The sequence below is a fragment of the Macaca mulatta genome, chromosome X (genome assembly GCF_049350105.2).
Source record: "Macaca mulatta isolate MMU2019108-1 chromosome X, T2T-MMU8v2.0, whole genome shotgun sequence".
Lineage (NCBI taxonomy): Eukaryota > Metazoa > Chordata > Mammalia > Primates > Cercopithecidae > Macaca > Macaca mulatta.
The window spans coordinates 72,241,121-72,385,299 of NC_133426.1; the positions used below are offsets into that span (position 1 = coordinate 72,241,121).

General features: G+C 38.4%; 1 protein-coding gene across 19 annotated transcripts; it reads left to right on the top strand.

Moving 5' to 3' along the window:
- Positions 1 to 19,782: 19,782 nt before the first annotated feature.
- On the top strand, positions 19,783 to 114,047 carry HEPH (hephaestin). Of its 19 annotated transcripts, none has more exons than XR_013412620.1 (21): positions 19,784 to 20,041; positions 30,954 to 31,133; positions 32,741 to 32,985; positions 33,988 to 34,200; positions 40,991 to 41,173; positions 42,348 to 42,602; positions 44,786 to 44,954; positions 46,153 to 46,289; positions 47,757 to 47,888; positions 50,318 to 50,529; positions 51,515 to 51,665; positions 53,217 to 53,429; positions 56,017 to 56,230; positions 61,832 to 61,971; positions 62,763 to 62,894; positions 101,406 to 101,512; positions 102,488 to 102,713; positions 103,829 to 105,376; positions 106,843 to 107,005; positions 110,398 to 110,442; positions 113,101 to 113,677. XR_013412620.1 is itself a non-coding variant. In XM_077988015.1 (21 exons), exons 1-21 carry the CDS (start codon positions 19,893 to 19,895, stop codon positions 113,331 to 113,333), a joined length of 3,636 nt encoding a protein of 1,211 aa, XP_077844141.1. In that variant the 5' UTR covers positions 19,792 to 19,892; the 3' UTR covers positions 113,334 to 114,047. The 19 variants fall into 19 exon arrangements, 16 of the variants coding, with proteins under 16 accessions (XP_077844152.1, XP_077844149.1, XP_077844141.1 ...); XR_013412621.1 differs by having other exon boundaries at positions 113,104 to 113,677; XM_077988015.1 differs by having other exon boundaries at positions 19,792 to 20,041; positions 105,237 to 105,376; positions 113,104 to 114,047.
- Positions 114,048 to 144,179: the final 30,132 nt, after the last annotated feature.

Genomic DNA, 144,179 nt, shown 5'->3' on the forward strand with positions numbered 1-144,179 from the left:
CTCTTTGTTAAATTTCTGATAGAAATCTGAATTCCTTCTCTGTGTTATCTTGAATTTCTTTGTGTTTCCTCAACAGAATTATTTTGAATTTTCTGTTTGAAAGGTCATATATCTCTGTTTTTGATTGGTCACTGATGCTTTAATATAGTTCCTTTGGTGAGGTCATATTTTTCTTGCAGGCTCATTGAGGTATTGTCTTGACTGTCTTGGACAAAATCAGTGAGAATTATGTGGATTACCAGACAGATTCTTGTTCTCTTCTCTTACTTCCTCCCAAATAAATGGAGTATTTATCTCTCTGTTCTGAGCCATATAAAGCTGGGGGTGGAGTGACATGAGCACCTCTGTGGTCACCACCACTATGATTGCTCTGATTTAGACTTGAAGCCAGTATAGTACTGGGTCTCACTCAAGGCCTGTTGTAACCACTTCCTGGCTGTTTGCTCAAGACCTCGGGGCTCTAAAACCAGCAGGTGGCAATGCCAACGAAGCCTGTTTCCTTTCCTTCAAGATGGCGAGGCCCGCTAGGCCCCAGGAGTGTCCAGAAATGCCATCCTGGAGTCAGGGACTACAGTCACAAACTTTAGAAGTCTACCTGATGTTCTGTTGCACTGAAGCTCAGCTGACACTCAAACCATAAGATGCAGTCCTCCCCATTCTTCCCTCACCTTTGCAAAGGCAGAGGAGCCTCCCCCAGTAGCCACCATCATCACAGAGCATGACAAGTACTGCCAGACTCCTAAAGCTTCAAGGGCTGTTAATTCAGCTTGTGGTGAATGCTGCCTTGCCTGGGACTCACCCTTCATGGCAGTGGGCTCCCTTGTGGCCTAGCACATGTCCAGAATGCTGTCCAAGAGCCAAAGTCTGAATCGCATACTCCAAGAGCCCACCTGGTTCTCTACTACCGTGTGTCTGAGCTGGTACCTAAGGTGTAAAACAAAGTCTCCTTTACATTTCTCTCTGCTTTTCTCAAGCAGAAGGACTTTTCCCCATAGCCACCACAGCTGGGAATGTGCTGAGTCTCACCTGAAGCCAGAAAGTCTCAGAGTCTTACCTAAGGCCCATGGCCTACTACCTGGGTATTACTGTTTGCTATTTAGGACTGAAAGTCCTTTTGGTCAGCAGGTGATGGGTTCTCCCAGGACTGTATCCTTCTGTCTAAGGCAGTATGTTCCCTTTTGGCCCAGCATATTTCTAGAAATGTTGTCTAGTAGCCAGGGCCTGGAAAGGGGGCCACATGACTCTGACTGTTGCCCCAAACTACTGTGGCTAAGCTGGTATCCAAGAGGGAATATAAAGTCTTCTTTACTCTTCTCTCTTATCTCTTAAAGTGGAGGGAAAAGGTCTCTTTTGGAGCCAAAAGATGGGGGTTTTGGGGAAGGTGGCACAAGACCTCCTTAGCTGTTCCAGCTAGTATTTGCACATTTGAGAAAACAGTCACCTTCTCTAGTCTTTTCAGGCTGGCTATGGCAGGTAAATGACTTTTTCTGTCTGCATGTTTAGAAATTCTGTGTGGGATGGCTGCTGGAGTCCACAGGAGGACCCGTTGCTGGATTCCTTGGGATTGCTGACCTGGTGCCTAGGTCAGTAGTGTTGGGCCTGGCACTTGGTTCTGCAGCAACTGACTTTATGCCTGGGTCCACAAGCTGTGGCCTGGGTCTGAATTTTTAACTTAGTGCCTGGGGCCATTGGCACTGTCCTTATTCTAGGGTCAGCCTGGATCCTGGGTCTGCAGGGGCTGGCCTGGAGACTGGGGCTGTTATAGACTGGGCTATCCTAGTGCTAGAGTAGGCCTGGAGCTTGGAACTATGGGGGTCAGTCTGGAGGCTGGGTCCACAGAGCCTGTCCTGTTGCTGAGGTAGGCCTGAAACCTGTGGCCTTGGGGAATGGCCTGGTGCTATAGTTCATAGAAGCTGGTGTGCCTGTTTCTGGGGTCCATGGTAAAGTTGAGTGTCCACTTTACTCTTCTTCTCTCACAGGGAGGGTATCTGTCTCTGCAGTGTGCTGTATGGGCTTGGGGGAAGGGAGAAGTGGGTAGTGTGAAACCGTCCTTTGTACATTATTTCAATACCCTTTTTTATTTTCATGCTCTATCTAGGTACTGTAATCTTTCACCTGGATTCCTTAGCTTTTGTGAAAAGATTTTCATGCATGGATGTGAGACAGTCAGGTGAAAAGGGCTCCCTGGCAGAGTTTCCGACTGACCTGCACACTGTGGCAGAGCCACAGAAGTTCATGCTGTTTGCAGTGGGGAGGAGCCCCGCCCCTCCTCTTCCTGTGTGAAATCTGGGATTCAAGCTGCAAGGCAGAAAACACACTAGCAGGAACTCTGACCTTGCGGAGAGTGTCTGTTCACCCAACCTTTTTTTTTTTTTTCCATTTCACCCAATAAAACCCTGCCTTACTCACCCTTCAAATAGTCTGTGAACCTAAATTTTGATGGCCATGGGACAAGGACCTGTCTTTAGGTGAACTGAGGAAAAGACCTGCAATAGATGGTTGTTGAAATTGATGTTTCTGTGAGGGAAAAAGCACAGAAAACACATATTCTGCCATCTTGTTGACTTCACTCGCCTATTTTCACTCTCTAAGTGAGAAATTTGAGAGTATTTGAGTAGGCCACACTTATATCAACATAGCAAGAAGATAATTTGTGAGCTCTTACACTAGAAGATGTAGGTTTTTTTCATGTAGACTGGAAATTCCAGGGTTGTCTCAAGATAAAATTGAAGTTCCACAGGAAGTCAAACAGCTTCTATCTTTATATTTTTCCTAATCCAATCTTATTAACTATTAGAGAGCCAGGAAGGCTCTGCATTAGTTGGAAAAAAAGTACTACGGAATTCTCAGGAGAGTTCTATCCATAGTGCTAAATTCAGTATTAATTTTTTTTTTTTTTTTGACAAACCAATTAAAACCAGGTATTGTGAGGATAGTCACAAACTGGGGAGATGTCACACACTAACCTAACTAAACTTTCCCATACTTCTTATTTCAAAATTTCAGGTTTTGTTTGATTGGATTGAAACAGCATTTATTTTCTTGTTTTTGTTTTTAACAAACAAATGTATTGGCATATACATTCAGAAAAGCGCACAGTGCATAGATCATAGATGGGAAGCTCAGTAAATTTTCACAAAACAATTTTCACAAACCTATAGAAGCATTAGGCATGTCAAGAAACAGAATACTTTCAGCATTTCCAGAACCCTGGAAGCCCTTGTGTACCCTTCTAATCACTACCCCCCCCCCATCTTTTTTTCATTGCATGATTTTCCTTTTTGTCTTCATTATTGAATTTTAGTAGTTGCTTGGATAGATATTCTAGATACAAGTCTCTTATCAGATACATGATTTGTAAAAGTTTTCTTCCATTGTGTGGGTTATCTTTTCACTTCTTGATGGTGTCCTTTGAAGCACAGAATGTTTTAATTTTGATGAAGTTCAATGTATCTATTATTTTCTTTTGTCTCTTGTGCTTTGTCATATGTAAGAAGTGACTGACTGATACAAAGTCATGAAAATTTAAACCCATATTTTCTTCTAAGGGTTTTATAGTTTTATTTCACATATTTAGGTCTTTGATTCATTTTGGGTTAATTTTTGTATATGGTATTGGTTAATTGTTATTATTAGTTATTTTGCACATGAATATCTAGCTGTCTCAGCAACGTTCATTGTAAAGATGATCCTTCCCTCACCGAATTTCCTTGGCACTTAGTTGAAAATCAGCTGGAGAGATGGACTGTAGATAGTTAGATAAGAAGGGAGTTTAGTCCATTTTTACCCCTTGCAGACCTTCTGCCATGTGAGGACACAGCATTCTTCCTCTCCAGAATCTGCAGCAACAAAGCACCATCTTGTAAGCAGAGATGGAGCTCTCACCAGACACCAAACTTGCCAGTGCCTTGATCTCGGAATTGCAACCTCCAGAACTGTGAGCGATAAATTTCTGTTCTTGTAAATTACCCAGTCACAGGTATTTTGTTACAGCAGCACAAATGGACTAAAACAAATGTGTAGGTCAATTCTGGGGAGTTTTGCCTTCTTAAAATACTAGATATCGTGATCAGTATGGGATGTTTTTCTGTTTATTTAGGTCTTTAATTTTTCGACAATTTTGTTGTTTCAGGGTATAAGTTTTGCACTCCTTTTGTTAAATTAATGCTTAAGTTTTTAATGATATTGTAAGTGGAATTTTAAAATTTTTGTTTTACACTTATTTACTGCCATTCGATCTCCCTCCATCTCATTCTGCCTCCCTGATGTTGGGTGACATTGGCACTACCCTGATGACGGAATCAGTCGAGCACTACTTGCTTCCTTTAGGTAGAAGTGGAACATCAGCTTTCTACTGGACCCTATTGACAGCACTAAATGAGAGAATCCCAGTTCTGCTCCCGTCAAGTGGAGATGGAACAACAGTCTCCTGTTCAGGAGATAAGAAGATTAATTCCCTGCTTGGCCCTGCTGTACCATCTGCTTCTTTGGGGAGTAGTAAAGGGGGTTCAGTGGGCTGGAATATCAACTGGAAGTAGGGCTGTGTATTTTTCATTGATTTTTTGCTAGAATAGGGTGGGAATTATCAGAAATATTTCCTTTTGTTAGATTATTCTTTTCCTAGATCTTTGAATATGGGAAACGGACTTTTCTGGTAGCATTTCTATGTCTGCCCATTGATAGTTCTAGGTAGGAGGCTTTTGGAGTGGCTTGTTTAGAATATGTGGGGACAATCAGGAAGCCCAGGAAACTCGCCACCTTGTCATTCCTCAAGTCCCGAGGTCTCTAGCAGCCTACCTTCTTCTTTCTATCTTTCAGAGCCTTCCTATGCTTGTTCTTTGTTAGGTACAGGATTTTTTAGTTGTAAGTAGGAGGACCTAGGAGAAATGGGTTACTCAATCTCGGCAAAATTGGAAGTTATCTTTACTCTTTTCTAGGAAAAACTGTTTCATTGCATCCTTATCATTGGTAGGCATCAGGTCCTGAAAGGAAAACCAAAAATCAGTTCAACTAAAATGCTTCATCTTGTCATTAACTCATTGAACTTCCAGGCTGAAGGGGGGTCTTACATAATATAGTTTCACTTTCTCATTTTACAGTAGAAAAAACAAAGTTCAAAATAAATAGTAGGACTTGCTCTAAATCACACAGCAAATTGGAAATGGTACCAAAACTAGAAACTAGTCATTTGAACCCCCAGCCCTTTTCACTAAACCATTCTGCCTCTCATCAACATTTTTATTATCTTCAAATGTCGATATGTTTTTTAAAAAAAACTCATTTGTGTTGTTTGTCTTAGGTTATAAGTGCTCAGAGGGCAGTTACATCTGTACCAGGATTGACATGGCACCAGGAAGAACAAGATGTATAATTGTTGCTTTCTAATAATGATGACAACATACATTTAAGGGAAAGGAAGAAAAAAGAACAAAAGTATATTTTGTTTCTAATATCACTTTGAGGAAGCCATTTCCTAACCAGCAACCAATTAATCAAAGTCAAAGTCATCAGGGAGAAATTCAGTATTCTAGTCTTGGATGTGGATTCAGGTTTGAACATAGGTTCACCTCAGAGTTCACCATTGGTTCCATTTCAAAATCCTTTCATTCAATCTCTGTGATGGTGAACCTTAAGATTTAGGTAAAAATCCTAAACTCTTTCTCGGTTGAGTGAGTTGTCAGAAGAATCCTGAACCTCTGTATAAAGGATTTTAAGCCTTCCAATAACATTTTCATATCTATGATCTCATTTGATCTTTAGAGACCCCAGGATGTGGGCCTGGTGGCCAGGATTTTTTATTTCTTATTTAACAGATGAGGATTTCAAGGCCATTGCTATTAAGTGAAAGTTCTGAGATCACAAAAAGAAGAAAAAAATTAGTGCCAAAGCCAAGATCATATCCAGGCCACCCACCTTTCCACTATCGTATCATATCACAGAAAAAAGAAAATGAAACAAAAATGCCCAGAATCATATTTCCTTAGAATTTGCTCAAGTCCTTTGAAGCAGTCTTACTGAGTGATTTGTTTCAGCCTGGGCAACTATTTCCTGCTCTGTTGTTGCAAAACCCAGAATGATTCCATTTAGTGTCATCAACTTTGCAAGAATATAAAGTTAATTTTCTAGAGAGAAATTATTTAAAAACCACCATAAATAAGAGCAAGTGGCTCTATGAGGCATGGGAATTGCCATAAAACCTTACAAAAGGATGAAAAGTTACATTTTAGAGAGTTTGAGGAATAACATTCATAGTGGGTAGTCTAGCATAAGAGAGATTTGAGCTCAGTTGGGGTTGTGTTAAAGAGAAAGTAAGTAACAGATAAGGAGAGACAGAGACCACCAAAGATGCAGAAAGACAAAGGCAGAGACACATACAGAAACTGGAAACAGCAAAAGAAGAGAGTTGTGAGGCAAAGAAGGAAGAGTGAAATAGAAAAAAGACCGAAGAACAGAGAAAAACAGGAATGAAGAGTGAGGGAGAAGAGAATAAAGACGAAGAGATAAGAAAATGTGAGTAGAAAATGGTACAAGGAAATGGACTTAATATGAGAGAGAAGTGAATGAGAAAAAAGGAGAGGAGACAGATGCAGAAAGAAGAAAACTTTTTTTAAGTAAGAGACTATAATACACACACACAAAAGAGGTTATCTTAGTTATTTTTATCTTTTAATGCATTTCAGACATGGAGCTGTGCAATCAGGTACTGAGTTGTGGTCATAACCATGGCTACAGAATGGCATATAGGCAACTGATGGTGGTGAGCAGTGGAATAATTCTTAGAAAAGTTTCTTGCCTGTATATATCTCTGTAAGTTATCACTTTTAAATTTACAAAGCCCCTCAAATACATTATCTTATAGAAATGACTTATTTAGGATGCCCAGACTTTATAACCTTTTTCCTTTATTCTCTTCTAGCTGAGAACTCTGAAACAAAAAGTGAATTTACAGGGACCTTGTAAGAAAACTAGTATAAAAATGCAAGTCATGGTTACATGTATTTAAACACTGTATTACTATTTTTCTCTCAGTCTCCTAACGGAATGAAGTGTTTTCTTTAGCAATAAGCCATTTCAGTGCATGATGGAATTTAGATTCTGTATTTTACCCTGATGAATTTACCTGTCACAGATCACATAACAGGGCTCTTCCTTCCGGAAAGTTCCCTTGTTGATCGAAAATATCACATAACAGGGATTGAGCCTCACTCCTAGAAATTTCACTTTATTCATCAAAACTTCTCTCTATTGATCAAGATTTATGTAGTAAAAAGTCTTTGTTTTTAAAAGAGTGTAGCTAAGTCTTCACTTTTCCTGAAACCACGTTTTATGTTTGTTTGTTTGTTTTTGGTTTTTGCCAGAATAGCCATTTAAATCTAAGCATCCATCAAGTGATTAGATTTTGGTGGATCTACTTTATACTTTTTGTAGTGCGTGCCAGCATTACTATCCTTTGATGCATCTATCCAACAGGTACTTACTTATCTGCAGAACATTATGCCAGGCTGTAAGAGATCCCAGTAACAAACCCAGTAATCCTGCTTTTAAACAATACTCATATTTTCATTCACATTGGACTTGGGAATCAGACTTCTAAGTGTCTGCAATAGCCACTGCTCTTCTTTCCACTGCCACAGTGAGTCAGGAAGGAAAGATAACATGCCATGTGAGTCATGTAGTTTGTTCCTGGTGATTAGGGAGATGATAGATATCTCAGTGAGGTCACTCTCACACCTAAGACAAAACTCCCACATTGAATTGCCAGAAAGTGTTTTAAGAGGTTATGGAACTAAAAGCTATGCTGCTTGATACCAATTAAAAATGCTCAGGATTTAGGAGGAGAAAGTAATTCATGAAGGCTGGAGTTTTCAGAGGAGACTTTCTGGGCAAGGTGGGACTTCGATTTGTCCTTGAAAGATAGGAAAGACTTGTATTAATGGAAATTGAGGAGAAGAGCATTTTAAGTGGAATGGTGGTGGTGGGTCAAATATGTTTATACCCCTAAACTAGGCTCTGGGTGTAAACTGACATTGCCTTTTGGCATCTATAATGTTCTTTTGCCTTACATTATTTTTACAACTAACCATTGCTGGAGATAAAAAATGTCCAAAAAAGTTCTTATAAAAATTGAAATAAATCCGAAAAGCAGAATGATAGCTTTCTTTGACTAAAACATAGCAGTCAGAACTCTTGGTCAAAATTATGGAGACTTCACAGATAATGCTAACTTACATTTGGCATTTAGAGAATGATTACATATATGTATTTTATTGACAAATCATAGTTATATGCATTTATGGGTACCATATGATGTTTTGATATATATATATACAATAAAAATATAATTAAATCAAGCTAATTAACATATCCCTCACCATGTTTACCTATCGTTTTTTATGGTTACACATTTGAAATTTACTCATTTTTAATTATACATTATTATTGACTGTTGTCTCTTTACTGTTCAATAGACGTCAAAACCTATTCTACCAGTCTATATAAAACTTCGTAGCCTTTGATCAATAGCTCTCCAGTCCCTCTACCCCACACCAGTCTCTGGTAACCATCGTTCTCCTTTTCACTTCTGTGAGTTCAACTTCATTAGATTCCTGACATAAGAGAGATCATGCCATATTTGTCTTTATGAGCCTGGCTTATTTCACTTAGCATAATGTCTTACAGATTAATCCATGGTGTCACAAATGACAGGATCCCACTCCCTTTTTAAAAGTAAAAGCTGTTTAGTATTTCATTGTGTATATATACACCACATTTCCATATTTTCTTTTCTTTCTTTTTCTTTTTTTTTTTTTTAGGTAGAGTCTCATACTGTCGCCTGGGCTGGTGTACAGTGGTGCAATCTCGGCTCACTGCAACCTCTGCCTCGCAGGTTCAAATGATTCTGCTGCCTCAGCCTTCCAAGTAGCTAGGATTACAGGCTACTTGGCTAAATTTTTTTGGGGGGGGGGGTATTTTTAGTAAAGACAGGATTTCACTATGTTGGCCAAGCTGGTCTCGAACTCCTGACCTCACGATCCACCTGCCTCAACTTCCCAAAGTGCTGGGATTACAGGTGTGAGACACTAAACCAGGCCTATACCACATTTTCTTTATCTACTCATCCATTGATGAACAATCAAGTTTTTTTCATAGCTTGGCTACTGTGAGTAATGCTGCAATGACCATGAGAGTGCAGATATCCCTTTGACACGTTGATTTCAGTTATTTTGGGTATATGCCCAGACGTGGGATTACTAGGTTGTATGGTACTTCCATTTTTAGTTTTTTTGAGGAACTGTCATACTCTTTTCCATAGTGGTTCTATTAATTTATGTTCCCACCAACAATGCATAAGAGTTTCCTTTTCTCTGCGTCCTCTCCAACTCTTATCTTTCATCTTTTTGATAAAAACTATTCTAGCAGTTGTGAGTTAATATCTTATTGTGGTTTTAATTTGCATTTCCTGAATGATTAGTGATTTTAAAGTTTTTTTTCCACATACCTATTGGCCATTCGTAGGTCTTCTTTGGAGTAATGTCTCTTCAGATCTTTTTCCCTTTTAAAAATCAGGTTATTTGTTTTCCTGCTATTTAGTTGTTGAGCTTTTTATATATTTTGGATATTAATCCTTTATCAAATGTATGGTTTGCAAATATTTTCTCCTATTCTGGAAGTAATGTCTTCACTTTGTTGATTGATTGCTTTGCTGTGCAAAGGCTTTTTAGTTTGATGCCATTCCATTTATCTATTTTTGCTTTGGTTGTCTGTGCTTTTAGGGTCATATTCAAAAAATCATTTCCCAGGCAAGTATTGTGAAGGCTTTTCTCCTATGTTTTATTCTAGTAGTTTTACAGTTTCAGGTCTTATATCTAAGTCTTTAATTCATTTTTAGTTGATTTTTGTATATGGTATAAGGGTCTAATTTCATTCTTCTTTATGTGGATATTCACTTTTTTCAACACCATTTATTGAAGAGACTGTTCTTCCCCCCACTGTGTGTTCTTGGCACCTTTGTTGAAGTAAGCTGATGGTAAATACATGGGTTTATTTTTGTGTTCTATATTCTATTCCATTGGTTTATGTGTCTGTTTTTATGCCAGTACTATGCTATTTTGATTGCAATCATTTCATAATATGTTTTGAAATTAGTGAGTGTGATGCACCCAGATTTATTTCTGTAAAGATTGTTTCCACTTTGGGAGACCAAGGCAAGTGGATCACGAGGTCAGGAGATCGAGGCCATCCTGGCTAACACGGTGAATTAAAACACGGTCTCTATTAAAAATACAAAAAATTAGCCAGGAGTGGTAGCAGGCACCTGTAGTCCCAGCTACTTGGGAGGCCTAGGCAGGATAATGGCGTGAACCCGGGAGGCGGAGCTTGCAGTAAGCCGAGATCACGCCACTGCACTCCAGCCTGGGCGAGAGTGCAAGACTCTGTCAAAAAAAAAAAAAAAAAAAAGGTTTCATTTATTCACGGTTTTTTGGATTTTTTTTCATTTATTTAAAAATAAAATTGGAATTTCAACAAGGATTGCATTGAATCTGTAGATCATTTTGGGTAGTACGGACAGTTTCACATTATTAACTAGGTAACCTAGAAAAATGGATAAATCCCTAGACAGATATAACCGATTAAGACTGAATCACGAAAGAAATAGAAAATCTGAACAGACAAAGAATAAGGAGATGGAATCAGTAATAAAATGTTTTCCACCAGGGAAATGCCCAGAACCAGACAGCTTCACTGGTAAATTCTACCAAACATTTAAAGAAGAATTAATACCAATTCTTCTCAAACACTTACAAAAAATTAAAATAAAGGTAAGACTTTCAAACTCATTATAAGAGGCTAGCATTACTCTGATATCAAAGCCAGACGGGGACACTACAAGAAAAGAAATTTATAGTCCAATATCCCTAATGAACATAGATGCAAAAATCCTCAACCAAGTATTAGCAAAGTGAATTCAAGAACACATTAAAAATAATTACTTCATGATCAAACAGGATTTATCTAGGGGATACAAAGATGGTTCAACAAATGCTAATCAACTAATATAATACACAACATAGAAAACAATAAAGGATAAAAATCATATGATCATCTCAATAGAAAAAAAAAGGAAAAGATCTAATACCCTTTCACGATAAAAACTTTCAACAGATTATGTATAGAGGGAATGTATCTCAATACAAGAAAGGCCTTATGTGACAAACCTGCAGATAACGTCATTGTCAACAGTAAAAAGTTGAAATATTTTCCTCTAAGGCACATTCCTTTAAGGAACAAGACAAGGATGCTCACTCTCACCACTTCTTTTTAACAAAGTGCTAGAACTAGCTGAGCAATTGGCAAGAGAAAGAAGTAAAATGCACCTTAATAGGAAAACGAGAAATCAAACTGTCTCTATTTGCTGGTGACATGATCTTATATATAGAAAACACTAAAGACTCTACCAAAAAACTATTAGAACTGTATCCAGTGAAGTTGTAGAATACAAAGTCAGCATACAAAAAATAATAATGTTTCTATATAGTAATAATGAACAATACAAAAAGGAAATTAAGAAAGCAATCCCATTTACAATAGAAACAAAACATTAAATACTTAGGTGTAAAACTGAGAACTATAAAACACTGATGAAAGAAATAGGAATAAAAAAGCACAGATAAATGGAAAGATATTCCATATTCATGAATTAGAATTAATATTTTGTTTTTATTTTTAAAGTAATTTCTGGTAACACTAGTTTTGTAAACTATTAAAACATTACAGATTTAATGGTGCACAGACAGTGTACATACACACATTGTCTTCTACCCCTTAGGTTCTTTACATGATTTTATTAATTTGTGTCTTTGTATGTGTGTGCTTATGTGTATGTTTTACATAAATTATGTAACTTGTGTAATGGAATGAGTATTTATGCAGTGTATGTGTTGTTTTATAGCTGTACAAGTACGTATGTTTATAGTTGTACAAGTACATGTGTTTTACCTAAAGAAAATATGCAATATTAATTAGCATATTTTTGAACATAAGTGGTATATCATTTTGTGCCTGCTCCAGTCGGTCTTAAATGTATATCTTTGTAACACAAAATTGATTTACTGTTTTTCATTGTTGATGCTGTTTTTTAATCTAATCAGCATATTATTTTTTTCCTATTATTCTATTATGAAAAAATTCAATAAACAGCAAACTTGAAAGAATCTAACAGGAAATGTCCATATACATACTACGTAGATTCTACCATTAACATGTTACTATGCTTCCTTTATCACATCTATGAATCTATGAATTGCTGTATTTAGCCATAAATGCATCTTAAATTTTTTGCCTTGTTTTAAACTGTCACATAACATTTTGTAGAATTGTGATAACATAGTTTGTCTGAGGTTTATTTCTATTACATACAATGCTGCAATTAATATTCTGGTCTATTTGTGCCCATTTCAGTGAATAATTAGGAGCAGGGATTTCTGTAATATACATAGTAAATATATTTTAAATATTTAGTAGATATTAACAAATTACTTTCCACAGTAGTTCTACCAATTTATAGTTCTCATTAGCGTATGAGAGGCTTGTTTCCTCACATACTTTCACAAGCCTTCGTCAATTTCTAAAGTGTTTTAAAAATGTTAGTCAATATAGTGGATTGGTGATGTATTTTGCTGCTTTTATTTGCAATTTGTATTTCTCTGATTACTAGTGATTTGAACTTCTTTCCATGTTTGATTGTCCACTTTGGTTCTTGTTTTTATTCTTATCCGTTGACTACAGTTTCATTGGATTATCTTTTCCACATATATTCTGAATAGTAATTATCTGTTATATATGTGGTGAATAATTTTCCTTGTCTATTGCTCATCTTTCCACTTTACTTATGTTTTTGTGTACAGAACTATTCCATCTTACATTTATATGGCACTTTTAGTTGATCTTCAGGGCCACCTGTGAAGTTCACAAGCAAGATGGTTTTATCCTCATTTTATAGAATAGGACTCTAAATTGTAGAGAGATTTTTTTTAAAAAAAAATCCTGTCCAATAACAAGCAGCTAGTATGTTTCAATAGCAGGACTCAGAGTTAGGTCTGTTGACTCCTGTGTTAGTTTCCTATTGCTACTATAATAAATTAGTAAAAACCTGGTTTCTTAAAACAACACATATTTATTTATTTGGGTTTTTTCTTCAACTTTTATTTTAAGTTCAAGGGTACATATGCAGGATGTGCAGGTTTGTTACGTTGGTACATGGTGGTCTGCTGCACAGATCATCCAATCACTTAGGTATTAAGCCCAGAATCCATTGACTATTCTTCCTGATACTCTCCCTCCCCCAACCCCATCCTGCCTCCTCCAACAGGCCCCAGTGTGTGTTGTTTCCCTCCCATGCTTCCATGTAACAGCATGTATCTTTTATCTTATAGTTTTAATAGGTTAGACGTCTAAAATGGGGTCTCACTGTGCTTACTTCTGGAATGTCTAGGGACAATATATTTACTTGACTTTTCTGGCTTCTAGAGATGTAAATTCCCCACTTCATGGCCCTCTTCCTCTATCTTCAAAGCTGGCAACAGTGAATTGAGTACTTCTCATACATCATTATTCCAACCTTCTCTTCTATTTCTCTCTTCCACTTTAACTGGAACTTTGCTATGTAATATAACACATTCACAGGTTCCAGGGATTGGAACATGGACATTTTTGGGAGAAGCGTTATTCTGTCTACCTCAACCCTTAATCCACTGTCTTTTTCACTTAACAGACTAACAAGTAGCTAGAGGAGTAGTAGGGCTAAGATCAATAGGTTTGGAAAGTAGGGTTGAGAAGGGACACAACTGCCACTACTTAGGATATACCTTTGATTGTGTTCACATTATTTCTTAGAAGAGCAGTTGTATTTTAAGTATTTCTGGGAGTTCTGTATATAAACAGAGTCAGAGTTTGAAATTGCACACAATTCATTTTTTCATAATGGTGAACTTGCCATAGAGTCACGCAAACACAGAATCTGTAAGTTGTGTTCAGACACATGCGCATGCCTTCTGGATGTTTGTGGGTGCTAATCCAAAAGCCTCAGTCACAGAACCTTGGAATATGAGAGCTGAAAGGGACCTCAAAGGCCAATTAATACAAGGCTCTTATTTTCCGTGTGAGAGGACTGAGGTCCAAAGAAGGGAAATAGCCTACTCCAGGTAACACATAAGTTTGTGGCAGAGAGGACTGGAATGAAGTCCTCACTATTGTGCCCAATTATATCAAACTAAGTTGTCATTTTGGAGAGGAAGCATGGAATTTTTTTAGTCCCTTAAATAATATCATGAACATGATCACTTCCTTCAACCAGTGGTTAGGCCAGCCATCATAGAGGCATTTTCTAACACAGTTCTGTGGGGATGAAGAAAGTATTGGGCATGAAAACAAAGAAGAATGGGACTTGAAAGTCAGAACTGCATTGTAGGTGCTCAAGAAAAAAAAATACACTCTCACAAAGAGAGCTAGTTGTTTTGCTGTTAGAGGAGGGCAAGATGGCACTAACTGGCATTTTTGCTGAGGAGTTCTAAATTCACTAGAAAAAGGAACCAATGAACAGAAGGTTGAAGGCGGCATATGTTTGGCTATTTAATATGGGAAAAGATAATCTAGAGTTGCCTTAAGAGATAATTGAGTGAGTTCTCAGTTATTACATGTATCCAAGCAGAGTTCGTATAGCCGTTTGGAAATAATGCTGTGGGTACATTTGGGAGTTTTCAAGTTAATTTTACCAAAATTTATTCCTTCGAATGAAAGTCTATGGGGTTTCATTTACCCATTTAATATGTATCCAGTCTATTAAATGGATAAATGCAGCCTTCTGAAGAGCCCTATGAAGCAACATAATTTGAAAGCAAATGACAACCATGCCTTCTGAGGCTTCATTTTGTTCACTATTCTTCTAACCCAAGGTAATCTAAGATAATTTGGGGATTAGGTGCTTAGAGGAATAGGGCTGGGCCAGTGGATGGATTGATTGGAATAGCACAGGGGTTTGTAGTGACATACACACAGGCTTTTTAGAAACAAACTTGGTCAAACAATGAAACTGTCAGGTACAATCAAGTCAACCTTTCAACTAGAAAAGTCTCAAGTCATCTTCTGAAATGTGAAGTTAGCAAACACTTTTTTTCTAGTAGGATCTTGCTTACCTTAAAGGTCAGCTCTAAGGTTGCTGTCTTATTCTTTCACTAATCATTCATGTATTCATTCATCCAGAAACTATTTATTGAGCACCAACTCTGTATCAAGTGCTGTGCTAGGCATTGAGGCTACAGTAGGGAGCAAGAAAAATGTAATCCCTGACCCCATAGAGCTTCCATTATAAGGTGAGGAGAGTAGTTAAGCAAACAATTTCAACAAATTGTGGTTAGATGTACGGGGTGACTTGGGAGCACATCACAGGGGGACCTCGCCCAGAAGCATAGAAAGTCAGGGAAAACCTCTTGGATGAAGGGACTTCTAAACTGAGACCCACAAGATGAGTGGGTGAATGAACAGGTGAAAAAGTGATTGAGGCAGATGAAACAACATATCAGAATCTGTTGGAGGGAAGAGAGAGCACCATGCACATTGGAAACTGACAAACTGACAGTGCTCTGGCATGGGTGGGATGCATTGAGTGTGAGATGAGGAAGGGCAAGCAGTGACCTAGAAAGATTAGGAAGGGCTGGGCCATAAAATATCATATAGGCCATGTTAAGAAGTTTGATCTTTATACTAGTGAAATAATAAGGAATTTATTTTCTTAATGTAACAGATATGAGTTTCTTTCTTGAGAGAATAAAAATACAAAGAAGAAAACAAAAGTGGCTTCATATTCACTTTCCAGGTGACTTTTTTTTTTTATAAATGTAACTAATGTGTAAAGCTTGAAATCTAAACAGTTCAAAATGAAAAATGAAAGTCACGCTTCTCCCAACCAAGTTGCTCTCCCCAAGGAAAACCACTATTAAGAATATTTTGTGTTATTTCCAGAAGAAGTATCCCTTGTTCCCTCATGTAAGTCTGTATATATATGTGTGTGTGTGTGTGTGTATATGTGTGTGTGTATATATATGGAGTTATCTACATCTCTATATATAACCAATCACAAGATGCTCACTCTTCTGCACCTTGCTGTTTATTTAATGACATATATTGAAAATATTTTCATATGTGCATTCACACACACACACACACACACACGAAATATTTCATCAGTTTGAATGCCGTCATTACTAGGGAGTCTTACTAATCTCATTATTATTCCAACTTTAGTCAATAAGGGAGGGATTGCTGGGAGATTTTAAGCAATAAGGGTTTACAACCACTTTTGTGTTATGGGAAAAATAGCTTTGGCTGTTATTTGAAGACCAGATTATGGGGGGTCAAGAGTGAAGTCATAAAGAATTATAAGGAGGCTATTATGCTGGTCCAATTAAAAGATTGTGGTGGCTTAGACCAAGTCCATGGCAGTGGAAATAGAGAGAAGTGGCTGGATTGAAAAGATGTAAAATATAAATATGACAGGACTTATCAATGAAATGGTTGTAGAGAGTGAGAGAGAAGGGAGTAATCTCAGATGACATTCAAGTCTCTGGCTTGGTATATAGGAATGAGAATCCTAATTATATCATTCAGTTGTTCAGGAGGCTTATTCTGAATGACACTCACCCATTGAAAATATCCTCTTCCTACTCTAAAATGTTGCATCACATTGTACAGACCTCTATTCTCTTACTTACTATGTCCATTTATGGTAATGAAACACTTTATTTGTACATTGTTTTAGCCTTCTTACATGCTATGTACTCCTTAGTAGTGTGGCTTGAAGTAGGAAGGCATGAGGAAAATAGAGGAAGAAAAAAAACCTGACATTTACTGATCATTTACTATGTAACAGGGGCTGCACAGGGCCCTTTTTCAGATATTGCATTTTATTTTCACAGCCTGATTTTACAAATAACAAAATGGAGGCTCAGAGAACTCAAGTGACTTCCCCAAGATCACACATTTTAGGGAGAGACAGAGCTAATATTCAAACCAGGTTTGTCCATGCCCAGAGCCCACCATGAGGAAGCCAAATGACAAAGTATAGAAGAGTTGGGAGGAGGAGCTGATGCCATGTATAGAGCTGCTCCAGGCAGGCAGTGTAGAGGAAAACATGTTAATTGCACAGGGAGAGGAGAGGAAGCTTCACCCAGGCAAGCAGAAAGATTATTGGGCAAGGGAAGTGGGGAAATAGGTGTTGGGAGGACTCTCAGGGAGATGCCACATGAATGAGGTACCAGGAAGATGAATAAAACATATTTTTGATCGAGGGCCAAAGAGTGAATACTCAAAGACCAGGGGAGTCTGGAGCTAAAGAATCAGTCTGCAGGCGCAAGTAAGCTGGTAGTGTTGGGGGGTGGGGGAGGTGAGCTTCAGAGCAAGCATCCCTTAGGGCAGTGGTCCTCAAAGTGTGGTCCTCAAACCAGCAGCATCAGCATCACCTGGGAACTTGCCAGAAATGCAAGGTCCTGGGCATCACCCAAGATTAACTGAAGCAAAAACTCAATGTCTTAACAACCCCTGTAAGGGATTCTGATACATGTTTAAGTTTGAGACCTACAGTCTTGACAGTGTTAGAGGACTAGGGAAAGCAGGGAGTGGAGTTCAAGAGCCAGAGTACAAGAGCCAAACAGTATACCCAGAGCAAGCCTGGGACTGTCGCACATCACAGCAAAGCAGAGCAACCTTTCCAAAGCATAACAGAGTCTGCTGGTCAGAAGTGGTGATGGGGAGTGGCTTCAGAGATGTGGTCTCTGGGGGACAACCCCCTCCTCCCTGCACCCCTCCACCTTTCCCCAGAGGTCTTCTTTCTAAGAAACTGCTAAGAGCAAGCTCATCAGAGGATTCTGAGGTAAAGGAGTTAGACTGTCTGTGCCAAGGCACTTTAATTTTCTCCTGGTACCTGATACTGTCACAAAATTTTACCGTGGAAAATATGGGAAGGAAAACAACATTTATTGGGGGTCCCAACATGCTGAACACTGTGCTAAGGGTTCACACAAATGCCAACTGATTTAATCCTCACAATATTTCAGTCATGGAAGTGTTATTATTCCTATTCTGCAGATGAGGAACCAGAGGCTCGAAAAAGTTAAGTGATTTGCCCAAGGTCACATAGCTCAGAAAAAGGCAGCCAAGATACAATCCTTAGTCTTTCTGACTCCAAACGCCATGCTTCTCACACTAGACCATGTTGACTCTAATGTGAAGGTCCCTGAGGTCCTCTCCTCTTTATAGCCACCCCAGGGCCATGTGTTAGTGATGGCCCATAGATGAGTAACCTGGAAATATTGGTTGAATGAATAAATGAAAAGATGTTCTAGTGACAGATTTTAACACGTGAAGGCCCCTTAAGGATATTCTGGTCTTATGGGTTTCAAATATGTTTTTAGTGTACTAGACATTTCTTACTGGTGCTCTGGACATACACACTGTCTGGGAAACCAGTCATAACCAGTGGCCAGGTTCCTCTGTCCCTTCACCCTTGCCCATTCCTATCTCCTTCCCTGCCTTACCTAGAACAAATCCACTTTCATCTTCCATAAGTAGTGGGTGTTTACTAAGATTCTGTTTAGGGAAAGTGTTCTGCTGCCAAAATTAATTTTGAGAAATCCAAATCTAGACCACCTTTTTCATGTTATAGGTGAAGAAACTGAGTGATAGAAAGGCAAAAAGACTTGTCCAGGGTCACTGTGTGCTCTTTAGTAGCATAACTAGAACATGAAGCCAGGATTCTTGAAACATTCTTCTTTTTTAACACAAGTTAATACAGTTTGTGTCCTAATGAAGAAACAATTATTTAGATTTAAACAATTATTTAGAATTGAAATATTAAAAATTATAACTCTAATTTTTGCCTTTACTATGTTCCAGTTATTGTGGTAAATAGTTAATATGTATAGCCTTATTTAAGTTCTTATAACAGCCTTATAAAATGGGTAATATTATTATCTCCATTTTAAAGAGGTGAAAACCGAGGTTTAAGGGGATTAAATTACTTTAATCATAGAATCAGGAAATGGCACAGTTGGGATTTCAGTTCAGAATATCTGATTTCAGTTTTCATGCTCTTAATAGTGATGCCATATTTCAAATGTCTATATTGGAAAAAAAAGTCTATTATTTAGCTTGCTGCTTGTTTTGTAAATAAATTTTTATTGGAACAATGATATACCTTGCGAGCTACAAAGACAAATTTGTGTAGTTATGGCAAACAGAAACTGTATGTTCTGGAAATAAAATATTTAGTAACTAGCCCTTTACAGAAAAGGTTTGCCAACCTCTGGTCCGTAGACATCAACTTGAAAATGTTTTTCAAGTGACCTCCAGGAGAAGGAACCAGAAATATACCCTGGATTTGCAGAAGAGGTGGGTGCTGCTTGTATTGTCAGTGAAATTGGTGAATGAATAATACAAGCCTGGAAACCTGGCCTACCTGGCCTCCTGCAGTCTTCACTGTGTTGATTCAAGTCTATTATGACCTGTTCTTGTTGTCTTTCATGAGTCAGAGCAGAGGCCTTATCCCTTCCCCTCCCTGTCATAAATGCCTTAGAGCTTGGACTTGGATCTCAGCTTAATGAGTTTTGTCTCCACTTCCCCTTTCTTGCTTCAAGGTTCACATGTGTGCCAGGCCGATAATTCTAGGGGCTGCCGTGGCTTGGCTAAGCTTCCCTTGACCACTGAGCATTTCTAAGGGAGTTGAGGCTGGTGGCTCCTCCCTCCTTCCTACTGGTGCTTCCACCTGCCTTGGTCTGAGTTGCAGTCCATGGGGCAGCGCCTAAGTGTCTGAGCACACTTAACTTAAGAATCTCTAGTGGTTTATGACGCAGACTTTGCCCTACCAGCTCAGACTTCTGAATGTTCTCTTCCCTGGACCCTGCTCCAGACACTTTAAATTCACAAGAGGAAAATGTGCCCAGCCTGCCTGGAGAAAAGCATCTGCTCCTAACCAAGATCTCCTCATCACAAAGTAAGAATATCAGGTGGTGGAACCTCCATCATACCTGTCCCCTTCCTATACCTGGGTCTGTTGGGTAGATGCAGTCATTTTTAGAGAGGCATAGTATTCTCAGACCTGTCGCCACAAATTGCTCCCCACTCATTCTTTTCCTATACTTTGTGTCTTTGAAACCTCTTCATCTTCTATGTTTAATATCTAGACTATACTTTCTTCATGGAACTCTAAATATGTAAATTTACAGGGCTAGGAGGGTCCATATCTAGTTTAAGACCCTCATTGTAGAAATAGAAAAAGGCCTAGAGAAGAGAAGGGAGTGGGCCAAATCCACAAAATCCACATAGCTGATTACTGCTAGAGCAAGTGGGACGAGAACCTTGGTCACTTGACTCAGGATGGTGACTTTTCACTGTTCTCTCTTTCCACCAGGAACAGTAATGACCTTTGACTTTAAACAAATCCAGACCTCAGTTTTACCCTGAATTTTTGGGAGAATGTTTAGGTTTTTTTTTTTTTTTTCTTTTTAGTATTTTCAATTCTTCCGTGTCTTAGTTTTTAGGGTGTTGATCGGTGTTAATCCAAGCTATCTTCTAGCTATATCTGGTTTCCTCAAGTGGAAAATGTTAAATATAGTTAATATAAAATTTCACTCTAGAATCTGTTAGAAATGACAGAGGCAAAGTTAATGTATATAAAAAAAATACCAAAAAATTCACCAGTGTCTGGTGGCCAGTAGACTTTCAATAATTGTGAAGTCCCTTCTACCCCCTCGAAAGGACTGTGTTTCTCCCCTAAGCAGCACAGTGTATGTGGTGGTTTCATGGTTAAAAGTTTAGACAGGCCCAGTAAATCTCTCTTCTCTTTTACTTCCTAAGTGTGTGACCTTGGACAAGCTACCTTCCCTCTCACAGCTGAATTTTCCTCAGTTGTAAAATAGAGAGAATTAGAGTATTCATCTCACAGGATAATTGTGAGACTTAAATAAGAGAATGCATGTAAAATGGTTAACATAGGACTTAGAATGTACAAAAAAAAAGTTCTTTGTTTTACTGCCAGTTTTATTTTTACTTATGACCAAGCAGCCATGACCTCAGAATAATAGTCAGGGCTGACAATTGTGCTTCAAAGCAAGAAGGGAAACAACTGGTGACATGGAGACTCTTTCCATTTCTACCTCATTTCTTAAACGGAGCTGTTAAAATCTACCCATGAGCTTTGGCTGGCCACACTGACAGTGTCCTCCTCTTAGCAAAGACCAATTAACAAGTTCTGAAAACAGAAGTACAACCCACCCCCTTGTAATTCCTCCTGAGATCCTAACCAGGATTTGTAAAACACCCGGATATGGGTAAAGAACCATCCCGGGTTTTGTATCAAACCAGGCCCCAGAGGAACAGGACATTCCAGTAGTTTTGTTTCTGGAAAAGAGGGCACCCAGCCCTTCCCCCTCCCTCATCCTCCCATCCCAGTAACCCCTGCCAAATTGAAATCCTGGACTTAATTTAGGAGAAAGGCCCTGTAACCAAGATACTGACTGAACATGGCTGGCGGACTCAGGCTGGAGTCTGCAGTGCAGCATTAATGGGCCGCTGACATGAATATGGAGTAGTTTTCTCTAGCAAAGGTAAGCTTTATTTTCTCTTTTCAAACCCTACTTCACCTGCCTTCCTGTGCAAAAACGTTTATTTAGTTGGGCTTAGGTGAGTCCTGGCAATTGAGAGAAAAAGTCCGTGGCCAAAAGTTGGAGTAGGTTTGGCTGGTGTGCAGGAAAGTTAAAGGAGACAATAGGCTCCTTTTGTTCCTCTCGCCCACGTAGCCAGGACCACACTGGCTTGTCTGTTTCAGGGCCAATCCTGGAGCCATACAGAGTAGTTCATTTTCCTGTCGAAACAGCTTGCTCATCTTCTGTCTCACAGGTTGAGGAATTTATTGAGGTGATGGATCTGAGGATTATATAAGTGGGAACTCAAATACTTAAAAATAACCATGTTTGGTTTCATATTTTGAGACCAGATTGGCACAGAGTAAGCCAATAAATGATAGCTGAACTAAGCTAAACATCTGAATTTGCGTAGTCTTAGTGTCTAAATAGCAAAAATCTTTTAGAAATCATTGGTTCAAATTCTTGCTATTTTTAACAACCGGCTCCCTGACTTTGAGCAAATGCCTGCACCTCTCTGGTCTCAGTTTTTTATATATCACATGAGGGTGATTGAAAAAGATCGTTTCTAAAGGTTTCATGCATGTGTGAATCTATAACACGTTCAGTTTTTCATTACTCAACATCTGTTATATGACAAGCAATCCTTTTGCTAGGGACTCAAATATCCATGGTTTTGTTTGGGCCTCAAGACAATCCTGTGAAATAAATATCATCCCATTTTTTGGATGAGATGACTAAGGCTAAAATAATTTATTGAAAGGTCACATAGCTATCACAGACAAGAGATGGGATTTGAATCAAGGTCTTTAACTTCAAATCGGTATGTTTTCTATCACAGAGTTAAGAAGGCAGAGGACCAAAAGGTGAATTTTGATGCAGGGTTTATTAGGAAGGCTGCTGAGAGATTGGAGACAGGGCCCCAAATTTGGCTCAGCATTCCTTTACTCAGTGGAGTAATCCTTTGTTTAGGATGAGCCTGTCTAGCCCAAAGTACTAAAACTGAGAAAGGGAGATGGAGGAAGAGAAAAGAGCATTGTCACAATAAAGGAACAGTTTGCAAATTCCAGGGAACACAGCAATGCAAATTGTTATGAATAATAGGGACCAGACCCAGGTAACATTGGGATGACAGGAATGTAAGGTAAAGCTAAGGGAGGCTTAACTTTATATTGGCTGATCTTCTCTCCAGGTTGGCGCAAGGTTTCATTATATCTTAACTAAACTATCCAAATAGCCTAGAAATTTCCTTTCTCTTATCCTTCCTTTGAGTGCCTCTTCCTTCTGCCTCCCTTTTTAATTAATTAATTATTATTATTATTATTATTTTTTACTTTTTCCCAGGATTCTTTCTCAACTTACTTACTTCATTTCTCCTTTTATTTGTTCCTGTTCTTTTTCCTCATCAGTCTGGTTCTTTTTTTTTTTTTTTTTTTAACCTGGAACTTTTTTTTTTTTCTTTTTTTATTATACTTTAAGTTCTAGGGTACATGTGCATAACGTGCAGGTTTGTTACATATGTATACTTGTGCCATGTTGGTGTGCTGCACCCATCAACTCGTCAGCAACCATCAACTCGTCATTTACATCAGGTATAACTCCAAATGCAATCACTCCCCCCTCCCCCATCCCTGTGATAGGCCCCGGTGCGTGATGTTCCCCTTCCCGAGTCCAAGTGATCTCATTGTTCAGTTCCCACCTATGAGTGAGAACATGTGGTGTTTGGTTTTCTGTTCTTGCGATAGCTTGCTGAGAATGATGGTTTCCAGCTGCATCCATGTCCCTACAAAGGACACAAACTCATCCTTTTTTATGGCTGCATAGTATTCCATGGTGTATATGTGCCACATTTTCTTAATCCAGTCTGTCTCTGATGGACATTTGGGTTGATTCCAAGTCTTTGCTATTGTGAATAGTGCCGCAATAAACATACATGTGCATATGTCTTTATAACAGCATGATTTATAATCCTTTGGGTATATACCCAGTAATGGGATGGCTGGGTCATATGGTACTTCTAGTTCTAGATCCTTGAGGAATCGCCATACTGTTTTCCATAATGGTTGACCTAGTTACAATCCCACCAACAGTGTAAAAGTGTTCCTATTTCTCCACATCCTCTCTAGCACCTGTTGTTTCCTGACTTTTTAATGATTGCCATTCTAACTGGTGTGAGATGGTATCTCATTGTGGTTTTGATTTGCATTTCTCTGATGGCCAGTGATGAAGAGCATTTTTTCATGTGTCTGCTGGCTGTATGAATGTCCTCTTGTGAGAAATGTCTATTCATATCGTTTACCCACTTTTTGATGGGGTTGTTTGTTTTTTTCTTGTAAATTTGTTTGAGTTCTTTGTAGGTTCTGGATATTAGCCCTTTGTCTGATGAGTAGATTGCAAAAATTTTCTCCCATTCTGTAGGTTGCCTGCTCACTCTGATGGTAGTTTCTTTTGCTGTGCAGAAGCTCTTTAGTTTAAGGAGATCCCATTTGCCAATTTTGGCTTTTGTTGCCATTGCTTTTGGTGTTTTAGACATGAAGTCCTTGCCCATGCCTATGTCCTGAAAGGTATTACCTAGGTTTTCTTCTAGGGTTTTTATGGTATTAGGTCTAACATTTAAGTCTCTAATCCATCTTGAATTAATTTTCATATAAGGAGTAAGGAAAGGATCCAGTTTCAGCTTTCTATTTATGGCTAGTCAATTATCCCAGCACCATTTATTAAATAGGGAATCCTTTCCCCATTTCTTGTTTTTCTCATGTTTATCAAAGATCAGATGGCTGTAGATGTGTGGTATTATTTCTGAGGACTCTGTTCTGTTCCATTGGTCTATATGTCTATTTTGGTACCAGTACCATGCTGTTTTGGTTACTGTCGCCTTTCAGTATAGTTTGAAGTCAGGTAGTGTGATGCCTCCAGCTTTGTTCTTTTGACTTAGGATTGTCTTGCCAATGCGGGCTCTTTTTTGCTTCCATATGAACTTTAAAGCAGTGTTTTCCAATTCTCTGAAGAAACTCATTGGTAGCTTGATGGGGATGGCATTGAATCTATAAATTACCTTGGGCAGTATGGCCATTTTCACGATAGTGATTCTTCCTATCCATGAGCATGGTATGTTCTTCCATTTGTTTGTGTCCTCTTTTATTTCACTGAGCAGTGGTTTGTAGTTCTCCTTGAAGAGGTCCTTTACATCCCTTGTAAGTTGGATTCCTAGGTATTTTATTCTCTTTGAAGCAATTGTGAATGGAAGTTCATTCATGATTTGGCTCTCTGTTTGTCTGTTACTGGTGTATAAGAATGCATGTGAGTTTTGCACATGGATTTTGTATCCTGAGACTTTGCTGAAGTTTCTTATCAGCTTAAGAAGATTTTGGGCTGAGATGATGGGGTTTTCCAAATATACAATCATGTCATTTGCAATCAGAGACAATTTGACTTCTTCTTTTCCTAACTGAATACCCTTGATTTCTTTCTCTTGCCTGATTGCCCTAGCCAGAACTTCCAACACTCTGTTGAATAGGAGTGGTGAGAGAGGGCATCCCTGTCTTGTGCCAGTTTTCAAAGGGAATTTTTCCAGTTTTTGCCCATTCAGTATGATATTGGCTGTGGGTTTGTCATAAATAGCGCTTATGATTTTGAGATACGTTCCATCAATACCGAATTTATTGAGAGTTTTTAGCATGAAGGGCTGTTGAATTTTATCAAAGGCTTTTAGTAGGCTCTGAAATTGAGGCAATAATTAATAGCCTACCAACCAAAAAAAGTCCAGGACCAGATGGATTCACAGCTGAATTCTACCAGAGGCACACGGAGGAGCTGGTACCATTCCTTCTGAAACTATTCCAATCAATAGAAAAAGAGGGAATCCTCCCTAACTAATTTTATGAGGCAAACATCATCCTGATACCAAAGCCTGGCAGAGATACAACAGAAAAAGAGAATTTTAGACCAATATCCCTGATTAACATCAATGCAAAAATCCTCAATAAAATACTGGCAAACCGGATCCAGCAGCACATCAAAAAGCCTATCCACCATGATCAAGTTGGCTTCATCCCTGGGATGCAAGGCTGGTTCAACATATGCAAATCAATAAATGTAATCCAGCACATAAACAGAACCAAAGACAAAAAACACATGATTATCTCAATAGATGCAGTCTGGTTCTTCTCTATCGGCTTAGCTGAGAAAAAAATAGCCTTGCCCAAGTGAAAAGCTTACACAGGGTTTTCACATCTTTCATATTATTTGACCTTTATTACAAACTAATGAGGGGCCCAAAGTAGAGACAATCCTCATTTAAGACAGGAGGAAACTGAGGCTCAGGAAGTTAGGGACTTGTTCAAGGTCATATAACCAATAAATGATGAATCCAGAGCTAGAACTGACTTTTTTCTTGTACCTGAACGCAGTCCACTTTACCATGAAATATCTAAGTGGTTATATTTTATTTTATTTTGTTTGTTTGTTTATTTATTTATTTATTTATTTATTTATTTATTGCGACCGTGTTTTGCTCTTGTTGCCCAGGCTGGAGTGCAATGGAGCGATTTCAGCTCACCACAACCTCCGCCTCCCGGGTTCAAGCGATTCTCCTGCCTCAGCCTCCCTAGTAGCTGGGATTACAAGCATGTGCCACCACGCCCGGCCAATTTTTTGTATTTTTAGTAGAGACGGGGTTTCTCCATGTTGGTCAGGCTGGTCTCGAACTCCCGACCTCAGAAGATCCGCCCACCTCGGTCTCCCAAAGTGCTGGGATTACAGGCATGAGCCACCACACCCGGCCTAATATCTAAGTGGTTACAAAGGATTTTATGGGTTTTCCATTTTTTCTGCTCTTATAGTATAAGATAAATCCAAATTAAATAGCAATAACAATGACAAATTCAGATTTGAGGAGGAAAGAAAGGATGTCAATAATTAGAAGGAAGAAAAATACTTATCAGGTGCCTACTAAGTCCCAGATACTGCAAAAAGTTATCTTATTTAAATACAGGGTAAAACAGTACTTAAACCTAAGTTCGTCTGACTCAAAAGTTCTAGTTCTTTACATTATAGCATGTTGTTTCCAAGAAGAGAGTTCAGCTTGGGCTGTGTGTGGTTTCATACCTGTGTATATATTCCCGTATGCTTAGAATGTGTTACCATATATGGGAATTTATGAGTGTGCACATATTTGTTGCTATTCATAAAATGGAAAATATTTATGGCCCTGTCAAGTTTCATTCCCAAACGATTTCCTTACTTGCGATAGTAATAGCCACTAATACCTTTTGATCACTTACATATGCCCTTAAAGTACTTACAGATCTTAATTAATTTAATCACCACAAAACTCTATGAGGTAGCTAATAGTATTAATACCATTTAAAAAATAAAGACATTGTGGTTAAATAAATGAAGAAGTTTCCCAAGTCATACAGCTAGGAAAACTGGAGCCAAGATTCACTTAGGTAGCCTGATACCAAAGCCTGTGCCCTGGATGCAAAATCGAGTAAGTATTCCTTATCTCTCAAGATCTTGAGAATTATGTAAGATGGAAGATATGAAAAACACATTGTAATCTGGAAACTGCTAGAGATATGTTAGGTGGCACTTCCCCCCACTCCCCAGATTCTATTGTCTAAGCAATTTGGATCATAAGTCACCACTGTTGAATGCTTGTTCACTGTATGCTGAAGGCCTGTACTAGTCTCTTCTAGGAATATTTTCAGTTTTATCATGTGTTTCTCCAGTTGTGGAGCTCTTGCCTGGGACAGTTTTCTGTCTAGGTAAATGAGTTCAAGGCACAACTGCTTTGTTGACACCTCTCTGAGACAGAAGATTGAAAGGGTTCCATGTTGCATTCAGACTTGGAATGAACCAAGGACACTCCCTCCCTGTTGAGGATTCCAAGACATGACTATTTGTGTGACCATATATAGAGCTATATGTAGGATATATAGAGCTATATGTAGGTGTATATGAGTATGCTTGTGTTTCATCAGTGAATGTGAGTATTGGCAGCATGTGAAAGCTGGAAGGACTCTTTGAGAGCTCATTATATACCACATTTTTATGGTTCTGCACTTAGATTACCAAACTTCTGTGACTCCCTCAAAAAGTAAGAACTATATAGTCCAGCTTTATATAGTCAATTATTTTATAGATGGGAAAAATAAGGTGAAGAAACTTGCCTAAATTCACCCTGAACAAGTATTAGAACTTGAACCAGACCCAACTGATGGAAAAATGTATGCTTGTGTTTCTTTATGTCACTTTAACAATAGCTGTTATTGCCCATCTACTTGGCCTTCATCACCATGTCTGGTAATAGATACACAGCGACCTCTAAAAAATGACATTCTCTTTCAAGGAGTGTGTAGTCCAATCTGAGAAATGAAGACAGTTCACGAAGCAGGTCATGAGATGGAAAGGTAACAATAATACAGAGTCTGACTTAATCTAATTGGGTGCTAGTAAGTAGCCCTTCAGAGGATAGTGATATGGAGAGGCTAGAGGTGGCCTTCTGGAGCAGCAAGTATTCAAATTAACCCTTGGAGTAGGAAAATAGAAAGTATGATGCATGGGAGACTGTAGAGATGAATTAGCAAACTGTAGCCAGGAGGGAAAAGGAAGAGGAAGGCAACCAGTAGTTACTACTGCCTACTATATTCCAAACATGGATTATACTTGTCCCTTTCATGTAAGCTTTCTTATTTATTTCTCCAAGGCTGGTATTATTATACCCATTTTACAGATGAGAAAACCGGTTCTGAGTGGTTAAGAAATTCTCAAGGCTACACAGCTGGTCAGTAGGAGAGCCAGGTTTTGGAATAAAGAACCACAAAACAGATCCTCTCTTACATCAAGGGCTTTCTGCCAAATATAATATGGAATCTAGGGATTAACACTTGGGTCACTGCTGCATATGGAGAGGACTGGGAGTTTGTGAAGTAGTCTATAAGTTTGTTTCTTAAAAAGGGTAAATATCTGGGCATTTTCTATCCATATGTAAATCTGTGCATACATTTGATTCTCTATTTTTTATTAACAATGCCTATTTCATGTGCTTGGGTTGAAGATTTAGTGAAATAATTTATATAAAGCACTGGACATGGTGCTACTATGTAATAATCTCTCAGTGAATAGTAGCCATTATCATCATTATCATTAATACAATCTATTAGGTATATTTCTGCCTACAAGAGTATGTGTGTCTGTTTGTAAAATGATTGTAACTGCATGTAATTGCTTGTTTCAGAATGTATGTGTTTTTTTCACAAATATGGCTGTAGCTATGGGCATATGTATGTTCTCTGTGTATATACATGTGAGTGTGCAAGTATATTTTTGTGGAAGGTAATACAGCATGGTGATTATGCTGGAGCCACACTTCCTGAGCTCAAATCCCAACTCTACCGATTTTTATCTAGATGGCTTTGGGCAAACTACTTTACACCTCTGTTCTGCAGTTTCTCTGTTGTAATAAGGGGATAATAATGGTGTCTACTTCATAGGGTGGTTGTGAGGAATAAATGATTTAATCTGTGTAAAACACTTGGAGCAGGTGCACCATGCACATACAATAAATATAGCTTTATTATTATTATTATTATTATTGTCCTGAAGTTGACTAAGATTTTATGTAACAGAGTGATTTTATGTGTAAATGGAAGTGTGTGCATCTCTGCTTTTAGGTAAGACTACATGTACCTGTGTGTGCAAGTTTATGTATTTATGTAATGCTGTCCATGTTTCTGTGTTTGACTGTAACTGTGTATGGTATCACTGAGTGCTTCGTCCTAGTCCCAGGAAATCTAACGTCCTGACTTATGCATTGAAGTGAGAGGTTAGAATCTTGGGTCTGCTTCTGACTCAGGATTAGACCTATGAAATGAGTTTATGAATAGCCTTGGGAATCAGCAGACAACATTTCTTCTGAGAAGTTCAAAATACTTCCCTCACATACTATCATTTATTTTTGGTTCATTGTTAACTTTTGAAGTATAATACACATAAAGTGCACAAATCTTGTTTATAGCTCAATGTATCTTCATAAACTGAGAACGCTTTTTCAACCAGCATGTAGATCAAGAAACAGAGCATTACTTAGAAGCCCTTCTCTTCCCTTCCCAGTCACAGAATCCTACTCCAAGGCAAACATTATCCTTATTTCTACCAGTATAGATTATGTTGGCCTGATTTTGTACTTTATTTAAATGAAATCATACAATATGCACTATTTTGTGTCTATTTTTTTAAACATTACATTTGTCATAGTCATTCATATTGTTGTGTGTAGTTGCAGTTTGTTCATTATTATTGCTATAAAGAATTTCATTTTATGAATAAAATGCAATGTGTTCATTATAGTGTTCGTGAACATTTTGACTGTTTCTATTTTGGGTTTATGAATATTCTAGTAAATATTTTTTGGTAAATTCTCACTTGTTGTTAAGTACAATTTAGAGAGGATAGGAAGTGGCAACAATGAGTGTTCCCCTTTTGCCTATGGGAAAACAGAGGCAAAGGGAGAATTAGTGTTAGCGGCCCAATAAGGCTTCTGGTGCCTGTTACCTGATTCTTGGGAGAGAGAATATTCTTCCTGCTACACCTTTGAAAAAACAGGGACATGGATGCAGCTGGAAACCATCATTCTTAGCAAACTATCACAAGAACAGAAAACCAAACACCGCATGTTCTCACTCATAGGTGGGAATTGAACAATGAGATCACTTGGACTCGGGAAGGGGAACATCACACACCGGGGCCTATCATTCGGAGGGGGGAGGGGGAGGGGGGAGGGATTGCGTTGGGAGTTATACCTGATGTAAATGACCAGTTGATGGGTGCTGACGAGTTGATGGGTGCAGCACAGCAACATGGCACAAGTATACATATGTAACAAACCTGCACGTTATGCACATGTACCCTAGAACTTAAAGTATAATAATAAAAAATAAATAAATAAATAAATAAATAAATATAAAAAAAATAAAAATTAAAAAAAAAAAAAGAAAAAACTGGATCCAGATCTCTCTTCTGAAGGAACTAGTAATACCCGATTAGCAGCATGGGTGACTTTTTAACTATGCCCTTCAAAATCCAATCACTGAACACTTATTGAACCAGAAGGAATCAGGTAAGCTAAAGAAACTGGGCTAATTGGGTTTTGCTTTCTCAGTCACTAAATCTGGCTCATGCCTCTTCAGTTTTCTGGACACGTAGAAAGCCCTTTTGTTCTCTTTCTTCTACACCAGCAGTTTTTATTTGCCTGTTTCCCAGAGTAATGTGGGCCATGGAGTCAGGCCACCTCCTCTGGGCTCTGCTGTTCATGCAGTCCTTGTGGCCTCAACTGACTGATGGAGCCACTCGAGTCTACTACCTGGGCATTCAGGATGTGCAGTGGAACTATGCTCCCAAGGGAAGAAATGTCATCACGAACCAGCCTCTGGACAGTGACATGTAGGTTTAATTTCTTGTGGTATTTGTGGGGAAGTTGTGGGAGCACCCTTGAGGTCAGGAAGTAGCCTCTTGTGATCCCTTTCCCTGGATGTGGTAGCCTCCAATTCCTGATCACTCCGAGCTGTGCATACTTAATGGCATATTTCCTGGGAAGAAGGCTAGTTGACTCAGAAGCCAGTATTTCATCTGGAGTTTGCCATAACATTTTTAGAGTCTTAAAGAGAATTCCATATTTGCTGTTTTCTAATCTGAAACCCACAATGTTTACTTATTTAATAACAGCTGTTTGATTTTAAAAAAGAATAATGAAATATATACAGTGTTTATAAGATGTATGTGTGGGAGCTATGCTTCTATAGTTTGGTGAAGCTACTGTATATTTATTTCAGATATGTGAAAATGTAAAAAAAGAAAGTAAACCTTAGAATCAAGGAATTAATGGTAATAGCTCTCACTTATGTAATACTCTGTGATACAGACCATACTAGAAATTTACATTCTTTGTCTCAACTCTCACAAAAACTCTAGAAGGTAAGTATGTGTGTAGTTATTTTATAGATGAGAAAACTGAGGCTCAGGGAGGGCAAGTGACTTATCCAAGTCCTATAACTAGTAAATGAAAGAGATAGGATTTGAACCTGGATAATGTGAATGTAAACTAATGCTCTTCTCACCACTCTGTCCCTCATAGATCCCATAGGATTCACCTTTCCTGATCTTAGAAAATAGCAAGTGCTCCACAAGTATCTGTTAAAGAATAAATGAATGTACGAAAAAATCTTTTGTGACCGTGACTCATTTTTTCTCTCCAAAGCTTTGGAGTTTTCCAAAGTTGATTGTAACATCTCTGAGTTCTCTGAGAAGAATTAGAGTATAGTAGGAATAACAATTCTGTCTTTTTTGACACAAAGTATTCATCTAGTTTCAGGGTCAGAGTCCTTGTATTAATTTTTTTGAGGGAATAAATTCATTATCTTCCATCCCTAGTACTTTGAAGTAATAGTCCATATTTATTGAGCTTTTACTATTTGCCACTGTCCTAAGCTCTTCGTGTATTTGAATGTCTTTTAGTCACCAATAAAAGCTCTCTTAGTTAGGAACTATGATTATTTTCATTTTACAGATGGGCAAATTGTGTACGGAGTAGTTAAATAACTTGTTCAACATCCCACTAATTTGGAAGTGACAGAGTAAGCAATCAGTCCAAGTGGCTTGGCTCCAAAGTTTGGAGTTATAACCACTATGCCCTAAAGTCTCCCATATGTCTCAGAATGATGTTAAGTCAGGCTACGTCGACGAGAAGTCGATCACTTAAAGAGTCAGTCCACAGTTGGTTGTCTCTTTGTTACTATATATTGTGTCAAACTATGTGAAATTGCCTTTTATGTGGGTTTAAAGTGGTCAAATATCAGCAATTTCATATGCTGATATTTGAAATTTTTAACAGTTAAATCTAAAACTTTAGTGTTTTGATCAGTACAATCCTGTTTCCTCTTATTTTGTCCTAAACAAAGATATTCACTTTTTGGCCAGTCTCCTCTGGAAAAGGAGCCTTCCAAGGCTTGAAGATGGGGGGCAAAATTATGACTCTCTTTCTTCTTTCCCAGAGTGGCTTCCAGCTTCTTAAAGTCTGACAAGAACCGGATAGGGGGAATCTACAAGAAGACCATCTATAAGGAATACAAGGATGACTCATACACAGATGAAGTGGCCCAGCCTGCCTGGTTGGGCTTCCTGGGGCCAGTGTTGCAGGCTGAAGTGGGGGATGTCATTCTTATCCACCTGAAGAATTTTGCCACTCGTCCCTATACCATCCACCCTCATGGTGTCTTCTACGAGAAGGACTCTGAAGGTAAACCATTTTGCCGTTTCTTTCCCCCATGCCCAACAAATATCACTTTTCCTTTACTGCCATTTAAAGGAGAAGAGTTGGCAGTGAAGATTGTCTTTTCTTCCTATTTATCTGAGGTTGCAAAGACTCTCCTCAGAGTAAACAAGGGTGGGCACTGGTATCAGCTCTGCCATTCATATATTGTGTGACTTAGACAAGTCATTGTCTCTCTCTAGGTCTCAGATTCCTTCTCAGAAATGTGAAGACACAGTCTACCTCTTAACACAAGGAACTATTTGAATGGCATTTCCATAGAATATTTGAATATTCTATGAAAAGAAAAGAGAATGCTATAAATGTGAAGGATTGTCATCCTAGTGTCACAGTCTTCTGAAAGTTCCATTTCGTTTTTCCCTAAAGGGGAGTTCAGCTTATTTATCTCTACTTCCCTTATTCCTGGCCCAGTGATTTATAATACTGACAACAGTGAGTGAGAGGAATAGAAAGGGAAGTCAGAAGACTCTGGCTGGGCCACTGAATCCCTGTATGATCCTGGACAAGTTGCTTTTCCTTAGTTTTCTCTTCCATACAATGGAGAAGCGAACCAACTATTCATTAAGTTGACTGTAGACCGAAATTATGTGATTGCCTGCTTTTTTTTTTTTTTTTTTTTAAGTGAGTGCTTGAAGGGAGGGAATCATGTCTTCTTCCTTGCTTCTATGCCACCAGCTTTATGCTATGGCATTACCAGATCAGGCCGAGCTGTACTTTTCCTAGCCATAGAACTTTTCAAGTGGCTACAATCTTTCCACCCATTGTTAATGTGAGGACTGGATTTTTTAGGTTAAATGTTACCTAAATCTGTGCTCTCCTTAGGTTGTGAGGAACACTATGCAAGTCATTAGAATGCTACATTTTATAAGACCGGACCTAGGGTTCTACATGTCAGCTGTGTCTTAATTTATGTATTTGCCACGGTCCCTCACTTATTCTGGGCCTGGGCATGTGCAATTTCATTTCTAGGTTCCCTATATCCAGATGGCTCCTCTGGGCCACTGAAAGCCGATGACTCTGTTCCCCCGGGGGGCAGCCATATCTACAACTGGACCATTCCAGAAAGCCATGCACCCACCGATGCTGACCCAGTGTGCCTCACCTGGATCTACCATTCTCATGTAGATGCTCCACGAGACATTGCAACTGGCCTAATTGGGCCTCTCATCACCTGTAAAAGAGGTACAGGTCCCAAGGATAAGCTATGAGGTGCAGTTTGGGACATCTAGGGGTAGCAGTGATATGGTTGAACCACCTACATATTGGGCAGCAGCTTGAGGAGTGCTAATTCAGCACTCTTGTTTATTAGCAAGGAAAATCTCTGCTAAACTCACTTTCCACTATTTTTTTTTTTTTCAATTTCATTACTTTTTTCTTTGTTTGTGGGTTAGGAACAATTTTTTTTTTTCAATAGGTTATTGTGGTGCAGGTGGTATTTGGTTACATGAATAAGTTCTTTAGCGGTGATTTGTGAGATTTTGGTGCACCTATCTCCTGAGCACTACACACTACACCCTATTTGTAGCCTTTTATCCCTCGCCCACCTCCCAGCCTTTTCCCCAAATCCCCAAAGTCCATTGTATCATTCTTATTCTTTTGCACCCTCATACCTTAACTCCCACATGTCAGTGAGAACATACAATGTTTAGTTTTCCATTCCTGAGTTACTTCACCTACAATAATAGTCTTCAATCTCATCCAGGTCACTGCAAATGCCATTAATTCATTCCTTTTTATGGCTGAGTTAGTCCATCGTGTATATCTATCTATCTATCTATCTATCTATCTATCTATCTATCTATCTCACAGTTTCTTTATTCACTTGTTGATTGATGGGTATTTGAGTTCGTTCCATGATTGATTTTGCAATTGTGAATTGTGCCACTATAAACATGCATGTGCAAATATCTTTTTTGTATAATGACTTCTTTTCCTCTGGGTAGATACCCAGTAGTGGGATTGCTGGATCAAATGGTAATTCTACTTTTAGTTCATTAAGCAATCTCCACACTGTTTTCCATGTGGCTCTACTAGTTTACATTTCCACCAGCAGTGTGGAAGTAACTGTTCCCTGTTCACCACATCCAAGCCAACATCTACTGTTTTTTGATTTTTTGATTTTGGTCTTTCTTGCAAGAGTAAGGTGGTAGTGCACTGTGGTTTTGACTTGCATTTCGCTAATCATTAGTGATGTTGAGGATTTTTTCATATGTTTGTTGGCCATTTGTATATCTTGTTGTGAGAATTGTCTATTCCTGTTCTTAGCCCACTTTTTGATGAGATTGTTCGTTTGTTTTTTTCTTGTTGATTTGTTGGAGTTCACTGTAGATTCTGGATATTAGTCCTTTGTCAGACGTATGGATTGTGAAGATTTTTTCCCACTCTGTGGGTTGTCTGTTTACTCTGCTGACTGTTCCTGTTAGCGTGCAAAAACTCTTTAGTTTAATTAAGTCCCAACTATTTTTCTTTGTTTTTATTGCATTTGCCTTTGGGTTCTTACTCATGAAATCCTTGCCTAAGCCAATGTCTAGAAGGATTTATCTAATGTTTTCTTCTAGAATTTTTATAGTTTTAGGTTTTATATTTAAGTCCTTAATTCATCTTGATTTGATTTTTGTATAAGGTGAGAGATAAGGATCCAGTTTCTTTCTCTTACATGTGCTAGCCAATTATCTCAGTACCATTTGTTGAAAAGGGTGTCTTTACTCTACTTTATGTTTTTGTTTGCTCTGTCAAAGATCAGTTGGCTGTAAGTATTTGGGTTTATTTCTGAGTTCTCTATTCTGTTCCATTGGTCCAAGTGCCTATTTTTATACCAGTACCATGCTGTTTTGGTGAAATGGCCTTATAGTATAGTTTGAAATCAGGTAGTGTGATGCCTCCAGATTTGTTCTTTTTGCTTAGTATTGCTTTGGCTATGCGGACACTTTTTTGGTTCTGTATGAATTTTAGAATTGTTTTTCTAATTCTGTGAAGAATGATGGTGGTATTTTAATGGGAATTGCATTGGATTTGTAGATCGCTTTTGGCAGTGTGGTTATTTTCACAATATTGATCCTAACCAACCATGAGCAGGGATGTGTTTCCATTTGTCTGCGTCATCTATGATTTCTTTCGGCAGTGTTTTGTAGTTCTCCTTGTAGAGGTCTTTCACCTCCTCAGTTAGGTATAGTCCTAAGTATTTATTTATTTATTTGTTTGTTTGTTTTTTTGTTTGTTTTTGCAGCTGTTGTAAAAGGGGTTGAGTTCTTGATTTGATTCTCTGCTTGGTCACTGGTAGTGTATAGAAGAGCTACAGATTTGTGTATATTTATCTTATATCCAGAAACTTTGCTGAATTCTTTTATCAGTTCTAGCAGCCTCTGGAGGAGTCCAATTTAGGGTTTTCAAGGTAAACTATCATATCATCAGCAAACAGTGACAGTTTGACTTCCTCTTTACAGATTTGGATGCCCTTTATTTCTTTCTCTTGTCTGATTTCTCTGGCTAGGACTTCCAGTACTAAGTTGAAGAGGAGTGGTGAGAGTGGGTATCCTTGTCTTATTCCAGGTCTCAAAGGGAATGCTTTCAAGTTTTCCACATTCAGTATAATATTGGCTGTGGGTTTGTCATATATAGCTTTTATTATATTGGAGTTTGTCCCTTGTATACCAATTTTGCTGAGAGTTTTAATCATAAAGGAATGTTGGATTTTGTCGAATGCATTTTCTGCATCTATTGTGAGGATCATGTGATTTTTAAAAAATTCTGTTCACGTGGTGCATGTTCTCACTCATAGGTGGGAACTGAATAATGAGATCACTTGGACTCGGGAAGGGGAACATCACACACCGGGGCCTATCATGGGGAGGGGGGAGGGGGGAGGGATTGCATTGGGAGTTATACCTGATGTAAATGATGAGTTGATGGGTGCTGACGAGTTGATGGGTGCAGCACACCAATATGGCACAATTATACATATGTAACTAACCTGCACGTTATGCACATGTACCCTAGAACTTAAAGTATAATAATAATAATAATAATAATAATAATAATAATAAAATTCTGTTCACGTGGTGCATCACATATATTGACTTGCATATGTTAAACCATTCTTGCATCCCTTTCATACCCATCAAGTTAGTATGAAACCCACTTGATCACAGTGGATTATCTTTTTGATATGTTGTTGGATTCCATTAGCTAGTACTTTGCTAAGAATTTTAGGACCTATGTTCATCAGAGATATCGGTCCTAGTTTTCTTTTCTGGTTATGTTCTTTCCTGGTTTTGGTATTACGGTGTTGCTGGCTTCATAGAATCAATTAAGGAGAGTTTCTTCTTTCTCTCTCTTGTGAAATAGTGTCAAAAGGATTGGTACCAATTCTTCTTTGAATGTCTGGTAGAATTCCACTGTGAATCCATCTAGTCCTGGAGTTTTTTGGTTGGTAATTTTTTAACTGCCATTTTAATCTTGCTGCTTGTTACTGGTGTATTCAGGGTATCAAATTCTTCCTGGTTTAATCTAGAAGAATTGTATTTTTACAGGAATTTATCCATCTCTTTTGAGTTTCTAGTTTACGTGCATAAAGGTGTTCATAGTAGCTTTGAATCTTTTGTATTTCTGTGGTGTCAGTTGTAATATCTCCCCTTTCATTTCTTAATGAGATCATTTGGATTTTCTCTCTTCTTTTCTTGGTTAGTCTTGCTAGTGGTATATCAATTTTATTTATTTTTTTCAAAGAACCAGCTTTTTGTTTCATTTATCTTTTGTATTTTTTTTTTTTTGTTTCAATTTCCTTTAGTTCTTCTCTGATCTTGGTTATTTCCTTTCATCTCTAGTGTTTGGGTTTGGTTTGTTCTTGTTTCTCTAGTTCCTTGAGGTGTGACCTTAGAACGTCAGTTTGCACTCTTTCAATCTTTTTGATGTAGGCGTTTAGAGCTATGAAATTCCCTCTTAGCATCACTCTTGCTGTATCACAGAGGCTTTTATACGTTGTGTTATTATTGTCAGTCAGATCGAAGAATTTTTAAATTTCCATCTTGATTTCATTTTTTGCCCAATGCTCATTCAGGAGCAGATTAATTTCCATTTATTTCCATGGTTTTGAAGGTTCTTTCAGAGTTGATTTCCAGTTTTATTCTACAGTGATCCGAGAGAGTGCTTGATATAATTTCAATTTTCTTAAATTTATTGAGGCTTGTTTTATTGCCTATCCTATTATCTATCTTCGAGAAAGTTCCATGTGCGGTTGAATAGAATGTGTAATCTGCGTTTGTTGGATGAAATATTCTGTATATATCTGTTAAGACTATTTGTTCCAAAGTATAGTTTAAGTCTGTTGTTTCTTTGTTGACTTTCTGCCTTGGTGACCTGTCTAGTGCTGTCAGTGGAGTATTGAAGTCTCCCGCTCTTATTGTGTTGCTGTGTATGGCATTTCTTAGGTCTATTAGTAACTGCTTTATAAATTTGGGACCTCCAGTGTTAGGTGCATATATGTTTAGGATTGTAATATTTTCCTCATGGACAAGGCCTTTTACCATTATATAATGTCCCTCTTTGTCCCTTTTAACTGTTGTTGCTTTCATGTTTGTTTTGTCTGATATGAGAATAGCTTCTCCTACTCACTTTTGGTTTCCTTTTGCATGAAATACCTTTTTCCACCCCTTGACTTTAAGTTTATGTGAGTCCTTATGTGTTAGGTGAGTCTCCTGAAGCAGGAGATGGTTGGTGATTTCTTATCCGTTTTGCATTTTTGTATTTTTTAAGTGGGGCATTTAGGGCATTTACATTCAATGTTAGTATTGAGATATGAGGTACCATTGCATTCATCATGCTATTTGTTGCCTGTGTACCTTGGGGTTTTTTTTTGTTTTGTTTTGTTTTGTTTTTGCTTTTTAAATTTTATTTTTGTTTCATAGGTCCTGTGTGATTGATTTATGTTTTCAAGAGTTTCCATTTTTATGTATTTTCTGGATTTGTTTAAATATTTAGAACTCATTTTAGCAGTTCTTGTAGTGGTGGTTTGGTAGTGGCAAATTCTCTCAGCATATGTTTGTCTGAAAAAGACTGTACCTTTCCTTCATATATGATGCTGAGTTTTGCTTGATACAAAATTCTTGGCTGGTAATTGTTTTGTTTGAGGAAGCTGAAGATAGAGCCACAATCCCTTCTAGCCTGTAGGGTTTCTGCTGAGAAATATGCTGTTTATCTGATAGGTTTTCCTTTATAGGTGACCTGGTGTTTTTGTCTCACAGCTCTTAAGATTCTTTCCTTCTTTGTCTTAACTTTATATAGCCTGATGACAATGTGCCTAGGGGATAATGTTTTTGTGATGAATTTCCCAGGTATTCTTTATGCTTCTTGTATTTGGATGTCTAGGTCTCTAGCAAGGCCAGCGAAGTTTTCCCCTATTACTCCTCCAAATATGTTTCCCAAACTTTTAGAATTCCCTTCTTCCTCGAGAATAGCAATTATTCTTAGGTTTGGTCATTTAACATAATCCCAGACTTCTTGGAGGCTTTGTTCATGTTTTCTTATTCTTTTTTCTTTGTCTTTGTTGGATTGGGTTAATTTGAAGACCTTGTCATCAGCCTTCGAATTTTTTTCTTCTACTTGTTCAATTCTATTGCTGAGACTTTCCAAAGGATTTCGCATTTCTATAAGTGTGTCCAATGTTTCCTGAAGTTTTGATTGTTTTTTCTTTATGCTATCTATTTCCTTGAATATTTCTCCCTTCACTTCTTATTTTTGTAGTTGTTGTTTTTTCTTTATTTCCTTTCATTAGGCTTCACCTTTCTCTGGTGCCTCCCTGATTAGCTTAATAGCTCACCTCCTGAATTCTTTTTCAGGTAAGTCAGGGATTTTTTTTTTTTTTTTTTTTTTTTTTTTAATCTTGGTTTGGATCCATTGCTGGTGAGCTAGCGTGATTTTTTGGGGGTGTTAAAGAACCTTGTTTTGTCATATTACCTGAGTTGGGTTTCTGGTTCCTTCTCATTTGGGTGAGCTCTGTCAGAGGGAAGGTCTAAGGCTCAAGGCTGTTCTTCAGGTTCTTTTGTCTCAAAGGGTGTTCCCTTGATCTCTCCCTTCTTTTTTATGGATGCGGCTTCCTGTGAGCTGAGCTCCAGTGATTGTTGTCTCTCTTTTGGGTCTAGCCACCCAGCAAGTCTACCTGACTCTGGACTGATACTGGAGGTTGTCTGCACAGAGTCCTGTGATGTGAACTGTGTATGGGTCTCTCTGCTGTGAATACCAGCGCAGTATTTGGGGTGTCTCCCGAGTCCTGCAGGAGCAGTCCATTTCCTTCAGAGGGTGGGTCCTCTTGGGATTCCTGGTGTGTTCATGCAGGGTGCTGGAGCTAAAATTCATGATGCAAGCCTCCACATGCTGCTCTGTCCGTTCAAGTCTGAGCTGCAATCTAGTCCTGACTCTTGTCCACCATGATGATCGTAGGAACCTTTTTTAAAATTATTGTTATTAAAAACAACAAAACACCGAACTTTTCTCCTTTTTATTTTTTGTTGTTTCACTTTTAAATCTCAAATTAGTCATTATAGGAGTCAAGTCACATTGAAATCAGATATGTGGTAAGAGTTTAGATATGGATAAGACTGAAAGTGTGGTCATCAGGGTTTGGGAGGATTTTGCTGGTAATAGGACATGCTCCAGGAAGAGTCAGACTTGACGACCAGAGGGTGGCAGGAATGTGGGCAGGTTTAGGCCCTGGGTTGAAGACATAGGCAGGGATGGTGGGAGGGAATTATTGTAGATTCTATGTGTCTTAACATCAAGTTCTAGGTTCAACTGAATTGGTGGTTTTAAATGGGGAGTTCGGAAATAGAAATTAACCCAAGAAGGTTATATCTGCTTTTCTGTTGCTTACAGATTCTTAAGGCCCCTCTCTTTCTATTCCTTTCTTATGAGTACCCCTTTCAGCTTACTATTGCTAAGGAAAGGATTTTCTCAAGGGAAACTTTCTTACTTGCTCTAGGAGCCCTGGATGGGAACTCCCCTCCTCAACGGCGGGATGTAGACCATGATTTCTTCCTGCTCTTCAGTGTTGTAGATGAGAACCTCAGTTGGCATCTCGATGAGAACATTGCCACTTACTGCTCAGATCCTGCGTCAGTGGACAAAGAAGATGAAACATTTCAGGAGAGCAATAAGATGCATGGTGAGTTGGGAAAAGGTGGCCACATTGTGACAGGGAACATTGTTGGAGGGTATCCACTGGGCCTAGTATTTGGTGGATGCTTTCACATACATAATCCTTTTTAGTCATCACAAGGACAAGGAGTAGTAGATGGCTCTTCCCTGTTTTACATGTGAGGACACCAAGGCTCCTAAGATTATGCAGCAGATAAATGGCACAGCTAAAATTCCAACCCTGATCTCTCTGACTACATAGATTGTGCTCTTGCCCTTAGGCTATTCTGCCTCATAATGTAGAATAGCACATAGGCTGATGACGGCCTGTGGAATAGCACACAGCCTAAAGTTATATAGTATATACTCAATTACTTTGCTGTGGGTTTCCCACTGATACAATTAATTAATATTGATTTGTTTTAAAAAGGAAGAAGTTAGCAAAATTATCCACTTTGAGGAGAAAAATGGTTGCTTTCAAGCTACCTTGTTTATATCTCCCATCCTACTCTGTGCTTATGTCTATAAGGGCATTGACCATATTAATTAAATTAAAAAAGAAACTAAAGGCACAGAAGATCTGAGGCATGAATGGTGAACTGATTTTAGGAATATAAACAAGTCGATTTTGTTTTTATTTCATTAAGGAAGTCATTTACTGGCCACTGGTGACAGGGGTGGGCTAAAAACCATACAGCCCCAAAATGAGGCGGAAATTCAGAAGGAAGATGTAAAGGATGGCTTGGACAGCTCAACTTTCTCTTGAATTTTATACCAATTGATTATAATAGCCATGTTAATTAGTCAGCCAGTTTGACAATTGTCCTGTTGAAATTTTTAGAATGAAACCACCCTGAAATAATAGCCTGCAAAATAACTAAATTCCTTAGAGTGCTTCTTCACATTTCTAGTTTGGAATATTGGCTTTAAGAATTTATTAGCTCTATGGCATTGGGAAAGAAGTAACTTCTCCTCTCTAAGCCTTGTTTTTTCTCTCTCTCTCTCTCTCTCTTTTTTTAATGAGACTAATGATATCTGCCTATTTCTCAGGGATGTTTTTGAGATTTAAAGAAGATATGGTCAACACAGTGTGCTATTTATAACCTCATTTAAATGTCATCTATTACTGTCAAATGGTAAGGCTTCTTCCATTCGGGTGTCCTTTCCTAATCTTGATATTTTCCTTCGATTTTCTTTTGCAGCAATCAATGGCTTTGTTTTTGGGAATTTACCAGAGCTGAACATGTGTGCACAGAGACGTGTGGCCTGGCACTTGTTTGGCATGGGCAATGAAGTTGATGTCCACACAGCATTTTTCCATGGACAGATGCTGACTACCCGTGGACACCACACTGATGTGGCTCAGATCTTTCCAGCCACCTTTGTGACTGCCGAGATGGTGCCCTGGGAACCTGGTACCTGGTTAGTTAGCTGTCAAGTGAACAGTCACTTTCGAGGTGAGATCCAAGATTTCTGACCCTTGGGTTGTAAGACAGAGGTACGATAATGGTCAAAGGAGGCTGGGCTTCTGGCCTGAAGCCATAGATAAGTCTTCCAGTTGAGGCATCTTGGGATAAAGGATAGCACACTAGATTAGAAGTCAGGGGACCCAGGTTTTTTCCTGAATCTGCTGTGAAACTTGCTGGGTAACTTTGGGCACATCTCTCTGTGTTTAATCTTCCCCACCTTGAACATAAGATAGCTTGGGGATGAATAGGTAGACTTTTAATCAGCGTTTTGTTATTTGCTTAGAATTCTAAACAATTAATGCCTGGAGACATTTTCAACATATTGAACAGGGAGTGAAGGAGAGATTAATTAAAAGACAGTAACATTTCTGTAGGAGATCATGGTGTATTGTGGGTACATAGTTACACTCTGGTTGGAACTCAATAGCAATAGGAGTGGAAGGTTTCATTTTCAAAGGGAGAAACATTAAAGTAATGTCATTGCAGAGCAACGTATTGAGGAACATCAGATGCGTCAGAGGAGAGGAAGAGCATATGAGGCAATGGAAAGAATAGTAGATAAGTGATTAGGTTTGAATTGTAGTCTCAGGTTTGTGAAAAACTTTATATGACTTTAGACAGGTGCCTTTCCATATCTAGGTCACATTTGCCACATCCGTAAAATGGGAAAGTTTGTCTAAATAGCCTCTTAAATCCTATTCAGCTTTCATTTTCTAGAATTATTTGATTTATGGTAAATTAGAATGGGTGTCACAAAAATGACATGCGAGTTCTTGAAGTGGATTTGAGTAGGTTAGGAGTCGTAGACTAATAGGATAATAAATCTTAGGTGTTAGGTTTGACACAATAGGGGCCAGTTACATGTGCTCCATTATCCAGGGTATGTCTTAGCCCCAAAGCTTCTTAGGTAAGAGACTATAAATATGAATTGGGGTTAGAGAGGCAGCATGATAGTGGAATAAGCATGGACCTTAGAGACAGACATGCCTGGATTCAAATCCTGGTTCTATCACTTGTTTAGCCACCTTTGATAAATCATGTCACTTCTCTGAGCCTCTTAATAGCAGTAGTGATGTATAAAATTGTAATGAGGTTTTAGAGTAAAAATGTGATTTTGAGTCTTAGAGAATAGGGGGATGATGTAACCAAGATAGTAGATATAAGAAAATAAAATGAACACTTAAGATCTGTAGTTGAAAGATGGGAATTTAAGTCTCAACTTTACCTCTGACTAGCTGTGCAACCTTGGCAAGTTATTTAACCTGTCTGACCTTTAGTTTTCTTCATCTGCAAAAGGGGACATTAAAAGTGTATTTCATACAATGGTTGTAAAGATTGATAGGGGTAACATATGTACTCCCTGGGACTGAAATTTTAAAAAATATGTAAAACACCTGACACAGAACCTACCTAACATAATACATGTTGAAGAAAAAGAATATTTTTTCCACTCCCTTCATCATACCTCAGGTTTCTAATTTACAGATTTCAAATCTCCCTGGGATGTTGTGGGACTCTAATAAAATAATATACTAAGTGACCTCTACAAGTTGCTAAGCCAATATAAGACAGTACTATCCATTGCCATTATGACCCAATGTAGTATATTCCACATTTGAAAACACTACTTAGAATCTACATTTTCCTTACAGTCCCAAGTCTGAAGCTTTATCTCCACTGATAGAAGATGTTCTATTATTCTGGGAGCTTCCCAATTTATAAATAATTAACCCCTATTTTAAATTTGATGCTCCTACCAGCCACATGAGGTAGACTTTCCTATTCTCTCCTTTGGCAAAAGAGGGAAGCTCAGATTGAGGAAGTGACTTGCCTAAGGTCCTATAGATAGTGCTTAAAGCTTGGGCTTGACTCGTTTCCTTACTTCCGTCTCTGTGATGTTGCTACAATGTGAGTCTATATTCAGAGGCAGGAATGAAGATCTAGTAAATGCATCAGTGGTGGTATAAGCAAGTGGAGGTACTTGAATTCTAACCTGGACTCTCTCTCTCAGTCAGGCATTTTAAGAGTGAGAGAAAGTGGCCCTTTTTGGAGCAGGAGTAGAGATTAGTGGAGGGTGGGAGGAGGAAACACTAACAGAAGGAGGAAGGTGAGTCCTCTGCGTTAAAATCCTATTGGATAGAATGGGGTCAGCCATAATGTTCTTCCTTCAGATGGCATGCAGGCACTCTACAAGGTCAAGTCTTGCTCCATGGCCCATCCTGTGGACCTGCTCACAGGCAAAGTTCGACAGTACTTCATTGAAGCCCATGAGATTCAATGGAACTATGGCCCGATGGGGCATGATGGGAGTACTGGGAAGAATTTGAGAGAGCCAGGCAGGTAAGAGGCAATGGGATCCCTCTCTTTACTTCTGGGTCCAACTCCAAACACTTACTATCTTTCTTCTAGAAATCTCTCACTTTACTCGGGAATCGAAATCATTGTCTGACTGGGATTACATGAACCAACTGTTAGCCAAGTTCTTGTGGCCCCTGGAGAGCTTGCTCTTGGGGAGATACAGGTAACAAAGCTTTTTGTGGGATTATTCCATATCCCCACAACGAGTCCAAGCAGAGTTTGAAGTCGGTCCTACTATAATTCCTGGCCATTTTCATAAAGGAAAGTCCAGGTGGGACCAGTTCTTGTATCAGTTGAAATAGCTGTTTTTCCAGGTTTCTTCACTTTACCCATTATTTACCTCCTTGCTCCTTCATTTATTTTCTATAGTCTGAATGAGGCGTTTGAGCAGGAATATAAAAAGCACTCTGAGGAATGTAGGAAGAGAGGCAACCTGCTTTTTGGCTATCGCATGCCCATTCTTTTCAAGGAATTTCTCCAAGTTCTCCTGCCTCATTCATGATCCAGATGTGGGCAAGAAAGAGTAGGAGGTTAGTGCCCTACTCAGTTGCTGGGTCTTAAGTCATACCACTCACTGGGCAATTGATGATGATAGGTCTTCCACAGAGGAGGTGCTTGATAGACAACTAAGAGAGGGGTTGGGAGAAGGTCCTTCATGGTTATACTTCTAGCAGGAAATAATAGAGTAAATCTGGAGAAAACTTAGGAAAGTTGGTGTTTGAGTCTCAGCATGGATTCCAGGATTTATAACTGGGCTTATTAACATAGTGGGCTTTCATTTTGGAGTGAAAGGATTATTAATGCCTAAGGATGATTAAGGACAGACGTAGACCATGAATCTCTGAGGGGCAGAACTGGTCCCCAGTGCCTGGAAATTATAAGCAAGAATATTCCAATTTACGCTAAAATAGAATTCCAATAATTTAAAATACCCAACAGTAAGGGAGATTGTCTCCTCTGGATATGAGTTTCCTATTTTTGGAAAGGCTCAAGCAGAAGCTGTATATAACTTTCTAGTGGTGTCGCCAAAGAAGATATCTTCACTGGTGGGAGTTAACTTAGATGAGCTCTGAGGTCCTTCCTAAACATAAAGATTCATAACTTGATGAGACTAAGGGTGAGATGGGAGTCTATTTGATACCAAATGAAATCGTATCATATTTTCCTTTTTATACATCAGTATCTCAGATAAGTTTTTCCAGAAGAGCTCCAGCCGAATTGGGGGCACTTACTGGAAAGTGCGATATGAAGCCTTTCAAGATGAGACATTCCAAGAGAAGATGCAGTTGGAGGAAGATAGGCATCTTGGAATCCTGGGTGAGGAATTTTTTAATTCTGAAATTCATTTACTAGAGCCAGATAATTGAATTGAGGAAGACTTTGAAGCTGAGGCCTGGACATCACTTAGGAGCACGGTATAGACTAGTATCTCCCAAAGTGAGTCTTATGAGACGATTGTTTTGTGAAAAAGGGTTATGAGTCTGAATGTGTTTGTAAAACCACTAAATTAAGCAGTTAAATAGTGCTTTTTATGCTACAGGATTTCTAAGAGCCTTAGGTTTATTTTTGTTTATCATGAATCTCCACTTTTTTTCAGTGAATGTCTTCCAATACCACTGATGTACAGTAAACACTTTAAGAATTCCTTGTCTAGAAATATTCCTAAAGGGCTACATGAGGAATTAAGAATGTATATGTTCTCAGCAATCTGGGGACAGTAGCAGATTGGCATGACATACAGACATACTTGAAATAGGAGGAATGCGAAATAGGCTTAGTGTCTGAACTCGAAGAAGGTATCTAGAAGGGCTAAACCACGGTTAGATGTGGGTTAGTAACATGATGGAACCAGAAAATAAAATAGTCCAGATGGAAAAAACTTGAGAAATTAATATAATGGACCATACTTGGGATAGGTGTGTGCCAGTTGATTCTAGATCTAATAATGGACAATAGATCTTACATCAGCTGGATAGGCAGATATAATGAGGAGACATCCACCACAGGAAAGAGAGATGGTGGTCAGCGTGAAGGAATTGTCATTGGCTGGACTTCAGTATGGGTGCCCAGTCTTTGAGAAGAGGTGAAACATTAAATGTGAAAATTGAATAGGAAACCAAGGTAGAAACTCTGACCAAGGGTTAGAGCCAGAATAGGTGCCCAGTTTTGGTACTTTTGGTCTGCTTCAAAGGTGACCTAAGCTAGATTATATGTGGCGGGTAGTGAAGTTCAGAAGAGTCCAGGAGTTGTGGCTAGATTACCTAGCCCAGTGCCTGAATAGAAGATATAATAATTCTCTTTGCTCAGAATTGGTTTCAGATTGAGGCGAGCGCAGATCTTAGATAGGTCCACCAAGAGATTTAGCTATGGGATCTGGGACAATAAAGTAAGTGAAAATTAGATTGGGGCTGACAGTGGGATGAGAGAAATTCTTGGCCTCTGGTCCTGGCTGAATGGCTAATCAACCATTTAAATTTGCGTAGGTAAATTCCACCTCTCTCAGCTGAAATTTTCTCATCTGTAAATTGGAGTTAATAATTCCTGCCCTATATGCCTTAAAATGATGTTTGAGAATCAAAATAAGATAATGGGTTTTCCAGTGTTTTCTGTAGCTGTAAATTGCAGTACACTTGAAAGGGATTATTCTTATTATTACAAAGAAAAGAGTTTTTTATTTTCTTCTTCACTTTCACTTTCCTTTTCTTTCCCTCCTTCTTCTTCCATTTCCTTCCTCCCTGTTTATCCCTTTCGTCATTCTCATTATCTCTCCTTCCCATTTTCCAGGGCCAGTGATCCGGGCTGAGGTGGGTGACACCATTCAGGTGGTCTTCTACAATCGTGCCTCCCAGCCATTCAGCATGCAGCCCCATGGGGTCTTTTATGAGAAAGACTATGAAGGCACTGTGTACAATGATGGTGAGTCAACAGGGTTTCTAGTAAATGTGGGCTCTAGGTGGTACCAGATGTCTCTAGAAAACAAAAAAATGGGGGATGGGGAGGACGAAGTAGGCAGAAATAGTTCCCTTATGTGGATGTTGTTGAATGAATGAAAAATATAATAGTAAAACAGAGCTAGGCTTCAATAATAAGATAAAATCTCTTTTAAATATATCCTAATTCTAAACATAAGTGTATTATAGAACTCTGAAAAGCAGACAATTACAAAGTAAATAAACATCATTTATAGACAGTTATATAAATTTTGATATACCTTTAAATATTTTTATGTGTTTATACAAGTCTGTATATAGAGATATGTGATCATATGGTTTATACAGTTTCGCATCCTACTATCCTCACTTACCATTGTATTGTGTTTGTTTTTCCATGCCATTATAATGCTACAAACATTTTGATGACTATATAACATTTTATCTCAAGGATTTGTCATAATTTATTTACTTTTTCCTCTATTGCTTGGACATGTAGGTTTTATCAGTACTTTGAATATTGTAAGTCAGGTTGCAATGAATGAATGCATATATCTTAGCTTGCATTTTGGATTACTGTATCAGGAGAGAATCTTAGAAGTGAGAGTATTGTGTAATTAATTTTTAACTTTATCTGAGAATATTAATGCATGCTAATTCTAGCTAAAATATAAAATAAAAACTGAAAGCATAAAGAGCAAAGTTGCAGACAAATCTTCTATAAGGCAACTGGTCTAGTCTCTTTAAGAAGTCAATACCATCAATAGGGGGATTAGAGACATAACAAATGGAATGTGCAAATTTTGATTGATTCTGCTTATAAAAATAGCTTCAGGAGACATTTTGGAGATGATTGCAAAATTCTTGATATAGACTGGATATTAGATGTTATTAGGGAATTTTCTTAGGTGGAATAATGGCATCATAGTGACATAGGAGATGCTTGCTAATATCATGATGGTTGCATTCTACTTCCAAATGATTCAACAAAAGCAAACCAACAAAAACTGTGTATGTGTGTGTAGATGTACATATACATAGATTGGATAAAGATGGCAAAATGTTAGCAATAGATTCTAGGTGACAGGGTGATCATTGCACTGTTTTTTAAAGTTTTCTGTGTATTCAAAAATTTGAAGAGTAAGAAATAATGAATGAATAAGAAAAGATAGGTTAAAACCATCCTAAATTATAGCCCCTTGTTTTAAGCTATACTACAAATATCCTTCCATATGTTTCTTTGAACATTTTTATAAACCTTTCTTCAGAATATATTTTTAAGATGAGGAATTGCTATATCAGAGGGTATGTACATTAAAATTTTTGGTACCTACACCCAAATTACTCTCTGGAAAGATTTGCAGCCCTATCAGTTTAGAGTTCCATTAGCGGTACCTGAGGAGGGCTCCTTTTCTGACAACCTCATCAGCAATGGGGAAATCTTTTCAATATTGTCGAAATGGCAGTCTTGTAGGCAAATGACAACATCAACAAAACTCACTGTTGATTTGATTTATGTTTGTTTGATTATTTTATGTTGAACATTCAGTATTTATTGCATATACTATTCTACTTGTGGATATGAACCTTTTAAATAACTAGCTTTGTCTACACTTTTGTCTACATTTTTTTTTTCAAATTTTGTCTACATTTTTTTCAAAAGTGTTATTTCCTTTTACATTTACACTCTTTATAGATGAGTGAGTAGGGCAGTTGCCATCTAAACCACTTCTTACCATCATGCATTATTACAATTTGTAAAATCTTTGCTAAATTACTTTGTAAAAAAGTTATCTAGCTATTTTCAATTGTACTTCTTTAATTACTGATGGCATGAAAATTTGAAAAAAGTCTGTGCATTGCTTGACCATGTCTTGTGTCCATTTAGAAATTACAGCCTTAGTGTTTTTTATATATATGTGTGTATATATATACACACATACATACATAACATATACAAACCCACATGTACATAATACATATTAAAATAAAAAATATTAAATAATCAGAGCTGTTCAAAGATGACATGGGCTATAATGGCAGGTAGTGAGTACCTCATCACTGCAGAGTTTTAAGCACAAGTAGGGATGTAAGAGCAGATTAATGTATGTTTTCAAGTGAGAGATGTTCCAAATAAGACTTAAAGTCCCTTTTAGTCCCAAGGTCCTATGATCTTGGAAAACTGAAACATAGGGAAGATTAAATTGCTGCATTTCATATAGCAAGTAGTGGCAGAACGAGAAAATAAACTCATCTCTTGACTCCTTGACCAGAGTTCTCAATATTCAATATTCCATGTTGCTGCTACTGCTGCTCCAAAATGCCTTTGTAGTTCATAATCTTTATTTCGCTGTTTGGAGCTGATGATTCTCATTCTAGTCAATCTAAGTAATTAGTCCCATATTTTCCCTACAGGCTCATCTCACCCTGGCTTGGTTGCCAAGCCCTTTGAGAAAGTAACGTACCGCTGGACAGTCCCCCCGCATGCCGGTCCCACTGCTCAGGATCCTGCTTGTCTCACCTGGATGTACTTCTCTGCCGCAGATCCCATAAAAGATACAAATTCTGGCCTGGTGGGCCCGCTGCTTGTGTGCAGGGCTGGTGCCTTGGGTGCAGATGGCAAGCAGGTATTGTCGGGGTTATCTGGCTAGGAAGCCTGCTGGGAGAAGGATGAAGCTGGGTTGCTGGATAGGAGTTAAGCATGGAACTGGGTTCTAAAGTTTATGGAATAGAGGAAAAATAATCAATCTGGTCCATCAGAAATTAATAGTTGGTGACCTCATGCTATCTTGCATGTTATTTTTTGTACTGACAAATATATATCTTCTTTAGCCTTGCAGATAATTCACGATATCCTTTCATCATCTCCTTCTTTCCTCCCTCCTTCCTTCCCTCCTTCCCTCCCTTCCTCCCCCTCTCCTTCTTCCCTCTCCCTCTCACCCACCTTGGTGGCCCCTAAACCTTGCTCCTGATTGGTAAATCTGCTTTAATGTTTGCTTGTCTTCTTTTGTATTCAGCCCACGATTTCTAGCTGTGTAACACTGGTTGAGCTACTTAACTTCTCTTTGACTCCACTTCTTCATTTGTAAAAATGGCATAACAATGGAAGAAGACACCTTGGGTTTCTGTGAAGATTAATTAAAATAATCCATATAAAGTGCTTAGCACAGGGTCTGGCACGTAGTAAGCACTCAATAAATGTTAGTGGTAACAATAATTAATACTGATATTACTTATCTTTTATTTTCTGGTTTTCCCCCAAGATGCCCCCCTGCTTTTCTAGCCACCTCCCCTCATTCCTCTCCCCAGGTGATTCCCAGCTCTCTTCTTTTACACTGTATACCTCTTATGTCTTATCCCTATGCTCCTTCCCTGCCCACTTTCATACGTTCTTCCCTGTCAGGCTTGTCCTTTTATTCTGATCTTCTTCTCTCATCTGCAATTTGAGGTTACCTAAGGAAAAACTGCTGCAGCTCTGGATAGGAGGTATGGGCTCAAAATGGGAAAAGGAAATGGCAAAGAATCTGGCATCCCTTGATCTGTAACGACACAGTCCACAACTGCTGAAACCATTGTTATTTTTCCCTCTACTTTCTTCTATTGGGCCTGCAGAAAGGGGTGGATAAAGAATTCTTTCTTCTCTTCACTGTGTTGGATGAGAACAAGAGCTGGTACAGCAATGCCAATCAAGCAGCTGCTATGTTGGATTTCCGACTGCTTTCAGAGGATATTGAGGGCTTCCAAGACTCCAATCGGATGCATGGTATTGGGAGTACTTTTGCCCTGGGCTAAATTGAGGGGTCCCAAGTAAAATCTAACTTTAACCGTAATCATGACCAATCCTGAAAACACTGATTTTATTGGTCATCTCTGTCCAAGAGGCGAGATAGATTGAGAGGTTAAACCAAACACAACAGATCTTATACTTAGTACCTTTGGGTGCTGTGTTCTGTGTTACACAGTATGGGGGGCACTGGAAGAAAGTACTGCAAAATGAGGATTGTGCACAAGAAATCTACAAGGGATTGTGAAGAATAAGCCAGATGATACCTTTCCAATCTTATCTCCCTCTTCCTTATATTTTAGTACCTTTGCTCCCCCACCCCATACTCCAGCCAACTGGGGCTATTTTTCTTGTGAACATGCTGATGTCATGTTTTTGCAGTGCTGTTCCCTTCACTTGAAATGCTCCATCTCTTGGTTCCCATTACTAGTTAGTTTCATCATTTGGAAAAAGTAAAACTGTCTCATGAGCAAAGTTCATTCCAGTTAGAATTTACTGAGTGCCTAATTGGTACTAGGTAATGTGCTAGGTGCTCAGGCAGTCACATAGATATAGAAAAAAAAATGATATGCTTCCTGTTATGTCAATCCAGTGCAGGAAATAGATTTGTAAGTAAATCACCAGAAAGTATATCAATTACATTCCACAGCAACTGATACTGCAGAATTTTGTGGGATAAAAGTTTCATGGATCAAAGAGAGTGTTATAACTGATTTACAGAGGATATCTGAACAAAGATACGATGGGTAAGTGGTAGGATGCCATAGAAAGAGACCATAAGGGAAGTTTATTCCAGAAAGAGGAAACTATGTGAAAAGTCAACAGGTATTATCAAAGCGCCTACAATGTTTAAAGTTTCGGTAATGCAGAGACAAATAGAGCTCATAGATAAGGACAATGGCGTGTGTGTGTGTGTGTGTGTGTGTGTGTGTGTGTGTGTTTGTGTGTGTGTAAGAGGATGGGAGGACAGATTTCAGGTAGGAGTACCAGAGAGGAGGCTATTGTAGGAGTTCAGGCCAGGGAGGATGAGGGCCAGAACTAGGGCAGTAGCAGTGAAGATGAAGAGGAGGAAACAGGTTGAGAGCTGAAGATGGAATTTTCAGATCCCCAACACATTATGGAGGGGTGGAAAATGAGATCAATGTAGAAAAGGAACAATCAGAGTGGTTGTAAAGGGACCAGAAAGTATGTTGCCACAGAAACCAAGGAAGGAGAGTTTCAAGAAATAGGGAATAGGAGAGATTGGTGTGTGTGTGTGTGTGTGTGTGTGTGTAGTAGTGGTTCAATGTTGTCAGGATGTGGATCATGGTGGAGGTGAGGCAAGAAAGGACAGTTGAGTGCTCATCTCAAAGACGCAGATAATCACGAGTAGAGTTAAAGTGGATTAGAGAAGAAGGCAGAGGTGTTGAGGATGACTCAGCAGTTTCAAGTTGTGTGAAACCATAGTACATAGCTGATACCATGCTGCTGGCCAATGCTGGAGTAGTCTGGTCTCATCTCCCCATCTTGTCTTGTGTTTTTGTTTTCCAGCCATTAATGGGTTTCTGTTCTCCAACCTGCCCAGGCTGGACATGTGCAAAGGTGACACAGTGGCCTGGCACCTGCTCGGCCTGGGCACAGAGACTGATGTGCACGGAGTCATGTTCCAGGGCAACACTGTGCAGCTTCAGGGCATGAGGAAGGGTGCAGCCATGCTCTTTCCTCATACCTTTGTCATGGCCATCATGAAGCCTGACAACCTTGGTAAGTGCCTTAGCGGCTGGCCCTAGAGGCTTTATTGGGTATAGGGCCAGGAATGGGGTCGGGACGAGGGAGGGATGGTGAAGAGAAAAGAAGAGGCATGCTGACGGTTCTAGGAAGTTTTTAAAAACACTTTCGTCTTTTTCTTCTTCAATGTGCTCTCCATGTTCTGGTTACTTGGGTTCCCTACTCAGCTGCAGGCAGAATAGAGTTAGTAGAAGGTAGAGGAAGCTCTTTTCTGGAACAACAGAAGGGAAGTTGGGATGTTGATCAGCTTTAGTGCAGTTCTTACATGGCAGGGAGTGGACTTGACCACATAGAGATTTTTTAGATATAGTACTTTTATTGGGAGGAAGGTAAATAAAATGCACTTATAAGTGCTATCAAATTGATACTCTGAGGATTTCTACAGACTTTCGCATTTCTGGTCTCTCCCTCTCTCTCTTTCTCCCCGTGACACACCTCTCCTCCCCTGCTGCCCCCGGCCACCCCATTGTGTGTGTTTGTATGTGTGTGTGGTGATGTAACAATTTCAGCCTGGAAATCAGAACACAGGAGCCCTAGTTCAGGCTCTTTCATTAACTTGCTGCGAACTTTGGTCTAATTACTTCCTTTCTCTCTAGCTAGATTTCTTCCTTCCTTGATTCTTTCCTTTCTGCCTTCCTTCCTTCTGTCCTTTTGTCCTCCCTCCATCTCTCCTTCCCTCCATATCCTTTTTCTTCCTTTTATGAAGATGTTTGACTATAACGTTTCTTCAGATTCTAGGTATTTCTAGCATTTCATAATGGAGCAGTTATCTTTTCTTTTGTCCCTATGGTGTATTTTTTTTCCCAGCCATTAGATGACAATAGTGTTTGTAAGAACAACCTGTCAGCTCCACACAGTTCCTATTAAACTTTTGTTTTACTCCTGTAAATTCCATGCATATTTCGGGGCAAAAACATCCTTGAACAAGTGTCTTCAACACTTTAATAAATTTAACCTAGTCCTGAGTTTGACAAACACTTGACATAAAGCTGGTCTCTTCAGAAATAGAAAGGACAGTTTGGAGGCTATTGTAGTTTTCTCGTGAGAGAAGCTTGTGGCTTGGACTAGGGAAGAGGCAGTGGAAATGAAAAAATAATTTTGAAGGAATTGCTGATAGGATTTACTGATGCAATAGATAAGGGTGGTAAGGGAAATAAAAGAAGTAGATGTGGAAAGAAATGAACAGACCCTTTCTTTCAAGGTGTTTATAAACTAGTAGAAGGGATCATTTTAAAAGAGAGGGGCACTTAGCCCTTTAACATATGCTTTAGATATAAAGTGCATTAGGGGTGGAGAAGCGAAGAATGCAGAACTCTGTTTGGGCCAAAATAGTCAGGGAGGGCTTTCTGGAAAAGAAACATGAATTGGGTCTTGGATAATGAGTGGACTCTCATTGATACTTGGGGGTTGGGTGGACAGGTAAGTTCCACAAAGAGGGTGACAAAATGAATGAAGATTTCAAGGTAGGAATGAATGAAATGTGTGAGAGAAGCAGTCAGAGTTCCATGTAGTTGGAGTGATAGTTGAATTTGAGACAATGTGTGGGAAGTAGAACTGGATAGGTAGTTTGGGGCTAACTCATAGAAGGCTTTGAAAGCCAGGAAGAAGAGTTTGTAGTGATGGGATAAGCACTGAGCAGCAAAGTAAGGAAACGATGAGAGTAATGTTCTACGAAAGTTAGCTTCTTTGATCGACGTTGAGTTTGAGTATCCTTGAGGTAGAAATTTGGAGCTTAAGATCCGGTTGCGGCAACTCCACAACACAGACATTTAAGACTGTTACCTGCACATTCCATTGTAAAAAAAGAGTGAAGGACCTTCTAAAGCTGTCTTAGGTAAGCATCCCTCTGCAATCAAGACGTTCTCTTTCTTTTTAGCTAACTATTAAATTCTATTTTATTTCTTTGGTACTTGGTGGGAAACAACTCATCATTGTTTTTCTTGGAATAAGTATTATTATAGCTATATTTACTTATTTATAGCATCACTTAACTGAGCATTGAATATGTTCTATACTAAGCACTGTTCACAAATTATTGGGTTTAGTTGTAAAACAACCAAATAAAGTAAAATAATCCTCATTTTACTGATGAGGGAACTGAAAAACACAGAGGTTTAGCAATTGCCACAAGGTTTTATGTGTGTATATATATATACACACACACATATATTATATATGTATGTATATGATTTATATATAATAAATGAAAGATAGGGTTACCAACCATGGCAGTTTGCCTAGTACTACGGGGTTTCTAGGAATATGGGACTTACAGTGCTAAAACTAGAAACACCCTGGAAGAGGTTGGTTATTCTAGTGTCTGAGTTTAGTTTTAATAAACCCAGTGTATGTAGCTTTGGAGCTGGAGCTCTTAACCTTTGAGCTCATTACTCTCAATAAACTTTTAATACTCTTTTATCTATGTGTAGTTAAGACAAAAGCCTTATCTGAGTCTATCTGAGACTGATTATTTTCTACAGTATGCCTAGGGAAAGGCAGGAAATCCCCCAGGCACCACCCAGGGGTGTTCTGAGTCAGATTTTTCTCTCTGATCCTCCCTTAGGGACATTTGAGATTTATTGCCAGGCAGGCAGCCATCGAGAAGCAGGGATGAGGGCAATCTATAATGTCTCCCAGTGTCCTGGCCACCAAGCCACCCCTCGCCAACGCTACCAAGCTGCAAGAATCTACTATATCATGGCAGAAGAAGTAGAGTGGGACTATTGCCCTGACAGGAGCTGGGAATTGGAATGGCACAACCAGTCTGAGAAGGACAGGTAAGGCTTCAGAAATGGAGAGATTACACTTTTAGAAAAGTGTTTTGCAAATGAGAATACTGAAATTCTGAGATGAGGAGACTCTTATCTCAGGTCTCCTAATATGATACCAACAGATTTGGGAGATGGGGCTATAATGCAGCTCTTATGAATTCTAGCTCAGTGCTGCTTCTATATTGACATAGTGAGGGAATAAAGCTTGCCCACACTTTCACGCTCTTAATCTTTGTCTCTCTTCTTTCAGTTAACTGAAGTATTTACCCTGGGACTTAAATTTTACAGGATTTACTCAAGGGACTGAATGTCTCAAGCTCAGCTGCCCCTTGACAAAATGGCATTGCATTTATTAAGGTACAGACTAAGCTATGTAGCAGAAAATGTCTAAAACAGAGTGATTTAAATATGATAGAATTTTATTTCTTTTTCACATAATAATACAAATATGAGCAATTCAGGGCTGGCAGGTGAACCCTATCATCCTCAGAACTTGTTTTCCTTTCTGGGGTCAAGATGTCTATTCCAGTTGTAGCTATTCCCAGCTATCATGAAGAAAGAAAGAAGTCTAGGGCAAGCAGCTTCGTTTATAAGGACACAGCATGGAAGTTGTATACATCACTTTTTTTAAAATTTATTTTTTATTATACTTTAAGTTCAAGGGCACTTGTGCACAACGTGCAGGATTGTTACATATGTATACATGTGCCATGTTGGTGTGCTGCACCCATTAACCCGTCACTTACATTAGGTATATCTCCTAATGCTATCCTTCCCCTCTCCCCCCAACCCACAAAAGGCCCCGGTGTGTGTGATGTTCCCCTTCCTGTATCCAAGTGTTCTCATTGTTCAGTTCCCACCTATGAGTGAGAACATGCGGTGTTTGGTTTTCTGTTCTAGTGATAGTTTGCTGAGAATGATGGTTTCCAGCTGCATCCATGTCCCTACAAATGACATGAACTCATCATTTTTTATGGCTGCATAGTATTCCATGGTGTATATGTGCCACATTTTCTTAATCCAGTCTGTCATTGATGGACATGTGGGTTGATTCCAAGTCTTTGCTATTGTGAATAGTGCCACAATAAACATACATGTGCATGTGTCTTTATAGCAGCATGATTTATAATCCTTTAGGTATATACCCAGTAATGGGATGGCTGGGTCAAATGGTATTTCTAGTTCTAGATCCTTGAGGAATTGCCATACTGTCTTCCACAATGGTTGAACTAGTTTACAGTCCTACCAACAGTGTAAAAGTGTTCCTATTTCTCCACATCCTCTCCAACTATTGTTGTTTCCTGACTTTTTAATGATCACTATTCTAACTGGTGGGAGATGGTATCTCATTGTGGTTTTGATTTGCATTTCTCTGATGGTGAGTGATGAGGAGCATTTTTTCATGTGTCTGTTGGCTGTATGAATGTCTTCTTTTGAGAAGTGTCTGTTCATATCCTTTGCCCACTTTTTGATGGGGTTGTTTGTTTTTTTCTTATAAATTTGATTGAGTTCTTTATAGGTTCTGGATATTAGCCGTTTGTCAGATGAGAAGATTGCAAAAATTTTCTCCTGTTCTGTGGGTTGCCTGTTCACTGTGATGGTAGTGTCTTTTGCTGTGCAGAAACTCTTTAGTTTAATTAGATCCCATTTGTCAATTTTGGCTTTTGTTGCCATTGCTTTTGGTGTTTTACACATGAAGACCTTGCCCATGCCTATGTCCTGAATGGTATTACCTACGTTTTCTTCTAGGGTTTCTATGGTTTTAGGTCTAACATTTAAGTTTGTAATCCATCTTGAATTAATTTTCATATAAGGAGTAAGGAAAGGATCTAGTTTCAGCTTTTTACTTCTGGCTAGCCAATTTTCCCAGCACCATTAAATGGGGAATCCTTTCCCCATTTCTTGTTTCTCTCAGGTTTGTCAAAGATCAGATGGCTGTAGATGTGTGGTATTATTTCTGAGGGCTCTGTTCTGTTCCATTGGTCTCTATCTCTGTTTTGGTACCAGTACAATGCTGTTTTGGTTACTGTAGCCTTACAGTATAGTTTGAAGTCAGGTAGTGTGATCCCTCCAGCTTTGTTCTGTTGGCTTAGGATTTTCTTGGCAATGCGGGGTGTTTTTTGGTTCCATATGAACTTTAAAGCAGTTTTTTCCAATTCTGTGAAGAATGTCATTGGTAGCTCAATGGGGATGGCATTGAATCTATAAATTACCTTGGGCAGTATGGCCATTTCCACAATATTGATTCTTCCTATCCATGAGCATGGTATGTTCTTCCATTTGTTTGTGTCCTCTTTTATTTCATTGAGCAGTGGTTTGTAGTTCTCCTTGAAGAGATCCTTTACATCCCTTGTAAGTTGGATTCCTAGCTATTTTATTCTCTTCGAAGCAATTGTGAATGAGAGTTCATTCATGATTTGGCTCTCTGTTTGTCTGTTACTGGTGTATAAGAATGCTTGTGATTTTTGCACATTGATTTTGTATCCTCAGACTTTGCTGACATTGCTTATCAGCTTAAGAAGATTTTGGGCTGAGACGATGGGGTTTTCTAAATATACAATCATGTCATCTGCAAACCGGGACAATTTGACTTCTTCTTTTCCTAACTGAATACCCTTGATTTCTTTCTCTTGCCTGATTGCCCTAGCCAGAACTTCCAACACTATGTTGAATAGGAGTGGTAAGAGAGGGCATCCCTGTCCTGTGCCAGTTTTCAAGGGGAATGCTTCCAGTTTTTGCCCATTCAGTATGATATTGGCTGTGGATTTGTCATAAATAGCTCTTATTATTTTGAGATATGTTCCATCAATACCAAATTTATTGAGAGTTTTTAGCATGAAGGACTGTTGAATTTTGTCGAAGGCCTTTTCTGCATCTTTTGAGATAATCATGTGGTTTTTGTCTTTGGTTCTGTTTATATGCTGGATTACATTTATTGATTTGCATATGTTGAACCAGTCTTGCATCCCAGGGATGAAGCCCACTTGATCATGGTGGACTAAACTTCTTGATGTGCTGCTGGATTCGGTTTGCCAGTATTTTATTGAGGATTTTTGCATTGATATTCATCAGGGATATTGGTCTAAAATTCTCTTTTTTTGTTGTATCTCTGTCAGACTTTGGTATCAGGATGATGTTGGCCTCATAAAATGAGTTAGGGAGGATTCCCTCTTTTTCTATTGATTGAAATAGTTTCAGAAGGAATGGTATCAAATCAGTTATTTATTTAGTTCCTCTCATTTGTTTCTGATCAGAAACCAGTGAGAAACATCTAACAAGATCTTTTAATTTAAAAAAAAAGAAACCAGAAAAGAGATATTTACATCAGTTTTTTTAAAAAATGTATTATTAGTTGCTAGCATTCAGGTAGGGCCAAGTGAGAATACTTTTTTTAAATTATTTTGACTTTTATTTTAGGTTCAGGGAGTACATGTGCAGGTTTGTTACATGGGCATATTGTGCAATGCTACGTTTTAGAGTATGAATGATCCTGTCATCTAGGTAGTGAGCATACTATCCAATAGTTAGTTTTTCAACCATTTTCCCCATCCTCCCGTCCCCCTTTAGTAATCCCCAGTGTCTCTTGTTAAATCTTTCTTTTAATTAATTTCAACTTTTATTTTAGGTATGGGGGTACCTGTGCAGGTTTGTTACATGGGTGTTTTATGTGATGCTGAGGTTTGGGGTACAGATCCCATCTCATAGGTAGTAAGCATAGTACCCAATAGGTTTTCAACCCTTGCCCCCCATACCAGTTTCTATTGTTGCCATCTTTATGTCCATAAGTACCCAATGTATAAGTGAGAACATTTTTGCTTTCTGTTCCTGCATTCATTTGCTGAGAAATTAATGGCTTCCAGCTACATCCATGTTGCTGAAAAGGACATAATTTCATTCTTTTTAAAGTCTGCGTAGAATTCCATGGTTTATAAGTACCACATTTCCTTTATCCAGTCCACCATTGATGGGCAGCTAGGTTGATTCTATGTCTTTGCTATTGTGAATAGTGCTGTGATGAACATATGAGTGCATGTGTCTTTTTGGTAGAATGATTTAGTTTTCTTGCTTTTTTTTTGAGATGGAGTCTCACTTTGTCACGCAGGCTGGAGTGCAGTGGCTTGATTTCGGCTGACTGCAACCCCCGCCTCCCGGGTTCAAGCAATTCTCATGCCTTGGCCTCCCAAGTAGCTGGGACTACAGGCACACACCGCCACACCCATTTCTTGCCCATTTTTAATGAGGTTATTTGATTTTGCTTCTGAATTGTTTCAGTTTTTGGAAATTTTAAAAACTGACTTCCTCTCTCTGAGCCTGAGTATACTCATCTTGAAAATTATGCTGTATAAGATGAAAGAACAGGACTAGAAAAGGAGGGAGGGAAGGAGCAGCAGGCTTGAATCTACAACCTGGCTCACTTTCTGGCTAACAATGTCTCTTGTAGAATAAGTCCTGTCATCTCTGTGCAACTGATTACACCTCTGGCACCTACCTAAACCCCATAGGCCTATTAGAAATGTCAAATGACAAATCTGTTTGTAAACTAGACAGAATCCTATAAGGATAAAATCTGTAAGATTTCATTCCCTTCCTATGCCTCACCATAGTTAATGCTTTCCTGCCACCTTGTACCTTGCCCTTTTGTAAAACTAATTTCATCAAGACATCATTAGGGCTGCAGCTAAAGCCTGTGGCTTCTGATTTTAGCTCAGTTCTCTTGTAGTATTAATTATATACCAAATTTCTATCTGGATGATGGCAAACAAGGAAACCTGCCATCCTTTATTCTTTTTTCTTTTTTTTGACAAAGCCTCACTCTGTTGCCCAGGCTGGAGTGCAGTGGCATGATCTTGGCTCACAGCAACCTCTGCCTTCCAGGTTCAAGGGATTCTTGTGCCTCAGCCAACCAAGTAGTTGGGATTACAGGTACAAGCCACTACACCCAGCTAATTTTTTTAATTTTTATTTTTAGTAGAGATGGGGTTTTGCCATGTTGCCCAGGCTGGTCTTAAACTCCTGAGCTTAAGCAGTCTACCAGCCTTAGCATCCCAAAGTGCTGGGATTACAGGCATGAGCCACCGTGTATGGCATACCTGCCATCTTTAATTGTGGTTATGCAGCCAATGTGGTGAGAAGTCTGACATTAGAAGAAATAGGGACCAGGCGTGGTGGCTCACGCCTGTAATCCCAGCACCTTGGCAGGCCAAGGCGGGTGAATCACCTGAAGTCAGGAGTTCAAAACTAGCCTGACCAACATGGAGAAACCCCATCTCTACTAAAAAATACAAAAATTAGCCGGGCATGGGGGCGCATGCCTGTAATCCCAGCTATTCTGGAGGCTGAGACAGAAGAATCGCTTGAACCTGGGAGGCGGAGGTTGTGGTGAGCCGAGATCGTGCCATTGCACTCCAGCCTAGGCAACAAGAGCGAAACTCCCTCTAAAAAAAAAATAATAAATAAAATTTTTTAAAAGAAAAAAAAGAAATATATCCCCCTTTTTTTTTCTATCTGTGACATGAAGCTGGTTCTGACTTAGCTTCCCCATAAATATTCAAATGAAAATGAGGGGTGGATGGCCAGGTGCTGATAGTACTCTTTGGATTCCTCTAGTTATGGTTACATTTTCCTGAACAACAAGGATGGGCTCCTGGGTTCCAGATACAAGAAAGCTGTATTCAGGGAATACACTGATGGTACATTCAGGATCCCTCGGCCAAGGACTGGACCAGAAGAACACTTGGGAATCTTGGGTAAGGGAATTCCACTTCCCTCCTAATGTTTAACAGCCTGATCTGCACCTAGGGCAGCTATGTTGTACCAGGATGGCCTCACTATTCCCCATTCTCAGTGTTTTCATATGATACACTGGAATTATGGAATATTTTATGAAACAATCACGACAATAAACAGTGAAGGAGGAGGAGGGAAATCATGAATTCTGCTGCAACATGAACCAGGTTTTACTGGGTTTTCTGTATCTTCAAGGTATGAGTTTCTGAGGATGGTAAGTTGTAATAAATGCTAGGGGCAGGAGAACTTAGGAACATCAAAAAGTGAAAAAAATATATATATACAAGGAATCAGTTTTTTCATTGTACCCCTGTTTAACTATTGCTTTAGGTGTTTTCCCCCTTATTCTAGTTATGGTACAGAAGGGACCCACTGACTCCTGAAGAGATCCTCTCAATTCTATATTGTCTGCCAAACTTATCACTCCTTATCATCAATGATTCCACAGCACCTTGATTCTTTAGACCTTAGGGCTGTTATAGATAGAGGGTAGGGGTGGGAAAAGTGGAGGTAATTGAAAGTACAATATTGTCGTTGAAGTACCTTCATCCTGTGGGTAATAGTAACAGTTTAAGGACTTCTGAATCTAAAAATGGAGCCAGCCATGCCTTCTAGGTCTTAGAAGGATGTTTTTTTCAGGGTAAACTCCTAATTCTATGAAGTGCCCATGTATGTCCCTTTCTTTAATGTTCCCTGTCCTACTCCTTCATTAATGAAACTTTATTTATTTACTTATTTTTGTTTACATTAGGTCCACTTATCAAAGGAGAAGTTGGTGATATCCTGACTGTGGTATTCAAGAATAATGCCAGCCGCCCCTACTCTGTTCATGCTCATGGAGTGCTAGAATCTACTACTGGCTGGCCACTGGCTGCTGAGCCTGGTGAGTGAGGACACTTAGTGAAAGAACAAAGGACATGCATCACCTCTGCTTCAGGCTTCTGGATTGTTCCTTTAAAAATTATGTACTTCAGATTGGAGTGGTAGCTTATTCCTATAATCCCAGCATTTTGAGGGGCTGAGGCGGGTGGATCACTTGAGGTCAGGAGTTCAAGACTAGCCTGGTCAACATGGTGAACCCTCATCTCTACCAAAAATACAAAAATTAGCTGGGTGCAGTGGCGTGCACCTGCAGTCCCAGCTACTCAGGAGGTTTAGTCAGGAGAATCTCTTGAACCCAGGAGGTGGAGGCTGCAGTGAGCCAAGATCATGCCACCACACTCCAGGTGGAAATGAGACAGCTGTATGGATAGGAGATTATCATCAGTTTGAGATATGGATCTGTAACTTGGAAGAGACACCTGGGATAGACATAGAGGTTTAGCAGTTGTAAGTAATTACAATGGATGATAGTTGAAATCATGATATGTATGTAATCACCCAGTGAGATAGTGTGTAAAGTGACAATGATATTAGCTGAGAATGAAACTTTGGAACATACTACTATTTAAGAGGAGGTAATCTATCTTAAATAATGTATAGGTTTAAAGTAGTTCTAACTACTATATCCAATCACAGTTGGATATTTTATTTTATTTGTACAAATGTAAGGAGTATGTGAGAAATTTTGTTACATGTATATTACGTATAATGATCAAGTCAGAATATGTATAGTGTCCATCATCCGAGTATAATATATTTTTGTTAAGTATAGTAATCTTAATCTGCTATCAGACATTGAATTCATTACATTTTACTGTATATTTTTACCCTTTAAATCAGTTTTCTTCATCTTTCCCTTTCTTTAACACTCACCACCCTTCCTAGTCTCCGTTATCTACCTTTCCACTCTTTATTTCCATATGATCAAAGGTTTTAGCTATTACATATAAGTGAGAAAATGCAATATTTGTCTTTTTGGGTCTGATTTATTTTACTTAAGATAATGACCTCCATTTCCATCCATGTTGCTGCAGATGATATGATTTCATTCTTTTTTATGGCTGAATAGTGTTCCATTGTGTATATATACCACATTTTCTTTATCCATTCATCCCTTGATGAACACAGGTTGATTTCATATATTTGCTATTGTGAATAGTGCTATATATAAGTGCAGGTATTCCTTTGATATATTGATTTCTTTTCATTTGGGTAAATATCTAGTAGTGACATTCCTGGATTGAATAGTAATTTTTTAGTTTTTTTAGAAGTTTTTGTACCATGTTTTATAGTGCCTCCACTAGTTTACATTTCCACCAATAGTGTGTAAGAGTTCCCTTTTCTCTGCATCCTTGCCAGCATCTGTTATTATTATTATTTTTTGTCTTTTTAGTAATAGCCATTCTGACTAGGATAAGATGATCTGTCATTGTGGTTTTAATGTGCATTTTCCTGATAATTAGTAATGTTGAGCATGTTTTCATATACCTGTTGGCCATTTGTTTGTCTTATTTTGAGAAATGTCTATTCATGTCTTTTACCCACTTTTTAATGTGTTTTTTTTTTTTTCCTTTTAACTTGCTTGAGTTTCTTGGTATTCTAGTATTAGTCCCCTGCCAAATGAATACTTTGTAATTGTTTTCTCCCATTCAACAGGTTGTCTTTTCACTCTGTTATTTCCTTTGCTGTGCAATATTTAGTTAAATATAGTCCCATTTGCCTATTTTTGCTTTTATTAACTGTACTTTTGAGGTCATCAATTCTTTGACTCAACCAATGTTCAGGAGTTTCTCTCCAGTTTTCTTCTACTATTTTTATAGTTTCACATCTGACATTTTAGTCTTTAATCCATTGTAAGATAATTTTGTATATGGTGAGAGATAGAGGTCCAGTTTTATTCTTCTGCATGTGGCTATCCAATTTTCTCAGCACTATTTACTAAAGAGGATGTTCTTTCTCCAATGTAACTTTTTGTCAGTTTTGTCAAAGATCAGTTGATTGTAAATATGTGGCAATATTTTTGGATTTTCTATTCTGTTTCATTGGTCTATGTGTCTATTTTTATACCATGCTGTTTTGGTTACCGTAGCCTTTTAATATATTTTGAAGTCAGGTAATGTAATGCCTCCAGTGGTTTATTTGTTTATTTGTTTATGGCTCAGGACTGCTTTGGCTATTTGGGTTCTTTTTTGGTGTCATATAAATGTTCAAATTTTTGAAAAGTTTTGTTAAGTATGACATTGATATTTTTAGAGGAATTGCATTGAATCTGCAGATTGCTTTGGACAATATGGTCATTTTAATGATATTAATTATTTTGATATTTTTTCATTTGTTTATATCCTCTTCAATTTCTTTCATCAGTGTTTGTAGTTTTCATTGTAGAGATCTTTCATCTCTTTGGTTAAAATTTTTACTAGGTATTTTTATTATTCCTAGGTATTTTATTATTTTGTATAACTACAACTGGATATATTTTTGTACTGCAATGAAATTATTGTATGCAAAGTTCATTTGGAAAAATAAAGAATACCTGAGCAAGAAGAGCCAAAACACTTAAAAAATACTAATGAAATCATACTAGCATAACCCAATAGTATAGCATATTATGAAGATGAAGATACAATAATTAAAGTGACATGATACTGTAAATAAAAATCAATAGGACAAAACAAACATTCATGAAACAGACCCACGCTTCTGCCTTTGTCAATAGCAATGGGAATACAGATAATGCTAGTCTATTACTAACTGCACACTTCTGCCTTCTACCTCCATCAGCTTCAGACAAGAAAGATGTTAATTTGATTAGTCAGAACCTAAAATGTTCGCTGGAAATGTCTTACCAGTGGGCAGGATTACTGTTTCTTTTATCTCAGCACTCCCTATTGCACTGCCCCTTTCCATGTGGTAAGTTGACCTATGCCTGCAACTGGGTAAGCTGGATATGTGAGTTAGTAGAGGGTCTGTGCTGCAGATCTAGCTATCTTAATTTAATGAAATTTGAGAGTCATCAGCATGTAGATGATATTTAAAGTCATAATATGGATGAGATCACTCAAAGAGTGAGTTATACAGTAAGTAGTGGCAAAGGTGGCTGGATTAATTCAGGTAAGAGATGATGGTAGCTTGGACCAGCTGGATAAAGTGGAAAGGGTGAGTAGTTTTCTAATTCTGTATTTATTTTGATGGTTAAGAAATTAGCTGGTGAATTGGGGTTTCTAGATGCTGTCTTTTTTATTTTCGGTAGTTGCTATATTTTAGTCATTAATCCCTTCTATGATTTAAACATGGCAGATATCTTTTCCCAGTTTGTTAACTTTGTGTGTGATATCCTTTGTTGAACAGAAATCCTTAATGTAATGTGATCAAATCGATGGAATTTTGGCCTCATAGTTTGTGCTTTTGAAATTTTGTTTATCAAGTTCTTCCCAACCCTTGGACACAAAGACATTCTGCTGCATTATCTTCTGTTAAATTTATAAGTTTCTTTTTTCACATTCAAATCTGTAATCAGACCAGAGTTTGCATTTTTATATTCTATTAGCTAGAGATCCATTTTTAATTTTTCTTTATATAGAAAGAAAATGTTATTAATACCATCTTCTAAACCATTTGACGATCCCCCCTTTGAGTTGCTTTGCCATCATTATTTCATGTTTAGTTTCTTTAAATACATTAATCAGTCTCCAATCTATTCTGTTATATTTGTCTATTCAGTTATTGAAACAATATCGTATTATTTTTATTATCATAGGCTTGAAAGTTGTCTTAATATTTGAAGAACAAACCTCTTTTATTCAGGATTTACTTAGGTGTATGTTATTTTTCCATATAGATTTTAGAGTAAGTTTCAAGTTTCTCAAATACAGCTGAAATTTTGATTGACATTGTATTAAATTTATAGATTAATTAGGAGATAATTTGCATCTTTGCATTATTTGTTGGAATGGATCTCCATTTATTCAGATGGCCTTCTATGACTTTATAGTGTTGTAAAAATGTCGTCATAAAGGTTGTACATATGCTTGGTTAAGTTAATCCATTAATGCTTCTTAGTTTTTCATACTACTTTTAAATTATATTTCTAATAGATTATTTATAATGTAGAGAAATGCTATTCATTTGTGTAAGTCGAACCTGTATCTGGTAGTCTTCCTGAACTCCATTGTTAGTTTTACTAGTTTGTTGATTCCAGAAATATTGAGAGTTTTATTCTATCTCTTATTCTTTCCATTTCCATATATTTTTGCCAGGATCACCAATACTAGTGATGGTAGTGGTCATCTTCAACTCTCTACCAATCTCAAGGGAATGCATGCAAAGTTTCTCTCTGTTTGCTATGATTTTTTTGGAAATTTATTTAAATTTCTAAGAGAACAAAAATTTATTTAAGTTTTTAATCAAGATAACTGATCTAAAACCTTCAATAGAAGAATAATTTTGAAACCATTTTGGTGGTGGAGGAGAAAATGGTGGATAGGAAGTAGAGTAACTTGCAACTCCCACTGGAATGGACAGAGCAGCATGTGGAGATCCATATTATCAACTTTTGCTCCAGGAACTACCGTAGAAACATACCACTGAGAGAATCCACAGACCCTTTGAAGGAGGTGCATTGCCACTGTAAGCTCCATGGGACAGCTGAGGGACTGTGAGTTGTCTTGCTTTCTCAGTTGGGAGGCTTGTAGCCTGGGGAAGGTTGTCAGTCCTGCTCACCAACTGCCTGGAAATAAACTCAGTGCTATTGGGAAGGCACGATGCTATTGAGACTGGCCTTTTCAGCTGTGGGCTGCCATCTTTCTTTCACTTCCCTGGTGTCCTGTGTGATGTAGCAGAGGCAGCCATAATCCCCCTAGGAACACAACTCCATTGGCCTGGGAAACACACTCGCATCCCCCAAAGCAGCCACAGCAAGCCCTGCCCAAAGAGAGTCTGAGTTCAGGCATGCCTAATTCTGCACTCCTGTTAGCCAAAGACAATGAACATAATCTCTGGGGAGCTTTATGGCCCTTCGTACCACCTGATAAAACTGAACACTTATCCAAAGGCGACCCTATGAGAACCATGTATCCTCCCTATACACCTGCAGCTGATGTGTTCTTGGAAGCACCACTTCCTGATTGGAGTCCAAACAACACAAAACCAATGCACTTAATAAAAATACAACCAAGGACCCTCACATAGTCCACTTCACTCCCCTGCTACCTCCAATGGAGCAGGTGCTGATATCCATGGCTGAGAGACATGAAGATGGATTATATCACAAGACTCTTTGCAGTCACACCCCATTGCCAGTCTGGAGCCCAGTAGGTCTGCTGGGTGGCTGAATCCAGAAGAGAAATAACAATCACTGCAGTTTACCTCTCAGGATATGGTGCTCTCCCTATCCCTAGGGGAAAGGGGAGAGCACCACATCGAGGGAGCACTCTGTGGGACAAAATAGTTTGAACAGCAGTCGCTGAGTCCCAGATCTTCCCTCTGACATAGTCTACCTGAGTAAGAAGGAACCAGAGCACCAATTCTGGTAATATGACAAAACAAATTCTTTAACAATCCCCAAAGATCACACTACCTTACCAGCAATGGATTCAAACCAAGATAAAAATCTCTGAATTGCCAGAAAAAGAATTCAGAAGGTAGACTATTAAGCTAATCAAAAAGGCAACAGAGAAAGATAAATATCAACTTAAAGAAATTAAAAACGGGATACAGGATATAAATGAAAAAATCTCCAGTGAAATAGATAGCATAAGGACATAGTTACAGAATGACAAAATACACTGAAAAGTCACAGCAATAGAACTGAAGAAGTAGAAGAAAGAGCTTCAGAGTTCAAAGACAAGGCTTTCAAATTAACTCAATGCAACAAAGATAAAGAAAAGATAATTTAAAAAGCCTCAAAGAAGTTTGGAATTATGTTAAACGACCAAACCTAAGAATAATTGGTGTTCAGGAGGAAGAATATAAACCTAAAAGTTTGGAAAACATATTTAAGGGAATAATAGAGGAACATTTCCCTGGCCTAGACATCCCAAAACAGGAAGCTCAAAGAACACTTGGGAAATTCCTCTCAAACAGATCGTTCCCTAGGTACGTATCTACCAGGTTATCTAAAGTCAAAAGTAAGGAAAGAATTTTAAGAGTTGGGAGGCAAAAGCACCAGGTAACCTATAAAGGAAAACCTATCAGATTAAAAGAAGATTTCTCAGCAAAAACCCTAAGAACTAGAAGGGTTTGGTGTCCTATCATCAGCCTCCTCAAACTAAACAATTATCAGACAAGAATTTTTTGACCAGCAAAACTAAGCTTCATAAATGAAGGAAAGATACAGTTTTTTTTTTTCAGACAAACAAATGCTGAAAAGAATTTGCCACTACCAAGCCAGCACTACAAGAACTGCTAAAAGGAAATCTAAAACTTGAAACCAGTTCTCCAACTATACCAAAATAGAATCTCCTTAAAGCATAAATCCTACAGGACCTATAAAACAGCAACAATTAAAAAAAAGTCAAGGTATTCAGGCAACAAACAGCATAATGAATAGAACAATACCTCACATCTCACTACTAACATTTAATGTAAATGGCCTAAATGTTCCACTTGAATGATACAGAATAGCAGAGTAGATAAGAATTCACCAACGAAGTATCTACTGTCTTCAAGAGACTCACCTAATACATAATGACTCACATAAACTTAAGGTAAAAGGGTGGAAAAAGATATTCCATGCAAAAGGACACCAAAAGTGAGCAGGAGTAGCTATTCTTATATCAGACAAAACAAACTTTAAAGCAACAGCAGTTAAAAAAGACAAAGAGGAACAGACATCATATAATAATAAAAGGACTAACTCAACAGGAAAATATAATCATCTTAAATATATATGCACCTAACACTGGAGCTCCCAAATTTATAAAACAAGACCTAAGAAATGAGGTAGACAGCAACACAATAATAGTGGGGGACTTTAATATTCCACTGACAGCACTGGATAGGTCATTAAGACAGAAAGTCAACAAAGAACGGACTTAAACTATTCCTAGAACAATTGGACTTAACAGATATTTACAGAACATTTTACCAGCAACTGCAGAATATGCATTCTATTCATCAGCACATGGAATGTTCTCCAAGATACACTATACGACAGACAAAGTTCAAGATACACAAAACAAGTCTCAACAAATTTAACGAAACTGAAATTATATATTCCCTCAGACCACAGTGGAATAAAATGAGAAATCAACTCCAAAAGATACCCTCAGAACCACTCAAATACCTAGATGTTAAATAATCTGCTCCTGAATGATCATTGGGTCAACAGTGACATCAAGATAGAAATTAAAAAACCTTTTGACATGAGCAGTAATAGTGCCACAACCTATCGAAACCTCTGGGATGCAGCAATAGTGGTGCAAATGTAGCAGGACAAGCCGCAGACAAAACCCTTCAGACACTGAGTTAAAGAAGGAAGGGCTTTATCCACCTGGGAGCTTCGGCAAAACTCATGTCTCCAATGACTGAGCTCCCTGAATGAGCAATTCCTGTCCCCTTTAAGGGCTCACAACTTTAAGGGGGTCCATGTGAGAGGGTCATGATTGTGCAAGCAAGGGGTATGTGACTGGGGGCTGCATGCACCAGTAATTAGAATGGAACAGAACAGGACAGGGATTTTCACAGTGCGTTTCTATACAATGTCTGTAATCTATAGATAACATAACCGATTAGGTCAGGGGTCAATCTTTAACTACCAGGCCCAGGGTGTGGTGCCGGGCTGTCTGCTTGTGGATTTCATTTCTGCCTTTTAGTTTTTACTTCTTCTTGTTTCTTTGGAGGCAGAAATTGGGCATAAGACAATATGAGGGGTGGTCTCCTCCCTTACTAAGGGGAAAGTTTATACATTTAAATGCCTACATCAAGAATTCTGAAAATGCATATATAGACAATCTATGGTCATGCCTCAAGGAACTGGAGAAACAAGAACAAATCAAGCCCAAACTCAGCATAAGAAAGGAAATAACCAAGATCAGAGCAGAACTAAATAAAACTGAAACCAAAATAATACAAAAGATAAATGAAATAAAAAGCTGGTTCTTTTGAAAAGACAAAATTGATCGACCATAATGGAGATTAACCAAGAAAATAAGAAACAAATAAGTTCAACTAGAAAAGAAACAGGAGATATTACTACCGATACCACAAAAATACAAAACTTCACTCAAGGCTACTATGAACACCTTTACATGCACAAACTAGAAAACCTAGAGGAGATGGATAAATTCCTGGAAATATACAACACTCCTAGTTTAAAGCAGAAAGAAATAGAAACCTGTACAGACCAAAAACAAGCAAAGAGATTGAAATGGCAATAAAAATTGTCAACAACAACAAAAAGCCCAGCGTACAACAGCTGAATTCTATCAGACATTCAAAGAAGATTTGGTTCCCATCCTATTGACACTATTTCAAAATATAGAGAAAGATGGAATCTTCCTCAAATCATTTTATGAAGCCAGTATCACCCTAATACTAAAACCAGGAAAGGACAAAACAAAAAAAGAAAACTACGGACCAATATCCCTGATGAACATAGATGCAAAAATCCTCAATGAAATACTGGTGAACTGAATCCAACAGCATATGAAAAATAATCCACCATGATCAAGTGGGTTTCATACAAGGGATGCAGGGATGTTTTAACACCTGAAAGTCAATAAATGTGATACATCACATAAACAGAATTAAAAACAAAAATTACATGGCCATTTCAATAGATGCAGAAAAAGCATTTGACAAAATTTAGCATCCCTCATTAAAATTGGCATAGAAGGTGCATACCTTAAGGTTTCAGAAGCTATACCTTAAGATATGTCAAGCCATCTATGACAAACCCACAACCAACATTATATTGAATGGGGAAAAAGTTGGAAGCATTCCCCCTGAGAACTAATACAAGACAAAGATGCCCACTCTCACCACTTCTATTCAACAAATTACTGGAAATCACACAAGGGAAAGAAATCAAGGGCATCCAAATCGGTAAAGAGGAAGTCAAACTCACTGTTTGCTGATGGCATGATTGTATACCTACAAAACCCTAAAGACACATCCGGAAAGCTCCTAGAACTGGTAAATGAATTTAGCAGAGTTTCAGAATACAAAATTAATGTACACAAATCGGTACCATTTGTCATACCAGTACCCAGCACCTTCTGTTGAATAGGGTATTCTTTCTACACTTTATGGTTTTGTTTGCTTTATTGAAGATTAGTTGGCTGTAAATATTTGGCTTTATTTCTGGGTTATTCTGTTCCATTTGTCTATGTGCCTTTTTTTAAATACTAGTACCACGCTCTTTTGGTGACTTTGGCCTTATAGTGTAGTTTAAAGTTAGGTAATGTGATGCCTCCAGATTTCTTCTTTTTGCTTCACCTTGCTTTGGCTATATGGGATCTTTGTTGGTTCCACATGAATTTTAGGATTTTTTTTTCTAGTTTCGTGAAGAATTATGTTGGTATTTTGATGGAAATTGCATTGAATGTAAAAAAAAAATGAAACTGAATCCTCACCTCTCACTGTATTCGTCCATTTTCATGCTGCTGACAAATACATACCTGAGACTGGGCAATTTATAAAAGAAAGAGGTTTAATGGACTCAGAGTTCCATGCAGCTGGGGAGATCTCACAATCATGGCGGAAGGTGAAAGTCACATCCCACATGGCAGCAGAAAAGAGAAGAGAATGAAAATCAAGCAAAAGGGGTTTCCTCTTATAAAACCATCAGTCCTTGTGAGACTTATTTACTACCACGAGACAGTATGGAGGAAACCATGCCCATGATTCAATGATCTCCCACTGGGTTTCTCCCACAACATGAATTATGGAGCTACAATTCAAGATGAGATTTTGTGGAACACAGCCAAACCATATCACTCACCTTATACAAAAATCAACTCAAGATGGATCAAAGTCTTAAATCTAAGACCTGAAACCATAAAAATTCTAGAAGATAACATTGGAAAAATCCTTCTAGACATTGGCTTATGCCAAGACTTTGTGACCAAGAACCCAAAAGCAAATGTAACAAAATCAAAGAGAAATAGATGGGACTTAAATAAACTAAGGTTTCTGCACAGCAAAAGAAATAATCAGTAGAACAAACAGACATCCCAGAGAGTGGGAAAAAATCTTCATAATCTATATATCTGACAAAGTACTAATATCTGGAATCTACAAGGAAGTCAAACAAATCAGCAAGAAAAAAAAAAATCCCATCAAAAGGTGGACTAAGGACATGAATAGACAGTTCTCAAAAGAAGATATACAAATGGCCAAAAACATGGAAAAAATGCTCAACACCACTAATGATCAGGGAAAATCAAATCAAAACCACAGTGTGATATCACATTACTTCTGCAAGAATGGCCGTAGTCAAAAACATCAAAAAAGTAATGGGTGTTGACGTGGATAAAAGGGCACACTTTTAAACTGTTGGTGGAAATGTAGACTAACACAAGCTCTATGGAAAACAGTGTGGAGATTCCTTAAAGAACTAAAAGTAGAACTACTCTTTGATCCAGCAATTCCACTCCTGCGTAACTACCCAGGGACAAGAAGTCATTATACAAAAAAGATACTTCCACATGCATTTTTAGAGCGGCACAATTTGTAATTGCAAAAATATGGAACCAGCCTAAATGCCCATCAATCAAAGAGAGGAAAAAGAAAATGTGAGATAGATATAGACATAGATATAGATATAGATATAGATATAGATGCACCATGGAATACTACTCAGCCAGAAAAAGAAATGAATTAGTGGCCTTCGCAGCAACCTGGATGGAATTGGAGACCGTTATTCTAAATGAAGTAACTCAGGAATGGAAAACCAAACATCATATATTCTCACTCATAAGCGAGAGCTGAGCTATGAGGACACAAATGCATAAGAATGATAGAATGAACTTTGGGGATTCAGCGGAAAGGGTGGGAGGTAAGTGAGGGATAAAAGACTACGCATTGAATGCAGTGTACACTGCTCAGGTGATGGGTGCACAAAAGTATCAGAAATCACCACTAAAGAACTCATTCATGTAACAAAATATGACCTGTTCCTCAAAAACCTATTGAAATAAAAATAAAACATTTTGAAGACTACCTCTATAAGGTATCTTTTCCAAGATGTTTATACCAGACATATCTTAATCTCTAAATTGTATTAGATGGCATAGATTCTGATAAGCTTTGATAAGCTTGGAATTTGTCCCTTTCATCCTACTCTCCAAAGAAAATTTACTCTAAGGGTTGTTACAATAATACTGTAGAAGGCATACAGCTTCTCCTATATTTAGTTTTCTCTTAATAGAGAATAAAAATCCAACCTAGTTATGACATCAACCATACCACTATTGAAAATCTGCAGTGTCTGCTTCAGAATGCTGGCATGAGCAATTTTATATTTTAATATAATGTCCTTATTAAATCCTAGTGTAGTATTAGTATTGTCAGTTATAAGGTTGGTTAATATATGATGCAATGGGGACATATGCAAGTTATAATGTGGCATAACATCTTATTTTTATGAAAACAATTACAGTCTAATCAGGAGAAAACTACCTGTATACCCACCTTAATGATAAGCTCTCCTGTGTATCAATGTACTATATTTAATTTTAAAATACATAAAAAATACATAAATAGCACCAAAATACATAAAATAGTTATGATAAATGAATATGATATATTCTATCAGTAAACCAGATGCCAGATTTACTTTTTATAGGATAACATAAATTATTACATAGAAAAATTATACCCTTGGAAAAGCTTTTGCTCTGTCATAGTGATGTGTAATTGGACTTAATGGGCCCAATTATTAAATATCTGGATTTAGTTATATGTTGTATTTTATAAGGACCCTGTATACAAGTATATCAATTATAGTACCTTAAGAACTAACCAACACATAATTAACCTACAGAAGCATGATTATGATCTAAGCAAAAAATGGTCTTACTTAAGTAAAAATGCAGCATCTTATAAACAATTTTTTTACAAATACATCACGCATTAAAATTAACATAGTTTACACAATTAATTACAAAACACCATACGAACTGCCTCTCTTCATAACCAATTGGCCAAGTGGGTATGTGTGTGTATGATGAACTAATTATTGAGAAAGGATGGTACACAGGTGAGCATGTTGAAAAATCCCACCAGGTATGCTTCACCAGTCTCCTGAAAGGCATCCATAACTGCATTACCAAACCTCAAGCCTGTTTTGAGACCCCAGACAACAGATGTCAAATTAGATGCTTTGTTCATGTCTGGTAATAATAACAGTTCTGGGTCTGTGAGGAGGCTTTGTAGTGCTTTGGTTGATAGGGTTGCTCTTTGTGTCTGCCTTAATTGCCAGCTATTTGTGAGGAGCTTTCCTACAGTGGATTTATGAGCACTGGACTTACTGAGCAATCTGTTTGGACAAATATTTACTTTTGCCCAATGTTAAACTTTTAACTACTTCACTGCCGACATTAAACATTAAAACCATCAACATAAAAAAAAATTAAGTAACTCAGTGAAGAAAATCTTCTTTAACAATGGCTAATCTGTGCATCTAGTATTAGATTTTTGTCTTTCTCAAGGAAACATTATTAGTGACCATACTATATATTAAAATTAAATTGAATATATACATTTCTAAAAAGCATAACATGGAAATCAAGGCATTCATCAAATTCATGTACTTAACCAAAGTCTTGATTTTCAGAATTCACTGGTCAGTCATGATTCTAGACCAAGGCTGTCAAAACATGTTTTTATTTTTATTTAGTTAGTTTAATTTTTTATTTTTTATTTTAAGTTCAGGGGTACATGTTCAAGTTTGTTATATAGGTAAACTTGTGTCATGGGCATTTGTTGTATAGACTATTATCTAACTGAGGTACTAAGCCTAGTACCCAATAGTTATTTTTTCTGATCCTTTCCCTTTTCCCACTGCTCACCCTCAAGTAGGCTCCAGTGTCTGTTGTTCCCCGATATGTGTCCATGTGTTCTCATCATTTAGCTCCCACTTGTAAGTGAGAACATGCAGTATTTGGTTTTCTGTTCCTGCGTTAGTTTGCTAAGGATAATGGCATCAACTCCATCCATGTTTCTGCCAAGGACATGATCTCATTATTTTTTATGGCTGCATAACATTCTACAGTGTACTTATAACGCTTTTTTAAAAAATCCAGTCTACTGTTGATGGGCATTTCAGTTGACTCTGTGTCTTTGCTATTGCAAATAGTGCTGCAATGACCACATGCATGCATCTGTCTTTATGATAGAACAATTCATATTATTTGGGCATATACCCAGTAATGGGGTTGCTGACTTGAATGGTAGTTCTGTTTTTAGGTCTGTGAGGAATCGCCCTACTGTTTTCCACTACAGTTGAATTAATTTATACTCCCACCAACAGTGTATAAGCATTCCTTTTTATCTGCAATCTTGCCACCATCTGTTATTTATTTATTTATTTATTGACATTTTAGGAATAGCTGTACGGGTATGAGATGTTATCTCATGTGTTTTTGATTTGTATTTCTCTAATGATCAGTAATGTTGAACCTTTTTTTTTTTTTTTTTTTCAGAAGGAGTTTTGCTCTGTCGCCCAGGCTGGACTGAAGTTGCATGATCTCAGCTCGCTGCAACCTCCGCCTCCTGGGTTCAAGCAATTCTCATGCCTCAGCCTTGTGAGTAGGTGGGATTACAGGCACATGCCACCACACTTGGCTATTTTTTTCTTTTCTTTTTCTTTTTTTTTTTTTGTATTTTCAATAGAGATGGGATTTCACCATGTTGGGTAGGTTGGTCTCAAACTCCCGACCTCAAGTAGTCTGCCTGCCTCAGCCTCCTAAAGTGCTGGGATTACAGGCGTGAGCCACCACATGCAGCCATTGAGCATTTTTTTTTTCTATGTTTGTTGGCTGCATGTATGTCTTCTTTTGAGAAGGGTCTGTTCATGTCCTTCGCCCACTTTTAAATTGGGTTGTTTTTACCTTATAAATTTGTTTAAGTTCCTTATTGATATTCAACATTAAACCCTTCTTGGATGCATAGTTTGCAAAACTTTTTTCCATTCTGTATGTAGGTTTCCAGTTCACTCCATTGATAGTTTCTTTTACTGTGTAGAAACTCTTTAGTTTAACTAGGTGCCATTTGTGAATTTTTACTTTTGTCGCAATTGCTTCCAGTGTCTGTGTCATGAAATCATTGCCTTTTTGTAGATCCAGGATAGTATTGCCTAAGTTTTCTTCCAGTGTTTTTATACTTTTGGATTACACATTTAAGTCTTTAATCCATCTTGAGTTGATTTTTGAACAAGGTGTAAGGAAGGGGTCCAGTTTCAGTCTTCTGCATATGGCTAGTTAGTTATCCTAGCACCATTTATTGAATTAGGGGATTGTTTCCCCACTGCTTGTTTAATTTTTAGCTTTGTTGAAGATCAGATAGTTGTAGGCCTTCTTTTTGGGCTCATTATCCTGTTATATTGATCTATGTGTCTGTTTTTGTACCAGTACCATGCTGCTTTGGTTACTGTAGCTTGGTATTATAGTTTGAAATCAGGTATTGTGATGCCTCCAGCTTTGTTCTTTTTCTTTGGATTGCTTTGGATTGCTATTTGAGCTCTTTTTGGTTCCATATGAATTTTAAAATCGTATTTTCTAGTTATTTGAAGAATGCCATCTGTAGTTTGATAGGAATAGCATTGAATCTATGCATTGCTTTGGACTGTATGGCCATTTTAATGTTATTGATTCTTTCTATTCATGATCCTATATTTGCATTAGTATCATCTCTGATTTCTCCGGGCAGTGTTTTAGGAATAGAATGGAATGGAATAGCATTCCTAATTTGGCTCACGACTTAACTATTGTTGGTGTATAGGAATGCTAGTGATTTTCCTGAGACTTTGCTGAAGTTGCTTGTCAGCTTAAGGAACTTTTGGGCTGACACTATGTGGTTTCTAGATATAGGATCATGTTGCCTGCAAACAGGGATAGTTTGACTTCCTCTCTTCCTATTCATATTCCTATTCCTTTCTTTATTTCTCTTGCCTGAATGCTCTGGCTGGAACTTCCAATACTATATTGAATGGGAGTTGTGGGAGAGTGCATCCTCCTCTTGTGCTGGTTTCCAATTTTTGTCCATTCAGTATGATGTTGGCTGTGTGTTTGTCATAGATGGCTCTTATTATTTTGAGATATGTTACCTCATTACCTAGTTTGTTGAGAGTTTTTAACATGAAGGAGTGTTGAATTTTATTGAAAGCCTTTTCTGCATCTGTTGTGATAATAATGTGGCTTTTGTCTTTAGTTCTGTTTATGAGATGAATCCCATTTATTGATGTGGATATGTTGAACTGACCTTGCATCCCAGGGATAAAGCCGATTTTATCATGGTGGATAAGCCTTTTGATGTGCTGTGGAATTTGGTTTGCCAGTATTTTGTTGATGATTTTTGCATCAGTGTTCATCAAGGATATGGCCTGAAGTTTTCTATTTTTGTTGTGTCTCTGCGGGGTTTTAGTATCAGGATGATGCCGGCCTCATAGAGTGAGTTAGGGAGGAGTCCCTCCTTCTCATTTTTTTTGCAATAGGTTTAGTAGGAATGGTAGCAGATCTTTGTACATCTTGTAGAATTTAGTTGTGAATCAGTCTGGTCCTGTGCTCTTTTTTTATGGGAGGTGTGGCTGGTAGGCTATTACTGATTCAACTTCAGGGCTTTTTATTGGTCTTTCCAGAAATTCAATTTTTTCCTGGCTCAGTCTTGGGAGGGTGTATATGTCCAGAAATTTATCCATCTCTTCTAGATTTTCTAGTTTATGTGCATAGAGGTGTTCATAATATTCTTTGTTGGTTACTTGCATTTCTGTGGGGTCAATGGTAATATCCCCTTTGTCGTTTCTAATCGCGTTTATTTGGATATTCTTTCTTTCTTCTTTATTAATCTAACTAGAAGTCTATCTATTGTATTAGTTATTTCAAAAAATAAACTCCTGGATTCATTAATCTTTTGATTTTATGTGTGTGTGTGTGTGTGTGCGTGTGTGTGTGTGTGTCTGTCTCCTTCAGTTCAGCTCTGATTTTTTTTTTTCTTATCTTCTGCTAGCTTTGGGATTGTTTTTTTCGTGTGCTTCTTTAGTTCTTTTAGTTGTGATGTTAGGTTGTTAAATCGAGATCTTTACAACTTTGTGATATGGGCATTTTGTGCTGTAAACTTTCCCTTTCCCTTTTCACACTGCCTTAGCTGTGTCCCAGAGATTCTGTAATGCTGCATCTTTGTTCTCACTGGTTTCAAAGAAGGCCTTGATTTTTGCCTTATTTTCATTATTTACCAAAAAGTCATTCATAAGCAAGTTATTCAGTTTCCATGTAATTGTATGGTTTTGAGTGAATTTCTTAGTCTTGATTTCTAATATGATTGGACTGTGTTCTAAGAGACTGTTATGATTTCAGTTTTTTTGCATTTGCTTAGCAGTGTCCTCTGTTCGATTATGTGGTTGATTTTGATGTACCATGTGGTGACAAGAAAAATGTATATTCTGTTGTTTTGGGTGGATAGTTAATGTAGATTTCCATCAGGTCTATTTTATCCAGTGCTGAGTTCACATGTTGAATATCTTTGTTCATTTTCTGCCTCAGTGATCAGTCTAATACTGTAAGTGGAGTGTTGTAGTCTTCCACTGTTATTGTGTGGGAGTCTAAATATCTTTGAAGGTCTCTAAGAATTTGCTTTATGAATCTGTGTGCTCTTGTGTTGGATGCATATATATTTGGGATAGTTAGGTGTTCTTGTTGAAGTGAACCCTTTGCTATTATGTAATATCTTTCTTTTTTTTTTTATCTTGATCTTTGTTGGTTTAAAGTCTGTTTTGTCAGAAACTTGGATTGCAACCCCTGCTTCTTTGTATTTTCCATTTGCTTGGTAGATTTTTTTCATCCCTTTATTTTAAGTCTGCAGGTGTCATTGCATGTGAGATAGGTTTCTTGAGGACAGCACGTCAGTAGGGTCTTGGATCCTTATGCTACTTGCCACTTTGTGCTTTCTAAATGGGGGCCTTTAGCCCATTTACATTCAAGGTTAGTATAGGTATGTGTGGATTTGAATGTGTCATCATATTAGCTTGTTATTATGCAGACTCATTAGTGTGGTTGATTTATAGTGTCACTAGTCTGTGTACTTCAGTATGTTTCTGGAGTGACTAGTAATGGTCTTTCCTTTCCATATTTAGTGTTTCCTTCAGGAGCTCTTGTAAGGCAGTTCTGGTGGGAGCAAATTCCCTTGACATTTGCTTGTCTGAAAAGGATCTTATTTTTCCTTTGCTTATGAAGCTTAGCTTGGCCAGATATGCAATTCTGAGTTGCAATTTATTTTCTTTAAGAATGTTGTACTTGGGTGGTTGAAGTGTGAGGATCCCTTGAGCCCAGGAATTCAAGGTTGCATGTAGCTATGATCATGCCACTGCACTCCAGCCTGTGTGACAAAGTGAGACCCTGTCAAAACAAACAAACAAAAAGAATGTTGAATATTGGCTGGCTTGTAGGGTTTCTGCTGAGAGGTTCACTGTTAGTCTGATGGGCGTCCTTTTGTAGGTGACCTGCCCTTTCTGTCTAGCTGCCTTTAACATTTTTTTTCCTTTTATTTTGACCTTGGAGAATCTGATGACTGTGTGTCTTGGGAATGATCTTCTTGTGAAGTATCTTGCTGGAGTTCTCTGGATTTCCTGAATTTCAATGTTAGCCTCTCTAGCTAGATTAAGGAAGTTTTTATGGATGATATCTTGAAATATGTTTTTTTATGTTGCTTACATTCTTTCCATTTCTTTCAGAGACACTAATTAGTCATAGATTTGGTCTCTTTACATAATTCCGTATTTCTTGGAGGCTTTGTTTGTTCCTTTTATTCTTTTTTCTGTCTTTTTTTTTTTTTTTTTTTTTGCTATTCTTTTGATTTCCATTCATTGTGACTGTCTTATTTCGGATGAGATCGGGCACGTTCTGGGTGGTATGGCTGTAGCTTGTCTTATTTCAGAAAACTAGTCAAGTTCTGGATTCTTTCCTCTTCTTGGTCTATTCTGCTATTACTACTTGTGATTTCATTATGAAATTCTTATAGTATGTTTTTCAGGTCCATCATATCAGTTACATTCTTTACTATACTGGCTATTTTGTCTACCAGCTACTGTAATGTTTTATTGTCATTTTTAGTTTGCTTGGATTGGGCTTCAGTGTAATCCTGTATCTTAATGATCTTCACTCCTATTTATAGTTTGAATTTTATTTCTGTAATTTCAGCCATCTTAGCCCAGTTCATAACTCTACCTGGAGAGGTGTTATGATAGTATGGAGAAAAGAAGGCACTTAGTCTTTTTAAAGTGTCAGAGTTCTTGTGATGTGTTTTTCTCATCTTTGTGGGTATATGCTTTTTCAATATTTGAAGTTGGTGACCTTTGGATATTCTTTTTTCTTTTATCCTGTTTGATGACCTTGAGGGTTTGATTGTAGTATAAGCTAGATTCAACTGACTGGCTTCTTATATGGGAGATTTTAGGGGGCCAGCTGAGCTCCCAACTTTTGGACTGTGTGCTCTAACTCTGGGGGAATTGTATTGGGCCTTTAATTTGTTCTCTTGCTTCTCAAGGTTAGGAATCCACTGTGCTGATAGGGCCAAGTTACTACCAGACCACTGGTCACTACACTGATGAGTGGTATCAGCCAAAGTGTTTCATAGTGCGGTGGCAGTAGGATCTGTTCTTGTTCGCTTGTGCCAATAGCTGTAGCAGCAACTGTGTAGCAGGGAGCACACTCATTGACTGTGGCAGAATGCTACTGAATGCCAGGGTGCCTGCCTCCATGTGGCCATTCACCACAGTGGTAGAGGTAGTCTGGCTCGGGTGGGGTGGGGGCCCTTTCTAGTGACTGTGTGTGTGATTGTGCTGGTTGTGGTGTTAGCACAGGGTTGGGACAGTTGCAGGTGCATCTCTGCGTGCACTTTCTAAACACCACAGGCAGAGGTGGTCACTCAGGGTGGAGAAGAGTCCACTGTCCTCTGTGCCTAGTTTCATTCCAGTGGCCTTGTTGGCACGGGGTGATGCACTGGCAGGGGTAGGGCTGGCTGGCTCTGTGCTCACCAAAACTTTTCACTGCAATGATGGCTCAGTGGGGGTACAGCGATTGGACTGTTCTCTGGTTGAAGCAGTGGCATGGCAAGGTGCACCCACACATGTACTCCGCTGGGGCAAGAAAGGCAAAACTCACTTGTGTACACTTGTGCCAGCAAAGTGATGTGGGGGTTGCTGTGGGTCTGGGGACATAGCTGCAGTGTGAGAAGGGAGCAGATGGGCTGGTGTATGGCCATTAGGGCCATCCCGCTGTAGCTCTCCACCTGCCAGACACAGTCCTCCATGGAGGAACTCTGTTTGTCCCCAGGGAACTTCAGGCTGCCCTGGAAGCAGGCACAGCCAGGCTGGGCCCTTGGTAGAGGCCAGCAAACCAAACCGTTCTCAGATTGGGCCAGTTTTGTCTGATGGGCAAGATCACACTGCAGAATTTATGTCTGACAATTCCCATAGGGCTAAAGTCTCCTATGGAAGCAAATTGAGTCTAGGGGAATGGCCATCCTGGCCATGTTCTGCTACAGACACTCCTACACCAAATCCTCTGGGCTCCACGTCAGTTGACTTGCTGCCCCCATCACTTCCCTAAGCATTTATCCCTGCCAAGTCCAGTATCCCTGGTGGTTGAAGGGTCTCTTTCTGCTGGGATTTCAGAGGCCCATGGTGACAGGAGGTTGCTGCTTGTTGGTTCAACTCACCCATTCCCCCTGAGTTGTTGGGTACCAGGAATGAGTCCGGGTGCATGGTAACCCCTTGTAGAGTCCACAGCTTCCTCCCACTTCAACACAGCTTCTGTGTCTTCCCTCCATCCATTCTCGATATCTTCCCTTTGAATACTTGTTAGAAGCATGCCATTTGTCTCAGTACCTCAGTGGCACCTGTTCCACCTGGCTGTGTCTCGTTGACTGCTTTACCTGACACATGTTTTTAAATGGTTAAGATTTCTTGTTCATAGATGGAACAGACCATCCTCTATGTGATAATTACTTCCACATAATGGCTTTGGGTTCCCAGATATTTTAATTGTTGTTTACTTCATCACGTGAAGATTTGCATGATTCATAGACAGAGAAAAATATGAAACCAAGCAGGATCTAGACCCTGACCGCACAGAGCATGGCCTGGCCAAATCCTATGGTTCCAGAGCAGAAAGGACACACTCTTCTAAGATGTTTAACATTTAAATTAAAACTTTATATTTAGTAAAATTCTCTCATAATGTAGTGTTTTTATGAGTTTACAAAATGAGTCATATATCTACCATAACAATCAAGATAAAGAAAAATTAAATCACCTCAGAATTATCCCTTATGCTGTCCGTTTGTTGTCAAGCCCTTCCCCCACTTTCTCACCCTTGGTAAACACTGCCACTATTTTCTATATTTCTAAGCTTTATCTTCTTCACAATGGCGTATAAATAGAATAATACAGACCATACTTCTGAGAAACAAATAAATCAAACAAACTAGATTCTGATAATGATATAGATGTTAGTAATGCCTGAAAGGGAAGTAAAAATAACTACAATTAAAACGTTAAAGGCTCTAATAGAAAAGGTGAACCACATGCAAAATGGGCTGGGTAATTCATTAGAGAGATGAAAATATAACAGAATAAAATGGAATGCTAGAAATTAAAAACACAATAATACATATAGTCCCTTTATTGGCCTTATCAGGAGACTTGGCACAGCTGAGAAAATCATTAGTGACATTAAAGATATGTCGATAAAACTCATCCAAACTGAATCACTAGGGGAAAAAAAAGGAAAAAAATGAAATATATCATCCAGGATCTGTGAGATAATATCAAATGCCTTAACATAAATGAAATTCTAATTGTATAAAGGAAAGAAATATGTGACAGAAGAAAGATTTCAAATAAAATGGCTGATAATTTTCCAAAATTGTTGACAAATATTAAACCACAGACCCAAAAAACTCAAAGAACCACAACTTGACTAATTATTAAAAAAATAAATAAATAAATGTACCCACCCCTAAGCATACAATGTAAAATCTACTGAAAACCAAAGACATTCAGAAAATCTTAAAAACCGAGAAAACAAAACTAAATATAGAAAGAAACAAAAATTAGAGCAATGTTTTCATCAGAAACCATAGAAGCCAGAAGATAATGTTGCAAAAATCTTTTATGTGCTGAAAGAAAAAATAGTTTACTCAGAATTCTGTACACTGAAAATAAAAAGAAAACACAAACACATTTTCAGAAAAAAAAAGTCTATGAGGATTCATTACCTACACACCTATACTAAAAAACATGTTAAATAAACTACTTCAGAATGAACACCTCCAATACACATAGTCATCAGATTCTGCAAGGTCATCATAAAAGAAAAAATATTACACCAGGCACAGTGGATCATGCCTGTAATCCCAGCACTTTGGGAGGCCAAGGCAGGCAGATTGCTTGAGGTCAGGAGTTTGAGATAAGCCTGGCCAACTTGAAGAAACCCTATCTCTACTAAAAATATAGACAAGCACTTAGCATTTGTTAAGGGAATTCATTAACACCACACCTGTCTTACAGGAAGTCCTTAAGGAAGTGCTAAACATGGAAATAAAAAACCACTACCAGCCATGACAAAAACCAACTTAGGTGAATAGTCCATGGACACTATTAAGCAACTATCATATCATGCCTAAATAAAAACCAGCTAACAGCATTATGATAGGATCTTATCTCCACATATCAGTATTGGCCTTGAATGAAAATGGGCTAAACACCTCAATTCAAAGACATGGAGTGCCAAGTTGGATAAAGAAGCAATACCCAACTCTATGCTGTCTTCAAGAAACCCAACTCACATGCAATGACACCCATAGGATCAAAGTAAAGTGATGGAGGAAGATCTATCAAGAAAACAGAAAACAAAAAAGAGCAGAGGTAGCTATTATTGTTCAAGATAAAACAGACTTTAAACCAACAACAATCAAAAAGGCCAAACAGGGGTACTACATAATGATAAAGGGTTCAATTCAACAGGAAGACATAACTATCTTAAACATATATTCATTCAACACTGGAGCACCCAGATTGATAAAACAAGTTCTTAGAGACCTATGAAGATACTTAGATAACCAAACAATAACAGTGGGAGACTGCAACACCCCAATGACAGTGTTGGACAGATTATCAAGAGATAATATTAACAAAGACATTTGGGACATAACCTTGACATTCAACCAAATGTACCTAACAGAAATCTACAGAACACTCCACCCCACAACAACAGAATATACATGCTTCTCATCTGCACATGGCACATACTCTAAGATCGACCACATACTCCGTCATAAAGCAATTCTCACAAATTAAAACCAAAATTATACCAACCTCATTCTTAGACCTTAGCAAAATAAAACCGGGAATCAATACCAAGAAGATATCTCAAAACCATACAATTACATGAAAATTAAACAACTTGCTCCTGAAGGACTTTTGGGTAAGCAATGAAATTAAGGCAGAAATCAAATTCTTTGAAACTAATGAAAACAAAAGTGCAATTTACTATAATCTCTGGGACACAGGTAAGGCAGTATTAAGAGGACAGTTTATGACACTAAATGCCCACATTAAAAAGAAATATCTTAAAGTAACATCCAAATATCACATCTAGAAGAACCAGAGTAACAACAGCAAACTAACAACAAAGCTAGCAGAATAAAAGCAATAACCAAAATCAGAGCTGAACAGAATGAAATGCAGATGAGTAAAACCATAAAAAGATCAATAAAACCAAAATGTGGGTCTGTGAAATAACAAATAAAACGGATAGGTTACTATCTAGGTTAATAACAAAGAGAGAAGTTCCAGATAAATGCAAACAGCAAAGACCAAGGGGATATTACCACTAGCTTCACAAAAATATAAAAAACCCTCAAAGTCTATTACAATCACCTCTGTGCACACAAACTAGAAAACCTACAAGAAATTGGGTAAATTCCTGGAAAGATACAAGCTCCAAAATTGAATCAGAAATAAATGGAAAGTGATAACAGACCAATAATGAGTTCTGAAATTGAATTAGCAATTAAAAAAAAAAAAAAAACCTATGAAGCAGAAAAAGCCCTGGAATAGTCAGCTTTACGGCCCAAGTCTATGAGATATACAAAGAAGAGCTAGTACCAATCCTACTAACACTATTCCAAAAAATCAAAAAGGAGGGAAACCTCTCTAACTCACTCTATGAGGCAATAATCATCTTTATACTAAAACCCGGCATAAACACAACAAAAGAGAAAACTTCAGGCCAATATGCCTGATGAACTTAGACACGAAAATACTCAACAAAATCCTAGCAAATAGAATCTAGCAGCACATCAAAAAGCTAATCCACCGTGATCAGCTAGGCTTTATTCCTGGTATGTAAGGCTGATTCAGCATGTGCAAATCAATATATGTGATTTACCACATAAAGAGAACAAAAAACAAAAACCACATGATTATTTCAGTAGATACAGAAAAGGCTTTTTGATTAAATTTAGTATCCCTTCATGTTAAAAATCCTCAACAACTAGGCTTTGAAGGATTATACCTAAAAATAACAGCCATGTATAATAAACCCACAGCCAGCATCATACTGAATGAACAGAAGGGAAGCATTCCCCTTGAGCATTGGAACGAGACAAGGAAGCCCACTCTCACTACTCCTATTAAACATAGCACTGGAAATCCTAGCTAGAGAAATTAGGAAAGAGAAAGAAAGGCATTCACTTTGGAAGAGAAGTCAAGCTATCATATAAATGATATAATTCTATACCTAAAATATCATGTAGTCTCTGCCCAAACACTCCTAGAACTGATAAACAACTTTAGTAAAATCTCATGATACAAAATCAATGTGCAAAAATTAGTAGCATTTCTACACACCAGTAGCATCCAAGCTGAGAGCCAAATCAAGACTGCAATTTCATTCACAATAGCTACAAAAAGAATAAAATACTTACGAATAGAGCAATTCAGGGAGGTGGAAGATGTCTGCAACAGAATTACAAAACACTGCTCAAAGAAATCAGAGATGACATAAACAAATGGAAGAAGATTCCATGTTCATGGATAGAAAGAATCACTATTGTTAAAATGGCCATACCACCCAAAACAATTTGTAGATTCAATGGTATTCCTATCAAACCACTAAGGACATTCTTCACAGAATTAGAAAAAAACTATTTGAAAATAAACATGGGGCCAAAAAAGAGCTTGAGTAGACAAGACAATACTAAGCAGGAAAAAAAAAAAAAAAAAAAAAAAAAACCTGAAGACATGACGTCATCCAACTTTAAACTATACTACAAGGCTATGGTAACCAAAACAGTGGGGTATTGGTACAAAAGCAGACACATAGACCAATATATCAGGTTAGAGAATGAAAAAATAAAGCTGCACACATAAAACCATCTGATCTTTTCCAAATATGACAAAAGCAAGGAATGGGAAAAGAAGTCCCTAGTCAATAAATGGTGCTGGGATAAATGACTAGCCATATGCAGAAGATTGAAACTGGACCCTTTCTTTAATCATATACAAGAATCAACTCAAAATGGATTAAAGACTCAAAAGTAAAACCTAAAACTATAAAGCCCCTAGAAGAAACCTAGGACGTATCATTATGCACATAGGCCTTGGCAAGATTTTATGACAAATACTCCAAAAGCAATTGTAGCAAAAACAAACATTGTCAAGTGGAATCTAATAAAACTAAAAAGTTTCTGTACAAAATAAACTACCAACAAAGCCAACAGACAATCTACAGAATGGGAGAAAATATTTTCAAACTATGTATCCAACAAAGGTCTAATATCCAGAATCTATAAAGAACTTAAATCAACAAGCAAGAATCAAACAACCTTATGGACAAAGGACATGAACAGATACTTCTTGAAGGCATAGACGTTATATCCTGTGGCCAAAAAGCATATGAAAAAATTCTCAACAACACTAATTATTAGAGAAATGCAGATCAAAACCACAATGATATGCCATCTCACACCAGTCAGAGTAGCTGTTATTAAATAGTCAAAAGCTAACAAATGCCAATGAGATTGTGGATAAAAGGGAATGCTCATACACTGCTGGGAAAAATGTAAATTAGTTTAGTCACTGTAGAAAGCAGCTTGGAGATTTCTCCAGGAAATTAAAACAGAATTACTGTTTGACCCAGCAGTTTTATTAATGGATATATAACCAAAGAAATATAAATAATTCTATCATAAAGACACCTGACGTGTGTATTCATCACAGCACTTTTCATGATAGCAAAGACACGGAATCAATCTTCATGCCAACAGTGTATTGGATAATAAAAAGTGGTACTATTCACTATGGTATACTAGGTATCCATGAAAAAGAATGACATAATTTTGAGGCAACATAGATGGAACTGGAGGCCATAATCCTAAGTGAACTAATGCAGAAACAGAAACCCAAATACTGCAAGTTTTCACTCACAAGTGGGAGCTAAACTTTGAGTACAAGTGAGTACAGGGCGTACTTGAGGGTAGAGCATGCCAGGAAGCTAAGGATCAAAAAGCTAGTTAGGTCTTCTTGTTGAATTGAACCCTGTACCATTACGGAATGCTCTTCTTTGTCTTTTTTGATCATTGTTGGTTTAAAATCTGTTTTGTCTGAAATTGGAATAGCAACTCCTGCTTTCTTCTGTTTTCCATTTGCTTGGTGGATTTTTATTCATCTCTATACTTTGACCCTATAGGTGTCATTACATGTGATATGGATGTCTTTTAAACAGCATACAGTTGAGTCTTGCTTCTTTATCCAACTTGGCACTACATGCCTTTTCATTGAGGCATTTAGCCCGTTTACATTAGGTTATTATTGATACATGTAGGTTTGATCCTGTCGTTGTGTTGTTACCTGGTTATTATGAAGACTTGATTGTGTGCTTTCTTTATAGTGTCAATGGTCTATATATTTAAGCATGTTTTTGTGGTCACTGGTAAGGGTCTTTCCTTTTCCATGTTTGGCACTTCCTTAATGACCTCTTGTAAGGCAAGTGTGATGATAACTAATTCCCTTAGCATTTGCTTGCCTGAAAAGGATCTTAGGATCTCATTTCTCCTTCTCCTATACAGCTTAGTTTCACTAGTTATGAAATTCTTGGTTTGAATTTCTTTTCTTTAAAGATGCTTTATATAGGCCCCCAATCTCTTCTGACTTGTAGAGTTTCTGCTGAGAAGTACACTGTTAGCCTGATGGGGTTTTGTTTACAGGTGACCTGCCCCTTTCCTCTATCTGTCTTTAACATTTTTTTTCCTTCATTTTGACCTTGAAGAAAACTGAAGACTGTGCACACTAGGAATAATCATCTTGTATAGTATCTTTGAGGTGTGCTCTGCAATTCCTGGATTTGAATGCTGGCTTCTCAAGTGAGCTAGGTGAAATTTTCATGGATATTTTCAAGTGTGTTTTTCAAGTTGCTTGCTCTCTCCCTTTTTCAGGGTTGTCAATGAGTCATAGATTTGGTATCTTTATATAATCTCATATTTCTCAGAGATTTTATTCATTCTTCTATTTTTCTTTATTTTTGTCTTAGTGGGTTATTTTAGAGAACTAGTCTTTGAGCTCTGAGATTCTTTCCTCAGCTTGGTTGATTCTGCTGTTAATACTTGCAATTTTATTATGAAATTATTGAGGTGAATTATTCAGTTCTATTAGATTAGCTTGGTTCTTTCTTAAAATGTCTATTTTCTTTTATCTCCTGTATCATTTTATTGTATTACTTAGATTATTTAAATTGGGTTTCTACTTTCTCCTGAATGTTGATCTTCATTCCTATCCATATTCTGAATTTTATTTCTGACATTTTACCCATTTCAGCCTGATTAAGAACCATGGCTGGATAACTAGTGTGGTCATTTGGAGGTAAGAGGACCCTCTGGCTTTTTGAGTTTTCAGAGTTTGTGTGCTGATTCTTTTTCATCTGTGTATGCTGATGTTCCTTCAGTCTTTGAAGTTGCTGTCTTTCGGATAGGTTTTTCTTGCTTTTGTATTCTTTGATGCCTTTGGGGGTTTGATTGTGGTGCAAGGTGGGTTCAGTGAAATGGTTTTGATTCTAGTCCACTCTTTGGTCTTTAAATAACTCCCTCTGATTACTGTCTCTGTGCCTGTGTTTCTTTTGTTGGGTGTTCTTGTCCATGAAGCTCCCTTAAGCAAACGCTGCAGTTGCAGACAGGCCATATCCTTGCCGGGTCAGCTGTAATCTGCTGTCAGAGTGTGTCCTGGGGGAACTTGGGGTTGTGCCTGCCCACAGAGTTCCAGCAGAAGTGGGACTACTGGATTGGAAGCTCTAGCAGATGTGGCCTGTCTGGCCATGAGAGGAGGTAGATGGAATTAATTGCCCTGTTGTCCGGGTATTTCCTGGGACAGCAGGAAGCTGAACAGGACTGAGTTCAGACAGAGTGAGACTGTTGGGTTAGAAAATTTAGCAGGCATTACCTGCCTGGCTACCAGTGGCAGGAGTGGGTGGGATTGTCATTCCTGCCATCTGGGTGCTTTTTAAGACAGCAGAGGCTACAGATGTTGGCTGAGTTTAGGTAGAAGTGAGACCACTGTGTCAGAAGCTGATGCTGAGCCCTGTCTGATGAGGAGCAGTAGGGCAATCTTACTCCTTCTAGGCACCATGACTTTAGTCTCTATTGGGGCTGTGGTGTCAGTACTGGTCTATTCTGTGGCTTAAGACTTGTAGAGTTCCTCTTGGAGTCAAGAGTTTCCCCTGCAAAACATCCAGGTGGTTCTCTGCCTCAGTCTAGAAGCATGGTGGGGGCGGTGTAGGGGGGCCAGGGTGATTCTGCTGTTCCCAGTCTTGCATAGGTTCCTGTGGAGGATGTGAATTTCCCAGAATATTCTTACTTACTCACCCTTCCCCCTGTTGGAGAGGTTCTTCTGGCTCTTTGCTGTGCCCATACAGCCCGGTGCTCAGCTTCCCTCTTCCCTGATCTCCGTAGCCCTACTGCCTTGATGAATCCTGACATGGTTTCTCTGTTGATTGGCCCGAAGGGACAGTGTTTACTAACCTTTTTGTTTCCTCTCTGTGAGAGTGGAGTACATTTGCTGCTTTTATTCTGCCATATTGGCCCCTCCCACTCTCTCCTTTTTGAAGGGCCATTTTGTCAAATATAGAATTCTTTGATGAAGAGTATTTTTTTTTCTGTCAGCACTTTAAATATGTCAATTGACTTATTTCTAACCTCCATGGTCTCAGAGAAGAAATTGGCTATTAATCTTATTGAGAATTTCTTTTCTGTGACAAATCTTGTTTTGCATCTTTTCAGGTTCTCTTTATCTTTATTTAAATAGTTTCATTACAATGCTCCTTGGTGTGGGTAGAGTTTTGCTAAGCCTACTTTTAGTCAGTTGAGCTTCTTGGATGTATAGATTCATATGTTTTGTCAAATGTGAGACATTTTTAGCCATTATTTTTTCAGATGTTTTTTCTCCTTTCTCTCTCCCCCTTCTTTGACTTCCATAATGTATGTATTAATCCACTTGTCATGTTATCCTACAGGTCCTGTATGCTCTGTTCACTTTTCTTCATTATTCTCTCCTCCTGCTCCTCATACTAGATATTTTAAATTGTCCTATCATCAAGTTATCTGACTCTGCCTTCTGCCTGCTCAAATCCGCTGTTTAACTCTTCTAGTGAATTAAAATTTCAATTTTACTTTTCTATTCTAGAATTTGTTTGGTTCCTTCTTATTTCTGTATCTTTATTTATATTTGAATTTTGTTCAGATACAGTTTTAGGAGCTTTTCTTTACTTTTTATTTATGTTTTCAGTTCTTTAAGCATATTTAAACAGCTGTTATAAGTAATTATTTCAGTGAAATCGTGGGAACAAAAGTCAAGTTACATGAACCAAAGAGTGAAAAGGAGTTGTGGGAATGAAAATAGGGAGTATCAACAACTTTTCTCAAGGCTTATTTTAAAGGGTATTAAAAAATGGGATATTGTAGTTCGATAGAAATGTGTGACTAAGGTAGGTTTTTTAAATGGCATAGTTTGGGCTGAACTGCCCAATACCACAGCCACTAGTTACATATGGCTATATAAACTTAAATTCATTATAATTAAATTATAAATTAAGTTCTTCAGTTATATTAGCTACATATGACTACTGTATTGGACAGCACTGAAAGCTCCTCTAATTTGCACCATCTTCCCTTTCTTTCTTCCAGTTACAAATAATAAGGCATCTTTTCTCTAATTAAATATTAATTCCTATCATTCATGCTCTGGATCCCATTTCCTCTCCATTTTTTTTTTTTTTTTTTTTTTTACTTACCTAAGTCCTATGGTTATTATCTCTCTCTCTCTTCCACCTAATTATCAGTCTCTCCCTCTCTGCTAGATCGACACACTCTAGTACAGTAGTACTACTTCATTCCTGGTTTCACTTTCTATGCTTTCAGTTATTCATGGTCAATCATAATCTGATAATATTAAGTGAAAACTTCCAGAAATAAACAATTTAAAAGTTTTAAATTTTGTATCATTATAAGTGCTGTGATAACATCTCATACTATCCCACCTGGGATGTGAATCTTTCCTTTGTCCAGCATATCCACACTGGATATGCTACCTGCCCATTTGGCACTCAGCTGTCTCAGTTACCAGATCAACTGTCACAGTTTTGCAATGCTTGTTTTAAAGTAGCTTTTATTTTAGTTAATAAAGGCCCCAAAGTGCTAGAGTAGTGATGCTGGCAATTTGTATGTGCCAAAGAGAAGCCATATAGTGCTGCTTTTAGTGAAAAGGTGAAAATTCTTGAATTAATAATGAAAAAAGTTGTATGCTAAGGTTGCCAAGATTGATGGTAAGAACGAATATTCTGTCTATGGAATTGTGAAGAAGGAAAAATAAATTCATGCAAGTTTTTCTGTAGCACCTCAAACTACAAAGGCTATGGCCACAATGTATGATAAGTGCTTAGTTAAGACGAAAAAGGCATTACATTTGTGGGTGGAAGATAAAAACAGAAATGTGTTTCAGTTGACAGTAATCAGCTTCAGTACTATCTGTGCTTTCAGATTTCCAATGGTTTTGGAATGTATCCTGCATGGATAGAGGGGACTACCGTATAGTGAGAGAAATTTGCGGATTTTACAATAGTGTAATGAGAGTTTTTGTCTGATGGTTTCAATTTTCTGATTCAGATCTGAGTAAAGGCCATTAGTGTTGTGGAGGTGGGTGCGCTGGGGTAGGAGGTTTGAAGGAAAGGAAAAAATGTGTGAAATTGTTGATTCAAAGGGTAGAAAAACAAACTTTTCTGAGAAATGGAATAAGACTGATGAACAGCACAGAGGACCCACGTGAGGTTTCAGATAATGAATTCCAAGAAAAGTCAATTTTGTTGTTTTATTTTTGTTTTTTTTTTTGTCTTTTGATTTTCAATTTGCAAAGATTTTTAAAAATTATCCTGTTACTGGGAATACAGTGTAATGTGCACCACTCTTGAAAGTTTGGTGCATTTCCATCTAGACTTCTTATTGGTTTGGTGCATTTCCATCTAGTCTTCTTTCTCTGTATTTGCATACACTTTCATACAAATATATTACTTTAATAACTAAAAATTGTTATTTGTTAACTTTATGTTAAAATAAAAAGAAAGAGATGGGTAGAGAAAAATAAAGCAATGAAAGGGGAATGCAAGATTGGTGAGTGAACCAGGAGGCAATGGTGTTTGGAAGTCAAATAGAGTTTTAAGAAAAGGATGGTCTAAGGGGTCAGATAGTGCAAATGGTAAGAATAGTGTCTGAATTCCATCCATATTTCCATTCCTCACCCTTGAACGGCTAGGAAGTCTTCATCTGGCTGACCAGGTAGGCAGACTGGCTTGGAAGTTGTTTTGAGATGCTATAGCTAGAAGGTTCTATTGTAGACTGGAAGACAGCCCAATATGGGAAGTGCCAGAGGAGATACAGTTTGGAACTCACTTTCTTTAATTAACCTCTGATTCTTGAAAGAATGAACAAAAGTTTTTTTTTGTTTGTTTGCTTGTTTTTTAAATCTGAAAACAAAACGTATCTGTAACATTTACTCTAATGCAGTCTGACTCAGTATCATATTGCTCCACAGGTTTTAGCTACTTTTCCTTAATGAGGAGATGGATGCTTGACATTACAGCAGATGATTCATAAACTTCATATGGCTAACTTCTTAGGTTGGAGCACATTTAGTAAAGAAGTAGCTCAGAGCAAATGAAGATGTGATATCAGGTTTGGGACCTTCAGTGAAAATGGAAGTGGTCAGGCACTGCTAGTTCCATTCATTCAATTGTAAAAGCTAGATTCTAAAGTACAGGAGCAAAGCTGCAATGGGAGATGGACCTAACATGCAGAAGTGAAGTGGAGAAAGAGACTTGAATCAGAGTAAGAGAGCATCAGGAGCTAAGAGAGGAGGTTTCTGAGTAGTTGCTGGAGACACCTTTATGGTATCAAACATTTGCATATTTTTGGATGATTGTGTGTTAGCATATTGTTTTAGCTAAGCTTTCAGGAATGAGACACAAGATCAGGAAAGAAAGAAAGAAAGGATTTAAATTATCTATTTCTTTTGATAGTGTCTTAGTCCATTTTGCTTGCTATATAAAGGATTACCTGAAGCGGGGTCATTTATAAATAAAGGAGATTTATTTGGCTCATGTTTCTTCACACTATATAAGAAGCATGGCACCAGCATCTGCTTCTACTGAAGGCCCAAGAAAGCTTTCAGTTGTAATGGAAGGTGAAAGGGGAGCAAGTGTGTTACATGATGAGAGAGGGAGCAAGAGAGAAGGAGAGGAGGGGTGCCATGATCTTTTAAACAATCAGCTCTTGTGTGAAGTAATAGACCAAGAACTCACTCATTGCTGAGCGGACAGCACCAAGCCATTCGTGAAGGATCTACTCCTATGACTCTCCCATTAGGTGGCACCTCCAGCACTGGGGATCAAGTTTCAGCATGATATTTGGAGGGGACAAAAATTCAAACTACATCAGATAGCATGAAAGTGTTGGAGGCTGTGTTAGTTTGCTAGGGCTGCCATTATGAAGTACCATAAACTGAGTGACTTAAACAACATAAATGTATTGTCTCATAATTCTGGAGGCCAGAATTCCAAATCAAGGTGTCAGCAGTTTTTTCTGTTTTGTTTTTGTTTTTTTTTTTTTTTTTTTTTTTTTTTTGACTATGAAGAAAGACTCATTAAGGAGTATACAGGAAATGAGGAAGTAAAGAAAGTAGATGTCGGCAGGACTTTAAAAATACTTTGCCGTTGAAGAAGACAGAACAAGGGATTGCAGTAGCTTGAGGGTCACAGGAGAGAGAAAGGAGAGACTTGATCATGGCTTACATGGGGAAAGGAACAAGCAGAGGAGAAGTAGAAGATCCAGGAGGAAGAGGAAATTCAAATCTGTCAAGAAGTGGGAGAAAGTATGAACCTTGAATTGGAGTAGGATCACTTCCCCCTCTGAGGCTCCAGGGCTTGGTAGATGTGGATAAAGAATGGAATTTTAAAGGATGAGAGTCTTTGTAGAGTAGTGGTAAAAGGAATTCTGAAGCTAAACTGCATGGGCTCAAATTTCAGCTATGATGTGTGATCCTTAGAAAATGATATAATATCTAAGAGTTGAAGCCTTAGTTATTTCATATATACAATGAAATTAATAGTAATATCTGTCTCATAGGGATTTTGAATTAATGTCTTATAAATGCTATGCAAGTTTTTGACAATATTATTCTTATTCTGTGAAATCTGAGTTGAATTCAGTTTTTTAGAGTGAGAAGGTAAGGAACAAATGAGGCTTGAGGAGTGTAGTGAAAGTCTGGAATTGTCACCAAGAGGAACAGGATTAAAAGCTATCGAACCAAATAGCACTGAGGACACAATGAGACTGGAAAATTGAAATTTGAAGGAGCAACACTACAGAAGGCTGTACAATTTTCCCCAGCTGTGTTCAACCACAGTTTAAGATCAGAAGAGGCAGATTATAAGATACACCTAGGGAGGTTACTGGTACCCAACTTTAGTGAACATGAGAATCACTTGGAGGGATTGTTATATTGCCCATAGGTTGCTGAGCCCACGCCCAGAGTTTCTGAATCTTCAGGTGTGGAGAGATTCCCAATAATTTGCATTTCTACAAACTGCTAAGTGAATTCTGATGCTGCTGGTGGAAGCAATATACTTTGAGGACCACTGATTTCCATGAAGTTATTATGGAGTGGGAGTGGTGAAGGGGATGCATTGTGTAGAATAGAGTAACAGGCAAGAATACATGAGAGTGCAGGATATTTGTAAAAGAGTAGTTCAAATGCTGACCATGGCAGTGAGGGAATTTGGACCAGATAGGGAAAAGGATGGAGTCAGGAGGGACCTGATTTAAAAAGGTAAAGGAGGGTAGGGATCTTCACAAGGACATAGCACTTATCCCAGTTTGTAATTCTACATGTTTTCTTTTTGTTGTTGTTGTTGTTGTTGGTGGTTTACTTGTATGTTGTTTCCTCTCCCAACTAGATTCTAAGAGGACAGGCACTATGTTGTTTTGTTTATGACTCTTTCCAACACTCAACATGTAGTATGTGTTCAATACAGCTTTGTTGATTGTATGGGTGAAAAAAAAAATTGCATGCTTTCACCTCTGACTCTTCTTCTTTAAGCTCTCCTCATTCCTTGAGATTCAGACCAAGCCTAAACTCTCCTATAACACTTTCTCCAGGGATTAATAAATCTAAACTCCTATAGTTGTTAAAGTCTTACAGTATAATTAACTTTTTTGATGTATAGATTAGTATAATCACCACCGCAATTAGGAATTAGAGCAGTTAACTCTCTTGCTATTCCCACCCTCTTTGAACCACTGATCTGTTCTCAATCCCTATTATTACATCTTTCCTAGAAAAAAAGATGCATATATATGTATACATATTCTATGATTTACGTAAGTGATATCTACATATAAATGGAATAATACAGTATGCAATCTTTCAGGATTAACCTTTTTCACACAGCATAATTCTCTGCAGATTCTTCTAAGTTGTTGTATGTGTCAATAGTTTACTGTTTTTAGCGCTGAGTAGTATTTCATGGTATGAATGTATCACATTTTGTACAACTTTTCACTGTTAAAGGGAATTTAGATTTTATCCAGTTATTGGCTCTTATTAATAAAATTGCTACGACTATGTGTATAGAGGCATTGATTGATTGATTGATTGAGGCAGAGTCTCGCTCTGTCACTTAGGCTGGAGTTCAGTGGCACGATCTTGGCTAACTGCAACCTCTGCCCCCCAGGTTCAAGTGATTCTCGTGCATCAGCCTCCTGAGTAGCTGGGATTACAGGTGCCTGCCACCACACTAAGCTAATTTTTGTATTTTTAGCACAGATACGTTTTGCCATATTGGTCAGGCTGGTCTCAAACTCCTGACCTCAAGTGATCCACCTGCCTTGGCCTCCTAGTGTGCTGGGATTACAGGTGCTGTGTAGAAGCTTTTGTGTGAACATCATTCACATTTCTCTATGGTAGATACCTAGAACTAGGATTTCTGGATCATACAGTAAGGGGATATTTAACTTTATAAGGAACTGACAAATTTTTCCAGAGTGTCTGAACCATTTTACATTCCCATCAGCAAAGTGTGAGTGATTTAGTTGTTCCACATCCTTGCCAGCATTTGGTGTTATCACTGATTTTTAAAGGCCATTGTGACAGGTATGTAACGATATCTCGTTGTAATTTTGATTTGCATTTTCTAAATGGCTAATAATGTTTAACATCTATCATATGTTTATTTGTCATTCTTATATCTTGTGTTGTGAAATATCAGTTCAGATTTTTTGCCTATTTTTAATTGGGTTGTTTTTATTTTGTTAAAATTTAAGTGTTCTTTATGTATTTTGGATACAAGAGTGAAGCCTTGACTACTACGGTCAGTCCCAGGCTCTCTGAGGAAATTATATTTAGGCTGATACTTGAATGTAGCATAGAAATCAGCCATATTAAGAAAGCTACAGGACAGCTTCAACTGCAGGTGTAAATACCTTGAGACAGGAATGATCTCAGTGTATTTAAGGAATAAGAAGAAGACAGTGTGGCTGTAGTATACTAAGAAAGATGAAGAATAATAAGAAATGAGTTTGTAGATATAAAGAAGGATAAGTAAGATCATGTAGAGTCTCGCAAGCCATGGTAGGGAATTTTTATTTAGTTTTACTCACAGTGAGGAGCTGTTGCAGAGATGTGGCATGGCTTATATTGTATTTTAAAAGGTTACACTTGTTGTTATGTGAATCACATGTTATGAGAGGAACAAGATAGGTGACAATTGTAGTTTTTCAGGTGACAGAACATAATGGCACAGACTATGGTGGTAGCATATACTTTTCAGGTAGATCCCTCAGAATTTTGATGATGGATATGAGATGTGAGGGAGTGAGAATAATCAAAGATAACTCTTGAGGTTTTGGCTTTCATAACTGGTGGCACTCTCTAGTGAGAAAAGGAAGACTGAAGAGGAGAAGGTTTGGGTGAGAGGTCAAATATTTATTTTTAATATGTTGAGTCTGAGATAAAAACTAGACAAATGGAGGTGCCAAGAAGACTGTTGAATAAGTCTTGAACTCAGTGGAGAGGTTGGAGAGAAGTTCATGTAAACAGAACAACATGACAAAAGATACAGAGCTATGAAAGTATGAGGTATGACCAGAGGTGAGCAAGTGGTTACGTTTGACCAGTATATATTTTGTAGAACCAGAAAGAGTAAGAGACATTGCTGGAAAGGCAGGCCAGGGCTGAGTTAGAGAGGGCTTAGCTGATGGGGAAATTTTTGGAATTTATTATTTGAATATGAGAGAGCCATTACAGGTCTTTGACAAAAGGTGTGACATGAACAAAGAAAGATTTTTGAAAGATTAATATCACACAGCCAAAACAATGTCACAAAAGAAAAACAAAGTTGGAGAACTCATACTTACTGGTTTCTAAACTTATTACAAAGTGTAGAACTCAAGACTGTGTGGCATTGGCATAAGGATAGGCAGATAGATCAACAGAATAGAATTGAAGATCCAGAAATAAACCCTCTCATTTTGGTCAACTGATTTTCAACAAAAGTGCCAAGACCTTTCAATGGAAAAAAAAAATAGTCTTTTCAATAAATGGTGCAGAGGCAACTGAATATCCACATACAAAACTATGAAATTGAACCTCTAACTCACAACATACAGAAAAATCAAAATCAACTCAAAATGGATCAAAGACCCAAATATAAAAGCTAAAGCTATACTTCTAGGAGAAAATAAATGAGCAAACATTCATAACCTTGGATTAGGCAATGGTTTCCTTTATACACCACTAAAAGCACAAGTGAACAAATAAATTGAAATAGCTTAAAATTTAAAGTATCCTTTAAAGGACACCATAAAAAGTGAAAAGGCAATCCACAGGATATGAAATAATTCCATAATCATATATCTGATAAGGGACTTGTATCCAGAATCCATAAGGAACTATTGCTTGATGTCATTGTTATTTGACAATGCTATTATCAAAAAACACATAACCGAATTTAAAATGGGCAAAGGATTTGAATAAACATTGCTCCCAAGAAGATGTTAAAATGGCTATTAAGCACAAGAGAAGATGCTCAATATTGTTAGCCATCAGAGAATTGGAAATAAAAACTGTAGTGAGATAACACTTTTCACATGCTAGGATAACGAAAATAATTTTTTTTTAAAAGCAGACGATAGCTAGTGTTCATGCAGATGTTGAGAAATTGGAACCCTAATATGTTGCTGGTGAGAATGCAAAATGGTGCAGGTGCTTTGGAAGCAGTTTGGCAATTCTTTAAGTGGTTAAACACAGCGTTACCATAAACTCAGGAATAAATGAAAACATATATCCACATAAAAACTTGTAAACAAATGCTGATAGCAGCACTATTCATAATAACTAAAAAGTGGAAATGACCCAAATGTTCATCAACTGAAGAATGAATGAATAAAATGTGGTATATCTATTCAATGGAATATTTGTCAATAAACACAATTAAGTATTGATATGTGCTACAACGTGGATGGACAATGAAAACATATTAAATAAAAAATCAGTCACAAAATGAAATGTATGATATAATTCAATATCTATGGAATGCCCAAAGTGGACAAGTCTATAGAGACAGAAAGTAGAATATTGATTACCTTGGGTGGGGTGTGGTGGGGGTGGGTGGGTGGATGAGAGGGTGAGGGCAGTACAGGAGTTCTTTTGGTGGTAATGAAATGCAAAATGAATCGTGGTGGTTACAAACTTCTGGTAATATACTAAAAAACATTGAATTGAACATTTTAAATGGTTGAATTGTATTGTATGCAAATTATATCTCAATAAAGTTGTTAGAAAAGATTAATGTAACATTATTTGGAAGATGAATTGGAGAGGGCAAGGCTGGAGGCAGAGAAACATGTTAGGAGGCTTTGTAATGGTTCAGTTAAGAAAACAAGGGTCTAAACTAGGGCAAGAGTAATGATAATTGAAAGGAGAAGAGGATGGTTCTAAAATATAATGTAGAGGTAGAATCAATAAGACCTGCCATTTGGTTAGATGTTGAATTATGAAAGTGAAGAAGTAAAGAAGATTAAAGTTTTGAGTCTGAGTAAGTACAAGAGTGATAGTGTTATTTCTAGATAGACACTGGGAGCACAGATTGGGAAAGAGGGTGGTTTTTCAAAGGAGGGAGGTGAGTTCATACAATCTATTTTCCTGGTGCTGTCAGGACAATCTTTAAAATATATTCAGTATCTAATAGAATATTTGGAATTGGAGCTGAGTAACAAGGTGAGTCTGGCTGGAACTAAGTATTTAAGAGTCATTGATGCACAGATCATAGTTGACATCAGAAAGGTGACTAAAGGTTCCAAGGAGAGAGTATGGAAAGAGAGAAGAGAACTGAGACAGAACTTTGTGCAAACAACTGCATTTAGGAGACAGCAGCTGGAAAAAATAAACCACAGCAGAGAATCTCACCCTGCCTCCGCTGTCCCCTGCCTTCCCCGCAAAGATAAAGAGGATATTAAAAGCAGGAAAAAAAAATAGCAAGGCTGCCTTACCAGAGTATTGGACCTGGGCCTTTAAGGGAAAGCAGAAAAGAAAGGTTGAGGGTGTCCCAGGAGGGAGAAGCACAAGATCACAAAAATAAAATGATGGAGAAAGGATGAAGATCTTAAAGAGGATGGGATTCACCCACCACTGCCTCTTGGGGAGACCTGGGAATTGAGAGAAATTTCTGACCCAGTGCAACTGGAGGTTCCTTGTTACACTTCCTAGGTGAGGTGCTCACTTATCAGTGGAACATCCCAGAAAGATCTGGCCCTGGGCCCAATGACTCTGCTTGTGTTTCCTGGATCTATTATTCTGCAGTGGATCCCATCAAGGTAAATACAAGATTGGCTACCTGGAAGTGGGTCAAACTCCCGGCAAAAAGAAGCTATTAACCAGGTGTAGTAAGAAGCTTGCTCCTGAGATACTACAGCCTAGAATTTGGGGAACATTCCTCAAAAGCTGGACTTATTTTAATAGACAGGAGGAGGGAGGAAGGGAATGGGCAGCACCAGATACTTGTCACAAAGATTTTCTTTCTTATCTTTTCATTTTGGATCCTATATAGTAACATGCTCTCATTACAAAAAAAAAAAAAAAAAAAAAAACCACACACAAGCAAACAGAAAACACAAAAGAAACCTGGGGTTGGTTGTACAGAGATTGAGGCTCTAGTCCCAAATTTGATTATAGCATGCTTTTAGAATGACCTTAAATAAGTCATTCTGCCTCTGTTTCCTCATCTGGAAAATGGATTTATCGATCTAGCCATCCATCTACAGCCAGCCATTAACAATCATTTATTGAGTGCCTACCACATTTTAGGCATTTTACTTGGTGCTTTGGATGATATAAATTTAAGATACATTTCCACCTTCAAAGAGTATTGTCTAGTTAAGCAAGAGAGAACCTGGAGAAGGCATCACAATGGGAGGTGCATGTACTCTTGGCCTTAAAAGCTGAGTCACATTATGCCATCAGATAAGCGATACGATGATGGGGAGGGCATTGCAGGCAGAGGAAACAGCACAAAAAAGACACTAGGTTGTAAAGATGCTGGGTAGGCTAAGAGGTCAATAAATACTTTAGCCTAGATAAAGCATAGGTCAGATAGTGCATCTTAACTAAGTCCCAAGATAATTGTTAGAATGAATTCAAATAACATAGTGGGGTACTTATAAATGTAAGATATCATGAGGAAATGCTGAGAGGCACAGTGGGCTTGTATGAGAAACTGGCTCCCTGCAGAGTACTGCTACCCAGAAACAACTCCATCTCTTTCTGTCTCTCCCACTTCCTCCCTTCCTCAGGACATGTATAGTGGCCTGGTGGGGCCCTTGACTATCTGCCGAAAGGGCATCCTGGAGCCCCACGGAGGACGGAGTGACATGGATCGGGAATTTGCGTTGTTGTTTTTGATTTTTGATGAAAATCAGTCTTGGTATTTGGAGGAAAATGTGGCAACCCATGGGTCCCAGGATCCAGGCAGTATTAATCTACAGGATGAAACTTTCTTGGAGAGTAATAAAATGCATGGTCAGTAGTAAAAAAAACCTACTCTTTTTCCAAAGCAGTCTCTACTGGTTACATGGGGATATCTAATAGGCCTATTACTATAAGGGAACATAATCCCAGAAAGGACACGAACATGGTAAGGTGAAATGAGAATGAGTCAGAAGAAGCATTTCCTACTATCGTACATTTACATATACAAAGGCAGATATGTGGTCCAGGTTAGATTGGGTGCCCAGAAAGCAGGAAGTTGACTGTGTAAAGTTGCCATGGTGATACCAGCAAATTTTAACATATTAGAGAAGGCAAAATGGACATGTATGACCTTCAATGTACTTGTCAAGCTGACTGCTTAGTGCCTCTCTATTTTAAAACCCTGAGTTTAGTTTCCCAATATCATCTTATTTATTTACTGCTCTAAATTTGGGACCAGTTATCTCAATGGATTCCAATACAGCCAGATGAAAGCTTGTATTTTAGTCTCTTTTTAAAAGAGTTTCCATTTATAGATGGAAGAATTGAAGAAGACAGCCTCAGTGAGAAGCATACTGGATTTATGTCAGATACAGGGAAGAACTTTCTGGTACTTGAATGGATTTTGGAGAGAAATTGTGCATCAAAGCCTTCCTTTGCTCAAGAGATCTGTGTAGCTTTTCAAAAACAAGAGAAAGAGGGGAGAGCATAAGTGCAGTAGAATGAAGTGATCTCTCACTATTCCTTCTAGCCCAAGATTTCTTTGATCTGAGGATATGTACCTTTGATAGTGATTCTAATGGAACTAAAAAGTAGTATATTATTATCCCACAGATTTTAGCTATTTCTCCCTGATGGAGTGATGAATGATTCACATTACAACAGATGATTCACACACTTCACAGGGCAGACATTTTAACACCTGTCAAATCAAAGAAATGACCCAGGACAAAAAGGGAAAGAGGGCACAGTTACATCCTGTTAATGCAGGGGTTTGGCTAATGCTTACTTTCTTCTGTTTGTTTATGTGTCTATCCACATTCTTCAGGTATAAATATACCTAACTTTCCATCTAGCAGGTATTTGTTGTGCAGTTTCAGAGTGCTAACACTGGAGATATTTGCATCTGAGGGGTAAATAAATAATATCCCTCTCTTCCTTTTCAGGTTCCTGAACCAACTGAGAAAGACAGATGCTTAAGATCAAATGTGAACCTTATTACTAAGAAGGCTAATGGAAAAACTGATTTCAGTTCTACAACTAAATAGGCTTACTCACACTTCTCTGGCAACAGATAGACATTTCCACCTTGTCATTGACATAGATGGACAGCAATACTTTCCTCTTTGGCAGAGGGAGAATCATACCCACAGTGAAATAATGAATCAGCTATTGCCCATTTCTGTGGCCCGACTGATGAGTGAGAGAAAAGATCAATAAGAGGATGAGTTGATCATGTTTAGTTTCCTCTCTGAAATCCACAATTTGGTAGACACAGATACGGATTATAAATGATTGCTTCCTCTCTTGAGGAATAAAGTGGAAATTATCTTCCCTCTGTAAGAACATGAGAAGTGGGGGAAAATTGTCCAGGGAAAAGTCCTGGAAGTGTGAATTTTTATAACAATAAGTACTTTGATGTCCTTGGAGCATAAGATGTGGCCTGGGAAGAGACCCATACATTAATATATGTTATTATCCCAGGCATTAATATCACTATTCTATGCATTAATGTTATTAATTCCATGAATGTGGCAGGTCTTTTTTTTTTAACATTTAATGTTGACTCAGCTGTCTACTGGGTGTTCTGAAAAAACACAAGGAAGCCATAGTAATGCAGTGTATACATACATCCTTTTCTGCATATTAGGAACCTATAGTCTAATTAGAGATGTAAGCTTTCACACATGAAAAGACAGGTAAATGTAGAAGACAATTTCTTATGAGTTCCAATGAGTCATGAGACAGTACTGGAGGAGTTCACAGGTGGAAGGGCATGCAGGGAATGAGAGGTATGGAGAGGAACTAGGAGATCAGGAAAGTCTTTCTGGGGGAGTGAAGACTTGACTAGGCTTTAAAAATTTTATAAAAGAAGGCAGGATTTCTAGTAGGGAATCTTAGAAACACAAGGATAAAAAGAACATGCATAGACCATTTGAGGGATGGTGAAGAAATCACCCTAATTAGAATAAGCATGTTGGGTAGTGGGAGTTAAATCTGGGAAGGTGGTTTGAAGTTATATTTTGAAGGATCTTGTTGGGTGAAGTAAGGATCCATGGATTTGCTCTTTGGAGCAGGAGAGAGTAATTAAAATATTTGAAGCAGCAGAATTATGTCATCACATTCAGTTATTTAGAGAGATAATTTTGATAATATTAATGTAAGAAGATACCTTGAAAAGGGACAGATGGAATAAAGATGAGACAAATTAGGAGCCCATTGCTATCTTCGAGAAAAAAGATTAGGACCAGGTCAGTGGCAATGGGAAGTCAAAAGGAGAGATGTAAGAAGCTTCTTCTTCTTCTTCTTCTTCTTCTTCTTCTTCTTCTTCTTCTTCTTCTTCTTTTTTGACAGCAATCAATGGGAAACTCTATGCCAACCTTAGGGGTCTTACCATGTACCAAGGAGAACGAGTGGCCTGGTACATGCTGGGCATGGGCCAAGATGTGGACCTGCATACCATCCACTTTCATGCAGAGAGCTTCCTCTATCGGGTGAGCTGGAAAGGGGGCTGAGTCCCTCAAGGATGATTAGAACAGTGGTTTAGCAGCAATTGAGAAAAAGGGTAATAGCGTGGAACAAGGTAACAACTAGTTAAAAGAGCAGAGGTCTAGTACATGGAGTACTGAGCTGGAAATTTTAGTCTGGCTGTATATCCCAGGGTCAATAACTTCCTGCTAGGCCCTAGCTTTCTCTTCTGATGTGGAAGAGAAAAAATGGTTCATTTATCGGTAAGGAGACTGAAGGAATCAATATCAAGACTCAATGTCAAGGACTCAATGTCAAGGAATCAATGTCAAGGACTTGAGACTCAATGAGCAGTGATTTTTAAGAACAAGGAATTTCAGAGTGGCATCTCAGAATTGCTGAAAGTCCTTAATCTATTAAAAGAAGAGCTTCAACTTAGAGGGCACATGGAACAATATGTAGATTTTGAAAACAGTTTAGTCTTAGGTAAAGGTGGAAGAGTTGGGGGCACTGATATAGACTTCGAGATTTAGAAGTGCTGAAAAAGACAATGGCAAAGATAACTTTATTTCAATCAATTTCTTTTCTTTTTTTTTTTTTTTTTTTTTTTTTGAGACGGAGTCTCGCTTTGTCGCCCAGGCTGGAGTGCAGTGGCTGGATCTTGGCTCACTGTAAGCTCCGCCTCAGCCTCCCGAGTAGCTGGGACTACAGGCGCCTGCCACCTCGCCTGGCTAATTTTTTTTTGTATTTTTTGGTAGAGATGGGGTTTCACCGTGTTAGGCAGGATGGTCTCGATCTCCTGACCTCGTGATCCGCCCGTCTCGGCCTCCCAAAGTGCTGGGATTACAGGCTTGAGCCACCACGCCTGGCCTATTTGAATCAATTTCTAAAGGAAATATATGCCTCATTCATAGGGGTGAAAGCTTACACCAAATTCTTCATATTTTAGCCTGCTGAAAATTATAAAGATACTTGTTTTGAACTCTCTAAAGTAACCTAGAAATTATCTTACTTTGGGACACTTTAAGAGGAGAAAGTCACCTCTGTTGATTTAGTTTCTGTGGGTGGGTTCATTGGAGATACGAATAAAGTGGACTTTTTTTTTTTTTTTTTTTTTTGAGATGGAGTCTCACTCTGTCGTCCAGGCTGGAATGCAGTGGCGTGATCTCAGCTTACTGCAAGCTCCATCTCCCAGGTTCACACCATTCTACTGTTTCTGCCTTCTGAGTAGCTGGGACTGCAGGCGTCTGCCACCACACCAGGCTATTTTTTTTTTTTTTTTTTTTTTTTTGTATTTTTTAGTAGAGACGAGATTTCACTGCGTTAGCCAGGATGGTTTCGATAAAGTAGACTTTTAAAGCCATTCACTGGTCTAGGAATCTTGGAGTCTCAGCTCCCTAATGTGGACATCACAAATTTTTAGTTCCTGAAAGCTCTAAGATGATCTTTATATCCTTCACTTCCTCTTCCTCATTCCCAATCTCTCTTGCAGAATGGTGAGAACTACCGGGCAGATGTGGTGGATCTGTTCCCAGGGACTTTTGAGGTGGTAGAGATGGTGGCCAGCAACCCTGGGACATGGTTGTTGCACTGCCATGTGACTGACCATGTCCATGCTGGCATGGAGACCCTCTTCACTGTTTTTTCTCGAACAGGTAAGTCCTAACTTCCCCAAAACGATCATCTTTTAACACTTTAGCCTATAGGAACCAGATAATACCAAAAAGCCTCTTGATTGTCTCCTCCTGATCCCAGAATAAGCATGTCTTAAGACAGAGCATAGACTCCCTCTAGATATTGCCCCAACCAATATTTCTAATCCTCCATTCCACCTGTCCCTCCATTGCCCCAACTGATATTTCTAATCCCCTGACACCTGTCCCTCTCCTAATTACTTCAAAACCTGTTGAGCTCGCATGGGTTGACCCAGCCTGAAACTGGTTTGGCTCTATGCATTGAAGTCTAGTGCAGGTCTGCTTCTTTTCAAATAAATTTAACTTATATACAAATGTATTACTTGACTGTATTAGAGTAACTGATTATTTCAAGGAATATTGCTAATTAGTCTTTCTAAAAAGAGAATAAAAATAAGTCTAACAGTCACCCATTAAATTAATTTGTTTTGTGGGATTGTGAAAGGCAATTCTTTCCTTTTCTTTCCTTTTCTTTTCTTTTTTTTTTTTTTTTTTTTCTTAGAGTCAGGGTATTGATCTATCACCCAGGCTGGAGTACAGTGGTGCAATCATGGCTCATTGGAGCTTCAGACTCTTAGGCTCAAGCGATCCTACCACATGAGCCTCCCAAGTAGCTGGGACTGCAGGAATGTGCCACCACACAAGGCTAATTTTTATACTTTTTGTAGAGAAGAGGGTCTACCTATGTTACGCAGGCTGGTTCCAAACTCTTGGCCTCCTTCTGCAGCAGCAATCCTCCTGCCTTGGTCTCCCAAAGTGCTGGGATTGCAGGCATAAGCCACTGCACCTGGCCTAGCTTTTATCTTTAGGCATAGGGTTTTGCCTAGGCTGGTTTCAAATTTCTGGGCTCAAACCATCCTTCCACATCAGCCTCCCAAGTCACTGGGATTACAGGAATGAGCCCCCACATCTAGCAAGACAGTTCTTTTTGGTTTTTGAATATCTTCATCTAAGGCTAGAAAGAGATATTGACCTTCAATTACAGCTTATCTCAGAGTTACTACCAAGGGTGGAAAAAACTTTTTCTTTATATTTTATATGGAGAGGGAGCAGCTGGGGCAATTTCTTCACCAGCCACTCTTTGTTCTTCACCAAAAAATGTAGATGGGTAGGCTGTGTTGGCTTTTGTGTCTTTGGGTAATTAAAGGGTCAAATATCTTACTTCTTAAGGTTCTTGACCCGAGTCCAGCTGCCAACACTATTTGCCTTCCAAGAAGCCCTATAGAGCCTTTTGGGGTCCACAGAAATCAAGGCTGTTTTTTTTTTCCTATGCTTTTAAAGAATATATAGACACTATTTAAACAAAAATGGTATTCTGGGGTTGTCAGTCACTGGCACTCTATCAACAGGAATAGTGAATGGGAAAATGTCTTTGAATATTCAAATAAACTTAGCAAATGAGGGTAGAGAACACAAATCTTCTGTTTATCCTCAGGGAGGGAGATGAATGATTGTACATTATGACTTCCTATATCATTTAAAAGATTTATTCTCTGTCAACTAATACTCCTAGAATGCAGCTTCCACTTAACTACTCAGGAGCTATTCCCTAGCACCCAGATTTACAGAAACTTCTTTGTTTTGTTGTAAGTACATAGAACAAAAGTCAAGTGATCAATTGATACATCATCAGGGAGATATAGATCCAGAACAACAGGTTTTCTCTATATGTAGTAATGGGATATCCCAAATATGAGCCATCCAATATATGAGACCATTTCAATACATATTGCCAGGGTACTTCCATGAGGAAGTATAGCTCATGTCTCTCTGTGACAATGAGCCAGCCCATAAATATTTTCTATTTGCCTTTTCGGTTTTTTTTAAACCCACTATGGCCTAATTTCATGTTGTTTCAACTCCATATGTGTTCACAGGTCAACAGGAAGGAAGAGTTGAAAAGATAGAGGGAAAAGACTAATTCTTGAAACAAGGTTTCTGATAAGGCAGCAGGGAATGAGAATCAGAGCTAACATGAAAGATTAGTGCAAGAGTGGAGGAAAGTAATCTTTCTACTGTAAGAAGAAAGAAGACAGAAAATATAAGGATCAATGTGTAGGTTTGGCCAGGGGGTTTGACAGACTGACAGAGAATTTCAGCCTATGGTCTTTCTCTTCTCTCTGATGGAGCAAATAGAGTCATCTGCTGAGAATGAAGGGCAGGTGATAGGGTACAGGGTTTGAGAAAAGTGGACAAAAGTTTGAAATAGCCACTCTGGTGAATGGGAAATAAATTATCGCCAGGCAGCATTGATGATTTAGCTGAAATTGGACACGAAGAATATTAATCTTTACAATTGTGTGATTTTCTCTGGCAGCATTCAGCATACCAGACAAAATACAGGGAAATTACAGTTACTGGAGTTTGAGTAGATTATTGCAACACTCTTGGTAGATTAGGAGTTGAAGTGATAGACCTTGGAGTCTCACTTGGTCAGGAATGGAAGAAAAGACAGGATGAAGCTATTAGGTTGAGGAAAAAAATTGAAGGGTTTGAAAGCTAGAGGTCTCATGGCAGGGGAGGATAACAAGTTTTTGAAATACAGTGTATTAGAGCACTGAAAGGATGGGAGGTTGTTGTTAGATTTTAGATTTCTGAGATGTAACAATTCTTGACAACAAGGTTAATGTGACCATTTGAGTGGTTGGTAGAATTGGAGTAGACATCAAAGTTATTGGAGTTAAAAGGTCCGGAAACTGTGAGGCTTGAGTATTTGATGTGTCAGCACCCATGGCTGGAATTGAGGGAGATGAAGACTGAGCCAGCTACTAAAGACTTCCATAAATGAAGAGAACTGCTAGCTAACAATAATAAGAAATGACTGTAGTTCTAGCCAAATAATATGAGCCTCAGAAGAGATATATCTTTACAAAAAGAGGAGAAACAATTATCTCAAAGAAGCATTGAGGGGATGTAAATGAAGTATGGTCCTCAGAGAAGAACTCAGCTTTATTAAATCAAGGAGAGGAAGAAGTGTTCTGAGAAGATGTTGAATGTGTAGGGAAGTATGTTTGGCAAGGAGCAGGGATTTCCTGAAGGAAGTGTGGCAAATGGTGGGAAAAAGAGCAATAATGGGAATAGAGGAAGTGCCAAGAAATATGTAAATAATAGCAGAGGGGTGATTTACATTTTGGACTCCAAGCCTGTTATCTTGCCCATATTTCATATCACTGTTCAAAATCAAATCAACATGCTAATATTGACTTTGACTATAAAGTAGTAAATTCTACCTTTATTTTGCTTACTATATCACAGAGAAATTCTGCAACCAATGTTGACCTTTCATAGGGGGGTCTATGAATTGGTAGGAAGAACAACAAGGCTAACCTCTTGTCTTTTTCCCTCCCAACCAGAGCACTTAAGCACTATCACCACCATCACCAAAGAGGCTGAAAAAGGTACGTAAAATGATGCACAGACTGGGTACTTATACGTAGTGTGTCTGTGTGTAGGGTGGGTGAGGTACATTTAGGGAATGGGACTTATGTGACTGAAAGTTAGAATACATCAGCAGAAAGTATCCTGAGACGTCCGCAAGACTTCAGAAGCCAAAGAATGAAGGTTTAACTTCCCTCAGCAGGTTAATTCTCTCTGGCTTCCACCCCAGACCTCCTGAGTTGGGGAAAACAGCCTCCTCCCCATTTAAAGGCTGCTATTTTAGCTTTTCATCTAACATGTAAGAGGAGAAGAAAATTCTAGATGCTAGTCAAAAACCAAATACTGCATGTTCTCACTTATAAATGGGAGTTAAGCTATGAGTTGGCAAAGGTATACAGAATGGCATAATGGACATTGGAGACTCAGAAGCAAGGAGAGTAGAAGAGCAGTGAGGAATAAAAAACTACCTGTTAGGTACAATGTACACTACTTGGGTAATGGGTGCCCTAAAATCTCAGACTTTACCACTATACGATTCATCCATGTAACCAAAAACCACTTGTACTTGTACTCCTAAAGCTGTTGAATATATATATATATATAAAATCTAGGTCCTGCTGGGTGGGACATGGAAAAGTTGTAGCACAAATATGAATTCCCCCTAGGGACAGTGTGAAACTAGATGAAGCACCACATGTTCTTCAACAGCTATTTTTATTCTTGCCTCTTTCCCTTTCATCTATGGAATACCAAGGACTTAAACCTTTGGAACCAGCCATTTCTGACATTGAATACTATAGAGATTATTTTTCTGCACAGCCTGGGTCCAAATAGTGTGTTATTCTCCACCTCATTTGTCTCTGGACTAGGAAAGATCCAGAAAGTTATGAGAGCTAAAAAGAACATTAGAGATAATTAGTAGTTTAGTCTGAGGTTTTACAGCTGTTTTGGAGAAGTCTTAATGATCTGCCTAAGTATCACATGGACTGTTAACCAGGGGACCAGGATATGCCCTGGAGGGGTTGGGGAGAGGTAAGGTGTGATTGTGTGGGTGGGCCTTCAGGCCATATCTCTTTCAACCTGAGCAACTCAATTATTTTATATATATTTAAATATTTTACATATATATTTGCATTCATACATACTTTATGTGTATATTTGTATATATACATACATATTTTGTGTACATATATATATTACTCATAAGCTATCATTTGTTAAAAAGTTTTCACAATGGGGAAAAAAGCCTTTGAAACTGTTGTTCTAATAAAACCTAATAATTTTCTACATGACAAGCTGAGAAATTGAAAGTGATTTGTTCAGTGTCACAAAAAGAGTATGTGGTAGAATGTAAACTCAGAACCAGGAAGTTTTGAGCTTCTATTAGAACTCATTATATTCTGTCTTCTCTCAGTTGTGTTATAACATTAATTCATCCAGTTATACAATCATCAAAGAAGTGTCAGGTACCAGGGATATCAAAACAAGTAAGACATAGTCGCTATTTTTCAGCGTCTAAAAATGGAATGAGGCAGAGAAATAATAGTTGCAATGCTGGATGCTGTTTGCTGTACAAAAAGGGCAAACAATAATAACAGTTAACATTTATTGGGCACTTCCTGTCTGCTAGGTGCTATACTAGATATTTTATAAGTATTGATTCACTTAAATTTTACAATATGCCTTTGTATTAGGTATGGTTATTATTCTAATTTTATAAAAGAGGGAACTGAGGTTTAGATGGGAAGTGAGAGATTGGGTCACTTGGTCCAAGGTCACACAATAAGTAAATTATGGGAGTACAAGGTACAGGTGCTTGGAAAACATAAAGGAAAGAACAATTAATTTTCTAATGAAGTCAAAGAAAACATTGCAGAGACATGTAACATTTAAGGTAGGGCTAGAAAGATAAGAAGGAGTAAAGTGTGTTCAGACAAAAGGATTAGCATAAGCAAAGTCTTAGAAGCCTGAAAGGGGATCACTGTTTATGAGGAGGAAAGAATGAGTTACTATGGCTGAAAAGTAGTAGATAGGACTAGAAGGATAGATTAGAGTCTGATAGTGAGAGTTGGAATGTCTGATTTAAAAGTCTGAGCTTTTCTCTGTAGGCTAATTGGGAATCATCAAAAATTTGTATGCCAAGAACTAACAATCAGATATTTCACTTGGAAAGGTCTATGTGACATCAGTGTTAATATGACCCAAAGAGGTAAGACTGGACAGCCTAGTAGCAGGTTCTTGTCATAGTTTAATGGTCAAAATTGCTATTGATAAGCTGGATGATTGAGTCAAACTTCTTTCTGAAGTTTCCCTTATTGCTTCCAATTCTACCCTCTGAAACCATACAGAACAAGTAAAATTCATCCTTTTTTATATCACAGTCCTTTAGATATTTGAGAAAATGTATCAAGGGCCTTCCCAATCTGAGTCTTAGCTCTTTCCATGGGTGGCCTGGGGCCTCAGTGATTCTCAAGGACCCTTATAGCTATAACATCATGTTTCCTTGATTCTTTACTTTAACCTCTAAATCCGTTTTCATCAGCTGGTTTTGTGAAGGATAAGGACAGGTCTCCTGTCCTATTTGGATTGACTTGTTTTGTCAGGTGATGACTATAGAAAGTTACCTTTTAGAGTACTCTCCATCTCAGGATGCCCATTTTTTTCTTTCTCCATTTCAGCAGTGACCCCCAGAGACATTGAAGAAGGCAATGTGAAGATGCTGGGCATGCAGATCCCCATAAAGAATGTTGAGATACTGGCCTCTGTTTTGGTTGCCATTGGTGTCACCCTCCTGCTTGTTGTTCTGGCTCTTGGTGGTATGGTTTGGTACCAACATCGACAGAGAAAGCTACGACGCAATAGGAGGTCCATCCTGGATGACAGCTTCAAGCTTCTGTCTTTCAAGCAGTAACATCTGGAGCCTGGAGATATCCTCAGGAAGCACATCTGTAATGCACTCCCAGCAGGCCATGGACTAATCACTAACCCCAGTGTCAAAGGGGCATGGGTGGTCGGGGGGGGGGGGGAATTAAGCTTATCTGGATATTTCTTTCTTTATTTATTTTACATGGAAATAATAGGATTTTACTTTTTCTTTAGTTTCTTTGCTCTACTTGGGCACCTGGGGCTAAGGGAATACCTTAGTATCTTACATCACAAATTTCAACAGCTACATTATATTGCCTTCTGACACTTGGGAGGTCTTGAAATTTCTAGAAATGTATCCTTCTCACAAAGTGGATACTAAGAGAAAAACTCATTGGTTGGGTTTCTACTTCTTTCAAGGACTCAGGAAAGTTCACTTTGAACTGAGGCCAAGTGAGCTGTTAAGATAACCCACATTTAAACTAAAGGCTAAGAATTTAGGCTTGATGGGAAATTGAAGGTAGTCTGAGGACTGGGAATCCAAATTGAATTTTGATTCTCCTTGGCAGTGAACTATTTTGGAGAAGTGGTGAATGGGTTGTTGCTGCTGTGAGCACGTACAACCTCTGGAGCCAGAAGCTCCTCAAGAAAGGCAGTCCTCCACGTTCCTGAACAGTGGCACTGAAAGGAATGTTGAGTCACCTCTTCAAGTTTTAGACAGCAAACCCTATCCATTAAAGTACTTGTTAGAACCCTGAAAGACTGAATTTGGTGATTTTTGATGGTCTCTGTGACTTCTGTCTCTGTGATTGAAACAGAAAACACTTAGGGTGTGAGTGAGTATAGTATGCATTTGTCTAGCCTTTGTAGAACCTACAAGTTTTTGTTTTAGAAATGAGGAAACTGTTCCAGAGGAAGCATCAAAGAGTGTTGGGTACCACCCTAGAAAAGGAGCTATCGCATAAATGACAAAAATTTTCTGCATGCCAAGAAAATTTGTCAGAGGGAAATAGAAGTCTGAGATGAGACTCAAACTTGTCCAGTGGGACAGGAGAAGTAGGACTATATCTTGTGGGGCCTTTTTGGCAGTGGTGGTGTGAAAGGTCTAGTTGCAACTTTGGGGGCTTCCTTATAGGATGGAGTCATTCTTTCTGGTATTTTACAGCAATATTCCTTTGTTACATGCAAATTTGAGCCTCTGTAAAATATTGGTTAGAGAGCACAGATAAGTGATAAATTTTAAATTGGGTAAGATGGCCCACCCCACTGCAGTATCCATAATACTGTACCACATGGCAAGTGGAGAATAGAAGAGATATCAAGGAGAGTAAAGATGATAATTCAATTATGCACTGTTTTACACTTTAAAAAGCATTTTAATTCCTGATTGCATTGGGATTACATCAGAGCAAGACATTTTACATTTGAGTAATGTTATACACTTAATACATTTGAATGAACAAAACTTATGGACATTAAGTAACTTCATCCAAGACCCCTCAGCTAGAAGTTGAACAGGGATTCAAATATTCATCTATTTGACTCCAAATACCTATTTCATCCTCCTATATCATGAAAACATCCACTAATCTCCATCCACCTTACCCATATTGATTCCAGCTTTTCTGTCTGTCCAGCAATCTGTCTGTCTAGATAGCAACCTCTTGCAGATAAAATGTAGAAACCCACAGAGCTGGTGTTCAGTTAAAATATAATGTTAAAGTTTGGAGGGGAAAACACAATCCAGAGGGTATTATTCCTCTTATTTTTCCATGGTCAGTGGGTTCCTGGAGAGCTTTACTGAGAATCTCAGAAATACAATGTGGGTGGAAGGGGGATTTAGATGGCTAGTTATCCAAGGGTTAGTATTTAAGCCATTGAAGAATCAATGCATTTAACAGCAGCAGAACTCTTTTGGCCTGCAGTTAACATGGATGTTAATGAAGAGGAAGTACATGCTAGGAATTCCAGTCAATTAATGGTTATATTTTACATGCAACTGGGAGGTTCTTAGCTTGGTCTCAATTGTAAATCTAAGAGACTAGGAGTGGTGGATGAGATGGAGTGCATTTCTTCTTATTCTGTAATCTTACTCCAGGTCAAGGAATAGAAACTCAGAGCCCATGTATTTAAGAAAGAAATATATTTCTGTTGTAAGTTTGCTCCAAGTAGGGATGCAAGTAGCTATTTTTGATAGTCAAGTGACATTGCCATTTATTCAGTTGCTCAAGCTGGAATTTTTTTTTTAATACTTTTTTTTTATACTTTATACTAAGGTACATGTGCATAACGTGCAGGTTTGTTACATATGTATACTTGTGCCATGTTGGTATGCTGCAACCATCAACTCGTCAGCACCCATCAACTCGTCATTTACAACGGGTATAACTCTCAATGCAATCGCTCCCCCCTCCCCCCTCCCCGTGATAGGCCCCAGTGTGTGATGTTCCCCTTCCCGAGTCCAAGTGATCTCATTGCTCAGTTCCCACCTATGAGTGAGAACATGTGGTGTTTGGTTTTCTGTTCTTGCGATAGTTTGCTAAGAATGATGGTTTCCAGCTGCATCCATATCCCTACAAAGGGCACAAACTCATTCTATTTTATGGCTGCATAGTATTCCATGGTGTATATGTGCCACATTTTCTTAATCCAGTCTGTCACGGATGGACATTGGGGTTGATTCCAAGTCTTTGCTATTGTGAATAGTGCCACAATAAATATATGTGTGCATGTGTCTTTATAGCAGCATGATTTATAATCCTTTGGGTATATACCCAGTAATGGTATGGCTGGGTCCTATGGTACTTCTAGTTCTAGATCCTTGAGGAATCGCCATACTGTTTTCCATAACGGTTGAACTAGTTTACAATCCCACCAACACCAACAGTGTAAAAGTGTTCCTATTTCTCCACATCCTCTCCAGCACCTATTGTTTCCTGACTTTTTAATGATTGCCATTGTAACTGGTGTGAGAAGGTATCTCATTGTGGTTTTGATTTGCATTTCTTGATGGCCAGTGATGATGAGCATTTTTTCATGTGTCTGTTGGCTTTATGAATGTCCTCTTTTGAGAAATGTCTATTCATATCCTTTGCCCACTTTTTGATGGGGTTGTTTGTTTTTTTCTTGTAAATTTGTTTGAGTTTTTGTAGGTTCTGGATATTAGCCCTTTGTCTAATGAGTAGATTGCAAAAATTTTCTCCCATTTTGTAGGTTGCCTGTTCACTCTGATGGTAGTTTCTTTTGCTGTGCAGAAGCTCTTTAGTTTAATTAGATCCCATTTGTCAATTTTGGCTTTTGCTGCCATTGCTTTTAGTGTTTTAGACATGAAGTCCTTGCCCATGCCTATGTCCTGAATGGTATTACCTAGGTTTTCTTCTAGGGTTTTTATGGTATTAGGTCTAACATTTAAGTCTCTAATCCATCTTGAATTAATTTTTTTATAAGGAGTAAGGAAAGGATCCAGTTTCAGCTTTCTACTTATGGCTAGCCAATTATCCCAGCACAATTTATTAAATAGGGAATCCTTTCCCCATTTCTTGTTTTTCTCATGTTTATCAAAGATCAGATGGCTGTAGATGTGTGGTATTATTTCTGAGAACTCTGTTCTGTTCCATTGGTCTATATCTCTGTTTTGGTACCAGTACCATGCTGTTTTGGTTACTGTAGCCTTGTAGTACAGTTTGAAGTGAGGTAGCGTGATGCCTCCAGCTTTGTTCTTTTGACTTAGGATTGTCTTGGAGATGTGGGCTCCTTTGGTTCCATATGAACTTTAAAGCAATATTTTCCAATTCTGTGAAGAAACTCATTGGTAGCTCAATGAGGATGGCATTGAATCTATAAATTACCTTGGGCAGTATGGCCATTTTGATGATATTGACTCTTCCTATCCATGAACATGGTATGTTTTTCCATTTGTTTATGTCCTCTTTTATTTCACTGAGCAGTGGTTTGTAGTTCTCCTTGAAGAGGTACTTTACATCCCTTGTAAGTTGGATTCCTAGGTATTTTATTCTCTTTGAAGCAATTGTAAATGGAAGTTCATTCATGTTTTGGCTCTATGTTTGTCTGTTACTGGTGTATAAGAATGCTTGTGACTTTTGCACATTAATTTTGTATCCTGAGACTTTGCTGAAGTTTCTTATCAGCTTAGGGAGGTTTTGGGCTGAGACAATGGGGTTTTCTAAATATACAATCATGTCATCTGCCAACAAGGACAATTTGACTTCTTCTTTTCCTAACTGATTACCCTTGATTTCTTTCTCTTGCCTGATTGCCCCAGCCAGAACTTCCAACACCATGTTGAATAGGAGTGGTGAGAGAGGGCATCCCTGTCTTGTGCCAGTTTTCAAAGGGAATTTTTCCAGTTTTTGCACATTCAGTATGATATTGGCTGTGGGTTTGTCATAAATAGCTCTTTTTATTTTGAGGTACGTTCCATCAATACCGAATTTATTGAGAGTTTTTAGCATGAAGGGCTGTTGAATTTTGTCCAAGGCCTTTTCTGTGTCTGTTGAGATAATCATGTGGTTTTTGTCTTTGGTTCTGTTTATATGCTGGATTATGTTTATTGATTTGCGAGTGTTGAACTAGCCTTGCATCCCAGGGATGAAGCCCACTTGATCATGGTGGATAAGCTTTTTGATGTGCTGCTGGATCCGGTTTGCCAGTATTTTATTGAGGATTATTGCATCGATGTTCATCAGGGATATTGGTCTAAAATTCTCTTTTTTTGTTGTGTCTCTGCCAGGCTTTGGTATCAGGATGATGTTGGCCTCATAAAATGAGCTAGGGAGGATTCCCTTGTTTTCTATTGATTGGAATAGTTTCGGAAGGAATGGTACCAGCTCCTCCTTGTACCTCTGGTAGAATTCAGCTGTGAATCCATCTGGTCCTGGACTTTTTTTGGTTGGTAGGCTATTAATTATTGCCTCAATTTCAGAGCCTGCTATTGGTCTATTCAAGGATTCAGCTTCTTCCTGATTTAGTCTTGGGAGAGTGTAAGTGTCCAGGAAATTATCCATTTCTTCTAGATTTTCTACTTTATTTGTGTAGAGGTGTTTATAGTATTCTCTGATGGTAGTTTGTATTTCTGTGGGGTCGGTAATGATATCCCCTTTATCATTTTTTATTACGTCTATTTGATTCTTCTATCTTTTCTTATTTCTTAGTCTTACTGGCGGTCTATCAATTTTGTTGATGTTTTCAAAAAACCAACTCCTGGATTCATTGATTTTTTGGAGGGTTTTTGTGTGTCTATCTCCTTCAGTTCTGCGCTGATCTTAGTTATTTCTTGCCTTCTGCTAGCTTTTGAATGTGTTTGCTGTTGCTTCTCTAGTTCTTTTAATTGTGATATTAGGGTGTCAATTTTAGATCTTTCCTGCTTTCTCTTGTGGGCATTTAGTGCTATAAATTCCCTCTACACACTGCTTTAAATGTGTCCCAGAGATTCTGGTATGTTGTATCTTTCTTCTCATTGGTTTCAAAGAACATCTTTATTCCTGCCTTCATTTTGTTGTCTACCAAGTAGTCATTCAGGAGCAGGTTATTCAGTTCCCGTGTAGTTGAGCGATTTTGATTGAGTTTCTTAGTCCTGAGTTCTAGTTTGATTGCACTGTGGTCTGAGAGACAGTTTGTTATAATTTCTGTTCTTGTACATTTGCTGAGGAGTGCTTTACTTCAAATTATGTGGTCAATTTTGAAATAAGTGTGATGTGGTGCTGAGTAGAATGTATATTCTGTTGATTTGGGGTAGAGATTTCTGTAGATGTCTATTAGGTCTGCTTCCTGCAGAGATGAGTTCAATTCCTGGATATCCTTGTTAGCTTTCTGTCTCATTGATCTGTCTAATGTTGACAGTGGGGTCTTGAAGTCTCCCATTTTTATTGTATGGGAGTCTAAGTCTCTTTGTAAGTCTCTAAGGACTTGTTTTATGAATCTGGATGCTCCTATATTGGGTGCATATATATTTAGGATAGTTAGCTCTTCCTGTTGCATTGATCCCTTTACCATTATGTAATGGCTTTCTTTGTCTCTTTTGATCTTCGATGGTTTAAAGTTTGTTTTATCAGAGACTAGTATTGCATCCCCTGCTTTTTTTTGTTCTCCATTTGCTTCATAGATCTTCCTCCATACCTTTATTTTGAGTCTATGTATGTCTCTGCATGTGAGATGGGTCTCCTGAATACAGCAGACTGATGGGTCTTGACTCTTTATCCAGTTTGCCAGTCTGTGTCTTTTAACTGGAGCATTTAATCCATTTACATTTAAAGTTAATATTGTTATGTGTGAATTTGATCCTGCCATTATGATATTAACTTGTTATTTTGCTTGTTAGTTGATGCAGTTTCTTCCTAGCCTCGATGGTCTTTACATTCTGGCATGTTTTTGCAATGGCTGGTACCGGTTGTTCCTTTCCATGTTTAGTGCTTCTTTCAGGGTCTCTTGTAAGACAGGCCTGGTGGTGACAAAATCTCTATGCATTTGCTTATCTGTAAAGGACTTTATTTCTCCTTCACTTATGAAACTTAGTTTGGCTGGATATGAAATTCTGGGTTGAAAATTCTTTTCTTGAAGAATGTTGAATATTGGCCCCCACTCTCTTCTGGCTTGTAGAGTATCTGCCAAGAGATCTGCTGTTAGTCTGATGGGCTTCCCTTTGTGAGTAACCCGACCTTTCACTCTGGCTGCCCTTAAGATTTTTTCCTTCATTTCAACTTTGGTGAATCTGGCAATTACGTGTCTTGGAGTTGCTCTTCTCGAGGAGTATCTTTGTGGCGTTCTCTGTATTTCCCGAATTTGAATGTTGGCCTGCCCTACTAGGTTGGGGAAGTTCTCCTGGATGATATCCTGAAGAGTGTTTTCCAACTTGGTTCCATTTTCCCCCTCACTTTCAGGCACCCCAATCAGACGTAGATTTGGTCATTTTACATAATCCCATACTTCTTGCAGGCTTTGTTCATTTCTTTTGCTTCTTTTTTCTTTAGATTTCTCTTCTCGCTTCATTTCATTCATTTGATCCTCAATCGCTGATACTCTTTCTTCTAGTTGATTGAATCGGTTACTGAAGCTTGTGCATTTGTCACTTATTTCTCGTGTCATGGTTTTCATCTCTGTCAGTTCGTTTATGGCCTTCTCTGCATTAATTATTCTGGTTATCAATTCTTCCACTCTTTTTTCAAGATTTTTAGTTTCTTTGTGCTGGGTACGTAATTCCTCCTTTAGCTCTGAGAAGTTTGATGGACTGAAGCCTTCTTCTCTCATCTCGTCAAAGTCATTCTCCGTCAAGCTTTGATCCATTGCTGGTGATGAGCTGCGTTCCTTTGGAGAGGGAGATGTGCTCTTATTTTTTGAATTTCCAGCTTTTCTGCCCTGCTTTTTCCCCATCTTTGTGGTTTTATCTGCCTCTGGTCTTTGATGATGGTGACGTACTGATGGGGTTTTGGTGTGGGTGTCCTTCCTGTTTGTTAGTTTTCCTTCTAACCATCAGGACCCTCAGCTGTAGGTCTGTTGGAGATTGCTTGAGGTCCACTCTGACCCTGTTTGCCTGGGTGTCATCAGCAGAGGCTGCAGAAGATAGACTACTGCTGAACAGCGAGTATACCTGTCTGATTCTTGCTTTGGACGCTTCCTCTCAGGGGTGTACTCCACCGTGTGAGGTGTGGGGTGTCGGTCTGCCCCTAGTGGGGTATGTCTCCCAGTTAGGCTACTCAGGGGTCAGGGGACCCACTTGAGCAAGCAGTCTGTCCGTTCTCAGATCTCAACCTCTGCGTTTGGAGATCCACCGCTCTCTTCAAAGCTGTCAGACAGAGTTGCTTGCGTCTGCAGAGGTTTCTGCTGCTTTTGTTGTTGTTGTTGTTGTTGTTTAGCTGTGCCCTGTCCTCAGAGGTGGAGTCTACAGAGACTGGCAGGCTGCCTTCAGCTGCTGTGAGCTCCACCCACTTCGATCTTCCCAGGGCTTTGTTTACCTACTTAAGCCTCAGCAATGGTGGGTGCCCCTCCCCCAGCCTCGCTGCTGCCTTGCGGTTAGATCGCAGACTGGTGTGCTAGCAATGAGGGAGGGTCCGTGGGCATGGGACCCTCCCAGCCAGGTGTGGGATATAATCTCCTAGTGTGCCTGTTTGCTTAAAGTGCAGTATTGGGGAGGGAGTTACCTGATTTTCCAGGTGTTGTGTGTCTCTGTTCCCCTGGCTAGGAAAAGGGATTCTCTTCCCCCTTGCACTTCCCAGGTGAGGCGATGCCTTGCCCTGCTTTAGCTCTCACTATTTGGGGTGCAGCATCTGACCAGCACCGATTGTCCGGCACTCCCCAGTGAGATGAACCGACTACCTCAGTTGATAATGCAGAAATCTCTTGTCTTCTGTGTCGCTCGTGCTGGGAGCTGGAGACTGGAGCTCTTCCTATTCGGCCATCTTGCTCCGCCACTTCAAGCTGGAAATTATCAGTGTAACACATCAGTGAGTCTTGGTTTTATGTCCAAAATATAATTATCTTATTCATTTGTTTCTATCTCCATTGCTATCCATTTGTTTCCATCTCCATTGCTACCACTTAAGTTTAAAACACAACCATCTGACCGAAAGCAATCTACAGATTCAATAAAATCCCTATCAAAATACCAATGACATTCCTCACAGAAATAGAAAAAAAATCCTAAAATTTATACAGAGCCACAAAAGACACAGAATACCCACAGCTATCAAGGAAAAAGAAAACTGGGGGAATTACGTTACCTGATTTCAAATTATACTACAGAGTTATAGTAACAAAAGCTGTCACATAGACCACTGGAAAAGAATAGAGAGCTCAGAAACAAATCCACACACCTGTGGTGAACTCATTTTCAACAAAAGTGCCAAGAACATACACTGGGAAAAAGAAAGTCTCTTCAATAAATGGTGCTGGGAAAACTGGATATCCCTATGGGGAAGAATGAAACTGGTTCCACTATCACTTGCCATATATAAAAATCAAATAAAAATGGACTAAAGACTTAAATTTAAGACCCCAAACTATGAAACTACTACAAGAAAAAATTAGGCAACATCTCCAGGACATTGGTCTGGGCAGAAATACCTCAAGGAATACCCTACAAGCACAGGCAACCAAAGCCAAAATGGACAAATGAGACCACATCAAGTTAAAAAGCTTCTTCAAAGCAAAGGAAACAATCAATGAAGTGATGAGACACCAAACAGAATAGAAGAAAATATTTGGAAACTATCCATCTGACAAGGGATTAATAACCAGAATATATAAGGAGCTCAAACAAGTCTCCAGGAAAAAAGTCTAGTAATCCAATCAAAAATTGGCAAAATATTTGAATAGACATGCCTCAAAAGAAGACACATAAATGCAAACAGTCATGTGAAAAGGTACTCAACATCATCCATCATCAGAGAAATACAAATCAAAACTACAGTGAGATATCATCTCACCCGAGATAAAATGTCTTATATCCAAAAGATAAGCAATAACATGCTGGCAAGGATGTGGAGAAAAGGAGAAAAGGTAACCCTCATAACTCTTGGTAGGAATGTAAATTAGTACAACCACTGTAGAGAACAGTTTGGAACTTATGAAAAAGAAAAAAAAAAGCCTAAAAGTTAGAGAGTGGCTAAGATGGCTCACTAGAAGCAGCTAGTGTGTATGGCTCTCTCTCTCATGGAGAGGAATGGAAGGGGCGAGGAAATACAGTACTTTAAACTGAAATATCCAGGTACTCACATTGGGACTAATCAAGGAAACAACTTGACCCATGGAGATTGAAGAAAAGCAATACAGAACAATGGCTCACCTGGGGGCGACAAAGAGCCAGGGGAACTTCTCCCACCTAGGGAAGTGGTGGGTGAATGTTTGTCCCCGAGGTACCATGGTTCTCCCAAGGATCTTTACAGCCCTCAGGTCAGGATATCACCTGGTGAAGCCACTCCACTGTGGCCTTCAGTCTGAACATGCAGGGCTACATGGAGTCTTGGCAGGGCATCTGCTCAGGTATGCTTGGAGACCCTGGAGCCTTAGGTATTTGGGTTTTTTTGGCAAAATAGCTGCAACTTGGGCAAAGTGGGAGGTTAGACCCCCATACATCAGGGTAATCGAAATAACGCTGGAGTATTCCAGATAAGCTGAGAAAATGCTGTGGAAAGAAGGTTAAATTTACACCTATAAATATAATGGCAAAGTGGGCTTTGACATAGTTTTGGTCAAGTGTATAACCTGAAAATAAGGGAAATCGGTGGATAACTGATTGACCCTGGGAAAGAGGCTAAATTCACAGGGCTGAGCAGCAACAGCCTGCAGTCCCAACTTCCATGGCACATGGCACGTCACAAGATAAGATCCACTGGCTTGTAATTCCAGCCAGCCTCCAGTAACAGCATTGCACCCCCTAAGAAGGAGGTCCTGGGAGGAGGGGTGGACTGCCATCTTTACTGTTTGGGTGCCTTAGCCATTCCAACCTTCAGGCTTTGTAGAGTCCAAGCTGATCGGCGGCAGAAGGGATCCATCAACACAGCCCAGCTGCTCTACCAAAACGTGGCCAGGCTGCTGCTTTAATCTGGTGCCTGATCTCATTTCTCCTCGCTGGTTTGGGAACATCCAACTGGAGCCTCCAGCCTTTGCTGTTGGTATTCTACAGCATACAGAGATTTGTACCCTCCCTGGGATGGAGCCCCCAGAGGGAGGGGTGGGCCACTATCTTTTCTGTCTGCGTGACATATCTATTCCAGCCTTCAGGCTTCAGAGTGTCTGAGGCAACTTGTGTGGTTAAGCATACCCCCAGCACAGCACAGCTGCTCTACCAATATGTGGCCAGACTGCTTTTTAAAGTGGATCACTGATCCTGTTCCTACTCACTGGGTGGGACCCCCCAACTGGGGTCTTCAGCCACCTCCTATAGGTGTGTTTGGGCTAGAAACAGGCCCATATCTCCCTGACACAGAGCTCCCAGAGGGAGGAACAGACTGCTGTTGTTGCTGTTTCACTGCCTTTACTGGTGATACTTCCAGGTACTGGAAAATCTGAAGTGACTGGAGCAGGTTCCAAGCATACTGCAGCAACCCTGTGGAAAAGTGGCCAGAGTGTTACATAACTGCCTGTTCCTGTTTCTCCTCACCAGAAAGGTCCTCCAGACCTGGGCCTCCAGCCACTTCCTGCCAGAGCTATTGAGCCAGTAACAACTCAGCAACTCTCTGGACAGAGCCTCCAGGAGCAACTGAAAGCCTTTCTGCCACTACTTCTGCAGTGGAATTGCTCCTGCCATTTATGGACTAATGCAGGAGCAAAGACTCTTAAGTCCCCTATCCACACCTCCAACAAACTGCAGTGGACCCAAGGAGAGGAGGCAAGTCTGTCCCCCATGAGTCCCCCACACACAGCTACTGCTCATCACCAGAGAACTCCTACCTTGGGCCCACAGCACAGGTACCCCATCCTGGGCTGATTGCACTGAGCTATTGCTGACCTGCATCTTTCGAAGAAGTATGAGATTATGTAAAAAAGCCAAATCTACAAATTATTGGCATCCCTAAAAGGGAGGGGGAGATAGCAAACAACTTGGAAAACATATTTCAGAATATCATCCATGAAAACTTTACCAACCTTGCTAGAGATGTCAAAAGTCAAATTCAACAAGTGCAGAGAACTCCTGCAAGATTCTACACAAGAAAATCATTTCCAGGACACTTAATTTTCAGAAATTCTAAGGTTGAAATGAAAGAAAGAATGCTAAAATCAGTTAGGAGAAAATGGCAGGTTACCTACAAAGGGAACCCCATCAGGCTAACATTATACCTGAAACTCTACAAGCCAGAAGTCATTTGGAGCCTACATTCAACATTATTAAAGAAAAAAAAATCTTCAACCAACAATTTCACATCCAGCCAAACTAAGCCTCCTAAGTGAAAGAGAAATAATGTCCTTTTCAGACAAGCAAATGTTGAGGGAATTTATTACCACCAGACCTGCCTTATAAGAGATGTTGAAAGGTGCACTAAATATGGAAAGGAAAAACTGATACCAGTTAATGCAAAAACACACTCAAACACACAGAGCCGTGTCAATGCATAGCAACTGCACAAACAAAGCTAACAGCACAATTGCGGGATCAAATTCACACATATCAATGCTAATCTTTTATATAAATGGGCAAAATGCCTCACTTAAAAAGTACAGAGTGGTGAGCTGGATAAAGAAGCAAGACTGGATGGTATGCTGTCTTCAAGAGATCTATCTAACACGTGAGGACACTCATAGGCTCAAAATAAAGGGATGGAGGAAAATATACCAAGCCAATGGGAAACAAAACAAAACAAAAAAGCAAGTGTTGCAATCCTTAATTCAGACAAAGGAGATTTCAAACCAAAAATTAAAAAAGCAAGGAAGGGCATTACATAATGGTAAAGAGTTCAATTCAACAACAAGAAATAATGATCCTAAATATATATGCACTTAACACATAATCATCCAGATTCATAAAAAGTTCTTAGAGACCTTCAAAGAGGCATAGATCCCCACACAATAATACTGGGAGATTTCAATACTCCACTGACAGTGTTAGATATATCATGAGGCAAAAAATAAAGATATTCAGGATCTAAACTCAACATTGGACCAAATGCATCTGATAGACCTTTACAGAACCCTCAACCCCAAGCAACAGAATATATATTCTTCTCATCACCACATGGCACATACTCTAAAATCAACCACAAAATTAGACATGAAACAATTCTCATGAAATATAAAAAACATCAAATTCATACCTAACATACTCTCAAACCACAACACAATGACAATGGAAGTCAACACTGTGAAAGTTTGTCAAAGCCATGAAATTAAATGGAAATTAAACAACACGCTCCTGAATGATTTTGGGGTACATAATGAAATTAAGGCAGAAATCAAGAAGATCTTTTAAAATAATGAAATGAAACATACCACAATCACTGAGACACAGCTAAGGCAGTGTTAAGAGGGAAATTCATAGCATTAAATACCAACACCAAAACTTGGATCTCAATAATGTAACTTGAAAACTGAAGAAGCAAGAACAAATCAACCCCAAAGCTAGCAGAAGACAAGAAACAACAACAACAAAAATAGAGCTGAACTCAACAAAATTAAGACACGAAAAGCCATCCAAAAGATCAGTGAATCCAAGAGTTGGTTTTTTGAAAAAATTAATAAAACAGGACATGAGCTGGAATAATAAGGAATAAGACGGAGAAGATCCAAATAAACACAATTAGAAATGGTAAAGGGAATGTTTCTACTGACTGCACAGAAATAAAAACAACACTCAAAAACTACTACAAACACATCTATGCACACAAACTAGAAAACCTAGAAGAGACGAATAAATTCCTGGATACTTACATCCTCACAAGATTGAGCCAGGAAGAAATCAATTCCCTGAACAGACTAATAATAAGCTCCAAAATTGAATGAGTAATGAATAGTCTACCTACAAAAAACAAACAAACAAACAAACAAACAAACAAAAAACCTGAAACCTGATGGATTCACAGCCAAATTCTACAAAAACAATGGTATCATTTCTACAAAAAACTATTTCTAAAAATTGAGAAGGAGGGACCCTTTCCAAACTCATTTTATGAGACCAATATCATTTTGATAACAAAACCTGATGAGACAAAAAAATAAAAATTTCAGGCCAATATTCTTGATGATCATCAATGCAAATATTGTCAACAAAATACTTCCAAACCAAATTTAGCAGCACATCACAAAGCCAATCCACATCATCAAGTAGGCTTCATTCCAGGATGCAAGATTGATTCAACATATGCAAATCAATAAATGTGATTCATCACATAAACAGAACTGAAGACAAAAACCACATGACTATGTCAATAAATGCTGAAAAGGTTTTTAGTAAATATCAATACCCTTTTATATTAAAAACTCTCAATAAATTAGGTATTGAAGGAACATATCTTAAAATAATAAAAGTCATCTATGACAAATGCACCGCCAATATTACACCAAATAGGCAAAAGCTGGAAATATTTTCCCTTAAAATCAGCATAAGGTATTGATGCCCTCTCTCACCACTTCTATTCAACATAGTGGAAGCCCAAACCAGAGCAGTCAGGCAAGGGAATAAAATAAAGAGCATTCATATAGGAAGAGAGAACGTCAAAGTGTATCTATTTGCAGATGACATGATTCTATATCTAGAAAATCTCATAATCTCAGCCCAAAAGCTCTTCCAGCCAATTAATAACTTTAGAAAGGTTTTAAGATACAAAATTAATGTAGACAAATCACTAGCATTTCTATACACCAACAACAGCCAAACCAAGAGCCAAATCAGAAAGACAATCCCTTTCACAATTACTACAAAAAGAATAAAATACCTAGGAATACAGCTAACCAGGGAGGTGCAAGTCCTCTACAATGAGAATTACAAAACACTGATCAATGAAATCAGAGAAGACACAAACAAATGGAAAAAGCATCCCATGCTCATGAATAGGAAGTATAAATAAATAAATATTATTAAAATGGTCATAGTTCCCAAAGCAATTTACAGATTTAATGCTATTTCTCTGAAACTACCATAGGCATTCTTCACAGAACTAGAAAAAAACTGTTTTGAAATTCATATGAAACCAAAAAGGAGCCCAAATAGCCAAGGCAATTCTAAGCAAAAAGAACAAAACTGGAGAACTCATGTTACTCTACTTCAAACTATACTACAAAGCTACAGTAACCAAAACAGCATGGTGCTGGTATTAAAAACAGGAACAGAGATCAATGTAACAGAATAGTGAGCCCTAAAATAAGGCCACACATCTATGACCATCTAATCTTCAACAAAGCTTACAAAAACAAGCAGTGGAGTGGAGGAAACAACTCCCTATTCAATAAATGGTGATGTGATAGCTGGCTAGCCATATGCAGAAGATTGAAGCTGACCCCTTCCATATACCATGCACAAAAACCAAATAAAGATATATTGAAGACTTAAATGTAAACCCCAAATTATTAAAACCTTGGAAGACAACCTCAGCAATACTATTCTGGACGTAAGAATGGGCAAAGATTTCATGACAAAGAAACGAAAACCTGTCACAACAAAAGCAAAAATTGGCAAGTAGGATACAATTAAACTAAAGAGCTTCTGCACAGCAAAAGGAACTATTAACAGAGTAAACAGCCTACAGAATGGGAGACATTATTTGCAAACTCTGCACCTGACAAAGGTCTAATATCCAGCATCTATATGAACTTAAATTTACAAGCAAAAACACCATTAAAAAGAAGGTAAAATACTTGAACTGACACTTTTCCAAAGAAGACATACATGTGGCCAAAAAAGCATGTAAAAAAGTTTAGTATCACTGATCATTAGGGAAATTTAAATCAAAACCACAATGAGATGCCATCTCACACCAGTCAGGATGGCTATTAATAAAAAGTCAAAAAACAACAGATAGTGGTGAGGTGGTGGAGAAATGGGAACACTTATACACTGTTTGTGGGAGTGTAAATTAGTTCAACCATAGCAGAAAGCAGTATGGTTACACTCCCACCAACAGTGTATAGTGAATCACCAGATGGTGATTCCTCAAAAAACTTAAAGCAGAACTACCATTCAACCCAGAAATCCCATTACTGGGTATATACCCAGAAGAATATCAATCATTCTACCATAAAGACACATGCACGTGAAGGTTTACTGCAGCACTATTTACAATAGCAACGACCTGCAATGAAGACAAATGCCCATCAATGACAGATTGAATAAAGAAAATGTGGTACACATACAACCATGGAATATTATGCAGCCATAAATAAGAACAAGATCATGTCTTCTGTGGGAACATGGATGGAGCTGGAGGCTATTATTTTTAGCAAACTAAGGCGGGAACAGAAAACCAAATACCATGTGTTCTCACTTATAACTGGGAGCTAAATGATAAGAACTTATGAACACAAGGAAACAACAGACACTGGGGTCTATTTGATGCAGGAGGGTGGGAGAAGGAAGAGGAGCAGAAAAAGTAACCATCGGGTACTGGGCTTAATACTTGGGTGACAAAAAAATGTACAAAAAAATCTGGTGTCAGGTGTTTGCCTATGTAACAAACTTTCACATGTACCCTGCAAGCCTAAAAGAAAAAGAAAAAAAGAAAAAACCTAAAAATTTAGGTACCATAGCATCCAGCAACCTCACTTCTGTATGTATACCAAAAGAATGTAAATTAGTATATTGAAGAGCTACCTGCACTTCCATGTTTGTTGCAACACTGTTAACAATAGCGAAGATTTGAAAGCACTCTAAGTGTCCATCAGCAGATGAATGAAAAAGAAAATGTGGTACAAATACACAATAGAGTACTATTCAGCCATAAAAGAATGAGATCCTGTCATTTGCAACAATGTGGATGGAACTGGAGGTCATTATGTTAAGTGAAATAAGACAGACACGGAAAGACAAACTTCACATGTTCTCATTATTTTTAAGATCTACAAACCAAAACAATTGAACTCCTGGACATAGAGAGTAGAAGGATGGTTACCAGAGGCCAAGAAGGGTAGTGAGCAGGGAGATAGATAAAGTTAGTGGGTAAAAAAGTTTAAAAATGCATAAACTTATTTAATAACCAAACAGGGTGACTATAGTCAACAATAATATAACTGTACATTTAAAAATAACTGAAAGGGCATCAATGTATTGTTTGTAACACAAAACATACATTCTTGAGGAGATGGGTACTCCATTCTCTACAATGTGATTATTATGCATTAAATGCATGTATCGAGAGTACTCATGTACCTCATAAATATATACACTTACTTGTACCCATGAATGCTAAAAATTAAAAATTCCCACAATGATATGTTACCTGAACTATTATAGTAGTCTTCGGCTTCATTTTCTCACATTCTCTCTAGCTCCATCCCATCCATTCTTCACAAAGAAAAGTAATATTTTGCAAATAAATTAGGCTTCTGTCTTGGACAAAATGTCATAGACTTGTCTCTCCTCTAAGATGAACAGACACTGGAAATTATGATATAGACAACAATAAAAGTATTTAAAATGTTAAAAAGAGAAAGGCAGACTGGCTAGGGACAGACCTGGGAGAGCAATACAGAAACTTGACATCACAGAAGCCTCAGTCCAGAAATTGAAGTTGATATAGGCCCAGTCTCTCCCAATGTAGCAAAATGTAGCCTGAGGTTAAAGGAGAGTCCTACTGACAATTCCAGGTGGGCCTGGCAGCAGTGGCAAGAGACACTGGGAAGCTTTGTTAACACTAAGTGGTCAGGGGAACTGCTCTTCCTCTCCACTAGCCAGTGACTCCACTCTCCCAAATAGACACGATGTGGCACTTGCAAGGGTGGATCGCATCCCAGCAAGGTGCCCAACCCAGAAAGCACTCTTTGTTCCTTCAAGCTAGAGAATCCCTCCCACTGTCCAGAGACACCAGTTGGCTCTGGCAAAGATCAATACGAGCCTTGCCTTCATGACACCAGAGAATCCAGGCAAAATAATACAGCACATCAAAATCTCTGAAAATTATTTTGTTACTGGAACTCAAAATTATGCCATGATCTGTTTGCTAAACATAAACAGAGAGACAGCCTGCTAAAACAGAGAATTTCTATATAGCCCAGAATTTTATCATATGGAGAACAAGGAAAATTACAACTTGACTCAAAAAAGTCAATCAGTAGGCACAAATACTGATATCAATCAGGTATGGGAATTACCCAAAAATTATTTTAAAGCAGCAGCCATCATGAAAATGCTTCCATGAGCAATTATAAATGCTCCTGAAACAAATGATGTATTAGTCTGTTTTCACACTGCTATAAAGACCTGCCCAAGATTGGGTAATTTATAAAGAAAAGAGGTTAAATTGACTCACGGTATTAGTCCATTTTCACACTGCTAATAAAGACATGGCCAAGACTGGGTAATTTACAAATGAAAGAGATTTACAGTTCCATGTGGTTGGGGAGGCCTCAGAATCATAGCAGAAGGCAAGGAGGAGCAAGTTACATTTCATGCGGATGGTGGCAGGCAAAGAGAGAATGAGGAAGATGCAAAAGCAGAAACCCCTGATAAAACCATCAGCTCTTGTGTGACTTATTCACAACCACAAGAACAGTATGGGGGAAACTGTCCTTATAATTCAATTATCTCCCACTGGGTGCCTCCCACAACATGTGGGAATTATGGGAGACCAAGTCAAGATGAAATTTGGGTGGGGAAAAAGAGGCAAATCATATTACTTACAGTCCCACATGGCTGCGGAGGTCTTAGGAAAATTACAGTCATGATGGAAGGGGAAGCAGGCACATGTTATATAGTGGCAGGTGAGAGAGAGTGTGTGTGTAGGAGGAACTGTCAAGCACTTATAAAACCATCAGATCTCATGAGAATCCACTCACTATCATGAGAACAGCATGGAGAAAACTTCCCCCATGATCCAATCAACTCCCACCAGGTCCTGCCCTCAGCACATGGAGATTATGGGGATTACAGTCTGAGATGAGATTTGAGTGATGACACAGAGCCAAACCATATTATTTCATCTCTGACTTTCCCAAACCTCATGTCCTTTTTATATTTCAAAACCAGTTATGCCTTCCCAACAGTCCCCCAGTCTTAACTCCTTACAGCTTTAACCCAAAAGTTCACAGTCCAAAGTCTCATCTGAGTCAAGGAAAGTCTTTTTCACCTGTGAGCCTGTAAAACCAGAAAACAAGTTAGCTTTCTCCAAGATACAATGGGGGTACAGGCATTGGGTAAATACACTCATTCCAAATAGGAGAAATTGGCCAAAACGAAGGTGCTACAGGCTCCATGCCGGTCCAATATCTAATAGGGCAGTTATAACATCCAAATGCAAACAAAGCATGGGCTCCCAACACCTTGGGCATCTCTTCCCCTGTGGCCTTGCAGGGTTTAGCTCCCGTGGCTGCTCTCATTGACTGGGGTTGAGTGCCTGCAGATTTTCCAGGTTCACAGTGCAAGCTGTTGGTGGATTGACCATTCTGGGGTCTCGAGGATGGTGGTCCTCTTCTTGCAGCTTTACTAGGCAGTGCCATAGTGGGGACTCTGTGTGGGGGCTCCAATCCCACATTTCCCTTTTCTACTATCCTAGCAGAGGTTCTTCATTGGGGCTCTGGCCCTGCAGCAGACTTCCGCCTGTACATCTAGGCATTTCCATACATCTTCTGAAATCCAGGCAGAGGTTCTCAAACCTCAATTCTTGACTTCTGTGCAGCCACAGTCCCAACGCCACATAGAAGCTGCCAAGGTTTGGGGCTTGCACCCTCTGAAGCAAAACCTGGAGCTGTACCTGGGCCTCTTTTACCCACAGCTGGAGCTAGAGTGGCTGAAATGCAGGGCAGCAAGTTCCAAAGCTGCACTCAACAGTGGGGTCTGGGGCCCCGGGCCCAGCCCATTAAACCATTTTTCTCCCTAAGCCTCTAGGCCTGTGATGGCTGAGGTTGCTCTCAAGATCTCTGACATCCCTTGAGACATTTTCCCTATGGGCTTGGTAAATAACATTTGGGTCCTTGTTACTTATGTAAATTTCTGCAGCCAACTTGTATTTCTCCCCAGAAAATAAGTTTCTCTTTTCTATTACATTGTCAGCCTGCAAATTTTCCAAACTTTTATACTCCTCTTCCCTTTTAAACATAACTTCCAATTTCAGATCATGTTTCTCAAGTTCAAAATTCCACAGAACTCTAGGGCAGGGAAAAATGCCCACCAATCTCTTTGCTAAAACATAACAAGAGTGATGTTTACTCCAGTTCCCAATAAGTTCCTCATTTCCATCTGAGACCACCCCAGCCTGGACTTCATTGTCCATGTCATTATCAACATTCTGGTCAAAACCATTCAACAAGTCTCCAGGAAGTTCCAAACTTTCCCACATTTTTCTGTCTTCTTCTGAGGCCTCCAAACTGTTCCAGTATCTGCCCATTGCCTAGTTTCAAAGTTGCTTCCACATATTTAGGTTATCTTTACAGCAGTGCTCCACTCTCACTACCAATATCCTGTATTAGTTCATTCTCACACTGCTATAAAGAACTACTTGAGATTTGGTAATTTACAAAGAAAAGAAGTTTGATTGACTCACAGTTCCACATGGTCGAGGAAGCCTCAGGAAACTTACAATAATGGTGGAAGGGAAAGCAGGCATAACTTACACAGTGGCAGGCAAGAGAGAGAAAGTGAGCGTGTGTAAGAGGAATGGTCATACATTTATAAAATCATTAGATCTTATGAAAACTATGAGAACTCACTAACATGGGAAAAACTTCCCCGTTATCTAATAACCTCTCAACAGGTCCTGCCTTCAACATGTGGAGATTATAGGGATTACCATTCGATATGAGATTTGGGTGAGAATACAGAGTCAAACCATATAAAATGAAAAATATAAAATCTCAACAAAGCAACAGACATTAGAAAAAGAAAACAAGTGAAAAACAGATCTGGAAAATATAATTGAAATTAAAAAAGATTACTAGATTGATGGACTTAACAGTAGAATGGAGATAACAGAAGATAGGATTAGCGAACCTGAGGCCAAGTCAACAAAATTTACTAAATCCAAACAGCAGAGAAAACAGACTTGAATGAACAGAGTCCCAGGGGCTTATATAACAATAGATTCATAATTCATATTATAGGAGTCTCAGAAAAGGAAAAATGGATGAAATTGAAAGAGTATTTGAAGATATAATGGTTGAAAACTTACCAAATTTAGGAAAAGGTTTGCTCCTACAGATTTAAGAAGCTGAGTTTTCCCCAAATATGATAATCCCAAATAAGTCTATGCCAAGACACAACATTCTTAAATTATGAAAACTAAAGACCAAAACCAATCTTGAAAAGATCCAAAGAGAAACAGCATATGACCTATAGTGGAACATCAATTTGAATAACAGTGGGCATTTATCTGAAGTTCTAGAGGCCAGAGGGAAGTGGCATGCCTTTTTTTTTTTTTTTTTTTTTTTTTTTTTTTGACAGAGTCTCACTCTGTCACCCAGGCTGGAGTGCAATGATGCAATCTTGGCTCACTGCAACCTCCACCTCCCAGGTTCAAGCAATTCTCCTGCCTCAGCTCCAGAGTAGCTGAGATTACCTGCACGTACCACCACACCTGGCTAATTTTTTTCTATTTTTAGTGAAGACAGGGTTTCACCATGTTAGCCATGCTGGTCTGGAACTCCTAACCTCAGGTGATCCACCACCCTCGGCCTTCCAAAGCGCTGTGATTACAGGCATGAGCCACTGAACCTGGCCTGTATTCCATTTTTTAAATGATGAATAAAAAATATTATCTATATCCAGTGAAACTATGCATCAAGAATGAAGGAGAAATAAAGACATTCTCAGACTAAGAAAATTTAAGATACATTTTTAGTATCAGACATACTTTTAAAGAATGGCTAAAAGAAAGTTCTTCAAACGCAAAATACATGATAAAGGAAAAAAATTCTGAAACATTAGGAAGGAAAGAAAAAAAAACAGAAACAGAAAGCAAAACTATGTATAAATGAGGACACAGAAGGTTTGAACAATACCATCAATCAACAAGATCTAACTGATATATATAAAATACTCTACCAAGAATAGCAGAATACACGTTTTCAAGTAACCATGGCATTAATCAGGATATACCATACAACAAACATCAGCAAATTTAAAAGAACTGAAATCATACAGTGTGTGTTCTCCAATAAGAATAGAACCAAACTAGAAATCACTAACCAAAAGAGAAAGGAAAAATCTTTAACAGTCGGAAATTTAAAAACACATTTCTTAATAATTCATGGATCAAAGAATTCTTAAAGGAAATTAAAGAAATACATAGAACTGGTTGGAAGTGAAAATACAACATAACAAAATTTGTGGGATGCAGCCATACTCATGCTAAATAGGAAATTTGTAGAACTAAAATGCTTACATTAGAAGAGGTCAAGCCTTGCCCCCTCCATAGAGTATTAATTACCATTCCACTTCACAGTGATTTAAAGTATCTAAAAATGGGCAGTATTTATCATTTACAACTCACGGCTTTGGGCTGTTCTATAATTTCTAACAAATTCCATTCTTACAGATGAAGAAACTAAGAGTCAAAGATAATAGGGGTCTTTATTAGGCTGTAAAGCCAGGGTGGGACTCAAATGGTGGTCTGCTGGCGTTGTTGAGTGCCCTTTCCACTACAGTATATTGCTTCTAAGTGTTAAATATAAATGTATTGCTTGGTGAGATGCAGCTAAAGCAGTGTTTAGAGGAAAATTTATAGCATTGAATAAGTATATTAGAAAAGGAGAAAGATTTAGAATTAATAAACTAATTTCCTAATTTAGGAAACTAGAAACAGAAGAGCAAATTAAATCAAGAATAAACATAAGAAAATAATAAAAATTGGAGCAGAAAGCAATGAAACTAACAATAGAAAATCAATAGAGAAAATCAACAAAACCAAAAATAGATGATTGGAAGATAACAATAGACAAGCCAACCAAAAAATAAGAGAAGATGCAAATTACTGATACCAAAAATTCAAGAGGAGTCATTACTGCAGTTTCTGTAGACATTGAAAGGAAAATGCATGAATACTATGAGCAACTATATGCCTATACGTTAAAACCTTGATGAAATTGACCCATTCCTTGAAAGACATTATCTGCCAAATCTCACACAAGAAGAAATAACCCGAATACTCCCATATTTATTAGAAAAGATGAATCAATAATTAACAATATTTTTAAAAAGAAAGCATTAGACCCCAATGGATTTACTTGGTGAAGTCTATCAATATTTAAGGAAGAAATCACACAAATTCTCCATAATCTCTTTCAGAAGAAGGAATATTTTTTAACTCATTCTATATGGCCAGCCAGCATTACTGTATTGCAAAAAGCAAATACATGCAGAAAAAATAACTACAGACTACTATCTCACATGACCATAAATGTAAAAATTCTCAGCAAAATATTAGCAAATCAAATCTAATCATGTATGAAAATTATACACCATGACTAAGGGAGATTGATTTCATGTATGTAATGCTGGTTCAAGGTTTAACAATCAATAAGTGTAATTAATTTTATCTACACACTAAGAAGAAAAATCGCATGATCATACTAATAAATGAAGAAAAATGTATTTGAAAACTTCCAGTGCCCATTCATGATAAAAACTCTCAGCAAATTAAGAATATACAAGAACTTCCTTAATTTGATAAAGAATATCTACAACAACCTACAGTTAACATCACCCTTAATGATGAACTAGAAACTTTCCCACTAAGGTCTGGAACAAGGCAAAGGTATCTCCTCTCACCACTCCTTTTCAACATTGTACTGACAGTCCTAGTCAATGCAATAAGACAGGACAATGAAAGAAAATTTATACAGATTGGGAAAGAAGAAATAAAAGTCTTTGTTCACAAATGACATGATTGTCTGTGCAAAAAATTTGAAGGAATAGATAATGAAACTCCTGGAACTAGAAGGCAATTATAGCAAGGTGACAGGATAAAAGTAAGTCACATTCTCATATACCAGCAACAAGAAGTAAAAATTTTGAATTAAGAACACATTACTGTTTACATTAGCATCCCCTAAAAGAAAATGCTTATGTATAAATCTAATAAAAAAGTACAAGATCTGTATTAGGAAAACTACAAAACTGATGAAAGAAATCAAAGAACTAAATAATGAAGAGTTAGATAGGAAGGCTCAGTATTGTCAAGATGTTACTTTTTCCAAGTTGATATATAGACTCGATGCAATTCCAATCAAAATCCCATCAAGTTGTTTTGTGGATATCAACAAATTTATTTTATAGTTTATATGAAAAGAAAAAGGACAGAATAGCTAACACAATATTAAAAGAAAAGAACAAAATCAGAAGAATGACACTACTTGACTTTAAGACTTATTATACAATTGTAATAAGACAATGTGATTTTGGTGAGAGAATAGACAAGTAGATAATTCAGCAGACTAGAGAGGCCATAAATAGATCCACATAAGTATAGTCAACTGATCTTTGACAAAGGAGTAAAGGCAATACTATGTTGAATACAATGTTGAATGTAGAACAATGCTGAAAATATTTAACAAGGCCCTGGCTAGAGGCTGTGCGCCATCCTGGAGAATTCCTGCCAGGCCAGAAATAGTTTGTGTCTGTATATGCCAATAGATCGTCGGTCTTGGTGGCCCACTCCCGCTTCATGCCACATCTTTCAATATGACCCCATGGTATAACTAAAGCAAAGACAAGCAGAGACCACAGCCACTCCGTGGGACTGCAAACTCTAAGGACTCAGGGCCTAGATTCCATTTAGGACAAGTCAGTACCAACCAAATTGAATGTATCAACTGGAGATCATTCAAGACTTTGGACATTAGAACCACATGGTCTTAAACTTCACCTTGGCCAGTGAGAAAGAATGTGAGGGGTCTTTTACTGGCAAAGAATAAGTAACCTTATCCTGCCACAACACAGGTCACCCAAGAGTCAATCAGCCTCAGCTAGGAAGGAGTAGCCACAACATGCCTGACAGAGAGGCTGGGGACCTTTGAGGACATTTCTGGGATAAATCAATTATACAAGGAGTTGCAGGAATGCTAGAATCCCTAATTCATAGGCAGCATGAATCCTTATTGAATGAGGTCCAACTATACCTTAAATGCTGCATAACAAACCCTTCCCCTGGACACAAAATAAGCAAGGGAAGGAATGTTGAGGTCAGGAACAAGGACCTCAGAAGGATTCAAATCTAAGGTAAGGGGTCAAACACAGGCCCCTTAGTGAAGGATTGAGGAAGCAAAATTCTGCTTGCCCTTAGTCTACAGTATAATAATCTTCCTTTGGCCTTTCACTTTCCACATTGTACATTTTGATGTTCACAATTTTTCCTCACCAAGTGCTAATGGAATCCCATAGTTGACCTTGAAATCTACAGGCTCCTAACTGGTAGTCAAGAGATATCGCAGCAAGGTGAGTAGAAAATGTTCCTCTTCCTCCAAAACTTAAAAGGAAGCCACAATTCTGTATCAGAAAGTGGTCCTTGTGAGTGCTATGTTTAATGATACCAAAACTTCAGAAGTTGTTACTATGCCCTGTGAAAGTGCCTCCAAACACTCAGGTTTGGGAGTTCCAAGGGGCTGTTTCAGCAACTTTCCTAGGTTAATAATACTGAAATAGTTCTTCCCATGAAATAATCTGATGACCCTGCAAGATTTCTTATAAGCGAGGAATGAAAAAATCTGTATCTCATTTATTTTATTATTATTATTTTTTAATTATACTTTAAGTTCTAGGGTACATGTGCACAATAGCAGGTTTGTTACGTATGTATACATGTGCCATGTTGGTGTGCTACACCCATCAACTCATCAGCACCCATCAACTAGTCATTTACATCAGGTATAACTCTCAATGCCATCCCTCCCCCCTCCCCCTCCCCATAATAGGTCCCAGTGTGTGATGGTCCTCTTCCCATGTCCAAGTGATCTCATTGTCCAATTCCCACCTTTCAGTGACAACATGCGGTGTTTGGTTTTCTGTTCTTGTGAAAGTTTGCTGAGAATGATGGATTCCAGCTACACCCATGTCCCTACAAAGGACACGAACTCATCCTTTTTTATGGCTGCATAGTATTCCATGGTGTATATGTGCCACATTTTCTTAATCCAGTCTGCCTCTGTTGGACATTTGGGTTGATTCCAAGTCTTTGCTATTGTGAATAGTGCCGCAATAAACATACCTGTGCATGTGTCTTTATAGCAGCATGATTTATAATCCTTTGGGTATATACCCAAGTAATGCAATGGCTGGGTCATATGGTATTTCTAGTTCTAAATCCTTGAGGAATCGCCATACTGTTTTCCACAATGGGTTAACTAGTTTACATTCCCACCAACAGTGTAAATGTGTTCCTATTTCTCTACATCCTCTCCAGCACCTGTTGTTTCCTGACATTTTAATGATTGCCATTCTAACTGGTGTGAGACGGTATCTCATTGTGGGTTTGATTTGCATTTCTCTGATGGCCAGTGATGACGAGCATTTTTTCATGTGTCTGTTGGCTGTATGAATGTCTTCTTTTGAGAAATGTCTGTTCATAAAAGTATATGAACAAAAGGTAGCCCACTTATTGATGGGGTTATTTGCTTTTTCTTGTAAATTTGTTTGAGTTCTTTGTAGGTTCTGGATATCAGCCCTTTGTCTGATGAGTAGATTGCAAAAATTGTCTCCCATTCTGTAGGTTTCCTGTTCACTGTGATGGTGGTTTCTTTTGCTGTGCAGAAATTCCTTAGTTTAATTAGATCCCATTTGTCAATTTTGGTTTTTTTTGCCATTGCTTTTGGTGTTTTAGACATGCAGTACTTACCCATGCCTATGTCCTGAATGGTATTACCTAGGTTTTCTTCTAGGGTTTTTATGGTATTAGGTCTAACATTTAAGTCTCTAATCTATCTTGAATTAATTTTCATATAAGGAGTAAGGAAAGGATCCAGTTTCAGCTTTCTGCTTATGACTAGTCAATTTTCGCAGGACCATTTATTAAACAGGGAATCCTTTCACCGTTGCTTGTTTTTCTCAGGTTTGTCAAAGATCAGGTGGTTGTAGATGTGTGGTATTATTTCTGAGGGCTCTGTTCTGTTCCATTGGTCTCTATCTCTGTTTTGGTACCAGTACCATGCTGTTTTGGTCACTGTAACCTTCTAGTATAGTTTGAAGTCAGGTAGCGTGATGCCTCTAGCTTTGTTCTTTTGACTTAGGATTGTCTTGGAGATGCGGGCTCTTTTTGGTTCCATATGAACTTTAAAGCAGTTTTTTCCAATTCTGTGAAGAATGTCATTGGTAGCTTATGGGGATGGCATTGACTCTATAAATTACCTTTGGCAGTATGGCCATTTTCACAATATTGATTCTTCTTATCCATGAGCATGGTATGTTCTTCCATTTGTTTGTGTCTTTTTTTATTTCACTGAGCAGTGGTTTGTAGTTCCCCTTGAAGAGGTCCTTAACATCCCTTGTAAGTTGGATTCCTAGGTATTTTATTCTCTTTGAAGCTATTGTGAATGGAAGTTCATTCATGATTTGGCTCTCTGTTTGTCTGTTACTGGTGTATAAGAATGCTTGTGAGTTTTGCACATGGATTTTGTATCCTGAGACTTTGCTGAAGTTTCTTATCAGCTTAAGAAGACTTTGGGCTGAGATGATGGGGTTTTCTAAATATACAGTCATGTCATTTGCAATCAGAGACAATTTGACTTCTTCTTTTCCTAACTGAATACCCTTTATTTCTTACTCTTGCCTGATTGCCCTAGCCAGAACTTCCAACACTATGTTGAATAGGAGTGTTGAGAGAGGGTACCCCTGCCTTGTGCCAGTTTTCAAAGGGAATGCTTCCAGTTTTTGCGCATTCAGTATGATATTGGCTGTGGGTTTTTCATAAATAGCTCTTATTATTTTGAGATACGTTCCATCAACACCGAATTTATTGAGAGTTTTTAGCATGAAGGGCTGTTGAATTTTGTCCAAGGCCTTTTCTGTATCTATTGAGATAATCATGTGGTTTTTTCTTTGGTTCTGTTTATGTGCTGGATTATGTTTATTGATTTACGTATGTTGAATCAGCTTTGCATCCCAGGGATGAAGCCCACTTGATCATGGTGGATAAGGTTTTTGATGTGCTACTGGATTTGGTTTGCCAGTATTTTATTGAGGATATTTGCATGGATGTTCATCAGGGATATTGGTCTAAAATTCTCTTTTTTTTGGTATCTCTGTCAGACTTTGGTATCAGGATGATGTTGGCCTCATAAAATGAGCTAGGGAGGATTCCCTCTTTTTCTATTGATTGGAATAGTTTCAGAAGGAATGGTACCAGCTCCTCCTTGTACCTCTGGTAGAATTCAGCTGTGAATCCGACTGGTCCTGGACTTTTTTTGGTTGGTAGGCTATTAATTATTGACCGAATTTCAGAGCCTGCTGTTGGTCTATTCAGGGATTCATCTTCTTCCTGGTTTAGTCTTGGGGGAGCATAAGTGTCCAGGAAATTATGCATTTCTTCTAGGTTTTCTAGTTTATTTGCATAGGCATTTATAGTATTCTCTGATGGTAGTTTGTATTTCTGTGGGGTCGGTGGTGATACCCCCTTCAGCTTTTTTTTTATTGCGTCTATTTGATTCTTCTCTTTTTTCTTTTTTATTAGTCTTGCTAGCGGTCTATCATTTTGTTGATCTTTTCAAAAAACCAACTCCTGGATTCACTCATTTTTTGGAAGGTTTTTTGTGTCTCTATCTCCTTCAGTTCTGCTCTGATCTTAGTTATTTCTTGCCTTCTGCTAGCTTTTCAATGTGTTTGCTTTTGCTTCTCTACTTCTTTTAATTGTGATGTTAGGGTGTCAATTTTAGATCTTTCCAGCTTTCTCTTGTGGGCATTTGCTGCCATAAATTTCCCTCTACACACGGCTCTAAATGTGTCCCAGAGATTCTGGTATGTTGTATCTTTGTTCTCATTGGTTTCAAAGAACATCTTTATTTCTGCCTTCATTTCGTTATGCTCCCAGTAGTCATTCAGGAGCAGGTTGTCCAGTTTCCATGTAGTTGAGCCATTTTGACTGAGTTTCTCAGTCCTGAGTTCTAGTTTGATTGCACTGTGGTCTGAGAGACAGTTTGTTATAATTTCTGTTCTTGTACATTTGCTGAGAAGTACTTTACTTCCAACTATGTGGTCAATTTTGGGATAAGTGCGATGTGGTGCTGAGAAGAATGTGGCATTCTCTGTATTTCCTGAATTTGAGTGTTGGCCTGCCTTACTAGATTGGGGAAGTTCTCCTGGATGATATCCTGAAGAACGTTTTCCAACTTGGTTCCATTTTCCCCCTCACTTTCAGGCACACCAATCAGACATAGATTTGGTCTTTTCACATAATCCCATTTTTCTTGGAGGCTTTGTTCATTTCTTTTTCCTCTTTTTTCTCTAGAATTCTCTTCTTGCTTCATTTCATTCATTTGATCTTCAATCATTGATACTCTTTCTTCCAGTTGATCGAGTCAGTTACTGAAGCTTGTGCATTTGTCACATATTTCTCATATCACGGTTTTTATCTCTGTCAGTTCGTTTATGGCCTTCTCTGCATTGATTATTCTAGTTATCCATTCTTCCATTCTTTTTTCAAGATTTAGTTTCTTTGTGCTAAAGGTTGCATAGTTCCTCCTTTAGCTCTGAGAAGTTTGATGGACTGAAGCCTTCTTCTGTCAACTCGTCAAAGTCATTCTCCGTCCAACTTTGATCTGTTGCTGGCGATGAGCTGTGTTCCTTTGGAGGGGGAGATGCGCTCTGATTTTTTGAATTTCCAGTTTTTCTGCCCTGCTTTTTTCCCATCTTTGTGGTTGTATCTGCCTTTGGTCTTTGATGATAGTGATGAACTGATGGGATTTTGGTGTGGGTGTCCTTTCTGTTTGTTAGTTTTCCTTCTAACAGTCAGGACCCTCAGCTGTAGGTCTGTTGGAGATTGCTTGAGGTCCACTCCAGAACCTGTTTGCCTGGGTATCAGCAGTGGAGGCTGCAGAAGATAGAATATTGCTGAACAGCAAGTGTTGCTGTCTCTTTCTTGCTCTGGAAGCTTCATCTCAGAGATGTATCCCACCGTGTGAGGTGTGAGGTGTCGGTCTGCACCTAGTGGGGGATGTCCCCCAGTTAGGCTACTCAGCAGTCAGGGACCCGCTTGAACAGGCAGTCTGTCCATTCTCAGATCTCAACCTCCATGCTGGGAGATCCACTGCTCTCTTCAAAGCTGTCAGACAGGGTCATTTATCTCTGCCAAGGTTTTTGCTGCTTTTTGTTTAGCTATACCCTGTCCCCAGAGATGGAGTCTACAAAGACAAGCAGGCCCCCTTGACCTGTGGTGGGCTCCACCCAGTTCGAGCTTCCTGGAGGCTTTGTTTACCTACTTAAACCTCAGCAATGGCAGGTACCCCTACCCCAGCCTCCCTGCTGCCTTGGAGTTAGATCTCAGACTGCTGTGCTAGCAACGAGGGAGGTTCCATGGGCATGGGACCCTCCTGTCCAGGTGTGGGATATAATCTCCTGGTGTGCCATTTGCTGAGACCCTTGGTAAAGTGCAGTATTAGAGTGGGAGTTTCCCGATTTTCTAGGTGTTGTGTGTCTCAGTTTCCCTTGCCTAGGAAAAGGGATTCCCTTCCCCCTTGCACTTCCCAGGTGAAGCGATGGCTCGCCCTGCTTCAGCTCTCGCTGGTCGGGCTGCACCGGCTGACCAGCACCGATTGTCCGGCACTCCCCAGTGAGATGAACCTGGTACCTCAGTTGAAAATGCAGAAATCACCTATCCTCTGTGTCACTCGCACTGGGAGCTGGAGGCTGGAGCTGCTCCTATTCGGCCATCTTGCTCCGGGATTGTATCTCATTTAAATTAACAAATAAATAGAACAAAACCGTAACTCTCAGGCTATAGAAAAAGAGGATTTTAATATAATTTTCAAATGTAACATTTGCTACTTACAACGTGTAAATAGTGCCCCTTCCTAAATGGTTAAAATAAAGACTGTCAAGCAATAAGTCGAGCTACAAAATTAGAGAAAATATTCACAAAAGGCCTATCTGATAAAGGACTATTATCTAAAATATAAAAAGAGGCCAGGCATTACAACTTACACCTGTAATCTCAGCATTTTGGGAGGCCAAGGTGGGAGGATTGCTTGAGACCAGGAGTTCAATACCAGCCTGGGCAAGCTAAACAGACCCCCATCTCATATATATGTGCGTGATTTTATATATATATATATATATATATATATATATATATATAGAACATTAGCCAGACATGATAGCATGTGC

What these genes read in the sequence shown, in the direction of transcription:
- HEPH (XM_077988014.1), top strand. Translation starts at nt 19,893, where the DNA reads ATGACGCAGACTTTGCCCTACCAGCTCAGACTTCTGAATGTTCTCTTC. An exon ending in TCTCATCACCTGTAAAAGAG is followed by an intron (nt 34,201 to 40,990) that starts GTACAGGTCCCA and finishes TACTTGCTCTAG; the next exon opens with GAGCCCTGGATGGGAACTCC. An exon ending in TAGGCATCTTGGAATCCTGG is followed by an intron (nt 46,290 to 47,756) that starts GTGAGGAATTTT and finishes CCCATTTTCCAG; the next exon opens with GGCCAGTGATCCGGGCTGAG.